Raw genomic sequence first — 144,179 nt, forward strand, 5'->3', positions numbered from 1 at the left:
AATAGCAAGTACCAGATGAACCTCAACCACTTCCTCCATTCTCTCTCCTCTAACATGAGCACCGGATTCTACAAAGCTACCATCGGGCAAAGTCCGGACAAAGTCTCCACTCGAGTCCTCTTCAGAGGCGACATTGCCCCCGCCGACTGCCAGAGTTGTGTGTACACAGCGAGTCAAGATATCATAGACTTATGTCCTTACAAGAAATCTGCAATTATATTATACGAATACTGTATTTTACATTACTCCAACGTACCTATAGTCCCCACTGATAATTCCCAACAGTATTGTATGTGGAATTATTTTAACTTCTCGAACCCAAATTTGTTTAATGGGATATTGAGGAATTTGATGGATAAACTTGTTTCTCAAGCTGTGTGTTAGACCTAAAATCGGTAACAGGTACAGCAGTGATGTAAGAGCTGAGCTGGATGACTAGAGGAGCTGAGTCCTGAAGGACCGGAGTGAACGAGGAGTGAGGTGGTCGAGGGAGAGTCCTGCACAAGGCAAGCGAGGTCAGAAGACCAGACCGGGTTTTACTACGGACAGGCCCTTCGACACTCAAGTCAGTATGAGCAGGAGTGAAGGGGAGATGTCTAAGAGTTTAGGGAGAGAAGGGATTTTCGCATTACCCATTGGTTTGAGCTTTGAATCCCTTTTTATAGGGAAAACCTGGTGAGGTGTCCTGGACAGGTGTCCAGGACAGATGGCGGCCTGTAAGAGGCTGGAGTTCACCTACTCCAGTACAGGTGGCAGGCTGTGAGTGGCTGGAGTTCACCTACTCTGGGACAGGTGGCAGCCTGTGAGTGTCTGGAATTCACCTGCTCTGGGACAGGTGGCAGCCTGTGAGTGGCTGGAGTTTTTACACCCCATCAGTTGCCCCCCAGTTTTCCAAGTCATTGAGTGACTTGGGAAAGTGTGGTTGATCGCTTATCTGGATGGACAGGTGTTGTGTGGAAGTGAATCGGAGGGTTCAGTCTGGAGGTCCAGTCCGGAGTCCAGCTGGAAGTGGAGTCCGGAGATTCAGTCCGGAGTCCGGCTGGAAGTGGAGTCCGGAGATCCAGTCCGGAGTCCGGCTGGAAGTGGAGTCCGGAGTCCGGCTGGAAGTGGAGTCCGGAGATCCAGTCCGGAGTTCGGCTGGAAGTGGAGTCCGGAGGTCCAGTCCGGAGTTCGGCTGGAAGTGGAGTCCGGAGATCCAGTCCGGAGTTCGGCTGGAAGTGGAGTCCGGAGTCCGGCTGGAAGTTGAGTCCGGAGGTCCAGTCCGGAGTCCGGCTGGAAGTTGAGTCCGGATGTGGACTCATTTTTGTCGTCTAGCGGCCAGTCCGGTTCGGACCGGACTGGTTTTTGTCGTTTTGTTGAAACGCGTTATATCCAGTTCGGATTTTCCCGGACTGATTTTTGTCGTCTTGCGGCCAGTCCGGTTCGGACCGGACTGGTTTTTGTCGTTTTGTTGAAACGCGTTATATCCAGTTCGGATTTTCCCGGACTGATTTTTGTCGTCTAGCGGCCAGTCTGGTTCGGACCGGACTGGTTTTTGTCGTTTTGTTGAAACGCGTTATATCCAGTTCGGATTTTCCCGGACTGATTTTTGTCGTCTAGCGGCCAGTCCGGTTCGGACCGGACTGGTTTTTGTCGTTTTGTTGAAACGCGTTATATCCAGTTCGGATTTTCCCGGACTGATTTTTGTCGTCTTGCGGCCAGTCCGGTTCGGACAGGACTTGTTTTTGTCGTTTTGTTGAAACGCGTTATATCCAGTTCGGATTTTCCCGGACTGATTTTTGTCGTCTAGCGGCCAGTCCGGTTCGGACCGGACTGGTTTTTGTCGTTTTGTTGAAACGCGTTATATCCAGTTCGGATTTTTCCGGACTGATTTTTGTCGTCTTGCGGCCAGTCCGGTTCGGACCGGACTTGTTTTTGTCGTTTTGTTGAAACGCGTTATATCCAGTTCGGATTTAAAGATCCAGTACGGAGTACGGAGCATGGAGTGCGGAGCATGTAGTACGGAGCATGGAGTGCGGAGCATGTAGTACGGAGCGGAGATGTGAATTTTCATGCACGTAGGGACACGCGCGTGCTTGATCGTATTTTTGAGTGGGAGAATGTGTCCGTCATAAATATGGGACACGTGGCGCCATTCGAGTGTCCTCGAGATGCGTGCGTCGTATTTAATGCCCCACCGCCTCTGAGAAGCTATAAAAGGAGGTTTTACCCCCTTTCATTCTTTACTTTTTACTTTTCATCTTTTCTTCTTTTTCTTGCTCTGGGAGCTTCGACTTCTCAGTTCTCAGTTCGCAGTTCGCAGTTCCCAGTTCGCAGTTCGCAGTTCGCAGTTCGAGTTGCACAAGGACTTGACGAGCTCCACTCACCGGTATTCCTCTCAGCCCTTCTCTTTACTACATGTCTGATAGTAGTTCGAGTTCCGAGTCCGGTACGGAGTCCTCCACTAGCAGTAGTTCAGAATTTAGGCCGCCGCAGGAGCCTGTAATGGCTAGGACGTCCGCTAGAGTAGATCTTGTAGATAGTGACGACGAAGGGGACAAGGAGGAGGTGTTTTTAGACTTAAACGCCACTCCACTCCCCACTGTTAGTCTCTCCCGAGCAGAAGGGAGTGTTGAAAGTGACGTTGCTGAGGCGTCTACAACATTCCCTCCTGGTCAGGCGGTGGAGGTAGTCGCTAGAGCGCGGATGGATGCCAACCCAAAATACAACCTGCGAGCTCTAGTCGAAGAGAACTACCTCACCAGGTCCATGCTAGGCGACATTAGGAATAAGTACTGTGTGCCTCCAAGATTTGAACTGAAGGCAGCTATAGAGGGAGACAGAGCCTGTAACGAGAGTCGAGATCTCTGTATTTATGAGGAGTCGATGAGGGCGGGACTCCGGTTTCCTCTGCACCCATTCTTCGCAGCGGTGCTTCGATACTACGGACTGGCCCCAGCTCAAGTAGCTCCGAACTCATGGAGACTACTGACTGGGTTCTTGTATCTTGTCCACGGCCGGTTAGAGAGGAGCGTGAGCTTGTCGCTATTCCGTGCTTGTGCACATCTGAAGAGGCATAAGGAAGGGGGCTGGATCTACATCAGCCAGCGCCCTGAACTCAAAATCATCACCGGTATCCCCTCGTCAATACATTCATGGAAGAATAGGTTCTTCTACGTCTAGGATAAGGAGGTCAGTGAGTCCTGGCCTGTCCCTCTAGTGTGGGACACTCCGGACACTTCCAAATTAAGTCGAAAGCCGCTCCTCGAGAGTGAGGACAGAGAGACTTTCGCCTTGATGCGGAAGGAGATTGAGCAATCAGGCCTTATCCGCTGTGCAGAGTTCTCAGGAGAGGAGGTGCTAGTTGGACTGGGCGTGAGTGCCGCGACTCCAGAACGTATGTAGCTAGACTTGTCTTTTAAAATATGTTTACTTTTATATGCTTGCTTCTGACTGCTTGCTTGTCTGGCAGAAATGAAGAAACAATCGACTGTCGAGAAGATAAGACAGAGAGCCCAGCCACGGGCACAGGAGGGTGCTGCACAGGCACAACAGGAGCGCCAGAAGAGAAAGGCGACTGTACTGGGGAGTCCGGCCCCGTCACAGGGCACTCCACCCCCATCCCAGAGGCCCAAGACTACGGTGAAGCTAATAGGCCCCTTTGCTCAGGGCGGTGGCTCTTCTAAGTCCGGTGGTGCTTCTACCGGAACCGGTTCTGGGGCTCGTCCTCCTACGGGGCTTAGTGAGCACGTCTTTCGACCCAATTGGGCCGTTCTGAAGGATGACACTGCCCTAGGCGAGAGCCGAGTAGCAGCAGAGCTTATGAGCAAGTGTTTGCTGCGGAAGGACAAGCAACAGATCCTTTACGAGCCGCCAGCTACAGGAGAGGAGGCTGTGCTATCCTCAGCTTACCAGGTAAGGAAGTGGTGATCCGTTTGCTAACTTTCTGCCCATTTCTTCCTTTCACCATACTGATGCCTGTTTCTTTCTTCAGATCTTGCTCTACTATAATGACCTCAAGGAGAAGAGTAAGAAGTTCTCCCAAGCCATTACTGCATCTGAAGAGGTGAACGGAAAGTTGGCCGCTGAGGTGCAGGAGCTTCAAACGAGCACCGGGCGAATAGAGGAGGAGAGGAGGTTGTTGAAGGAGGATCTGGCCGCAGAGAAGAAGAAACTGGTCAAGGCTGCTGAAGCCATGGAGGCTCAAAGAGGAAGAGCCACTGAGAGGCAGGAGAAGGCAGTGAAGGAGGCCACAGAGGCGAAGGAGGCTGAACTTTTCAGCCTGTCGAGCGAGGCTTATAGTCTTGGATACTACGACTGCCTCCAGGAGCTCCAGGCCTGCAATCCAAACTTATTGATGCAGAACATGACTCTCCCTGCCAGGCCGAAGATTACTGATGAGGAGCCAGATGCTCCTGCTGATGCTCCTGCTGACATCACCTCTCTTCCAGATGCTTAGTATTTTTATTTTTTTTTGTTTGTTTTGACCTCTTTTTGTAATGGTCCTTGAGACCCTACAGCTCTTACCAGCCTTTTTAAAGTGAATTTTGTAATGGCCCTCGAGGCCCCACATATTCTGATCAATGAAATCACATGTCTGTCTCTGATACTTCTCAACTGAGTGATTTGCTTGACTGTCTTTTTAATTTTGATAACCTGGGACTGAGGCTGTTGATAGTCGAATTGTGACGAACTGGTCTTTTAACAAGTACCCAAGTTCAGGAACAACAAGTACCCAAGTTTTGTGAACTGGGTTTCCAGTAAGTACCCAAGTTTTGTGAACTGGGTTTCCAGTGAGTACCCAAGTTTAAGAACTGGGTTTCCAGTGAGTACCCAAGTTTTGTGAACTGGGTTTCCGGTAAGTACCCAAGTTTTGTGAACTGGGTTTCCAGTGAGTACCCAAGTTTAAGAACTGGGTTTCCAGTGAGTACCCAAGTTTTGTGAACTGGGTTTCCAGTAAGTACCCAAGTTTTGTGAACTGGGTTTCCAGTGAGTACCCAAGTTTAAGAACTGGGTTTCCAGTGAGTACCCAAGTTTTGTGAACTGGGTTTCCAGAGAGTAAGAGTGAAACAAAGTCTGCAAAAAAGATTATTTATTTATAACAACAAATTGACAAATTTACAAAGTCACCTTTCTACGCTGTACATTTTGTCTATTGATAATATCTCCTGAGATTTTTGGAGTTCCATGCGTGAGGTAACAAGTGCTCCTCCAGTGTCTCCAGTTTATAGCTTCCTGGCCGGATAACTTCTTTCACTCGATATGGCCCTTCCCAAGTCGGGGAGAGTTTCCCGACTTTCGTCGGTTGGGAGACGGCTGCCTTTCTCAGGACTAAATCTCCTGTCCTGAATTCTCTGGGGCGAATCTTGGAGTTGTGATAATTTGATACCCTCTGCTTATAAGCGGCGACCCGGATTCGAGATTCTTCCCGGATTTCTTCTAGTAAGTCGAGGTCGGCACGGAGCCCGTCGCCGTTAAGCTGCTCGTTGAAGCTGGTGATTCGGGGAGACGGAGCGCCTATATCGACTGGTATCACAGCCTCAGTACCAAAGGAAAGGTTGAATGGCGATTCACCAGTCGTCGTGCGAGGAGTAGTGCGGTAAGCCCACAGAACGTGATAGAGCTCATTTGCCCAACGGCCAGCTTTTTCGTCCAGCCTCTTCTTTATCCCCTGGAGCAGGATTCTATTAGTTACTTCCGTTTGCCCATTGGTCTGGGGGTGTGCAACCGAAGTGAATCTCTGTTCAATTTTTAGGTCCGAGCAGAACTTTCGAAAGTTCCGGCAGTCGAACTGTTTGCCGTTGTCTGTGATCAAGATACGGGGAATCCCAAATCTACAGACTACTGCCTTCCAGAAGAAGTTCTGCACATTCTGCTCAGTGATCTGGGCCAGAGGTTCTGCCTCCACCCACTTAGTGAAATAGTCGATCGCCACTACCACGAACATGCGCTTTCCAGAGGCCGGTGGGAAAGGGCCTAGGATGTCCATCCCCCATACTGCAAAGGGAAGCGGACTAATAATTGGAGCCATTGCTACGGCAGGCTGGTGGATGGTAGGAGAGAACTTCTGACACTTCTCACACCTTTTAACCAGATCCAGGGCATTCTGTCTGATAGTAGGCCAATACAGTCCTCTGAGCAGCACCTTTATCGCCAGGGCTTTGCCCCCCAGATGTTCTCCGCAAATTCCTTCATGAGTCTCTTGTAGTGCATACGCGGCGTCGCTCGGCCTCAAACACTTCAGATATGGGAGAGTATATGACCTTTTGTATAGATTGTCACCACTGAGGGAGAATCGGGCAGCTCTCTGTATCACCTTACGAGCTTCTTTCTTATCCTCCGGGAGTCTAGCATCGCGCAGATAACCCACGATCTCATCCATCCAGCACGGCTCATTTTCCACCTGCATGACTTCCATGGCTTTACTGTCGATGCTGGACCTCTGTAGAAACTCCATGTGTATGCTTCCGAGAGTGGTATATCCAGAGGCAGCCAGTTTTGACAGCACGTCAGCTTTGGCATTCTCCGTTCTTGGCACTCTGATGACCTCGAAACTTGCAAACCGGCTGGAAAGTTGGCGAACCTTGGCGAGGTACTTAATCATACGCTCGTCTCGGGCTTCGTAGACACCTTGGATCTGGTTTGCTACCAGCTACGAGTCGCAGTATGCTTTCAATTTTTGGGCGCCGGTCTGAATTGCTAGGCTCATTCCGGCAAGGAGGGCCTCATATTCCGCCTCATTATTTGATGCACGGAACCCGAATCTCAGGGCGTAATCCGCAGTGAACTCATCAGGCCCAGTGAGGATGAGGCCAGCTCCACAGCCGTTTTTATTTGAAGATCCGTCGACATATACTTCCCAAGTGGGTGTGCTGGTTATGGAGTCCTGTCCGGCTGAAGGTGGCCTGATTTCTGTCCGAATTTCCTCTGTCATACGCTCTTCAGGGACTACTTTCTCTATAACTGGGAGCTGCAATGCTTCAGGGTCGACGACCTGCTGGGGGATAGTGCACTCTGCTACAAAATCTGCCAGTACTTGGGCCTTGATAGCTGGCCTGGGTGCGTACTGAATATCGAACTCGCTTAGCTCTACAGCCCATTTCACAAGTCGCCCGGAGATGTCTGGTCGATGGAGAACTTGTCGAAGTGGCTGATCAGTCAAGACCTTTACAGTGTGAGCTTGGAAGTACGGCCTTAACTTCCTGGCGGCCATTACCAGCGCGTAAGCCAATTTCTCGACCCGCTGGTACCTTGTTTCTGCGTCGTGAAGAACCTTGCTAACATAATAAATTGGTTTTTGCTGGCGGTGCTCTTCACGGACGAGTACAGCTGCCAGAGCCGTGGAGCTGATGGAGAGATACAAAAATAGCTCCTCGCCCGGCTCCGGCTTTGTTAACAATGGCGGAGAGGACAAATATCTTTTCAGTTCTTCGAATGCGACCTGACATTCTTCCGTCCAGGGCGCGGTCTTAAGTCCCTTGACCGCGCTGAAAAAGGGGAGGCACCTTTCCGCTGATTTGGAGATAAAGCGACCCAACGCCGCTATCATTCCTGTGAGCCGCTGGACTTCTCTGATGGTTTTTGGGGCAGTAAGCTCCATGACGGCTCTGATCTTTTCTGGATTTGCTTCTATCCCTCGCTGGCTCACCATGAATCCTAAGAACTTCCCCGAGCTGACACCAAATGTGCACTTGGTGGGGTTAAGTTTCATGTTGTGCTTCTTCAGGACCTGGAATGTTTCTCTGAGATCAGACGCATGATCCTGCGCACTCCGACTTTTGACCAGCATATCGTCTACATAGACTTCCATGTTACGGCCGATCTGGTTCTGAAAAAGTTTGTTCACAAGCCTTTGGTAAGTGGCTCCGGCATTTTTGAGGCCGAAGGGCTTAACTCGGTAGCAGTAAGTCCCTTGATCTGTGACGAAGGAGGTCTTTGGTATATCCGACTCGTACATCCTGATCTGATTGTATCCGGAGAAGGCGTCCATGAAGCTCAACAGTTCATGACCCGCTGTGGCGTCAATGAGTTGGTCGATCTTCGGGAGTGGATAGCTGTCCTTAGGACAAGCCTTATTCAGATCGGTGAAGTCGACGCAGGTCCTCCATTTCCCATTAGTCTTCTTGACTAGGACTACGTTTGCCAACCAGTCCGGGTATCGAATCTCGCGAATGAAGTCAGCCTTCAGAAGCCTCTCCACTTCTTCTTTTATTGCCTGCCGCCTTTCGAAGGCGAAATGTCGTCTCTTCTGCTTCACCGGTCTGCAGGTTGAATCAACACCGAGCCTGTGTGTGCTGATCTCTGGATCAATGCCGGGCATATCGGCGGGAACCCATGCAAAGACATCTGCATTGTCCTGGAGAAAGTTGGTGAGCTGGTGCTGAATGTCGGTGCTGAGGGAGGAACCGATCAGAGCGACTTTCTCACTGTCCTCTGGGCACAGTGGGATGGAGAGGAGGTCTTCAGCAGGTTGAGTCCCTCTGAGCTCGTCCCTTACATCGAGCAGTTCAATTGGTAGTGACTCAACTGCATTTTTGCCTTTAAGTGCCGTTGCGTAGCACTCTCTGGATTGAGGCTGATCCCCTCGAACTTCCCCCACACCATTGGGGGTTATGAACTTCATTTTTTGGTGGTACGCCGAGGCTACTGCACGGATGAGGTTCTAGCCAGGCCGTCCCAAGATAGCATTATAGACCGAAGTGGCCCTTACTACTAGAAAGTTGACCATGGCGAAAGCTTGACAAGGTGGATCTCCGACAAGAACAGGGAGCTCGATCTGCCCCACCACTTTCACGACCTCTCCGGAGAAGCCAAATAAATCTGAGTTTGCCGGCTTCAGACGGTCGTCGCCTATCATCATTTGCTCAAAGGCGTGGTAGTATAGAATGTCCGCCGAACTCCCATTGTCTACAAGGATTTTCTTCACCTCCCAGTTGGCGACGAGCATGGTTAAAACCAGTGCGTCGTCGTGGGGCAGGATAAGATTATCCAGATCTGCATCTGAGAAGGAGATCTCATTCTCCGTTCTCGTCTTTTTGCTGGTTGTGTGCACGGCGTTAACTCGCCGTGCATATGCTTTGCGGGCGGTAGAAGAGGTGCCCCCAGCTGCAGGCCCACCCATAATTGTACCGATGACCCCCCTTGGCTGAGGTTGGGGTGCCTCAGGCTGCGCATTGCCCAGCTGAGGGGTTTTGTCCCTAGCAGGCGGCTGCTGTGATCTTCGAGGGCTGCGGCCCTGGGGGCTCTTTCCTCTGCGCTCTTGGTTGCGGCTGTCAGTTCGGATATACTTTTTCAAATAGCCCCGGCTGATGAGTTGTTCAATTTCCTGCTTGAGTTGCCAACAATCATCTGTGTCGTGGCCGTGGTCCTTGTGGAACCGGCAGTACTTTGAGGGATCTCGCCTGTTTCCCTTGGAGATCATTCTAGCAGGCCACTTCACGAACTCTTCTTCGCTGATCGCCGCCAGTATGTGCTTTCTGGAGGTGTTGAGAGGCGTGAAGTTTTCTTCTCTTCTCTGAGGAGGTGGAGACTTCTCTCTCCTGGGAGGTTTATCCTCCCTGCGCTGCTTAGGGAGATTCTTCTCTTCAGAGGTTATCCTCCGATTTGAATTAAGAGCTGCCAGTGTTTCTTCCACCGTTATGTACTCTTCTGCTCCGGCCATAAGATCCGCTAGTGAGTGCGGATTTTGTCGAGCCACCGCTCGACGGAATTCATTAGACCTGGCGCCTGCGAGGAGCGCATTCATTGCTGCTGAGGGATCTAGATTTGCCACTTGAAGTGCCTCCCTGTTGAATCGACGGACGAACACCTTCAGAGGCTCGTTGTCGTCCTGTCGCAAGGCCATCAGGGAAGCTGTTGTTTTCCTTGGCCTGCGGCTGCTCATGAAGTGGCGGACAAGATCCTCTCCAAAATCATCAAAATTGTTGATGGAGTTCGGTTTGATCCTGGAATACCAGTCTCTTGCTGCGCCAGTTAGCGTCGTTGGAAACGCTCTGCAAAGAAAGCCATCGGAAGCTCCGTGGAGGAGCATAACTGTTCTGAACGTCTCCAAGTGGTCCACGGGGTCCGTAGTGCCGTCATACTGAGGGACGGCGGGCTCAGTGAATGGCGTCCTACTTGAGAACGCCCTGGAGACGGGCCGGCTCTGGTCCTTCGCCAGTTCCTCTATCCGATGGTCCATCTCCTCCATTCTCTGTAGCAGCGGATCCGTCCTGTGGTCCAAGGACCTGATCCTTTCCACAGACTGGCTCGCCGCGGAGCCGGATTGGCTCTCCCGACTCATACGACGAGGTCGAGGTTTCGCCGGTGGCGCACGATCTTGATGAGCTCGGCGCCTCTGTGCGAAGGGGGACCGCGACCTTTCACGGTGATGAGGCTCTGTTTGGGCATGCCTCGTCGTGGGGTGAGGGACTTGTCTGGTGGAATGATGAGTTCGGCCCTCACCATGGTGTGATGACTCTCCCCTGTGGACGTCTGGCCTTCCTTGGACAGATCGCGGAGCCTCTGGGGGAGGTTGAGGGGGCAGTTGAAGTAGTTGATGGTACTGCCCAACGAGGGCTGTCATCTGCTGAAATAGAGCTTGAACCTGCTCCGGGGTGGGCAAAGGATTCAGATGTTCTGAGCGAGCCGGGCTCTGATCTGCTGTAGCAGAAGCTGCTACTACTAGTGATGCAATTCGCTCGCTCCGGGTCCTGCGGGGTAGCGCGGTTTGGGTAGTCCGCGCCCGCGCAGTAGGCATCCGCGTACTCTTGCGTCCTGCCATTTTTGTGAGTGGGGTGTAAAGACAACTTTTAGTTCTGGGGTCCCACGGATGGCGCCAATCTGTTAGACCTAAAATCGGTAACAGGTACAGCAGTGATGTAAGAGCTGAGCTGGATGACTAGAGGAGCTGAGTCCTGAAGGACCGGAGTGAACGAGGAGTGAGGTGGTCGAGGGAGAGTCCTGCACAAGGCAAGCGAGGTCAGAAGACCAGACCGGGTTTTACTCCGGACAGGCCCTTCGACACTCAAGTCAGTATGAGCAGGAGTGAAGGGGAGATGTCTAAGAGTTTAGGGAGAGAAGGGATTTTCGCATTACCCATTGGTTTGAGCTTTGAATCCCTTTTTATAGGGAAAACCTGGTGAGGTGTCCTGGACAGGTGTCCAGGACAGATGGCGGCCTGTAAGAGGCTGGAGTTCACCTACTCCAGTACAGGTGGCAGGCTGTGAGTGGCTGGAGTTCACCTACTCTGGGACAGGTGGCAGCCTGTGAGTGGCTGGAATTCACCTGCTCTGGGACAGGTGGCAGCCTGTGAGTGGCTGGAATTCACCTGCTCTGGGACAGGTGGCAGCCTGTGAGTGGCTGGAGTTTTTACACCCCATCACTGTGTTAAGTTCTTCACCCCGCAATTTTGCGACTGGACAAAGCTCTTCAAGCCTTCAAAGAATATATGGGCTTGTTCAGTGCACCCCAGATTTATCTGGAAATGAGTGTAGTAGATGCTTAGAAAGTGCCATATATGAAATTCCAAGGTCCTTTGATGAGAAGCAAGGGGGGAGAGTTATTGGGCCCAGTTGTAATTTCAGGTACGAGATGTGCCCTTTTTTTATTGCCTCATCACATGCAGTACCAGAACCGGCTCCTCTTCATCCTCCGGACAACACCACTAACATGGGTAAGACTTATAAGTCTTCGTCTTACACTTTCAATTATTTCCAGAGTCTTATATTTTGAAAAACGCACTCCATTGTTTTTTCTTTTTCAAAAATTACAGTTTTACCCCTCAACTCTCTGACACATTCAACCATAACCCTATAGTCAGGGGTGGAGGCACATATAGCATGAGGAGGGGCATGCCCCTCCTCAACCATAACCCTATAGTCAGGGGTGGAGGCACATATAGCATGAGGAGGGGCATGCGCCCCCCCCCCCCCCCCCCCCCCCCTAATGACTTGCAAAATTCCTTTTGAGGGTGCATGGTTGTATATATATGCTTAGCTATTTTAGTGGCTACGGCCCCCCTATGACCAATGAAGGCAAGAGTAAATTAGTCCGGCCCCCCAAGTGTAAATTCCTGGCTCCGCCATTTCCTACAGTTTCAATCTCATCAACTACACCCCCACTTTTCAATGTGTATAAGGTAGAACCCCTCTTTTGACACACTATCAATGCTAATTAAGATCTAGTCTCTAGTCGGTCGACTAAAGAACTTCTTTAGTCCGCCGACCAAAACCACAGTGGGCCCACATTATTTGGATGATCCAAAGCATTCAGTTCATGGACCCTGACAAGATAGGGTGTGCCCAAAAAATCAGCTCCATAGGATCTTATTAACCCTTCGATTTGTGGACGGACCTCGTCAACTGAGGGGGTCTATATACCTTATACACATTGAAAAGTCAAGGGGGTGTAGTTGATGAGATTGAAACTACAGGGTTATCGTTGACTGTGTTTCAAAGTTGAGGGTGTGTAACTGTATTTTTCCCTTTTTTTAAAGGAAAACACTAATTTGGAAAAGTTTTGGAAAATAAATATATTTCTACGGATTTGCTAGCTTCCATCGAAGAAGGCATTTAGCGGATGAGCTGTTGCATGTGAGAGCAGCCACACAGGCTCACTTCTTAGTAGATTTTGTCTTCATTCACGACGTGGCTGCTTTCACATGCAACAGCCCATCCGCCAAATGCCTTCTGCAATGGACGCTAACAAATCCCATATTTCGAAAGGCTCTTACTTTTTTAACCCATAACAAAAGACCTCATGAACCAACCCTATTCAATTTTTATTTAGAGGTATGTACAATTTATGATATCTCTCTAAGTTAACAATAATCATATCATTTTCACTAAATTGCGGAAAGAATATTTTTGTCAGAAATGTTTTTCTTGCAATCCAAACAGGGCCTAGACGGGATTCCGTGAAAAGAAAAAAAAAGCAGAAGGTTAAAATGACGAGAATAGCCTCATCCAAGGTTAAAATTTTCACACAAATGCATTACATTTGGATTCCCACAAATACAATGTTAGAGGAGAGTCTGGTAACAGAGTGGCCCTCCCCTCGCTAGAAAAACCAATCTAAAATCTAACTAAATTTTGTATCGCTCTACTTGAGACATCTCCTCTCACGCTCTATTGTCCAGGATCTCCTTTGGCCCCAAACTGACGCAATTATGTAAACTTTTAGTTGTTGAATGTGTACCGTTTGTTATAGATAGCTTTTATAAATGGACGATTGATTTGAATTTTTAGGCCATAAGGTATCCATCACGAGGCATATAAAAATAGACGGCTCTGATCAAAGAAATGAGGGACCGATTGAAACTTAACCATGCAATCTAAAAATTGTTCTTTAGAAACACTGTTTCCTCTAGACTGCGCTTCATAGATAGCTTCTGTAACTTTTTCAACATTAACCATTTCTTTTGGTGAAGTTAAGTAAATTGTGGTGATCTTTTAGTCCGTCTTGATAGATTGTTCCACTGTTAAATCAGCTTTATATTGAAAGTATATATTGTTTATTTAGGAAGCAAAGGAAGTTCATCTGGGACCATTATTGCTATTGTCGTTCCACTAGCTGTTGTGGTCGTGGTCCTCGCTGCCATCTGCATTTGTGTACTACGGAAGAAGGCAACGACAACAACTGTTCGTAAATAGCCATGACTTCTTTCTTATTATTTTAATGAAAAACTACTTTCTCCCAAATTTAGTGGAATTATTCATGTCCTTATGAACTCTAGTAACATCAAACCCCTCATCGTTTGGGCTCTTAACTATCCCTGAGAATAAGTTCCTAACTTTTAGGAGAGTGATTCATTAATATATTTTTTTTCTGCGTGATTAGAAAACGGGTAGTTCCCATTTTACGTAACCTAACATAACATATCTTGTAGCTTGTATATAAGGATTCCTATATTTTAATTTTAGGTGTTGGGATAGTTCCCTTGTTTCCCACCACAGTTTTCTAATTTATCTTGTAGATTGGGTTGTAGTGGGAAAGCAAAACCTGAAAGTGTGTTTTTAAGTTTTGTAAAACTAAGACATAAAAAAGACAAGAGAGGTACTTTTATCTTGGCAGGAGGCATTTTGTGTGGCGGCTGCAAAATATCGGGGCAATTTATCTCATGGATAATCATATTTTTCATGCTCGCATAAAGTATTTGCAGATTGACTATCACTTTGTGAGCGATAAGTTTACTCGTCATGAGATTCATATTTATTTGATTTTAAGAGCAGATCAGCTAGCTGATACACTGACTAAACTATTGAGTTCTATGCGGTTTCGTCTTTTACGAGACAAGCTAACTATCGGTTTTTGGACATTAGGCTTGTAGGGGAATATTATGTAACTAACCTAAGATAACAGATTTCTAAAATATTTATTATCATGTATAACATAAATCTGTATTGTTAGGAATCCTTTATTATCGTGCATCTTAGGAAACCTGTATTTATAGGCCCAGTTATTTTGGATTTTTAGAACAAATTGTGAGTCCAAAACTGATTATTGGACTCATATTTACATTTAATTTTTTAGTCCAATAATCAGTTTTGGACTCACAATCAGTTCGAAAAATAAAAAACAAATAGGGCCTAGCCATCATGATAAGTATTATCTCATCGACAAGTTTTGTGCAACTGTTTTTTTATAGCAGCTGTTACTGGGATATAACCGTGGGACTCATGTAGATACATTTTTTTTTAATAAATTTCATCTATCAAACAACAGGTATTCTAAACTGAAGGACACCATTGTAGAAATGGGGTGAAAGGACGCCCCCATTGGCTGCTGGTGAGGTTATGCATTTAATGCACTTTGACTTTCAGCCCACTTTGCATTTTATAGGCACCCCATTTGCTCCAGGTGCAATTATGCATTTAATGCACTTTGACCGCTGAAAGTCAAAGTGCATTAAATGCATAACTAGCCAATGGGGGCGTCCTTTCACCCCATTTCGGCAAGGGCGACCTTCAGTTTAGAATACCTCATCAAACTAATAGGAAGAAATATTTATTGTGAAAAATCTACATTCTGCCTGACACCCCTTTCCTAATAAATTCTTGTGAATCCATTTTTAGTTATTTGGTACTTTTTGTAGATGGGAATGAAAGTATCCAGTTCGTACAATTTTCATTCACTACAATTAGAGCTGCTACTGACAATTTCTCTGAAGCAAACAAGCTTGGACAAGGTGGATTTGGTGTTGTTTTTAAGGTATTTACATATTATCGTACTGCCAAACTACTACTAAAATATAACAAAGATATTCCACTTCAAATATTACTTGACTTCCTAGCGATACTTTTTCAATAATTTGGAATCAAGTAGACAAATTTTTCTGTCCCTTTTCGATACATTTGCAGGGAAGGCTGTTAGATGGATATGAAATAGCCGTGAAAAGGCTCTCTAGAAACTCAAGGCAAGGTGTCGAAGAGTTCAAGAATGAGATAGCAGTAGTCGCTAGGCTTCAACATAAGAATCTTGTTAGACTCTTTGGTTGCTGCCTAGAAGGAGAGGAAAAGATATTGGTCTATGAATATGTTCCCAACAAAAGCCTGGACTATTTCCTATTTGGTTTGTCCCCGGTTTCACATATAGCAGTTCTCTAAATATTGGAATGATTATCAATTGATGAATTATATCGCTCTCTCTCCTGGTATCAGTAACATCTCTTTGCCATATTTTCCTTCTAGTTCTCACAAAAAAAACATCCACTTTTTCTCTTGAGTATGCCGCAATTTCTTGTTTATATATTTCTTCTGTTCGTATAAATCTTCTGCATTAGACAACAAAAAAAAACCGTGTCTGGAAATTATGTTTACAAAGATTGATATAATAGTTTTTCCGCAATAGAAAAAAAATGTAACCGATGATCTTTGAAACCCTTTTCAAATATTATGTTTATTTTTTATGAGTTCTACTTCTTTCCCATTGTTTAACTAGCAAACCTTTCAGGGTTCTAAGAATCATTCAATGCCCTTTTGAAAAAATAATTATTCATTTTGCAGGCGCATTGTGGTAGCCAGATACACAGAACTGATATGCATGTTTGATGAATAACTTGCTAAACTCATTTACCTCCCAAGTTTAACCAATATTTGGATGTGTGTATACAGATCCAACTAAAAGGGCACAGTTGGATTGGCAAAAAAGATACAAAATCATAGAAATGATTGCTCAAGGCCTTCTTTATCTTCACGAAGAATCTCGGCTAAGGATTATTCATCGGGATCTCAAAGCTGGAAATGTGTTGCTCGACAGAGAGATGCAAGCTAAAATTTCAGATTTTGGCATGGCAAAGATTTTTGGAGTAGACCAAACTCATGGAAATACAAACAGAATTGCTGGGACATAGTAAGCTTTTAGACCTTGCCTCTTTTGTTTCATTTATCTATTGAACTTATTGAAAAAATATTAAGCAGAGAAAATTACCTCAATTCTCAAATCGATGAATATCATAATGATGGATCGCATATCTGTTTATATTGAATCGCCGATATGAAAAAAAAAACTAAAGTGCTGACCATGTTGGTCCACTCTATGTTCAACTGTGAGATCGATGGTACTCTCTTCCAATCTATGAATTTCAGAGATTGTAGCTTTCCTATCGTTTCTAGAGAGTGGGATCTTGATGTCTGTTATAGGTTTTTCTAAAACCCTAAACCTATGGTTAGGTTCCACTAGTCAATTAACATTTTATCAGGGGTAAACCAGTCATCCCATCATCAGTCATGTAATTACCAATATAACCATCATCAATCGATAGTGTGCACAACCATCAGATAGTTTACCAATCAACTCATTTGTTGACCCCCCCCCCCCACCCAATTCAAAGTTGAGATTTAAAAAAAAAATTCTAATCATACATTTATTTCTTGATTTCTTCAATTCAAAAGGTTCCTTGACCTGAAAAGCTAAAATATTATTTAATAATATATTACTTGTGTAAATATTATATGTAATTTTCTTCAAAAATATTTTGATAATAAGGATTCCATTTTGGCATGATCAATCATCAAGTATCACCAAATAATTATATTTAATTTTCGTGTATTTGGTGAGGAATCTAAACACCCTCAAATCAAATATAAAATAATTGGAAATTCCATAGTTAATTCTTCAACTTTAATCAAAACATTGCAATGACTCCCAACATGGGCATGTCCCAACAGGAGCATTTGTCACTTTGTGCCGTGTAATGGCCTATGCCTCATACTAATGAGTTTATTGGTAGACTATCACTAGTCAATTTCCTTCTATCTTGGCTTTCCAGATTAACTAATTCCCTCCACTTAGGCTAATCATCCTTGATTTGGTACTTGCCTTTATCTTCTATCTATAAACGAATAAAAAAACATCCAGAAGCTCTGGTACCAGTTGTTGGGGAAAACAGGGATGTCACGACAGATGAATTGCAGCGTAAAACTTCCCGTTCTATTTGTGAATCGAGGAGAAGAAAAAAACCGCAAAGCAAACAATGGAATTCATCAAGCACAATCAGGAACACACGATTGATGTGGAAACCACTTCAACATGATGGGAAAAACTACAAGACAAACTCCAAGAGAAATCCAATAAAATGATAAGAGGGATACAATGTCTTTCTTGTAAAGTTGTAAGCCCAATAATTCCCACCCTTGGCATTTCCTTCTTGTTGTGATGATTCCAAGCACAAGTGATTTTGGTTCAATATTGTGTTTCTATGTTTTAAGTTGTAGATCTTGCTATTTCAAATCTATATGTTTTGGTGTCTCCACACCAAAACTAGCTGAATTAGTGAAAATTTTGAAGCTTTCGCTCGTTTACTCTGCATCACCCATCCTTTCCCTTCAATGCCTTAGCAAGGCCCTGTTGAACTAGGGTGTCCTTCACCCTCATCTGCCATAGGGTGAAACTGCCCTTTCTGTCAAACTTGCTGACGTTTAATTGCGTAGAACTCGATTTTATCACCATCTCATATTACTTCGTACTTCTCGGTATAGCGCTCCACGTCGAACGAGAATCTCTTCGACAATATTTCTACCCTTCGACGATCACTATAACCACTATCAAATAACAACTTCCATGATTATTCCACCCGGACACAACGACCACTCCAACCCAAGCTTTGATACCACTTGTTGAGAAAATCCTCCAGGTAAATCATTCAGATCGTGCACAAATTAAACGAAAAAGTAAAACAAGAAACAACCCACAAGATGAACACCACGAATTTACGTCGTTCAGCCAAGCCTATGTCCAAGGGCAAGAAACACGATCTTCCACTATGAGAAATACAATATACAAGGATTACAATGGATTAAACCCAAATCCTATAAATCCGCAACCCTTTCCTTGCTTCACTGAAACAAAGACCATACACAAGAGTGTAACTTGAGAGAAAACACCCAAGAAGAAACCCGAAGAGGAACCAAGAAGAAACCCAAAGGAGAAATCCACTTTCTCCTTGTCTCTTACTCTTAACCTCTTGCTCTCTTTCTTTCTCTTTTCTTGGGTAGCCTACACACCCAAGCCTCTTGCCGCCAACACTTGTGTAGCCGCACACACACATAAGAGAAATCCATGAGCCTTTATACTTAGGTTTTTCAAAAACCTAAAAATGTTTCTTTCTATTTTGCCTTCCTATTCACTGTGGGAAACAAGGCAACTTTCCCAACAAAGGGCTGAGTTGGATAAGGCTAACTATAGGACTTCTTGAGCAAACAAGTGGGATAGAAGGACTAGTTTCAGGCCACAATTATAGGGGTTTCTAACAGTGCTAAAAATAATGGAATATGGATAAGTGCTTGGGAGATATAGGGAGGGCATGGTGAGGGGAAGATGAAGCAAAAATGGCTGCTTCAATGGTGGATTTGCCGTTGGAATCCAAGCGGTTGTAATCGGATGGAGGAAGAAGAAAGAAAACACTAAACATGTTGTGTTTTTCCTCTTTGTTCCAAGGACGAAGATGGTGACAGACAAGGAATTCAATTCCTAAAATAAAACTCAACTTTTATTCATAAACTCAGCCCATCCAAAACGTTTACAGTGGTATATTTATAGACTTGTGATTGGCTTCGTAATCCTACTAAAATAAGGAAACAAAAGAAAAGAAAACTCCTAGAATATCTCAACCTAATATTTATCCAATCCAAACTTTCTGAAAACTAATCTAATATCTAGAACTCCTAAATTATCTCTAATAACAAATTTGTCCAATGCAAAGCAAATTAAAATCCTAGCTAAACAAAAACAAAGGCTATTTAAGCCAATGGAAAATTCCTAAATAAAATTAAAAACTAAAACAAGTAAATTTGGTCCTTAGTGAAGGAGGACCGTTGATTATAGTGTTGTCTGATAACTTGGTGAAATTGCATTGATTGGCCTCGGAAAAACATGATCTGCCAACTTCTCGGGCTCAATCATTGATTCGAGAGATCAATTTCAGGATCCGACGGTTTGAAATTACTTGACCATCGATTTCATATGTGCAGCCTATGAACGGTGTAGATGCACCTGCATCATACCCCCTTTCTTGAAAAAAACTCGACCATGAGTTTAGATCAAGAATTATGTTGGCGTAGGGAATACCGATCGGGGTGGTTAAATCCGATGTGTGCTTCTCTCCTATTTCGAATTAAAGTCCTTTCCAACCGATCAAGTATTTCCATCGGGCGATTAGTCTCACATGTGTGTGCGAGCAATGGGAGTTGAATTTGTTGGAAATCATAGCCTCACTATAGTCATTGATCTTGGATAGTTGAGGCAGAAAATATCCTCCTATAGATTCAATAAGAAGGGTGGGATCATTGAGGCAGGGTGGAAAATCCGGGTTCACCATTGGAGTGAACATGGCCTCACCTATATCTTCTTTGTCATCTACAGCTTTGTCATCTTGTGCATGTGTTTCCTCACTTTCGTTCCTCTCATCTTCCTCTTGAATTTCTTTTTCATCAAAGGAATCATCAAGGATTTCATCATCTTTCGACTGTGATGAACCATCCTCTTCAAAATCGATCGGAGCATGGCTAAGTCTCGAGCAAAGGTTGTCAAGTTGTTTACTCATCTCCATTTGCATATGATTCATCTCATGTAGGCTCTTAAGCATAATCTTCATCATCTCTGCTGAATCTAATCCCTTGGGAGGATATAGGGCGAGTCGACGATCTTCTCGGCTTCCGGTGCTTGTTGTAGTGGTACATACAAGTAGATCTGGAGAGCTTTGGTCTAATGGGCTTTCCCAAGATTCCTTCGTCGATATCCGTCATGTGCGAACATCTTTAAGAAAATATCACATACCTCGTCCCATCTCATAAAAGGAGGATCTCCCAGCTAGCGTCGCCCTTGTTCCATACAACGCCACACGTACTCGGCATCACCAACAACAGTATCTCTGGCATAATGGATCATCTCTTGGTGGCTTAGACCATAACGTACATGACAAGCTTCGATGGCATTGACCCAATCAACACAAGGGCGTGCGTCGTAGCCATAGAAGTTTGGTATTCCAAGACTTCACGCCATACAATAGGGAATCATCGGATAAGTGAGCTCTGTGTGTTCCCAAGATTACAAGAAGATGAAATTCTTGTTCTTTGGGCTCTGATACCAAATGATGAGATGGCGATCGCGGAAGGGACCACACTGATACCAAATAATGAGATGACGCTCGTGGAAGGAAACGCTCTGATACCAAATGATGAGATGGCGCTCGCAAAAGGGAACGCTTTGATACCAAATGGCATAGGGGTGGATTAGCGGAAGCTTTGATACTGATTTGGGAGGAAATGGTTATTTAAATTAGTTCAGTTATTAGGATGATCAATAAGGATTAATAGGTTATGGTGGGATTCAAGGGTTTAAAATAGTGTTGAATATGCTTTTGGAATCTTGATTATTTTCTAGGTCAAGAAGGGTCTCAGTTGGGGTATTGAAACGGTTGACAGGCAAGGATTTCGTGGGGTATAAAGTGGATGAAAAGGGAGTGAAACTAGAATATGGGTTGGCTAGTTGATGGCTAATCGTATGGGTTTCTATTAGATGGTCTTATGTGGGTGATTAACAAGGCTATTGTTGGGACTTTGGGTGAGAGAAACAAATGTTGGAAAGTTTCTAAAAGTCTAGAGTTTCTAAACTTGATAGAATCCCTAAAAGACAAGGATTACTATGTTTAGGCTTGCTAATTTGAGTGTGGCCTTGCATGTTTAGAAACCTTTCATGTTCATAGGTTTATATCTTAACTTTGGAAACGTTTGGTGAAGGAAACTAAGCTCAAATATCACTTTCTATTTAGAGTTTAATTGCCAAACGAATTTGGGCACTTTAGGAAAGCTATATGGGAGCTTTTGCCTATAAAAGAGACCCTTGGTTCCTCTTGCCACACATCACAACACTAGAAGTCATTGAGAGAGAGAGAGAGAGTTCACTTTTGAGAGGTTTCCCATAGACCTATTTGTGTGCAAGGTAAGAGAAGAACAAGGGGTGTTTCTAGGCCTTCATTGTGCTTAGAAAAGATCGAAGACTCGTTGGATTACACGCGCTCAAGCATAAGCCATGGTGAAAGGTACATCAAACCCATCTAATTAGATTCAAGTTTTTCTTTGATTTTCATTGCCCAAGATCCAAAGGGATCATTAAGTTAGTGTTTAGAATAACATTTGGTATCAAAGCGATGGTTATAGGCTTTGGAATCAAAGAAAAATCGAGATTGGATTAAAATATACCAAATTTGCGCCTCGCCGGAAAAGTAATTCCGGCTGGAGAGTGGTGAACTTCTCCGGTAATCAGCCGGTACCTTCTTGTTCCTCTCCGACCAAAGATCCATTCCCTAGATTTCACAAGGATCCGACGGTCATAGAGGAAGATATTTGCCTCCAAAGTCAATGGCAATTTGGTAAATAAACCAGAAAGTTGCAAGTTTAAAAGAGGGGAAGACGACCATGAACCGTACTTTTAAAAATTTTCAACACTAGTTGGTAATTATGAAAGTTTTAAAGTAGTATCATTGAATTGTAATTTTTTAAGAAACTACCAAAGGTTGGTAGTTTCATAAACTTTACATCACAAAAGGGAAAATAAAACTTTTTAAAAAAGGTATCGGCATCACCGCGCCCGCCCTCTGTGACAAACAGAAGGGGGGTGAATTATCTTCAAAGGAGGCAAACTACAGGAGTGAATTATCCGAGACCAGAATCTTTCCGGGGGCCGGTTCGGCCTTCTCCCAGTCGGTTCTTGGCAAACCGAAACCAGTTGCATGACCCTCTAGGTCTCCGCTATCTTTGGTAAAAAAATTTATGGCAGTAGCATTTCATTTTCTACAAAATCTGAAAATTTTGGCATATTTGGGTTCCCATACAACAAGTTATTTGGGCTCATTTTTTGGAAAACATTTACAAGATAGGACTATTCCTAAGGTTTTCCGGCGTTCCGGATCCATTGGCATAGGTTTCGAAGCCATCTGAGGATCGGGTCTTATAGCTCATGTGTAAATGTGCTTGTGGGCCTCCATTTGTAAGTAGGTTTTGGACCCTTTACAGTTGCAGTTTTCTGTTTCTCACAATTGATACTTGTTTGGTCTGTCTTAGACGAATTAGTTGCAGAAAATATCTTTTTGTGATATGCATGTTTAGTTTACTTTTATGCACCCAAACACATATTGTGGATGTTTTATATGCCCCTACTTGATCTTTTAACCCTTTTGATTCCTCGATCTTAAGGTTTTGAGGCTGTAGACACCCCCATTTTGTTCCACTTTAATTAACATAGAAGTTAGTGTTTTTCTATCGATTTTCTAGTGTTTTCCATTTTTGTGTCCATCTTTACATTTTCTCGATCTTTTCGGTTATTTTCACCATGCTTTGCATTTTTCCGTCTGTGTTGGGAAGGTTAATTCACAAGAATTCACACAAGAGAGAATTTGGACCCATTTGGTGGACCCGAATTGAACATTTTGATCAAGCTAATGTATCCTGCATTGTTTGAATTCATTTTGATCTAAGCAAATAAAATTGCTTTCCATGGGAAATCCGGCCAAAGAATGGGCTTAGCATTTTGTGGTGGGATTTAAAATCATGTGACTCACTAAATATGTGTGGGGCCCACCCAAAGCGATTCAATTTTATTCTTCTGAGTTCATGATTAAAAGTTTTGAAATCCAATGAAAAAGATTTGTAGGACACAACCACCCGTGTTCTGACCCACCAATTAAGCAATGCTGAATCATCCTATGGAGGGGATTTGAAGGGTGTGATTTACTTATATTGAGGTATTTTATTTGAACGCTTCGGATCATTCTGTGAGGCTAATTTTGGGGACATGATTTGTTTATGCCGCAGCCCATAAAATAGAGAGTTCGGATCGTCCTATGGCAGCAAGTTGTAGAGCGCAACCGATTTACACTTCAACCCATTTATGTTTCGGTCCATCCATTGGGTAGTGGGATCATCTTATGGAAAAGATTTAGCAGGCATGAACCATTTACATTGTGGCCCAATCAAATGTACAGTTTATATCATCTATGGTGAGGGGAGTACAACATTAAGGTCGAAATATGGGCCCAACATACGGAAATGATATTTTGGGACGCAATCTTGATGGCCCATTAAGTAGATGGCTAAGATCAATTTTGGAAATAAATAGGGGAAGCATAATGTATTTGCAGCCCATCGAAATGGATGATTTGGCTCAGCCAACAAATGGAATGGTTTGGATCATTTCAAGAGCCAAAGTTGAAGCTTGCAAGGTTACGTTTTTTTTTAATGGTAGGGACCATTTTTTTAAAAAAAAAGTTTGGGTTACCTCAAGAGGCACAACCGTCACCCTCGATCTCTCTTCTCACTTCTTAAAAGAGATGGTTTGGATTATCTATAGGGGAGTGCAAGTTAATTTAAGTTTGGCACGTTAAAATGGATGGTTTAGATTATGGTACTAACTCTCTCTTTCTCTTTTATGAGAAGAGTGCAATATTGCTTTGCATGGATCGGATGAGGGCATGCATTTACATGCATGTGAAGATAACAGAAGGAGTGGTAGTAATAGGAGTTGAGTTTAATAGAAAAGTGGGGCCCTCTTATATATAGATACTTGAAAGCAATTATCTTTCTAGGAGGTTGGATGATGTGTCACATAAGGAATCTTTATAAAAATAAAAAAAAAATTTAGCAACATGCTGAAACTCAGTTGATACGTGTGAGGAAATACGAGTTGCTTTGCATGGAATGTTGCCCAAATTCTCGCCCATGGGATATTGCCATTAATTATACATGCAAATAAATCAACAGAAGAATATATTTATACGTGCAAAGAGGTATTATAAGCAAGGCCAGGGACGTTTCTAAAATGATTGCCACGTGAAGATTGTAGTTTTTTTTTAGAAAAGGAAATTGCCGCCAAACAGTTTAGAGGAGTTTCTTTTTGACTTGCTAAAATAGGAGTTCATTCTTATTTTAGTTGATTTGGTTATTTTCTTCTAAAAAAAAAAACTCCAACCCGGTAAGGAGGATAAATGGAGGAGAAAAGGGACCGGATCGAACGCTCTTGGATCTTTTGGAGTCTTCCCAATTATTTGACACAACCCTCTCTCACTCTCAGAACCCTCTCTCATTAACTCTCAACTCTCGATTCTCTCCTTTCTCACAAGAATTGCAGCCCTCTCCTTTTCCTCTCATAAGTGCATGCCTCTCTCATTCTTTCTTCTTCTAGTGGAGCAAGCTCTCTTTCATCACTTCTTGATTGAACGTCGAAACGGCTCATATTTGGTGATTCTTGGGTTTTTCTAGAGCGTAAATAAGGGTGCGACAAAGCGTATACCTCGGATTTACACACCCTAGAGACAAGGAGCGCGATCAACGGTAGGTTCCTCCATTTTTGTAAGATCAAAAGTAGAAAAGCATGCTTAGGGTCATTTCTTCTTTGTTTTCTTCATGATTTTCGTAAAAGCTACCATGCATGATTTTGATGGGTCAGTTTATTTAATTATCAATTTTGGTAAAAAAATGAATCGTTATATGAGAAAATTGGGTATTTAACCGATTGGGATATCTAGTGACTTTTGAATCGTTTTTACAAAGTAAGTGTTTTAAAACCAAGGGTTTTTCACGAAGATATGTTTTCTGAGTCTTGATGTGGTTAAAACAGCACCAAAAATCTAAAAATTCCGGTAGATTTTATTTGTTTCGATGGCTCAAAAATTCGTTTAAATAATACCCGGAAATAGAATTTTGATGGTTCTAAAAATCGTTCATATAACAAAACAATTCAAAACTTAATGGAATTTGGTCCTCATTATATTTTCAATGTTTAAATATCATACAAAAATTTCAAAAGATTTGGAGTTTCTTTATTATTTTTACTGGAATTGTTTTGATAAAATCACTGATTTTCATGTATATGAAGGACATATCATTAAACGAACTCCTTAAAAGTTGAAATTTGGTAGTAAGATTAAATGACCAGTCAGAATCATATTGTAAATTTCTAGGAAATTTTGGGCATATTTTAATATTTTTTATTGATTTTTAATTTCTCCGACCAGAACATAAATATATCTGTTAAAAATAGACAATTATCGAAATAATATCTGAATGTTTTCTCATAATTTTATATTTGTCCGAGAATGGTCTAGTAAAATTTTGGTTGGATTTGAAATTAATTTTCTATATTTGTTAGTGTAATGTCATCAATCTGACCCAAAAGTGGAAAATCAATTAAAAATTGAATTTCAATCTTTAAAATCATGAACAATTAAAGCAGAATATATTTTTCAAGAATACATCATATCCTAAAATTTCTGGAACATATAACTTAATTAGCTATAGGCTTTTTTGTAAAATCATTAATCTGATCCAATTGTGATAAATTCATTTAAAAATCCAAATTAATTCAAAGCACCTTGAAAATTTTCAGAGAACTCTAACTTTTCATAATGTATTCAATCACTAAGCTATCTGAAACAGAAATCTTAGGAGTAATAGATTTCCTTTGTAAAATAACATGTTAGGATAATTTAGATGCCGAGATCGTAACCATAATCGTATACTAATTGCGATTGATCTAGCATAATTGGAGTGGGTAAATTATAGTATGTTATTGGCTCCGAGGTCCACTGTCCACGGAAATCCTGAGAAATATGCCAGGCAATAATATACTATAACTTACGTGCTAAATTATACGAGGGTCGAGAGCACGATTCCATTCCATGGTTGCGATTCAAGGCTGAAACTTGCGAACCATAGAACCTTTGGTATTCCTTAGATGTTTAGGAATTGAAAATCCTTGAAATCGAAAATCATCAAGTTCAACAAATTGACCTAACTCACTACATGTCTTTCGGAACCGTTGGATTGCGGTTTCCATCGTAAGAACCATTAGAGCCACATTTAGGAACACTTGTGTCATATTGTGTTCTAGGTTTTAGGGTGTCCTAGAATTAAGGAGTTCAGCCTCATCACGACCGATTGCTATTATTAGCAATTGAGTCATAGATCTAGTTACACTACTTATCCCTTTTCCCATAGGGCAAGCCTAGTTCCCTAGGATGTAGGTTAACCTGCATTAGTCTAAGGGACAACTTGCACTTGGATAGGATCATATAGCATCTTAGATGAAGTCTTAGGAGAATAAAAGATTCAACTTGAACTAAATAATTTCTCTTAAAACTGTTGAAACAGTCAAATCAGTCTAGATCGGTGTCCTAGATAAGTTAGGCATAATTAGCTTAGTGTAGGTGCACCGAACTACGTCGACTCTGATCCCAGTGAGGCTTGGGTACGTAGGCAGCTTGGATGCTTGATGGCATACCAATCACGAGTCGGCCCCACACACAATTGGTGAGGTTTTGTATATTAGTTTTCTTATAAATTCTTAATTAAAATATGTAGGATTTTTCTCAAATTAGCATTTTAGGAGAACTTTCACTTAGATTGAATTCAAACAAATTAAGAAAATCGAGATACACATTTAGGAATTACATTGAAATTAGATCTTAGGATGCATGTCACATAGTTCGCACATTAATATAGAGTTAAATGAGCCATTTAAAGAAATTCAAAAGAGTTAACTTTTGGAATTGAAGACCGATTATCGGGTAGGAATTGTGCATGTGGTGGTAACTCCCCATACCTTCCATTTTCGTAACGAGGTAACGAGTCTAGATTTCTGATCAATTATGGGTCCTAGATCCCACATCTAGGTGGCGACTCTGTCACTCTCTTTTGTGTGGAATTCGGATTGCCTTAGTGATCCCAAGTTTACTGAAAAGATAAATTAAATCACACCTTGCTAGGCTCGGCGGCTTACCCCTGCCCTTATGAGTACTGGGTTGCACGTTTGTTTGCACCCTATGGCTTGGTTGCTGCCTGGTTGGTTGGATAATTAAAATCAATAATAAAAAGCACACGCCATTCGCGTGGGTACGAGAGACCAAGAGAGAGCGTGACGCCTCGCGTCGCGACCCTCTCACGGGATCGGGTCCCAAAGTTTGGCGACTCTGCTGGGGACTACCTAACTTCATTAAAATTCCAAAGGATAACTCATTTGAATTGATTTTAATTGGCTCATGAAAACTCTATCTTATATGCTTGGTGGATTAGTTTGTTTACTTTCTCATCACATAATACTCAAACTTAATCTAATAAAACCTGAAGACATCATAGATTGCGCAAACTTATTGCACACACTTACATCACTTGCATCTAAACCCCTTCATCTCACATGCACACACATCCTATTTTAGGAACCCGGAGTGTTATCTAGCATGGTTGACCGGGATTTCATCACCTGGTGCCTCTGTGCTAGAGAAGCATTCCACTCTTAGCGTAGTACCTTTATGATGCGTAAACAGATTTCTTGTTCACGTACTGATACGTCGGACACTAGTACAGTATATTGAGCACGGATTCGCGCTAAGGGAACTCTTGGCCTTACCCCTAGATTAACCAACACATGCATATAGTATACAAACACACGTGCATCACGTGTGTAAGCCTAGCTTAGGATATCCTACCCATTTGTGTCTAGATTAGGCCGTAGTCCATCTTCCAATGGCTACGATCGGTCCTTCGGTACACAAACAAAGTCATGAGTCGAGATCCTCTCTCCACTCCGTTAGATTAGGATTAGGATTGATGCCTTCAGGTAACCCTTGTCAAAATGTAAAAAGATTAAAAAAACTTTCCCTTTGAGGTTAGGATATAAATTCCATCTTTCCTAAGATCTCATAGGATTAGTTATTCTTGATCTACCCGTTGAAAGTAATCTTATGTAATCTCATCTAATCTTTTGATCAGGTGTCTTTCATTCATATGAATCGATCATGTCTTCATACTTTCTTTAAACTGGCAAGAACTTGTCCCAATCTCATGTTTATGTAATCTTGATCCTTCTTGTATCCCTTCTCTTGGCTTACAGGCACCATGTCTACTCGTAAAATCCTCGATTGGATCCGTGGTACATTAAAGGAATCACACATCTATGCCATAAGTGAGCAAGAGAAAAATCTCTTTGGCTACATAGCAACCATTAAGCTCGATTGGGGATTACTCTATGCCGCATCAGAGTGTTGGGATCCCGATCATCATGTCTTCCTTTTTTGCAACCAAGAAATGTGTCCCACTTTTAAAGAATGGTGTGCCTTGTTGGAATATCATGTGGATGGCCCTCTGGTGAAGCCATCCTGTGTGCCGGATTATCGTCATTTGTTCCTTCGCTTAATGAATAATCCAGATGAATCGATGGACCCTTTCATAAAAGGCCAAGAAGTGTCCATGCAACAGCTGATCGACACTTACCCTCCTATTGGACACATTGGCGCTGTTGATATTCAAAGGCCCGACGTCGCGCTTTGAGATTCTGCTCATTTGCTAGGTTCCTCACTGTCTAGCCTTCTCGCTTCGCGTCAGCTGTTCTTTTAGATCTCGTTGATCAAATGGATCGTGGCGCCAATCCAATTCCTACTATACTTGCAAAAACCTTCAATGGGTTAGATGATATGGCTCACCTTCGTGCTAGCTCGGATCCAAGTCATTATGTTCGCTCTTTCAATGGGTCCTTCTCAGGATGTCCTGCATTGCTCCAAGTGTGGTTGTGCCACAAGCTAAAAATTGCAGCTCCTGTCCACTTTGATCATACATTGTATACCTTTAGCGAATGGCGTCATGATGTTTCCTTTGATTACAAAAATGATTGGGTTGACTGGTTAAATTCTCGCCAACAAGATCAGATTCGTTGGCAAATTCCTGGAATCCAAGAAGTTGTCTTCAACACTAGAGAAGCTAACTACGTTCGCCTTCTTGATCTTAAAAAGAGTTCCTTTTATGTTCCTGCCAGGATTCTACGTCAGTATGGAAGGGAGCAATCTATTGTGCCTCCCCTTCGTCATTTTTATCCGCCTGAGGATCTCAAGCCCAAGATCGTCAGAGCCGTTTCATCTGCTTGGGATGTCAAAATCATCAAACCTTTAAAGGTGTCAGTTGAGGAAGATTATAGTCCGAAGAAAAAGTCTAGAAAGAATGTTTAGTCTTTTTAGTCTTGTCAGTGTATCTGTGATTTAATAAGAGTGAACCATGTACTCAAGCTTTAATGATTGATCAATAAAGTTCATCTTTCTCTCTCATTATCCTAGTCTATGTATGTATCATTGTCAGCTTCCTTCTATGATTTTAAAATATGTCTTTCAAATATTTCAGGGCAGTAACACCATAGCTAAGCCTACTACTCCTTGGGTTCGGATTTTTTCACGATTGGAGAGGAAATCTGTCTCTCCACCACCTTCTCTGAGGACCCCGTCATCTGCTTCTTTCTCACCCTCATCCTCGCCAATGGCAGAAAACCAAGATAATCCTACACCCGTTGCTGTTACCGATACTCTCACCTTAATTCTCCAGCAACTTCAAGAGCTCAAAGAGGAGAACCGAGTTATCAAGGCTCAGCTTTCTGAGGTCGTCGTCTTCCAACGATAAAGGGCCTATGCACCATACAGCTACTTCAGCAGCACCTGTCCAGCCAGTGTTCATCTCTATCCCTGATAAAACCGAAGAAGAATTAGAAAGTCTTACCAAGGAAGTTCAAGACATCCAGCTTCAGGACCAGGGTGGTTTCAACCCAAGTGATCTTACATTGTTTCTAGAAATCTGTCTCCCTGCCAATTTTCAAATGCCGAATTTTGATAAATATGATGGTGTTGGTTGTCCAATCACCCATTTACAGATGTTTACCATCATGTGTCATCCTCAAGGCTTATCTCCTGAGCAAATGGCTCAACTGTTCCCTGTTTCACTTACTAAAGTTTCTAGGAGATGGTTCATGGTCCTAGACAAAATCCGTTATAAGACATGGAAGGACATCGGTGAACAATTCATCAAGCAATTCAAATATGATAATGGGACGGAAATCACTTGAAAGGATTTAGAGAGAACCAAGCAAGACTCGAGGGAATCTTTTCTAACCTTTGTGAAAAGATGGAGGAGACTAGCAGCCCAGATGACGGAGCGCCCTTCTGAGGAAGAGCAGGTTCAAATAATCATGAAAAATATTTCCCCCCAACTCCAGTATCACATGTCTTTACAGTATTATCAGGATTTCAAACATTTCATCGTGGCAGGCACCCAAATAGAAGAGGCTATGGCTCAAGGTGTATTCAACCGTAGTAACCCAAACACCAGGGATTTCAAAAAGTCTCCCCCAGCCCAAGTTAGTAATATTTCTCGTTCCAATGCTCAGTCATCTAGGTCCCAAGAACCTCTAGTGATGGACTATGCCCAACCCGCAGCAGCACCTCGACAACGAACCCAGGTAGAATTTACCCCTCTTCCTATTCCATCTTCAGAGGTACTAAAGCAGTGTCTTGCCTCAGGTCGCATAACCCTACCTGCCATCCGGCCTCCCCCCAATCCTCTACCTGCAAATTGGCGAGCTGACCAACACTGTGAGTATCACAGGGGTCCTGGTCATCTTACTGACAACTGCATTGCCTTGAAATTTAGAATTCAGAAACCCATTGATGAAAAAGGCATTGCATTCCAGCCAAGACCCAATGTTACCCAAAACCCGCTACCTGGTCATGCCAATCCTCCTGCTGCCGTTAATGCCATAACCATAGGAGATTCTGAGTTTGACCCTCTCACCCTCATCTGTGCCTTAGAACCCGTTTCTGAACCTCAAATCATCTTCTGTGATGAGTCATACCTAAGCGAGTCTGTATCTCCCTTGGTGATCACCTTTGAGCCATAAGTTCCTCAAGTTATTACTTATGACGAGCCGGAGCTAGATGAGGTCAGACATGTTACAAGGGGAGGAAGGATCTTCAAACCTGCGGAACTGAGAGTCGAAAATCCAGGGGCATTGGCTCGAGGAGAAGAACCGCAATATGTGAAAGACCCAGATTATGAGGTTGTGCAGCAGTTGAAGAAAACTCAGGCTGTTATATCTGTTTGGGGATTATTGATAGCATTAAAGAAACACAAGGAAGTTGTGTTAAAGGAATTGAATACTACACAGATATCCTCAGAAATATCTCCAGAGCAACTGGCTGAAGTTGTTGCTCTAACCCAGGCCGCCAGAGTCATTAGTTTCTCAGATCAGGAGCTGCCTCCCAAGGTCGGAATCATGCTAGAGCTCTTCATGTCACTATTCTCTGTGAAGGCAAGAAAGTACCATCTGTGTTAGTAGATAACGGATCTGCGTTGAATGTGTGTCCGTTGAGAACTGTCATTACCTTGGGTTTCGGCCCCACTGATTTTGCCGAATCAACCCTTGGGATCCTCGCATATGAGAACGCCCGCAGAAATGTAGTCGGGGTCCTTACTACCAAGATTGTTGTAGGTGGTCAAGAATTTGAAGTTGAGTTTCAGGTTATTGACATCAAGTCCTCGTTTAATATGCTTCTGGGACGTCCCTGGTTGCATAAGGAAGGTGCTGTTGCTTCAACCCTTCATCAAAATTTGAAGTTCATCAAAGATGGAAAGTTGATCACTATCAGAAGTGACAGAGAGCCAGAAATAGGACAAATAACAGGAGAAACTCTAATCCTCCCAGTTGCAAAAGCAGAAGACTACAACTTGAATGGTTTCATGTTCGACGTTGCTGCTATTTCCTATGAAGAGGCCTCTCAGGAGGAGTTGTGTTTACCTTTTGCCATCAGTCCTGTGGCTGCCAAGATAATGAGAAAAATGAATTACTTTCCTGGCATGAATTTGGGCCGTGATCCAAGCAAGGCGTCTCACTAGCGCCCAATCAAAGCAAACCATGGAACTTTCGGTTTCGGATATGTACCTGCTGAGGAAGAGGAAGAAGCCATGGAAGAATTGTTGAAATTGAGGGAAGAAATCCGCCGCAGCAGAGGGGTACTCCCAATGGCTCCATAGTCCTTATCAATGAATAGTCACTTTGTCAAAGAAGGCGAGACTTCACCATACTATGGGTTTTACGAGCCATGGTATGACTCGGTGACGGGAATCATGATACCTAGTTTGGAAATATTTAGTGGCCTTGCTCTCCCAGAAACAGAACTGTCGGTGCATTATGTTGAGAAAACTGTTGAGGACTGGTTAGTCTACCTTGAGCCAGATATGTTGGGGTCCTTGTTTGAAGAAGATGAGCCTGATGTTGCTTGGCAAGAGTTGCCAGTTTTAGACCATTCTGAACAACAAGAAGATACAGACCGTGAAGATGTGCTAGTAGCGGCTATTCAGAGCAATTCTACCTTTACTGAACCTTAGAGTCAGATTGCACCTGCAACAGAAAATCTTTCAAACTGGAGTTCTAATGTTTTTCCTAGTTATCTTATTGCTAAGTCGAGTCCAGTCAAGTCTGTTAAGTCTGTGTCGATGCCTAGTCCAGGCGAATCATTTTCTGATTTTATTTTCAATGAGAATCCTGAGCCTGTTCAGGATGAGTCCGATGATGATGATGTAATTTTTTTTAAGTCAATGAAATTTGATTCTCAGTATGTCTTTGTGTTTGCTTCTGACTTTAATAATGATAACACTCCCTCCTCAGACGAGGAAGAAGGGATTGACGAAACTCCCCTTGAGTCGCAGCATATGCTCAAACAAGAGGAGGAGCGCCGAGCCCAGCCTCTTAAAGATGAAATCGAAATTATAAACATCGGAACAGAAGATTTAATACAGGAAATACGAATTGGAAATACTCTATCTCCTGAAGAGCGCGATGAATTAATAAACCTACTTAGGGAATATAAAGAAGTTTTTGCCTGGTCCTACAAAGATATGCCCGGGTTGAGCAAAGACATTGTTCAGCAGAAGCTACCTTTGTTACTAGGAATTAAACCTAAAAAGCAGAAGCTAAGGAGAATGAAGCCCGAGTGGGTCTTGAAAATAGAGGAAGAGGTTACTAAGCAGTTGAATGCTGGGTTTCTGCAAGTAGTGGAATACCCAGAATGGCTCGCAAACATAGTACCTGTACCAAAGAAAGATGGGAAGGTGAGAATGTGTGTAGATTTCAGGGATTTGAACAAGGCAAGTCCAAAAGATGATTTTCCTCTACCACACATCGATATCCTGGTAGACAATACGGCCGGGCATGAATTCCTATCTTTCATGGATGGTTTCTCTGGTTACAATCAAATTAAAATGGCACCCGAGGACATGAGTAAGACCTCGTTCATTACACAATGGGGGACCTATTGCTATCGGGTAATGCCATTTGGTCTTAAGAATGCCGGTGCGACATACCAAAGAGCAGCTACAGCCTTACTCCATGACATGATACATAGAGAAGTCGAAGTTTATATCGATGATATGATTGTAAAAGCCAAGGAAAGGAGGGATCATATCCCGAACCTTAAGAAGTTCTTTGAAAGAATACTCAAATACTAGCTTCGCCTGAATCCTAGCAAGTGTGTATTCGGGGTTACCTCTGGTAAGTTGTTAGGATTCATGGTGAGCCAAAGGGGCATAGAGGTAGATCCTCAGAAGATTAAGGCTATCCAGGAGATGCCGTCGCCTAAACCCGAGAAGGAAATTTGTGGATTCCTAGGAAGCATACAGTTCCTAAGACGATTCATTGCTCATCTTACATCAACTTGTGGACCTATCTTTAAGCTCTTAAAGAAAAATACTTCCAAAGAATGGACAGAGGAATGTCAACAGGCCTTTGAGAAGATAAAGCAAAGTTTGTCTGAACCACCGATAGTAGCACCAGTAATACCGGGACATCCATTGCTGCTTTACTTGTCAGTAACAAAAACCACCATGGGTTGTATGTTAGCACAGCAAGATCCAGAAACCAAACATGAAAATGCTGTATATTATCTTAGTAAGAAGATGTTGGAGTATGAACAGAAGTACACTGTCCTAGAAAAAACCTGCTTAGCTTTGGTTTGGGCTACTCAGCGACTCAGGCATTATCTCTTATCACATAAGGTTCTGCTTTTGTCAAGGATGGATCCTCTGAAGTATCTTTTTGAAAAACCAACCCTGACAGGCAAGACGGCCAGATGGTTATTGTTGTTATCTGAGTTCGACATCAGCCTTTCAAGCCGATGTTCCCAGATGAAGAGATCATGATGGTAGAAGATGAATATCCAGAAACTGGTTGGACCCTCTATTTTGATGGTGCAGCAAACCAAACAGGGCAAGGAGTAGGGGCATTGCTTGTGTCACCTCGAAATGAGCATGTTCCCCTTGCCGTTAAGTTACAATTTAATTGCACCAACAATATGGCAGAGTATGAAGCATGCATTGTTGGGCTTGAGGCCGCATTGGCCTTAGGCATAGAGAATCTTGACGTATATGGAGATTCGAAATTAATCATTTGCCAGACTCAAGGAGAGTGGAGAACCAGAGAAGAAAAGCTACAGTCATATCATGAATATTTGGATGTTCTTGTTCAACAATTCCGGTGCATCACTTTCAGTTATTTACCAAGATTGAAGACTAGATTCGCCGATGCCTTAGCAACGTTAGCATCTATGATTGACATACCTCACAATATGAAGATGAGACCCATCACGGTTCAGGAGCAATGGGCTCCTGCATATGTTGATGCTATAGAAATAACTGCAAGATGTCCTGATGGTAAGCCATGGTACACAAACATAAAGAACTACATCTCAGGCCATGAGCATCCCGACGAGGCCTCGAATAAAGAAAGGAGGACTTTGTAGAGATTGGCGCCTAATTTTGTCATTTGTGGAGGAGAGTTATATCGACGGTCTTTCGACGGAATTCAACTCTTATGTGTCACTGAAGATCAAGCAGAAGAAATTCTCGAAGATATTCATGAAGGGGTGTGTGGACCTCATATGAATGGAAAGATGTTGGCAAGGAAGATCCTACGTCTGGGGTACTATTGGCCAACGTTGGAAGCAGATTGTCACACGTTTGTGAAGAAATGCTATAAATGTCAAATACATGCAAATCTTATCCATGTACCACCCACCGAATTGCATTCTCTTACTTCTCCTTGGCCGTTTTCGGTGTGGAGAATTAACATTATTGGCAAGATTTCTCCCAAATCGTCTAATGGTCACGAGTACATACTCGTTGCGATTGACTACTTCACCAAGTGGGTTGAGGCCGCTTCTTACGCAAAGCTTACATCCGCATCAGTTGCTAAATTCATACGCACCAATATCATATGCATATATGGGATTCCCCATGAACTTACCTCAGATAATGGATCTCATTTCAAGAAGGAAGTAATCACTCTTTGCCAAGAGTTCAAGATTAAGCATCATAAATCCTCACCTTATCGGCCGCAGACAAATGAAGCGGTAAAAGCTGCAAACAAAAATGTCAAGACTATCATTAGCAAAATGTCAAGACTATCATTGGTCGGATAAGCTATCGTACGCCTTGTGGGCTTACAGAACATCAATTAGAACTTCAACTGGGGCAACCCCTTATTCTCTTCTTTATGGGATGGAAGTAGTGCTACCAGTTGAGATCCGTGTACCCTCGCTCCGAGTGTTAACTGAGGCTAAGTTGCCAAAAAATGAATGGGCAGATGCCAGATATAAAGAGTTGAACATGCTAGATGAGAAGAGGTTAAAGGCGCTTTACCATGTACAGGGTTACCAGCGCAGAATAGCCCGAGCTTTTAATAAAAAGGTTAAGATCAAAGATTTAGAAGAAGGCAATCTTGTTCTGAAAGAGAACCGAGCGCCAGTGTTTGACCCAAGGGGCAAGTTCAAACTGAATTGGTCAGGACCATACATTGTGGACCAAATCTTACCAGGAAAAGCCGTCAAGCTCCGTAATTTAAATGGAGAAATATTACCAGAACCAACAAACCTTGATCAACTCAAGAGGTTCTATGCTTGAACACCATAAGGCCGTCTTTTGGCCGAATAAATCCCAAATTCATAGCCCAAAATAAATAAATATATATATATATAACCTTTTGCAAACCCTTTTGAGCTTAAGTAACATTTTCTTTCGAAAACCCAATATACTAGGGGCATCCGCCCTGAACTACGCAAGACCTAATCCCTACACTGGGGTACGTAGGCAACTCGGTCAAAATGAGTTCGGTCATGATAAAAGAAAAATTCATGCAATCTGCAAAGAAAAGAAAATCAATTTACCTTCAAACTAGGGGCATTCGCCCTGAACTACGCACGACCTGATTCCTAACCTGGGATACGTAGGCAACCTGTTCACAGGTTCGGTCAAAATTCTTGTAAAACCTTAAGCCATTCTTTGAAAAGCCCTACCTCACCTATAAAGTCCTTTTGGTGTTCGAGTAAAAAAAATGATGAAAAAAAAGAAAAAAGAGAAAAAGAAAAAGAAATGGAGCTTGAAGATCCGCTAGATTGAAAACCTGAAAAGGCTATCTAGGCAGAATTTAGGATCATTCCCCTGCTAAGTTGAAAACCTGAAAGGGCGGCTTAGGCAAAAGTTAAGGGGGTGGCCTGCTGAGTCGAAAACTTGAAAAGGAGATTCAGGCAAAAGTTTGATCGAGCGGTCCGCCAAGTTGAAAACCCAAAAAAAAAGGGGACTTGGTCGTGGTAAGATTGGGTTCACGCCAGAAGAATTACTTTGATCTCTAAAAATCACAGTATATCAGGCAAAGCTAATAACAACGATTCCTGAAATTAGGGGCATTAATTTCTAGCAATCAGAAAGTTGATAGAAAGATATATGAAGTATTACTGTCTTAAAAATAAGTGAAGATGTTTATCAATGGAGAAACATTCTTTAAAAGAGGCTAGCCTAACCCAAAAGAAAGTACTGATAAGTCAGAAGCATCACAGGATTACTTGAGTAATATTTCTTACTTCGTCATTTTATTGCAAGTACCTGTGGTTTTTAATTGTTTAGAAACAAAAATTACGAATTCTATTTTAAGAATTGTTGTAGGGTGCAATCACTCTGAAAATAGATTCATTAACAGGTTCTAAGAAACTTGGAAAAGGCAAGACTGTCATGAATGGCGAAAAATCTTTGAAGAATGATCTCTGGTCAATGAATAGAATAAAGTTAAAATGCCTCAAGCTAGGGTAGGTTTCTAATGAAGTGGCATCTCATATTCAAGCATTGAAAGTCTTTTACTACATGGTGTTATTAAATCCTTTGCTTCCAAAGTTATTAAATGGAGATTTCGATTTCATTTTTCTGATAATCTCTGTCAAAACTCAAATTATCATATCTCTCTGAGTCCATTTGAAAATGGTCTTTTCTTTTTGAACATCATACGAATATGATGTCTCATTTCCTTGGGATTCGTATAAATACGATTGTGGGACATGATCCCGCGAGAGGGGCGTGGCGCGAGCCGCCGCGCTCTCTCTCTTGGTCTCTCGTACCCACGCGATTGGCGTGTGCATTTTATTTGTTGATTTGAATTCGTCTTTCCTGTGAACTTGGGATCACTAAGGCAATCCGAATTCCACACGAAAGAGACTGACAGAGTCGCCACCTAGATGTGGGATCTAGGACCCATAATCAACCAGAAATCTAGACTCGCTACCTGGTTACGAGAATGGAAGGTATGGGGAGTTATCCACCACATGCACCATTCCTGCCCGATAATCGGTCTTCGATTCCAAAAGCTAACTCTTTTAAATTTATTTTAAATGGCTCATTCAACTCTATGTTAATGTGCGGACTAAGTGACATGCATCCTATGATCTAATTTCAATGTGAATCCTGAATGTGTATCTTGATTTATTAATTTGTCTGGATTCAATCTAAGTGAAAGTTCTCCTAGAATTCTAATTTCATGGAAAGCCCTAAGTGATTTGATTAAGCATTTACAAGAAAATTAATATACAAAACACCACAATTTGTTGTGGTGCCGACTCGCGGGTGGTATGCCATCAGACATCCAAGCTGCCTACGTACCCAAGCCTCATTGGGATCAGAGTCGACGTAGTTCGGTGCACCTAAGCTAAGCTACATATGCCTAACTCAACTAGGACACCGACTTAGACGGATTTGACTGTTTCAACAGTTTTAAGAGGAATTATTTAATTCAAGTTGAGGATTTTATTATCTTAGGATTTCATCTAAGATGCTATATGATTCTTATCTGAATGCAAGTTGTCCCTTAGACTAATGCAGGTTTTGCCTACATCCTAGTTTACTAGGCTTGTCCTAGGGAAAGATCGGGTGACTAGTGTAACTAGACCTATGGTACGGTTGCTATTCATAGCAAGCGTCCGTGATGAGGCTGGACTCCTAACTCTAGGACTCCCTAAAACCTAGGACACAGCACGACACCAGTGTTCCTAAATTGGGCTCTAATGGTTCTTAGATTGGAAACCATAATCCAATGGTTCCGAAAGACACAAGATAAATCGATTTAAGTTCTCGAGGTTAATGAGTTTCAGATTTCGAAGATTTTCAGTTTCTAGACATTTAAGGATTACCAATGGTTCTAGGGTTCACCAATTTCGGCCTTGAATGGCATCCAAAGGAGGGAATCGTGCGCTCTTTCCTTGTGCAATTTAATACTTAGGTTATAGCATCTTATTGCCTGGCAGAATCTCAGGATTTCCGTGGACACTAACCTCGGAGCCAACAACATGCTATAACTTAAATATTCAAATTGTCAAAGATCAAGTTGCAATTGGGATACGATTATGGATGCACTGGCCATTTTTCCAGGAAAATCTAAAGATCCTAAAATTTCTGTTTCAATGGATTAAGGAGTGAACATGTGACAGAATTTTAAAGTTCTTTAGGAATTTTTATATGATTTTCAATTAATTTCGAATTTTCCATGGATTTTATCAATTTTAAGCATATGAGCGGTTTTACAAGTGAAATTGTTGCAAATAAATTCGAAATGATTTGAAATTTCTACAGCAGCAAGATGAAAATGTATGTAGCTTACAGGATGAGTTTTGCATATTTTTACATTAAATTCACATTTAATCTTGATTAAACCATTAAATGTCCAGATTGCACAATTAACACATAAACTAGTAGAAATATAACTCTAAATTCTATGAAATTTCTACAGAAATACTATATGAATCAAAATAGCATGCAGTGAGATTTTCATGAATTTTAGAAATTATTTACTACCAATTTCGGATTTTACAATTTCCAGACCAGATTATAAATTAACACTACATCCCATATTAAAACAGATCCAAATAACACCAAAATTTTACAGTAACAAGTAATATGAAAGATAAGACTACTGTAAAAATTTTATGAATTTTAATGATGATCTGATGTTAGTAACAATTCTCCTAAAATCTGATAAGTTTCAAAGAAAATATTAAATAATATACCAAATAAACTCCAAAAATCTTTATAAATTCATGGTAAAATGAATCAGTAACATATTATTTTCCCACGAAATTTCATTAATTTTAGAATCTGTTTGGTATATAATTTAATTTTTCTTCGTCAAAAGATGTTTTTTTTTGAAGAGTTTTCCATTTTTAAAACACAATTTGCGGAAAAAATCAGAAAAATTCGGAAAAATACAGAAATATTTTGAGAACAATGCACCTACCTGTGGTGAAGATCTCCGCCCAATCCAAAAAAATATAAAAAATCCTGCCGCCGCCGATCCGCTCCGCCGTCTTTCGCTTTCTCTGGAGTGTTTAGAGGGAGTGATTGAGGGAGTGAAGAGATAATGGAAGAAGAATATTAGGAAGAGGGATGGAAGAATATATTAAGGAAAGGGATTGGAGGGAGTGATTAGAAGAGATAATGGAAGAGAAAGAGATAATGGAAGATAAATTTCTCCTCTTTTTTTTTCCCTCCCTCTTATGGATGGGAAGGGAGATATATATAGGGAGAGAAAGAGAGAGAGAGAGATATGTTGGTGGAGAGCTCATCATGTTGTCCCTCTTAGTGGAGAATCCATCATTATTGTTCTTAGTGGAGGGCCCATCATGTTTCTTAGTGGAGAGTCCATCATTATTGCTCTTAGTGGAGGGCCCATCATGTTTCTTAGTGGAGAGTCCATCATTATTGCTCTTAGTGGAGGGCCCATCATGTTTCTTAGTGGAGAGTCCATCATTATTGCTCTTAGTGGAGGGCCCATCATGTTTCTTAGTGGAGAGCCCATCATTATTGCTCTTAGTGGAGGGCCCATCATGTTGTCTTAGTGGAGAGCTACCATCATTGCTCTTCATGGAGGGCCCATCATGTTGTCTTAGTGGAGAGCTACCATCATTGCTCTTCATAAGAGGCCTCACAAGAGGCCCCACTGAGGCCCCACAACGCGGGCCCCACAATGTGGGCCCTCGGTTGATTCGATTTTAAACAAATGTTCAATGCGGGCCCACCAAACGAGTCCAAATTTAATCAAAATGCATCATGCGGCCCCACCAAATGGGTCCAACTTTCTCGATCCAAATTTAATCGAAGCACCCAATGCAGGCCCACCAAACGGGTCCCAATTCTCTCTGGTTTAGATTTTTCTGAATAATCCTTCTCAACATTTAGCGGGAAAATACGAAACACGACGGAAACGACCAAAAATATTTAGAAATGTAACAAACGGATGCGGGAAAGAAAGACATTGGAAAACCGACGGAAAACAAACCCTAATTTCTTTATCGATTAAGGTAGAGCAAAATGGGGTGTCTACAGATGCCCCTCTTTGGTAGAGATGACGTAGTCATCGAATACCAAAGTCAAAATGACAGAGCCATTTTGCGTAGCTTTAATCGACAAAAGACTCTACACAAACGGAACTTAGACGCAAACATTTACTACCTAATGCAAGGCCCTAAATGAAATCCTAGAATTAGAACATAATAAGAAATCCTGATGCGTGCCGTTCACAAACGGGCAACGAGAGAATGAGATACCACTTTCGAATGGATTCCGAACAGAAAGAACAAAGATCGTTCTCAAGCGGTTTTTTTTTTTTTTTTTAAAAAAAAAGAAAATGAGACATCTTTCACAAGCGGGCTCAAGGAGGATAAGAGACCATTCACAAATGGATTCAGAAAATGAGGTACCGTTCACAAACGGGCTCAAGGAGAAGACGAGACCATTCACAAATGGACTCGAAAATGAGGTACCGTTTACAAACGGGCTTAAAGAGAACACATGACCATTCACAAATGGACTCGAGAAACGAGGCACCGTTCACAAACGGGCTCAAGGAGAACATGAGACCATTCACAAATGGACTCAGAAAATGAGGTACCATTCACAAACGGGCTCAAGGAGAATAAAAGACCATTCACAAATGGGCTCAGAAAATGAGGTACCGTTCACCAACGGGCTCAAGGAGAAGACGAGACCATTCACAAATGGATTCGAGAAACGAGGCACCGTTCACAAACGGGCTCAAGGAAAACATGAGACCATTCACAAATAGACTCAGAAAATGAGGTACCGTTCACAAACGGGCTCAAGGAGAATAAAAAGACCATTCACAAATGGGCTCAGAAAATGAGGTACCGTTCACCAACGGGCTCAAGGAGAAGACGAGACCATTCACAAATGGATTCGAGAAACGAGGCACCGTTCACAAACGGGCTCAAGGAAAACATGAGACCATTCACAAATAGACTCAGAAAATGAGGTACCGTTCACAAATGGGCTTAAGGAGAAGACGAGACCATTCACAAATGGACTCGAGAAACGAGGCACCGTTCACAAACGGGCTCTAGGAGAACATGAGACCATTCATAAATGGACTCGAGAAATGAGGCACCGTTCACAAATGGGCTCAAAGAAACAAGATAGCTTCAACCACGAAGAATTTAGAGATTTTTCATAAACTTGAATTTGACGTAGGATTGGATTTGATGAATTTTTGATTTTTCAGAAATAAGGCAGCGTCCACAAACGGGCTCAAAGAGGACATGAGACCATTCACAAATAGACTCAGAAAATGAAGTACCGTTCACAAACGGGCTTAAGGAGAAGACGGGACCATTTACAAATGGACTCGAGAAATGAGGCACCGTTCACAAACGGGCTCAAAGAAACAAGATAGCTTTGATTGATGAACTCAACAACGAAGAATTTAGAGTTTTTTCATGAACTTGAATTTGACATAGGATTGGATTTGATGAATTTTTGATTTTTCAGAAATAAGGCACCGTCCACAAACGGGCTCAAGGAGGACATGAGACCGTAAATGGACTCAGAAAAATGAGACACCGTTCACAAACGGGTTCAAGGAGAAGACGAGACCATTTACAAATGGACTCGAGAAACGAGGCACCGTTCACAAACGGGCTCTACGAGAACATGAGACCATTCATAAATGGACTCGAGAAATGAGGCACCGTTCACAAATGGGCTCAAAGAAACAAGATAGCTTCAACCACGAAGAATTTAGAGATTTTTCATAAACTTGAATTTGACGTAGGATTGGATTTGATGAATTTTTGATTTTTCAGAAATAAGGCACCGTCCACAAACGGGCTCAAGGAGGACATGAGACCGTAAATGGACTCAGAAAAATGAGACACCGTTCACAAACGGGTTCAAGGAGAAGACGAGACCATTTACAAATGGACTCGAGAAAAGAGGCACCGTTCACAAACAGGCTCAAAGAAACAAGATAGCTTTGATTGATGAATTCAATAACGAAGAATTTAGAGATTTTTCATGAACTTGAATTTGACATAGGATTGGATTTGATGAATTTTTGATTTTTTTGAACTTAATGAAATCGAGGATGTTATAGATCGTGCCTGACAAAGATATCGGAAACTAGGACTTTGACGAATGATGAAACGGCAAACCGAAGAACCATTACTAACAAGAATGGATTAGAAACACTTTTATGAAACTTCAACAAGATTTTTCTCAAAGAGACTGCTGGTCTTGTCTTTGGGGATTTGGATGACTGAAACCTTGAACAAGACACTTGAAATTGGTAATCTAGAACAACGGCTCTCTTGGATATAATCATGGAAAAGTGGGACTTGCCTCTTGATAGGTGTTTAGATAAACATTTCTTGACCAGGAAAGTATTTAACTAACTGGAAGGAAATTCTGAATTTTAACGGTTCATCTTTCTGAGAAATTGGCTCGACCATCATTGCATCTGAGGCTCTTCCAAGCTTAAGATGCCTTTTTGAGGTATGATCTTTTTACGGAAGCTGGGCTTTCTGATGTTTCTACTTCTGAACTCTTCTGAGTTGATCATCTTTGAAATGAAGCTGTTTGACTGGATTCTCAAGCTCTTTCAGGTACAATCGAAGGGAGCTGACGAAGCCGGGCCTCCTTCACCGAGACAGTTGCATCATTTTGGACATAGGAACGACGATTGGCTCTTTCTAAAGAGAAAACTTAGATGAAAGGCACTACTCAAAGGATTGAGCAGCTCTGAAGGAGTGAACTTAGAATGACAAAGAATGACTAACGACACTGACAGACACAGTAATGCTTCTGACTTAGTTAACGTTTTATTTGGTAAGTCTATCCTTTTGAAGAATGCTTTTTCTTTTCTTTTTTTTCTTTTTTTTTTGAAATCGTAAACACTGGACTTCTTCCTTGAAACAGTAATGCCTCAAGAATTTAATTATGACCCCTAAGATTGCTTAGCTTCAATGCCCCCAGTTTTGAGGATATCACTTGCATTTGCTTGAACTTCAGTTGATCTTCAGTCTTGATACCGGCTGTAGCCTTCTTATATCGATTCTCTTACCGTGACCAAGTCACCTCTTCAGGGTTTTTGACTTGGCGGACCGCGCTAGCCTTAACTTTTGCCTGAACCACCTTTCTAGGTTTTCGATCCAGCAGGCTATCCCCTTAGCTTTTGCCTAAGTCGCCCTTTCGGGTTTTCAACTTAGCAGGGGAATGATCTTAAATTTTGCCTAAACCGCCCTTTCAGGTTTTCAGTCTAGCAGATCTTCAAACTCCATTTTTTTTTTTTATTCATCATCATTTTTTTTTCTTTTTGTGTTTCGGGACCTAGATCATTAGTTCTGAACACCGGAAGGACTTTATAGGTAGGATAGGGTTTTTCAAAGAATGGCTTAAGGCTCGACAAAGATTTCGACCGAACCTATGAATAGGTTGCCTACATATCCCAAGATAGGAATCAGGTCGTGTGTAGTTCAGGGCGAATGCCCCTAGTTTGAAGATAAATTGTTCGAAAGTTTATTGATTTTTCTTTTTTTTTTCTTCTTTCTGGAATAATTGACTTCTCTTCTTTAGGAACTTGTCCCCTTTTTTTTTTCTGAAAGGATTGAATTTCTTTTTTTTTTTTTTTTGGATTGATTGAATTGCTTTTCTTTTTTGAATTGACCGAACTCAGTTTAACCGAGCTGCCTACGTACCCCAGTGTAGGGATCAGGTCTCGCGTAGTTCGGGGCGAATGCCCCTAGTTTGATGGGTTTTCAAGAAAATTTCATTTAGGCTCGAAGGGTTTGCAAACCAGTATTCTTTTGACGTTGGGTTCTGATTTTGGGATTTATTCAGCCAAAGGAGGCCTTCCGATGTTCAGATTGGGAATCGATCTAGGTTACTAGAGTCCCTCTGGTACTGATTATTATTTTTTTTTTTCATTTTTTTTTTCACGGAGCTTGACGGCATTTCCAGGTAAGATAATGGATCTTCTTCTTTCAAGATTCTAATGCGTGCTTTAGACTTTCATAGAGCGAAACTTGTTCTTTGACATCCTCCATCTATGGATTTGTACTCTTGATATCTGATGATCACTTTTCAATGCTTGCTCTTGAACTTCTTATCTTGAATTTGTTGGCTTTATATTATGAATTTGAGAACCAAGGTCATTGATTGGAAATATGAAAGTTGTTTCCACTCTATGCCCCTTGTACAGCATATGATATTCACTTCATTCTTTCTTGAACCTTCTATCTGGGTCTTTCTCTTGGCATTAATGGTAACGCTTACTGGACCATCTTTTTATCCTCAAAATGGGTTTACCAATTCTTCACACTCTTCAGAGGGTAATGTATTTTCAATCGGCATTTACTGGATCAAGGTTTCAGTGCCAGTGTTTACCACTTTAATTTCATCTTTGAAAGGCTGAGATTGGCGCTCCTCCTCTTGTTCAAGTAATCGTTGTGACTCAAGTGGAGTTTCGTCAATTTTGTCCTCATTTGAGGAGGGCGTCTTATTTTAAGATCAGAAGCACACTTAAGAAATAGACACAAGTGAACTATTGGAACTGAAATTTTATTTAAAGAAAAAAATACTACATCTCACAACCTATCCTGAACATGTTCAGGATTCACAACTCTAAAAGAAAAGCAAAAGATAACTTGCCTGGACTAGGCATTAACCTTGAACTGTAGAACCGGACTCAACAATTGTACTGACCATGATGGCTGACTCAAAATAAAATAATAAACGACTAAAACTTTAACTGCCGCAACTGTCTAGCTTCGGAGGCTCGGCGAAAGCTGGCTCATAAATGGTACTTTCAACTTCTGATTCTTTTCATTGCAACCGGACCTGTGCCCCTTTGAACCTTCAGTTATTTAAGCATTGCGAACGGCTGGCGGCAGTACTGCATGATTTGATAATGGGTTATTGGTAGCAACGGGACTTGGCTCAAACACAAGGCTTTTATTGTCGAGCAACCTCTGGATTCTGAATTTTAGGGCAATGCAATTATCAGTGAGATGGCCAGAATTTCTATGGTATTCGCAGTGTTGATCTGTTCGCCAATTTGCTGGTAAAGGATTAGGAAGAGCCCTAATGTCGGGCAGGATTATGCGACCTGAGGCTAGACACTCCTTGAGTATCACAGATGGTGGAAGAGGGAGAGGGGTAAATTCTGTCTGGGCCTGTGGCCGAGGTGCGACAGCAGGTTGGGTATAATCCATCACCATGGGGTTCTGAGGTTTTGAAGGCTGAGGCTTGGAGCGGGAAAGGTTATTAATTTCAGCTGATGGAGGCTTCCTGAATTCTTTGGTATTCGGGTTACTTCGGTTGAACACACCTTGAGCCATAGCCTCCTCTATTTGGGTGCCTGCCACGATAAAGTGTTTGAAGTCCGGATAATACTGCAACGACATGTGATACTGGAGCTGGGGGGAAATATTTTTCATGATTATTTGGACTTGCTCTTCCTCAGAAGGGCGCTCCATCATCTGAGCTGCTATTCTCCTCCATCTTTTCACAAAGGTCAGAAAGGATTCCCTCAAGTCTTGCTTTGTCCTTTCCAAATCCTTTCTGGTAATTTCTGTCCCGTCATCATATTTGAATTGCCTGATGAACTGCTCGCCGATATCCTTCCATGTCCTGTAACGAGTCTTGTCCAAGACCATGAACCACCTCCTGGCAACCTTGGTTAGGGAAACCGGGAACAATTGAGCCATTTGCTCAGAAGATAAGCCTTGAGGTTGACACATGATGGTGAACATTTGCAAATGTGTGATTGGACAACCCACACCATCATATTTATCAAAGTCCGGCATTTGAAAATTGGCTGGGAGACGGATTTCTGGGAACAGTGTGAGGTCACTTGGATTGAAACCACCCTGGTCCTGAAACTGAATGTCCTGAACCTTCCTGGTAAGACTTTCTAATTTCTCCATAACTACTTTATCAACCATGGACTGAGAAGGCCTGCTGCGATCTTCGCTGTACTGCTCTTTTTCAAAATCTTCTTCAGTTTTGTCAGGGATAGGAATGAACACTGGCTGGGCAGGTGCGGCTGAAGTAACTGTATGGTGCATGGACCCTTTATCTTTGGACAACGATGGCCCCAACTTTTCAGAAAGCTGGGCCTTGATAACTTGGTTCTCTTCTTTGAGTTCTTGAAGCTGCCGGAGAATCAAGGTGAGAGTATCGGTAATAGCAGCGGGTGGAAGACTACTGTTCTGGTTTTCTGCCATTGGGGAGGATGAGGATGGGAAAGAAGGAGATGCTGGGATCCTCAGAGAAGGTGGCGGGGAGACAGATTTCCTCTGCAATCGAGAAGAGATCCGAACCCAAGGAATAGTAGGGTTAGCTATGGTGTTTAGTGCCCTGTCATGGAAATAATGAACACGAGGTATATGAGCTTGGCATTCATGGAGTGTTTCTTCTCAATGACTGAAAAATATTACACATTTAAGCAAGTAATTGGGACAATAGAATGAATCCAAATGATGAGGGGAATGCCCTTAGTTCAAGGATTATGAGAGTAAACTCTGAAGGATTTAGCAGAAATATTCTTGAAAAAGGTAGCCCCTAGAGGAGGAAGAGATCAAGGGTACAGGCAAGATTGGATCATCAAGATTGCACGATCAAATGATTGAGACACAATTTCCGCCAATGAAGACACAATCGAATCCCACAAGAGACGAATGATAGACACATGATCAAAATGTGAGATTGCATAGGATTACTTTCAACGGGTAGATCAAGAATAACTAATCCTATGAGATCTTTGGAAATGATGGGATTTATATCCTAACCCCAAAGGAAAAGTTTTTAGTCTTCGCACATTTTAACAGTGTTACCTGAAGGCATCAACCCTAATCCTAATCTAGCGGAGTGGAGAGTGGATCTCGACTCATGACTTTGTTTGTGTACCTAGGACCGATCGTAGCCATTGGAAGATGGACTACGGCCTAATCTAGACACAAATGGGTAAGATATCCTAAACTAGGCTCACACATGTGGTGCACATGTGTTCGTATACTGCATGCATGTGTGGGTTAATCTAGGGGTAAGGCCAAGAGTCCCCTTAGCGCGAATCCATGTTCGATATACTGTACCAGTGTCCGGCGTATCAGTACGTGAACAAGAGATCCGTTTACGCACCATAAAGGTACTAGGCTAAGGGTGGAATGCTTCTCTAGCACAGAGGCACCAGGTGATGAAATCCCAGTCAACCATGCTAGATAACACTCCGGGTTCCTAAAATAGGACGTGTGTGCATGTGAAATGCAAGGGTTTAGATGCAAGTGATGTAAGTGTGTGCAATAAGTTCGCGCAATCTATGATGCCTTCAGGTTTTGTTAAATTAAGTTCGAGTAAAATATGATGAGAAAATAAAACGAGACAAACTAATCTAACAAGTATAGAGTTTTTATGAGCCACTTAAATTAAATTCAAATGAATTATCTTTTTGAAATTTTAATGAAGTTAGGTGGTCCCCAGCAGAGTCGCCAGACTGTGGGACATGATCCCGCGAGAGGGGCGTGGCGCGAGCCGCCGCGCTCTCTCTCTTGGTCTCTCGTACCCACGCGATTGGCGTGTGCATTTTATTTGTTGATTTGAATTCGTCTTTCCTGTGAACTTGGGATCACTAAGGCAATCCGAATTCCACACGAAAGAGACTGACAGAGTCGCCACCTAGATGTGGGATCTAGGACCCATAATCAACCAGAAATCTAGACTCGCTACCTGGTTACGAGAATGGAAGGTATGGGGAGTTATCCACCACATGCACCATTCCTGCCCGATAATCGGTCTTCGATTCCAAAAGCTAACTCTTTTAAATTTATTTTAAATGGCTCATTCAACTCTATGTTAATGTGCGGACTAAGTGACATGCATCCTATGATCTAATTTCAATGTGAATCCTGAATGTGTATCTTGATTTATTAATTTGTCTGGATTCAATCTAAGTGAAAGTTCTCCTAGAATTCTAATTTCATGGAAAGCCCTAAGTGATTTGATTAAGCATTTACAAGAAAATTAATATACAAAACACCACAATTTGTTGTGGTGCCGACTCGCGGGTGGTATGCCATCAGACATCCAAGCTGCCTACGTACCCAAGCCTCATTGGGATCAGAGTCGACGTAGTTCGGTGCACCTAAGCTAAGCTACATATGCCTAACTCAACTAGGACACCGACTTAGACGGATTTGACTGTTTCAACAGTTTTAAGAGGAATTATTTAATTCAAGTTGAGGATTTTATTATCTTAGGATTTCATCTAAGATGCTATATGATTCTTATCTGAATGCAAGTTGTCCCTTAGACTAATGCAGGTTTTGCCTACATCCTAGTTTACTAGGCTTGTCCTAGGGAAAGATCGGGTGACTAGTGTAACTAGACCTATGGTACGGTTGCTATTCATAGCAAGCGTCCGTGATGAGGCTGGACTCCTAACTCTAGGACTCCCTAAAACCTAGGACACGGCACGACACCAGTGTTCCTAAATTGGGCTCTAATGGTTCTTAGATTGGAAACCATAATCCAATGGTTCCGAAAGACACAAGATAAATCGATTTAAGTTCTCGAGGTTAATGAGTTTCAGATTTCGAAGATTTTCAGTTTCTAGACATTTAAGGATTACCAATGGTTCTAGGGTTCACCAATTTCGGCCTTGAATGGCATCCAAAGGAGGGAATCGTGCGCTCTTTCCTTGTGCAATTTAATACTTAGGTTATAGCATCTTATTGCCTGGCAGAATCTCAGGATTTCCGTGGACACTAACCTCGGAGCCAACAACATGCTATAACTTAAATATTCAAATTGTCAAAGATCAAGTTGCAATTGGGATACGATTATGGATGCACTGGCCATTTTTCCAGGAAAATCTAAAGATCCTAAAATTTCTGTTTCAATGGATTAAGGAGTGAACATGTGACAGAATTTTAAAGTTCTTTAGGAATTTTTATATGATTTTCAATTAATTTCGAATTTTCCATGGATTTTATCAATTTTAAGCATATGAGCGGTTTTACAAGTGAAATTGTTGCAAATAAATTCGAAATGATTTGAAATTTCTACAGCAGCAAGATGAAAATGTATGTAGCTTACAGGATGAGTTTTGCATATTTTTACATTAAATTCACATTTAATCTTGATTAAACCATTAAATGTCCAGATTGCACAATTAACACATAAACTAGTAGAAATATAACTCTAAATTCTATGAAATTTCTACAGAAATACTATATGAATCAAAATAGCATGCAGTGAGATTTTCATGAATTTTAGAAATTATTTACTACCAATTTCGGATTTTACAATTTCCAGACCAGATTATAAATTAACACTACATCCCATATTAAAACAGATCCAAATAACACCAAAATTTTACAGTAACAAGTAATATGAAAGATAAGACTACTGTAAAAATTTTATGAATTTTAATGATGATCTGATGTTAGTAACAATTCTCCTAAAATCTGATAAGTTTCAAAGAAAATATTAAATAATATACCAAATAAACTCCAAAAATCTTTATAAATTCATGGTAAAATGAATCAGTAACATATTATTTTCCCACGAAATTTCATTAATTTTAGAATCTGTTTGGTATATAATTTAATTTTTCTTCGTCAAAAGATGTTTTTTTTTGAAGAGTTTTCCATTTTTAAAACACAATTTGCGGAAAAAATCAGAAAAATTCGGAAAAATACAGAAATATTTTGAGAACAATGCACCTACCTGTGGTGAAGATCTCCGCCCAATCCAAAAAAATATAAAAAATCCTGCCGCCGCCGATCCGCTCCGCCGTCTTTCGCTTTCTCTGGAGTGTTTAGAGGGAGTGATTGAGGGAGTGAAGAGATAATGGAAGAAGAATATTAGGAAGAGGGATGGAAGAATATATTAAGGAAAGGGATTGGAGGGAGTGATTAGAAGAGATAATGGAAGAGAAAGAGATAATGGAAGATAAATTTCTCCTCTTTTTTTTTCCCTCCCTCTTATGGATGGGAAGGGAGATATATATAGGGAGAGAAAGAGAGAGAGAGAGATATGTTGGTGGAGAGCTCATCATGTTGTCCCTCTTAGTGGAGAATCCATCATTATTGTTCTTAGTGGAGGGCCCATCATGTTTCTTAGTGGAGAGTCCATCATTATTGCTCTTAGTGGAGGGCCCATCATGTTTCTTAGTGGAGAGTCCATCATTATTGCTCTTAGTGGAGGGCCCATCATGTTTCTTAGTGGAGAGTCCATCATTATTGCTCTTAGTGGAGGGCCCATCATGTTTCTTAGTGGAGAGCCCATCATTATTGCTCTTAGTGGAGGGCCCATCATGTTGTCTTAGTGGAGAGCTACCATCATTGCTCTTCATGGAGGGCCCATCATGTTGTCTTAGTGGAGAGCTACCATCATTGCTCTTCATAAGAGGCCTCACAAGAGGCCCCACTGAGGCCCCACAACGCGGGCCCCACAATGTGGGCCCTCGGTTGATTCGATTTTAAACAAATGTTCAATGCGGGCCCACCAAACGAGTCCAAATTTAATCAAAATGCATCATGCGGCCCCACCAAATGGGTCCAACTTTCTCGATCCAAATTTAATCGAAGCACCCAATGCAGGCCCACCAAACGGGTCCCAATTCTCTCTGGTTTAGATTTTTCTGAATAATCCTTCTCAACATTTAGCGGGAAAATACGAAACACGACGGAAACGACCAAAAATATTTAGAAATGTAACAAACGGATGCGGGAAAGAAAGACATTGGAAAACCGACGGAAAACAAACCCTAATTTCTTTATCGATTAAGGTAGAGCAAAATGGGGTGTCTACAACGATATTCCATTCTCTCTAAGTTCATTCAAAAATTGTCTCTTATTCTCTTTGAGCATCATACGAATATGGTGTCTCATTTCCTAGAAATCCGTATAAATACGGTATTTTATTCTCTCTGAGTCCATTTGAAAATGGTCTTTTCTCGTTGAACATCATGCAAATATGATGTCTCATTTCCTTGGAATCCGTATAAATACGGTATTCCATTCTCTTCAAACCATTCGAAAATGGTCTCTTATTCTCTTTGAACATCATACGAATATGGTGTCTCATTTTCCTAAAATCCGTATAAATACGGTATTTCATTCTCTTCGAATCCATACGAATATGGTGCCTTATCTCCTTTGGGCCTATACAACTACGGTATCCCATTTCATTTGAACCCGTACAACTACGGTGTCTCATTCTTTTTTAGTCCATATGACTATGGACTCTTATCCTTTTAGGCCTGTATGACTACAATGTCTTATTCCCTTTGAGGCTGTATAACTACAGTGTCTCATTCCCTTCAGGGTCCGTATAATTACGGCGTCATGTTCCTTCCAAGTCCGTACAATTACGGTCTCATTTCTTTGGAATCCGTATAAATACGGTGTTTCATTCTCTCCAAGTCCATTCAAAAATGGTCTCTTATTCCTCTTTGGGATCCATACAAATATGGTATCTCATCCTTTCTAAGTCCATTAAAAAATGGTCTCTTATTCCTCTTTGGGATCCATACAAATATGGTATCTCATGTTCCTTGGGAATCATACAAATACGGTATCTCATCCTTTCTGAGTCCATTCAAAAATGGTCTCTTATTCCGTTTTGGGATCCATACAAATATGGTTGCTCATTTTCTTTGAGAAACCGTACAAATACGGTGTCTCATTCTGGTGTCTCGTTTCCTCTGGGTCTGTATAAATACAGTGTCCTGTTCTCTTTGGACCCATACAACTACGATATCTCATTCCCTTTAGGCCCGTACAACTACGGTGTCTCATTCTTATCGAGTCAGTACAAATACGATTTCTTAGCCCTTCGAACCCGTACAAATACGAGGTCTCATTCTTTTTTAATCCATTCAAAATGATATCTCATGTCCTTTGAACCCATACAAATATGGTATCACATTTTATCTGAGCCCGTTCAAAAATGATGCTTCATTTTCTTTAAAAATCTTTCGAAAGTCATCTGTTATTCTCTTTAAGACCATTTGAAAATGGCATCTCATTTCCTTTGAAACCGTTCAAAAATGGTATTCCTTTCCCTCCGAAAATCCGTTTGAAAATGGTATCCCATTCCTTCATTGTTCGTCAGAAAAGGTGCCACATCATAATTATCTTTCATCCTAAGTTACGTGATTTTCGTTCTTAGATTGAATTCAGTTCTCCATGATTCTAAACTACCACCTTATGGTGTTTAGAGTAAATGACCATTGATAGCATTCTAATTCTAAGATTTCATCTAAGGTTTTGCATTAGAAAGCATTTAAAATTTAGGTTGCATTGTGTCTAGGAAGTCCTTTGTTGATTAAAGCTACGCAAAATGGCTCTGTCACTTTTGCTTTGGGATTCGATGACTATGTCATCTTTACCAAAGAGGGGCATCTGTAAAGACCCCCATTTTGTTCTGCTTTAATTAGCATAGAAGTTAGTATTTTTCTATCGATTTTCTAGTGTTTTCCATTTTTGTGTCCATCTTTACATTTTCTCGATCTTTTCGGTTATTTCCACCATGCTTTGCATTTTTCCATCGGGTGTTGGGAAGGTTAATTCACAAGAATTCAAACAAGAGAGAATTTGGACCCATTTGGTGGACCCGAATTGAACATTTTGATCAAGCAAATGTATCCTGCATTGTTTGAATTCATTTTGATCTAAGCAAATAAAATTGCTTTCCATGGGAAATCCGGCCAAAGAATGGGCTTAGCATTTTGTGGTGGGATTTAAAATCATGTGACTCACTAAATATGTGTGGGGCCCACCCAAAGCGATTCGATTTTATTCTTCTGAGTCCATGATTAAAAGTTTTGAAATCCAATGAAAAAGATTTGTAGGACACAACCACCAGTGTTCTGACCCACTAATTAAGCAATTCTGAATCATCCTATGGAGGGGATTTGAAGGGTGTGATTTACTTATATTGAGGCATTTTATTTGAACGCTTCGGATCATTCTGTGAGGCTAATTTTGGGGACATGATTTGTTTATGCCGCAGCCCATAAAATAGAGAGTTCGGATCGTCCTATGGCAGCAAGTTGTAGGGCGCAACCGATTTACATTTCAACCCATTTATGTTTCGGTCCATCCATTGGGTAGTGGGATCATCTTATGGAAAAGATTTAGCAGGCATGAACCATTTACATTGTGGCCCAATCAAATGCACAGTTTAGATCATCTATGGTGAGGGGAGTACAACATTAAGGTCGAAATATGGGCCCCACATACGGAAATGATATTTTGGGACGCAATCTTGATGGCCCATTAAGTAGATGGCTAAGATCAGTTTTGGAAATAAATAGGGGAAGCATAATGTATTTGCAGCCCATCGAAATGGATGATTTGGCTCAGCCAACAAATGGAATGGTTTGGATCATTTCAAGAGCCGAAGTTGAAGCTTGCAAGGTCACGTTTTTTTTAATGGTAGGGACCACTTTTAAATAAAAAAAGTTTGGGTTACCTCAAGAGGCACAACCGTCACCCTCTATCTCTCTTCTCACTTCTTAAAAGAGATGGTTTGGATTATCTACAGGAGAGTGCAAGTTCATTTAAGTTTGGCACGTTAAAATGGGTGGTTTAGATTATGGTACTAACTCTCAATTTCTCTTTTATGAGAAGAGTGCAATATTGCTTTGCATGGATCGGTTGAGGGCATGCATTTACATGCATGTGAAGATAACAGAAGGAGTGGTAGTAATAGGAGTTGAGCTTAATAGAAAAGTGGGGCCCTCTTATATATAGATACTTGAAAGCAATTTTCTTTCTAGGAGGTTGGGTGATGTGCCACATAAGGAATCTTTATAAATAAAAAAATTAGCAACATGCTGAAACTCAGTTGATACGTGTGAGGAAATACGAGTTGCTTTGCATGGAATGTTGCCCAAATTCTCGTCCATGGGATATTGCCATTAATTATACATGCAAATAAATCAACAGAAGAATATATTTATACGTGCAAAGAGGTATTATAAGCAAGGCCAGGGACGTTTCTAAAATGATTACCACGTGAAGATTGTAGTTTTTTTTTAGAAAAGGAAATTGCCGCCAAACAATTTAGATGAGTTTCTTTTTGACTTGCTAAAATAGGAGTTCATTCTTATTTTAGTTGATTTGGTTATTTTCTTCTAAAAAAAAAAGTCCAACCCGGTAAAGAGGATAAATGGAGGAGAAAAGGCATCGGATCGAACGCTCTTGGATCTTTTGGAGTCTTCCCAATTATTTCACACAACCCTCTCTCACTCTAAGAACCCTCTCTCATTAACTCTCAACTCTCGGTTCTCTCCTTTCTCACAAGAATTGCAGCCCTCTCCTTTTCCTCTCATAAGTGCATACCTCTCTCATTCTTTCTTCTTCTAGTGGAGCAAGCTCTCTTTCATCACTTCTTGATTGAACATCGAAACGGCTCATATTTGGTGATTCTTGGGTTTTTCTAGAGCGTATAAAAGGGTGCGACAAAGCGTATACCTCGGATTTACACACCCTAGAGACAAGGAGCGCGATCAACGGTAGGCTCCTCCATTTTTGTAAGATCAAAAGTAGAAAAGCATGCTTAGGGCCATTTCTTCTTTATTTTCTTCATGATTTTTGTAAAAGCTACCATGCATGATTTTGATGGGTCAGTTTATTTAATTATCAATTTTGGTAAAAAAAGGAATCGTTATATGAGAAAATTGGGTATTTAACCGATTGGGATATCTAGTGGCTTTTAAATCGTTTTTACAAAGTGAGTGTTTTAAAACCAAGGGTTTTTCGCGAAGATATGTTTTCTCAGTCTTGATGTGGTTAATATAGCACCAAAAATCTAAAAATTCCGGTAGATTTCATTTGTTTTGATGGCTCAAAAATTCGTTTAAATAATACCCGGAAATAGGATTTTGATGGTTCTAAAATTCGTTCATATAACAAAACAATTCAAAACTGATTGAAATTTGGTCCTCAATAGATTTTCAATGTTTAAATATCATACAAAAAGTTTCAAAAGATTTGGAGTTTATTTATTATTTTTACTGGAATTGTTTTGATAAAATCACTGATTTTCATGTATATGAAGGACATATCATTAAATGAACTTCTTAAAGGCTCACATTTTGTAGTAAGATGAAATGACCATTCAGAATCATATTGTGAATTTCTCGGAAATTTTGGGCATATTTTAATATTGTTTATTGATTTTTAATTTCTCCTACCAGAACATAAATATATCTGTTAAAAATAGACCATTATCGAAATAATGACTGAATGTTTTCTCATAATTGTATATTTGTCCGAGAATGGTCTAGTAAAAGTTTTGTTGGATTTGGAATTCATTTTCTATATTTGTTAGTGTAATGTCATCAATCTGACCCAAAAGTGGAAAATCAATTAAAAATCGAATTTTAATCTTTAAAATCATGAACAATTAAAGCAGAATATATTTTTCAAGAATACATCATATCCTAAAATTTCTGGAACAGATAACTTAATTAGGTATAGGCTTCTTTGTAAAATCATTAATCTGATCCAATTGTGATAAATTCATTTAAAAATCCAAATTAATTCAAAGCACCTTGAAAATTTTCAGAGAACTCTAACTTTTCATAATGTATTCAATCACTAAGCTGTCTGAAACAGAAATCTTAGGAGTAATAGATTTCATTTGTAAAATAACATGTTAGGATAATTTAGATGCCGAGATTGTAACCATAATCGTATACTAATTGCGATTGATCTAGCATAATTGGAGTGGGTAAATTATAGTATGTTATTGGCTCCGAGGTCCACTATCCACGAAAATCTTGAGAAATATGCCAGGCAATAATATACTATAACTTACGTGCTAAATTATACGAGGGTCGAGAGCACGATTCCATTCCATGGTTGCGATTCAAGGCTGAAACTTGCGAACCATAGAACCTTTGGTATTCCTTAGATGTTTAGGAATTGAAAATCCTTGAAATCGAAAATCATCTTCAACAAATTGAACTAACTCACTCCATGTCTTTCGGAACCGTTGGATTGCGGTTTCCATCGTAAGAACCATTAAGAGCCCCATTTAGGAACACTTGTGTCATGTTGTGTTCTAGGTTTTAGGGTGTCCTAGAGTTAAGGAGTTCAGCCTCATCACGACCGATTGCTATTATTAGCAATTGAGTCATAGATCTAGTTACACTACTTATCTCTTTTTCCCATAGGACAAGCCTAATTACCTAGGATGTAGGTTAACCTGCATTAGTCTAAGGGACAACTTGCACTTAGATAGGATCATATAGCATCTTAGATGAAGTCTTAGGACAATAAAAGATTCAACTTGAACTAAATAATTTCTCTTAAAACTGTTGAAACAGTCAAATCAGTCTAGATCGGTGTCCTAGATAAGTTAGGCATAATTAGCTTAGTGTAGGTGCACCGAACTACGTCGACTCTGATCCCAGTAAGGCTTGGGTACATAGGCAGCTTGGATGCTTGATGGCATACCAATCACGAGTCGACCCCATACACAAATGGTGGGGTTTTGTATATTAGTTTTCTTATAAATTCTTAATTAAAATATGTAGGATTTCCCTCAAATTAGCATTTTATGAGAACTTTCACTTAGATTGAATTCAAACAAATTAAGAAAATTAAGATACACATTTAGGAATTACATTGAAATTAGATCTTAGGATGCATGTCACATAGTTCGCACATTAATATAGAGTTAAATGAGCCATTTAAAAGAAATTCAAAAGAGTTAACTTTTGGAATTGAAGACCGATTATCGGGCAGGAATGGTGCATGTGGTGGTAACTCCCCATACCTTCTATTCTCGTAACCAGGTAACGAGTCTAGATTTCTGGTCAATTATGGGTCCTAGATCCCTCATTTAGGTGGCGACTCTGTCACTCTCTTTTGTGTGGAATTCGGATTACCTTAGTGATCCCAAGTTCACGGAAAAGATGAATTAAATCACACCTTGCTAGGCTCGGCGGCTTACCCCTGCCCTTATAGGTACTGGGTTGCACGTTTATTTGCACCCTATGGCTTGGTTGTTGTCTGCTTGGTTGGATAGTTAAAATCAATAATAAAAAGCACACGCCATTCGCGTGGGTACGAGAGACCAAGAGAGAGCGTGACGCCTCGCGTCGCGACCCTCTCGCGAGATCGGGTCCCGCAGAGGCATACTATTAATTGGGTACATCTTATTTTTATTATTTGATATGAATCTAATATGAAGATATGCTTTCAGGCTCCTTTTAATATCCAATTATATTTTATGTGTACTTTTGCGTTTGGATTTAGTTGGATTACTTAAAAATATTTGTGCATGCTTAGTGAAGGACTTTTGGATTCATGCAACAAAGTTTTCAAAGGAATCCTATTGATTTTGAAGCACAAATTAATAGCCTAATATCTGTGAACACGCACTAATGGATTGAAATCTTGTTGATTGCATTATTGGTTGGCCATGGATAAACATTGTTATTGTACTTTGTATATATTTAGTTTCCTCTGTGCACCCAACTACGGTTTCTACGTGCTCATTATTCACATAAAAGGTTTTTGTGCCTATATGTAAAGGATTCTTTGGATTCAAGAAACAAAGTTTTCAAAGGATCTCTATTGATCGTGAGGCACAAATTGAGAGGCTTACATATGTATGCACACTATGAGAGTTTGCAATCTTGGAAATTGCGTAAGGGCTTTGATCGGCTCAACAGAAGGTCATTGCGCTTATACAATTTTGAGTTTGTGATTGCAAAATTTTCATAATTGTAGCCTCTATGCATGTGATTGAGATGTTGTATTTTGTAAGATAAATACTTTGATGGATCTTCTCTTCTATGGCCAACTTTAATGATGTAATCTCCTTAAATTATTGTGTGAGTGTATATTACAATCTGTTGTACGAGATCATGTTCAACTGGCTATCACCCAAACAGGAAAAGGTTTAACCCAACCAAGAATGCTTGTTCGAGTTGTTTGGGTGGTATAAGAAAGTTGAAATGAATAACAAGGCTTGGAATTTTATTCTGCCCAACGGCAATGGAATTCCTAGTGCTAAGTTGTTCATTTTCATTTGTCTCATTGCGAGAGCCCACTGTGTTTTGTGGTTCGGCCCAACGGGTGTTTCGGCAAAGTCACATGAGGATATTTTGAGTGATCTTGTAAAGATCTAACAAATCATGGAATAATAGGTGTTAAAAGTAGTGAGCTTATTAGGAAGTTATGTCCATGACATTGAACCCTAAACGTGTCTGATTTGGATACCTAATTATATTAAAGTACATTGGTAGGATAAAACCCGAGTGATAAAACGAATCGATAAAGTTCTAGGCTACATGGATAGACTATACATTGCTGGAAGACACACGCACCAAAATTCACAAATAGAAGAAACTTGTGAATAGTGGGAGTGCACTAATAGTGTTAGTCTAAGAACTCCATTTTGTGTGCAATCCGAGATACGCGTTCTAATTTGGAATGCAAGAAGGTTGTGAATGTAACCGATGAGCTTTTCAGATGATTTTTCAAGACACTCGTGAGTACCCTTAAGATAAGTTTGGATAATCCTAAAGTCAGTTGACCAAAGAGGTCTTTATGAGCATATTTTTGAACTCTTGGAATTTACACCCTTGATAATGCTCACTATGAGGTCATTTCAAAGGCAACATGTTTAGTCTGGCAGATATAGTGACCCAACAGGTCAATTGGTTAGAGTGTAAGGTACTTAGTGTCGCCCTTGTGGTAGAAGGATGACACATCAAGTAATAATACCTTAAATTTGTGATGGCTAGAAAATGTGATGGGACCCTATTTTTCTCTCCTAGAAACAAATTCATGGATAGATTCAGATCTTACTATCCATATTTAAGTTTCATGTGAGGATTCTTATGAGTAGATTTCAAGTAGAGGAAAATTGAAACAATAGATTAGGGAACGACAATAAAGTATGGATTGAGGCCGTTATTGTTTTTTGTTAATTTTCGAATACGAGTTTGTTTAGTTTAAGAAACTTTATTTTAGGAAACTTGATTCTTTCAGCTATGAATCAAAGTTCGGAAGCATGGTGGGTTCTTCCTAATTTTTTTATTCCCATTCAATATGTAAGTGGTTCTTTTTCAAAGGCAATCCATAAATATTCGGATTGGTTTCTTCTTATTATCATACTCGAATTACCTTACATGAGAATAAGATAGTCAGTAAAGTTGGAAATCAACAAATTAAGTGAATAAGAGCTTATCCAATCTGTGGCTCAAACATAGGGCCATATATATGCTTAATAGATTGGTTGAAAGGAAAGTTCTAAATTCATTTACTGATTGCAGTGTTTAGTACATTTAAGGAAAATATATAATGGTAAGGGTCTAAAGGTGTCACTTAGAGTATCAGTCCACTAAAGATCATTTATGATAAGATCGACAGACCTTTTCTTACTCTAATGGTTAGTAAAAGAGATTATTAATCTCTGACTCTTATAGTTTAATTTTTTTGATGATGTTTATCTCTTTAAATGAAGACTGGAAGCCGTGGTCTGAGGGTTTTGGCCTTATATCTATAAGAGAACAGTATTGCTAAAAAGTGAGACCGTATTCTTATTGACATAATGATGAGCACGTTTTGTAAATCCCTTGCCTGAGTTCCTATGGGGAAATGTCTTAAAGCCAGTAGTGCAAATTTTAACTCAGATTCTTTAAAAGGTTACACCTAAGACCTCTCTGTGTTAAGGGTCAGTAGGGAGCCGAGACTAGAACAACTGCACATATGAGGATTCATTAGCCGAGGCTAAAGTATACAATCTCCAAATAAGGAAGGTAAGACTCTAAGATAAGCAGTTGCTATTTAAGTGGTTATCGTAAGAGATTTAAGGGTTTTTGGTCTTCTTGTCCTACAAATACTACATGTATCCTAGAGACTAGATATGCCGAGCTTGGAATAATGGCAACCTTAGTGAGAGTGCCTTGATCTCACCTCTTCCCATCCAGCCATAATGGGTAATCAGTTGGCTCAGTGGCTTGACACCATAAAGGAAGAGCTGTTCTTAATATAAAGGAATCAAATTTGGAAACTAGCGAGTTTCCAAATGGAGTCAAGCCAGTTGGCTATAGGTGGATTTTATTAAACCAATATTTGATTCTGAGGGTAGCATTGAGATGCATAAGGTAAGACTGATTGCAAAAGGCTACACTGAGAAGGGGGATAGACTATAAAGAGACTTTCTCTCCAATTTCAAAGAAAGACTCTCTATGGAAAGCATGTCTTTGGTGTCTCTAGAGTTGCACCAGGTGTCTTGATAGTGGTACTTAAAGTTTTCACATATTAATCATAGGATTTGGGTTCAATAAAGATGTCATGGATAAATGAATATATCTTAGGGACAGTGTGAGTAATATCATTACTTTAGTATTTGTGAGTTAATGGTGTACTACGCTCTAGTAGTATTATTTTGTCCATGTTGTATTGAGACCAAGCAAGCGCAGGCTCTTGGCCTGGGTAATTCTTCTGCCCAAAGGTGATGAATTACTCTAGTTCCATGTTGACTGTGTCTTGGAAGGAAACTTCGTATGAAAGATATAGGTGGAACATTTTAGTCTATGTTCACCTAATTAGGATTTAAGGATTACTGATATTATCTAAGAAAGCCTATAATGAGAAGGTCCTTAAATTATCAACATGGATAAGTGCCCCACTAGTGGTCCCTCTTGTGGTCAATAATGATATATTCGGTCAAGTTTGTAGGTCCCAGGATCAGCCATGAGCAAATATAAGAGAATTCTATATAGTTCTGCATTTGAAAATCTTATAAATGCTTGAGTTTGCACCTGTCTCTACATTACTTATGTGGTGGGCCAGCTTAGAAGGTACTAATGTGATGCTATAAATGAATCATTAGGAAGCTGCCAAGAAGGTTGTGTATTGTCTGTAAGGGACTGAGGGCTAACATACAGTAGATCAGGTGACCCTAAGGAAATTGGTTGATCTGACTCTGACTTCGTAATTATCAGACACCTAGAGTTCTGCTTAAGGATATTTTGGCAGAAATTCTTGAATTGTGGAAGAACGTAAGATATACACCATTAGTTGCTTCCACCTTGATTTTGGAGTTTATGGTGTATTGCAAGGCCTTAAGCTATGCCTTGTAGTTGCGCAATTTTTCTCAGGGTGTTACCTTGTTGATAATCGACACGTTACTGAGAATGTGTAGTGATAATTCCATTGCGGTTTTACTTTTCCAAGAACGACAAATAAAGTAAGGAGTCAATGTGTTGACATATTGTTGTGAGGAAGATAATTCAAGATCAGTTAATGTCTATTGAGTACATAAGTACCGCACTTATGTTAGCAGATCATATAACAAAAGACTTACCACTTGAGGTCGTTAATGACCATAAAGCGCACATAAGGTTGGTGGGTAAGGCTGATTACTTTGATTGGTGGTTGTCTGCATAAAGGTTATAGACATTGTAATGTGATCACTTTTGAGCTTGATCCTGATAAATAAAGTTACCTACTTTTCCATTATTTGTATTGTGCACATTGAATGGATATTTTGAAAGCAGAATGTCTGTAATGACATAAAGTGGACCATGTTTAATTCATGTTGGTAAGTTTGCTATCATTGTGATCGTGGGGAGGTCATTGGATAATTTAACTTTCCAATGACTACATGATTCATTGTTAGTACACTTATTGAACGGAATATAAGGTTGTTGATATGAAAGGTATAAAGTCCATGCAGGCCAAGTGGGAGACTGTTGGAAAGTTTCTAAAAGTCTAGAGTTTCTAAACTTGATAGAATCCCTAAAAGACAAGAATTACTATGTTTAGGCTTGCTAATTTGAGTGTGGCCTTGCATGTTTAGAAACCTTTCATGTTCATAGGGTTATATCTTAACTTTGGAAACGTTTGGTGAAGGAAACTAAGCTCAAATATCACTTTCTATTTAGAGTTCAATTGCCAAACGAATTTGGGCACTTTAGGAAAGCTCTATGGGAGCTTTTGCCTATAAAAGAGACCTTTGGTCCCTCTTGCCACACACCACAACACTGGAACTCATTGAGAGAGAGAGAGAGAGTTCACTTTTGAGAAGTTTCTCATAAACCTATTGTTGTGCAAGGTAAGAGAAGAACAAGGGGTGTTTCTAGGCCTTCATTGTGCTTAGAAAAGATCGAAGACTCGTTGGATTACACTCGTTCAACCACAAGCCATGGTGAAAGGTATATCAAACCCATCTCATTAGATTCAAGTTTTTCTTTGATTTTCATTTCCCAAGATCCAAAGGGATCATTAAGTTAATGTTTAGAATAACAACAACATGTTAGGAAGAGGGAAAATAGGAGGTTAGGATCAGTTTTAGAGGGACTTAAATATAGACTGAACAAAGGGCTGCAAATAGAGGGGTGAAGGGTTGGGTTGGATAAGGCTAACTACAAGACTTCTTGGATAAACAAGAGGGATAGAAAGGACTGGTTTAACACTGCAATTATGGGGGTTGCTAACAGTGCTAAAAATAATGGAATATGGATAAGTGCTTGGGAGATATGGGAGGGAATGGTGAGGGGAAGATGAAGCAGAAACGGCTACTTCAATAGTAAATTTGTTGTTGGAATCCAAGCGGCTGTAATCAGATGGAGGAAGAAAGAAAACAAGTGTTAAACATGTGTTTTTCCTCTTTGTTCCAAGGAAGAAGATGGTGATAAACAAAGAATTCAATTTCTAAAATAAAATTCAACTTTTATTAGCCCATACAAAACATTTACAATGATATATTTATAGGCTTGTGATTGGTTTCCTAATCCTACTAATATAAGGAAACAAAGGACAAGAAAACTCCTAAAATATCTCAACCTAATATCTATCCAATCCAAACTTTCCTAAAACTAATCTCAAATCCTAAAATATGTAGAACTCCTAAATTAGCTCTACTAACAATTTCGTCCAACTCAAAGCAAATTAAAATCCTATCTAAACTAAAACAAAGGAAATGGAAAAATCCTAAATAAAATTAAAAACTAAAAGAAGTAAATTTGGCACTTAGTGAAGGAGGGACCATCGATTATATTGCCATCCGATAACTTGGTGAAATTGCATTGATTGGCCTTGGAAAACATGATCTGGCAACTTTTCAGGTTTGATCGTCGATTCGTATCATCAATTTCAGGATCCGACGGTCCAAAATGGCTCAATCGTCGATTTGATATGTGTGCCCTATGAACGGCATCGATGCACTTGCATCAGTTCTCATAGAGTCAAGATGGGTCCTAGGCCTAATCTTAGGTGGCGAGTGGCGACCCTCATTGCTCTGCGAAGAATCTGGCTTCCCACCAGATTATCTATCGGAAGCCTCAAACAATTGTCACCAGGAGTGGGTATCCATAGATAAGTAATAGTACCGAAGCAAACTCAATTTGAGAGGATAGAAAAATTTGTGGTATTATATGTTGGAAAAAATTGAGGGGTACTCTTCTTGATAGAAAACAGAAACTTGTTGCTTCAAGGCGTGATATCACTTTCCTTAAGACAAGATTCGCCCCCACTAGTAGTGTGCAAAGGGGATCCGCGAATTGCCTCCAAGATACAATGAAGCCTAGTAGGGAAGCCCTACTAATGTTTGATGATACGTAGCACTAGCGGAATCAAACCTGAAATGCCCTTCCGAAATTTTAAGCCTTAGAGAAATTTCTAGATACTGTTTCTACAAAAAAACAGTATCTAGAATAGTAAACAAAAGAAAAACAGTATGTAGAAATACTTGGGAATTTTGTAGGAGTGTAGAAGAGTGTAAAGTCTGTCAGAATTGCCAATTCGTTTTCCTGTTATGAAATGACTGAATTCTGCACATTTTGTAGACCACCTGGTGTCTTTTCAGTGTGAAAAACACCTCTAGAGGGCACCTTTCCAAAATGTTTGAAATCTGACCGTTAGATCGCACCCATTGATATTGAACGGTCTTGATCGATCCTAGAGGTGACTGTTGGTTTGAGTAAAACCTCTCTCCAACCCAGTCATCGTTAGATCAACCATCTATGGTGTGGATCCCACCCCCTTGGCACTTGACCGTTGGGGGAAGGAACACAACCCATTTGATCACACTCTTTTATCGTTGGAGTTATGGGCCCGTTGGGCCGACATTAGGCCCGAACCGAAGCCCAACCCAACCGAACCATTCGGCTTGATGGGCCTACAAACCATTTGACCCACCCATCCGACCGGTCCACCTTCATCTTGATCCAATGATGCAGATCAAATCTGGAAAAATTAAAGGCTCCAATCGCTCCTCGCGACGTTGCGTACGTGCGAAGTGCAAAGTGCGCCTAAAAAAACGTCACTATGCGCCCTATAGCCCATTGCCCACGCGTGTGCGAACGGTGTGTTGCACCGTCCCGCGGGTCCAACCATGGGTTCAACCCAATGTGCAATCAACAAGTATTAGAGAAGTGTAGTGCTTTATAAGCCCTTCTCTTTCCTTTCTCTCATCCGGTACGGGACTATCTTTTCAACTACACTTCTACATCCTTTTGTAATAGCAAATCTTTCCAAGAAAACATTTTATTTTTCCCAAACGCTTCTGATAAAATATTTTCCAAAACACTAAAACATGCAAAATACATGACTTTGAAAATCCAAAATCACTAACAATCCCCCACCATTTTCAAAATCAAAGAAAATTTTCTCATCAGGCTTGGAAATCTTATGCATAGATGAAGGTATCTCTCGATTTGAACCTTCACTTAGTGTGGACACATCAAAGTTAACCAGAATTGCATAATAGACGTATCTTTGAACTAGCTATTCTATTTGGTTAACCGGATACGTCTCACACACAAGATTTCACCTCTTTGGGCAATTTCTAAAACCGACACATGTACTGGCCTTGTGTCTATATCTTGGTTTCATGAGCGCTCTAGAGACTAGCTAGGTCTCATAGGAAGCGGCACCACTCCCACACTCACATAGGTAGGCTTATCAAGAGTGCCCCTGTAACTAAAACACTCCAACACTATGTTATAAGCCTATTAAGAGTTTAAATACTCAGCCTTCTCCTTTTAAACATTACAGGTACCAAGCACTTTACCTTGAGATGGCAAATAATACAGATTATAGTGCTTGCAATCACTCCATATGATGTACTTGGACTCATTGAACTCAAGACTTGATGTTTATTCAAGTGTTGAGTTGAGGTTCCATCATTGGTGACTATTGGTTAATGGCTTTAACCCCATCCCTAATGATGTTTTACACACCAGATCTCTTGCAAGAGCTTTAGAGAATGGATCAGCCAAGTTTTGGCTCGATCTCACAAAATCAATAGTTACTACTCCATTAGTAAGTAACTCTCTTATAGTACTATGTTTAAGTCCTATATGTCTGGACTTACCATTATAAACATGATGATATGCCCTTCATAGTGTGGCCTGACTATCACAATGGACATAAATCGACGGCATTGGTTTAGACCATAACGGAATTTCCAATAACAAATTCCGAAGCCATTCCGCCTCTTTACAGCATACTGTCAGAGCTATAAACTCTGCTTCCTTAGTTGAAGTTGTTATGCATGTCTGTTTTTTAGAGGCCCAGGAGACTGCTCCCCCACCAAGGGTGAAAATCCACCCATTGGTTGATAAATGGTCTATACGCTCAATTATCCAACTAGCATCAGTGTATCCTTCTATTACAGTTGGATACTCACTATAACATAAACCATAGTCTATAGTTTTCTTTAAATATTTTAAAACTCTATAGACTGCATTCCAATGAGAAAAACTAGGATTAGTGGTAAACCTACTAAGTTTACCTACAGCAAATGCTATGTCTGGCCTAGTACAAGTCATAACATACATAAGACTACCAATTACACTAGCATATCCTAGTTGAGAAATAGTCCTGCCTGTATTAAGATACAACTTTATATTTGGGTCAAAAGGTGTTGAAATGGGTGAACATTCAAAATGGTTAAACTTTTTGAGAACTTTCTCAATATGATGTGATTGTGTTAGAATAAGACCATTATCCTGTCTTATGATTCTAATACCCAAAATCACATCAGCTTCACCTATATCTTTCATATCAAAGTTTTGAGAAAGAAATAATTTAGTACTTTGAATGCTTTCAATATCGGTACTAAAAATTAACATGTCATCAACATATAAACAAATAACAACACATTTGCCACCCTTAAATTTACTGTATATACATTTATCTGACTCATGTATCTTATAACCATTTGACACTAAGACTTTATCAAATCTTTCATGCCATTGTTTAGGGGCTTGCTTAAGCCCATACAAAGATTTGATAAGCTTACGTACTTTATGCTCTTGGCCTGGCAGAATAAATCCCTCAGGTTGTTCCATATACACTTTTTCATCAAGTGCAAAGTGCGCCTAAAAAAGCGTCACTATGCGCCTTATAGCCCATTGCCCACGCCGCCCGTGCGTGTGCGAATGGTGCGTTGCACCGTCCGCGGGTCCAACCATAGGTTCAACCCAATGTGCAATCAACAAGTATTAGAGAAGTGTAGTGCGTTATAAGCCCTTCTCTTTCATTTCTCTCATCCAGTAAGGGACTATCTTTCCAATTACACTTCTACATCCTTTTGTAAAAGCAAATCTTTCCAAGAAAACATTTTCTTTTTCCCTAACGCTTTTGATAAAACATTTTCCAAAACACTAAAACATGCAAAATACATGATTTTGAAAATCCAAAATCACTAACATTATATACCAGACATTAGTTACTGGCAATTTATCTAGGAGAGCCATTAAAATTGTGGTATCTAACACCGTTGCATTGGAGTTGATTGTGAAAAATGCAGAGGGATTTTGTGTGGCTGACATCAGGCATGCTGCTTTAATTTTGTTCTTAATATCAGGCTTACATTTTTTGAATTGCTGATTTTACTACAACAAAACTCCGAAGCAAGAGTGTTTAGACGAATTCATTGAAATGCTGTCCAAGTACAAGTTCAGTTATCTAATGATTAATATACTCAGAAACAGTATATACTAGCTTAGAACCAAAGGCATGAGTTTTGTTTTGTACATAGACTGCAAAGGAGCTGTTGGGCAAAGAATAAATCCTTTGTCATGTCAGGTCAATGATGTTACTAGTGCTCATATATATTGTGTTATCTTTTCATCTTTAATGCCCTAATCTTGCTACCATCACTTTGATTTTGGACAGTGGATATATGGCTCCCGAGTATGCTAGAAGAGGTGTATTTTCTGTGAAGTCTGATATTTTTAGCTTTGGAGTTCTCATTCTAGAGATTGTAAGCGGAAAAAAGAACACTGGCTTGTATCACTCAGAACATGCTGAAAGCCTCCTCACATACGTAAACTTCGCCTAACTTATAGCTATAGTCCCTCTTCCATTTAGTTACTATGGGGGAGAAAGTTGTTAACTAATTTATACTCTTGTAATGTAAATATCACAGGCATGGAGATTATGGTTCGAATGCAAAAGCCAAGAATTGATAGATGCGTCATTGATCGACACATGTACGGTGAGTGAAGCATTGAGATGCATCCATATTGGGCTATTGTGTGCTCAGGAAGACCCAGCAGAGAGACCTACCATTCCATCAGTTATTCTAATGTTGGGAAGTGAATCTCTTGGCCTTCCACAACCTAAACAACCTGCATTTTGTGTGGGAAGAGAAGGCAGTGTAAGGCATCAATCTTCTCAAAGTTCTAAAACCTGTTCTATCAATGAGGTAACGATTTCTAGTGTCGTAGCTCGGTGATGGAGTCGCTCGAAGGGGTTGATTCTTGTATTTGGTTTAAGATAAAAATAATCGAATCATGGATTACATCCCAATACATAATTAGGTAATGTGTGTATTATTGAACATATATATATAAGACTTGCATGGTTTGTCACGTTTAATAAAATATGTAATGAATATCTCTTTTAAAGAACTTTCACTGTAGAAGAAGATAACATACTACACAGTGAACCTCAACCTTGATCCCGGTACAACAATTTCACCAGAACAAATTAATGGTTAGAATCATCCAATGGGAGTACATTTTTTATGCATGTGCCATCTAAAGCAAGGCTTCTCCCCACTCGTGTCCTTCCTCATCTTCTCATCTTTTATGAATGGACCAACGGATACCTCATAGAATAATTTTCCATGGTTGCCAAACATGCCCCTAGAAGTTTGTTTTCTTGGAAAATGAGTTTTTCAGCATTTGGGTAACTCATGTTTTATGAAAGTTTATGTAAAGAAAAAAAAATCCCTGTTTTTTGAGAAAAAAATAACCTTACTAAACCTTCAAATTTGTTTCCAAAGAAATCTTTTTCATAAATTTTTCCCCTAGATCCAAATGTTACGAATTTTTCTAAAAGGAGGGTCTAATCAACAAATATGAATTTTTAAAGGACTATTTGGCAATAGTATTGCAAAGTAGGGACAAATTAGCAAAACCCTTCCCCCCTCTCTTTCCCGCATGAACAAACTTTTATGGCTTCTAGCCCAGCCCAAACTGGGAAGATAATACTTTTATTCTCAGAGCAATTTTATATTATCATGGCACATCCTTCAAAACTTGGGCACGTTCTGTTTTTTTAATTGCATGAACATACTTTTAATCGATAAGTATGCAATTTTTAAGGAATATTAGTTGCAGACCCGTGCGATGCATGGGGCGAGGGAAAAAAACATATGAGGGGAGAAGAAAGGAACAAATAAAAATCTATTTCCAAACTCGAATTATTAAAAAGGCAATCCCAAGAAACACAAAGTTCGAACCTACAATACAAAATAATAATAATAATAATAATAATAATAAGGATGCATCCTATCATGCTCCAGATAACAACAGAGAGTGTATCTGTTTCATGCAGCCACAGAAAGCAGATGATTTTCTGTCTTTGTTACTCACACTCATTTTCTCCCTCTCATCTCCAAGAAAATGCTGCAGTAAAAAAATGAACCTACATAAATCAGATTCAACCCGATTGAAGTCACATGTCAGGTATCTATATATTCGATAAAGAGTGGAAGGAAGAGGCACACACATAAAATTTTATGACACTTGTTAAAAAACTGAATGAATACAAATAAAATAAGAAAAAGGAGTTAAAGGTTGAATGAATAACCATACTTTTTGCTCTTTTTGGGTAAGTCCAAACCTAAAAAACTCAGTAACAGTTAAATGCAATATAATTGAAGAGATGCATTGCCACAAAAAAATTTCAAACGAACACAACTTTTGAACAAATTATCAGTATCTTCCATAAAACAAATACCAGAACTAAGGCTTCACTGAAAAGAACTTAAAGACCAGTAAGAACTTTTACAACGCTTGGATTGGATTTAGATGAGAAAAATTTTAGGAAGCAAAGAGGGCGATTTAGCAAATCTTCATATTCTTAAGAAGTTTTTAAAACGTATTGGACTCTGTTGCGTGATAAAAAGGAGAGGGAAAACAGGATAAAGGGTCTATACACAGAAGTTCAGTATATATTATCATTTCTTTTTAAAAGGGCTATACACATAAGTTGTGTGTATAGAGAGGTGCCACGTGGCAGCACCACGTTCTACGACATTCAGCTTTACTTATACTAGTAAAAAAAACCCGTGCGCGATGCACAGGCAGACAAAGAAATGTACGGACCACATCATAGGTGGACCACATCATAGGTTGATCCAAACTGTCCATGTGATGGAACACAACATAAAAATAGGTTGTGCCCCAAAAATCATTTCCATAGGCTGAGCCTAGCCCTCCAATCTATAGATGTTTCCATAATTCCTCTTAAATCGGATGGTTAAGATCACCCTATAGATTTTTTATTAAAAAACCATAAAGAAGGGGGGTAAGATTGAAATTATATGGCTTTAATGGGTGTCTTTGTTAAAAGCATAAAGGAGGGGGTGATTGAAAATATGTGTGTTGAATGGGTGTATTTGTTAAAAAAATTCAAAAAAAGTGATGTGTAATTCTCATAGAATTTTCAAAAAAATCAAAAGATTCTTTTCTTTTCCATCCAGCTTATTATAGTAGATATAATTAGATTTAGCAATGTAGGGACTAATTAGCAAAAATTACACTCTTTTTCTTTTTCTTTTTCTTTTTTTTTGCATGAACACTTTTATGGCTTCTAGCACAGCCCCAAACTTAGAAGATGATACTTCTATTTTTTCTTTCTTTTTTTGTTTTTTTGTTTTTTTGCATGAACAGACTTTTATGGCTTCTAGCACAGCCCCACACTGCCCTAAAGTCAATTTTTGTATCCTAGACCTTCACACTATGCTTATTTAGTGGCAACAAGGGCAATACCTTCTTGTGGGAGTCTTGTGGCCATTTGGTGTCTCAAACCCATTCTGATAGCTAGGTTAGATTTCATTCGAGGATCTGGGCACTTGTTTTTAACTGTTGATCACGAGCTAAGCTGTCAACCGCATGTTGGTCTTTGGGGTGGCGCTCGGCTGGTCAGAGAGTGGTGGTGGGGTGGACGGTAGGTTGTAGGTCAGGCGTACTGCACACAGGGAAGTTTGTGGGTTTCTTGATATGGGTGTTAAAGTATAAAAAGATAAATAACGCCTTTCTCCAACAGCTTAAGCTTTTGGAGAAGTTGGTAAGTTAACATGGTATCAGAGCCAAAGGTCTCGAGTTCAAACCTCCCGGATAGCAAAAATCCACATGCGATGGTTGGCCCAAAGTGGGACCACATGTGCCACGTGTTTGCCAAGTGGGCCGCAAGTGCAGGAGAGTGTTAAAGTATAAAAGATAAATACCGCCTTTTTCCAATAGCTTAAGCTTTTGGAGAAGTTGATAAGTTAACAATGGGGTTTTAAGGATTGGATGTTGGGGTCTAGGGCATGGTGTTCGAGGAAGTCTTTAAAATGATTTTTTTTGAATCTTTTTATAATTTGCTTTTTTGTACGCGTTCCATCTTTCTTAAAGCAGCGACCTTACTAGATAAACTATCTCCTAGGAAGAACTTCCTGTTCTAATTGAAGATCTCCTCCTCATATCCTTACTGATCATAAGGGGGATTCTTTAGTTCCATCCCTTCTTATGGCTACCAATGTGTTGAAGTCCTGTCCATCATCAGAGCGCAAGACCGTGCACAGTCGCGAGCGTACAAAATGGCGTTTCTATACTATGGTAGAAGACATTGTTTGGGACGACTACACAAAGGCACATCTAGTGTTTAATGATATAGATAATAAATATTGATTTGTCTACATGAGTTCTAATTTATTAAAATAACTTCTTTTACCTATGGAAACCCGGCTCCGTTTGGTTGCCAGTTAAATTTTTGTCCCAAGAAGATTTAGTAAAATTTTGGTCCCATCCCATGTTTGGTTGCCTTTTAGCACTAGGTTTTATTTAATCCCACTCTTGTAATGATTGCTTGTTAGGTGAATTTTTTAATCCCACTTTTGTAATGATTGCCTTTTCATCCCATCCCAAAATAACCCCAGGAACAAAAATAAACTCAGGAACCAAAAATAAGCTTGAGAAGATTTTTTTTTCTACCCAACGGTTCAAGCAACCAAACAAAGGTTTTATTTTTTCCCACCATAATCCGGTCAACCAAACATGGGATTTTTATTTTACCAGGATACTTCTAGGACTTTTTTTTTCCCACCAATCTCCTGAGATTTTTTTTCTCCCACATAAATCCCAGGAACCAAAAAAAACCCGGGACCGGAAGTGTAGCTGAAAACTTCCCGAAAGCCGCCAGGGAGGACATTCAGGGGTTGAAAGATAAACGTATTAATGTTGTTCTCATTAATGAAGATGGTGTGCACAACATGAACGATAACAACTCTGATGACTCATGGAGCATCTCATCCACCTAGACAACAGAGTCCATCATCGTCAGTGTCAAGAGCATCGAGAAAAGGAAAGCAACCAAATCGAAAATAAAGAGACAAATTGAGGGAATAATATTTGCACTTCGATCCTACACAGATAGAATGCACGAATAGAAGCGTGAAGAGAAAGTCAACGAAAGAGTAAAAGATATTGCTGATGAGTTGATGAAGATCCCAAACATTGAAAGGAGCATATTGATGAAAACTTCTAGATATTTGGCATCCAATTTGGAATTAGGTGCAATGACCAGGGAGAACTATGGGAGAAGCACACCAAAAATCACAAACAAGGTTTCTCACTTCAGGGGAGAATCCCTCTACATGAATGCAATAAGAATGAATAGTATTCATTCATGTCCTTTGCAAATTACAGAGCAAATTGTAATATAAGATATACTCCAACCCTAATAATAGAAACTAGTTCCCTTTAAGGAAACACAATCAATTATTCCAATACTCTCTAAAATAGGAAGAACTGCTAATAGGAAGAAATCCTCTCTAAAACAAGAAAACAATTACTAACAAAAATAGCAGCTTCTTCAGTGCACGTAACATTCCACCCCTCTTGAAATTGACCTTGTCCTCAAGGTCGGAAGTTAGGAAAGCGATGTTGTAGCTCTTGCCAATCCTCCCACGTTGCATCTTCAGGGAACGAATTTGACCAGTGAATTAGCACTTGAGTTACGGCTCGATTGTTTCGATTCACCATCCGTCGGTCCAGAATTGCCATCAGTTCCAGTACCACCTGCCCATCATCGTTAACCGGCAGCAAACGAGGCTGAATGGGAGTCTGTTGCCCAATTTTTTTCTTAAGGCATGAAACGTGGAACACAGGGTGTATTTTGGAAGAGATCGGCAAGTCAATTATGTAGGCAACTGGCCCAATACGTTGGAGCATCTTAAAGGGCCCATAGAATTTTGGTGCAAGCTTCATTGAATGTCCAACTGAGGCAGATGCTTAGCGATACGGTTGGAGGCGTAGATAGACCATATCTCCTACTTGGAACTCCCTTTCTGAGCGACGCCGATCCGCCATCTGCTTCATTCGGTTATGGGCTTGTAAGAGATTCTCTCATAGCATACAAATGAGAGACTCACGGACTCGGAGTTGTTGATCCATTGCAGGTACTAAGGAATCACCAGGAAGATAGGAGATATGAGTCAGGGGTGGCTATCCATACACTGCTTCGTATGGTGTTAGTTGGGTGGCAGAGTGGTAGGTGATATTGTACCACCATTCTGCTAATGAGAGCCAACATACCCACTGTCTGGGTTTGTCTCTTGTCATACAACGAAGGTACGTCTCAAGGCACCTTTAACGACCTCAATTTGGCCGTCAGTTTGTGGATGGTAAGCTGAACTCATCTTGAGTTGAGTCCCTAGAGTTGGAAAAATTCTCTCCAGAATGTACCAATGAAAATAGGATCTCGATCACTCACAATAGAAGAGGGCATTCCATGGAGTTTGTACACATTATCAAGAAATATTTGAGCCACTAAGGCAGCCGTGTAATAAAGAGATAATGTGAAAAAATGGGCATACTTACTGAGTCTGTCTACAACAACGAGGATAACAGACTTGCCATGTGATGGTGGCAATCCCTCTATGAAATCCATGGATATGTCAGTCCAAATCCGAGTGGGTATTGGTAACGGTTGCAATAGACCCAAGTAAGCCATTGTTTCCGCTTTATTCTGCTGGCACTCCACACATTCACTCACAAATTGCCGGACATCACGCCGAAGACCCTTCCAATAAAATGCTCGGTGAATCCGTTTTATGGTATTATGGATGCCCGAGTGTCCACCTGTGGATGTGTTATGATGTTTTCGCATCAAACTATCACGAAGTGGAGAAGTAGGGCTCACCACAAGACGACCCTTGTACAACAAACACCCAGCCGTCCAAGAATACACCGCATGAGAGCTGTTATCAACCTGTAACTCCTCAATTAATTCTTTTAGCAAGGGATCTTCTCTCCACTCTCGTTTTATGCCATCGAGCCAAGATGGTTGTGGCAGGGACAAAGCCGCTAAACTCACTGGATCCTCATTTTTTCGAGAGAGAGCATCAGGCACCAAATTTCCATGCCCATGGTTATAACTCAACTCATAATCGTACCCAAGCAACTTGGTGAGCCACTTTTGCTGCATGAGTGACATGACACGTTGTTCCAAGAGATATTTCAGGCTAAGATGGTCGGTCTTGATTTTGAAGTGCCTGCCCAATAAATATGGCCGCCACTTAGACACAGCATACACCACTGCCAAGAGTTCTTTCTCATATGTCGATAGACCCAGCTGCTTCTCCGATAGTGCCTTGCTTATGAAGGCAATGGGCCTTTCTTCTCATCCACGAGGCATCACATTCAACAACAAAAGTCTTTGAGAAGTCTGGAAGAGAAGGGACCGGAGCTGTTACCATGGCCTTCTTAAGCTTTTCAAAAGCCTCTGTTGCTGTCGTGGACCAATGAAATGAGTCTTTCTTCAGCAAGTCTATGAGAGGGTGGCTTATTTTCCCATAATCTCGGACAAAGCGACGGTAGTAACCTATGAGCCTTAAAAACCCTCGCAAGGCCTTAAGAGTTTTGGGTATGGGCCAAGCCACCATAGCTTCCACCTTCGCGGGACAAGTTGCTACACCTTGTGATGAGATGATATGTCCCAAGTACTCCAGCTCCTGTTGTCCGAAGAGGCACTTTGACTTTTTAACAAAAAGTTTAAAAGATCGCAATAAGCCAAAAGCAACCCTGAGATGTTGAAGATGCACTACCCAACTGCCGTTGTACACAAGAATGTCGTAAAAAAACACAAGAATAAATTTACGGAGGTAAGGCCAAAATACCTCATTCATCAAACTCTGGAAGGTGGAGGGAGCATTGGTCAACCCGAACGGCATCACCAAAAATTCAGAGTGCCCTTCATGTGCGCAAAAAGCGGTCTTGTGAACATCACTAGCATGTACACGAATCTGGTGGTAACCGGATTGGAGGTCCAATTTGGAGAAGTACTGGGCACCATGAAGCTCGTCTAGCAACTCGTCGATAACGGGTATAGGAAACTTGTCCTTAATTGTGGCTCGATTCAGTGCTCAATAGTCCACACATAGGCGCCACGAGCTATCTTTCTTCCGAACAGGAAGCACAGGTGAGGAGAAGGGACTGACAATAGGCCGAACTATGCCAGTACTTAACATTTCCTTGACTATGCGTTCAATCTCATTTTTTTGGATATAAGGGTATCGGTAAGGTCGGAGGTTGGGTGGAGGTGTGCTGGGCAATAAGGGAATGTGGTGGTCATGGGCACGTGGTGGTAGGAGACCATGAGGTTCTGAAAAAATATCATCGTATTCAACTAGTAGATCAGAGATTTCACTCGGAGGGTCGGTTGGTATTGTCTCTCCCGTGGCCAAAAAAAGTTGAGCGATGGCACCACTTTGGCTCTCTTTACAGTCATGTTTGATTCCCTTTTTCCCACCGTTTTCACATCTCCCTGTGAGGAACTCCTTAGCACGTGTCGCCTATCTTTGTGCTCAAACTCCATTCGCAACGCAGCAAAATCCCAAACTATGGGACCCAAGGTGATCTGCCGCTAGACACCCAACACCAAATCGCATCCTCCTAAGGAAGGATTCGCACATCGCGTTCAAATGTAACCCCTTGTATTACCCATTTAAAGCCCCTACAAAAAAAGTTACTAATGAGTCTTCCTCCATCGGTCACTGTGACATGCATGGGCGAAGTCTCTTCGAGCGCACAACCGGCCCTTTTTGCAACTATGGGATCCAAAAAACTATGTGTTGATCTAGAGTCTATGAGAATAACAACGGGTCTATGTTTAAGATACCCTTTAACTTTCATAGTTTGAGGACCAACAAATCCATTAATGGCATAAACAGATACTTGTAATAGCTCGGGATCCTGCTCTCCTCCTTCCTTTTCGCCAGTAGGCGGCAATTCCTCCATCTCACTCTCCTCGTCTGACTCAACAGTCTCCAACAAGAAGAGTTGTTGTTTCTTACATCGGTGCCCGGGAGTGAACTTTTCGTCGCAGTTGTAACATGGGCCATTTGCTCTCTCTCATTCATTTCTGCTAGGCTGATGCGACGAATAGGAGGAGAAATCGACGTGGCCTAGATGGGCTTTGAAAAGTTGCTGAAGGCTGGAATCTCGTATTTCCTGATTTTGCTTTCCTGAGAAAGTTCTCAATGTTCTCCTCTTGCAAACGGGCCAACCCCAACGCCTCAGTCATTGTCTTGGCCGGAAAATCTCCACTCCAAATTTCAATTCCTATTTCAAACCACTGATAAGGCAACTTACGTAGAAGTCTCCGGGAGACCTCGAGTTCGGTCCGCCAATTCTTCAAATTTTTCTTGGTATTGCTTGACGTTTCCAATCTGGTGTAACTTGGTAAGATTCCCTGTTGCGTCCTCATATGCTGATGGTTCAAAATGTGTACAAATGGCCTCAACGAGCTCATCCCATTCTACCTTCCCATGGGATTTTTCGTACCATTCGTACCACTGAATCGCTTTATTCACAAAATGAATGGAGGCCAGAGGAACTCGCTGCGGTGGTTGAATCTGATTGAACTCAAAAAACTGCTCACAACGATATACCCAACCCTGCAGATTTTCCCCATCAAACTTAGGAAACTCGAGCTTGGTATATCTAGTATGGGTATTATAAGTTGTTGCCAACGTTCGCATTGGCTGATCTGTCGTGGATTCCTCGAGAGTACTGGGATTATGATCGGAGTTAGATATAAGATGCTCATACTTGAGATTCAATGCTGAAACCAACGCTCTTAACTCAATTACGGCTTCAGCAGTTTGTTTGATGGATTCCTCCATCCGTTTGGCCTCCTTTGCACGAGTCCCGTCTGCCATCAGCCTCCAGCTGAACAGTCCCAAGAGACCGCTCTGATACCAGATGATAAGGAAGAACTATGGGAGAAGCACACCAAAAATCACAAGCAAGGTTTCTCACTTCAGGGGAGAATCCCTCTGCATGAATGCAATCAAAGAGAATAGCAGTCATTCATGTCCTTTGCAAATTACAGAGCAAATTGTAATATGAGATATACTCCAACCCTAATAATAGAAACTAGTTCCCTTTGAAGAAGGAAACACAATCAATTATTCTAATACTCTTTAAAATAGGAAGAACTACTAATAGGAAGAAATCCTCTCTAAAACAAGAAAACAATTACTAACAAAAATAGCAGCAAAAATAAAAATAGAAGCTTCTTCTTCAGTGCACGTAACATGCAACATTTCTGATATTTCCAAAGGATTGAAGGCTAGATTGGCTCAAAGAGAATATAAGACACAAAAAAACTCAATTTCAATTTCAATTTCCATAGCTTATAATGAGTTTACTTTTTACTGCTGCAGTGGAACTATCTTTCTCTATACTACCTTCTTGGTATTTTAATGATGCTAAAGGAGAATTGTGCTACTGTGCTTACATATTAGGCTATCGTGGAATTTTAATAGTAATGTTAAAGTGCATTAGTAGTTAGTGGAAACCCCAACTAATATTAGTAAATGAAAATTTCTAAGAAATTAAACATTAAAAACCAAATCAGTTATTTTAGAATCTAAGGTTGCATCCAAACAGCATAATACTAAATCCTTGGAAATTAGAAGATTTTATTCAAACAACATATTTTAAAATCAAGGATTTAATAATCAGAGCTTCTTCGGTTCTAGATTTTAAAGAAATCAAATATTTTAAAATGATGATATCCAAACAGCCTCTTCAGGATATTTCAAACATTGACCTCATTGAATTATTCCTGAATCCAAATTTTGTAATTATGATTCTAATCAAAACACGTGTAGGATCATGGCTACTAACTATAACAGAACTAATTGGTGATGGTAAATGCGCAATCATTATCTTTATTAAGTAGCAACATCACAGTGCTTGGGAGCATTGCTGGCGCACAGGCTTAGGACCAGGCGGCCAACCTCCGATCTGGGTCCTAGCGCCCACCCAAGCCAACACGTAAGTCAGTATGGGTGGAGTGATCAAAAACCTAATTATTCAATTTTAAATTGAGAAGGAATTCTTACAAAAATGAAGAGTGCTAAGCCAATCTAAACAAGTTAATAAAATTATAAAAAGAGTACTTGAATCATTTGAAGAAATTAAAAAAGGATTAATGTTAACTTTCAGTGTCAAATGAAATTATTAAGAAATGGTTCCGAAAATTAGTTTGAGATTTTGAGAAGTACCCCACTTTCTCAATTCCTGCAATGCATTTCCTTTTTTGACATGATGTTGCCCCCTTCGTTTTGGATTTTGAGAATTGATTGAGTCCAAAACTGATTATTGGACTCAACACTGCATTTAATTTTGAGTCCAATAAACAATTTTGTACTAAAAATCAATTCTTGAAATCCAAAACGACCCGGGTCTAAAAGTACATACCTGCCCACGGCATTTTTCTCATAGAAATTACGGAAATATCAGGTTGCCAATCCCAACAAGTCAGTTATCTACCATCAGTTCTTCGCCCGTATTCAAGTTTAAGCGGGAGCTGCGAAGGGCTATGATAAATCTACAAAAAACACAACTTTTCACTGCCAATTTCAGGAAAAAACAGAAGCAAAGAACAGCAGATCACCTGTTTTTGACTTGAAATGCTACAACAGGTCTGAAGTATCTTTGATGTTTCAATGAGTTTAACATTGAAACAGCTATATACATCTATCAACAGGGTGGTAAGAGAGTGGGAGGGACAGTTTGAAACAAACCCACATAACTCTCCCACAGTTGTAAGTTAACTACTGCAAAAGATGTGTTCTCTAGCATGTCAGTTTAACATCCGCGGCCTCTGCCAAACCTCATCTGTACTTCAGAACTAAAGATGTATCCATATCTGTCACTTTGTTGTCGAAGGTAGAAATCATATCCAAGATATGTCCAACATGTAGACATCAACTGCCCATCTCATCTACCTTCCATGCCTCATAATTTACATTCTAATTTGAGATATAGTTTACACAAACTTTCAAGGATCCTGGTCATTAAACTTGTTCTCAGTCTGTGGAAGAGCTGCTTTCTGCAGTTTCATCCTCGCTGAAGCTGGTTGGCATCTCCCCACCCGACCTAGATGATGAACTATGCAATATCAGCAACTTTTGTAAATTTTCATTCATAAATAATGTTTTTTTAGATGTTAGACTTAGGGTTTCTTGCATCAAATGTTTTATGCAACTTATGATAGTCAAGTTCTAGTTGTTGGATCAAAAGCAGATCTTCAGTTTTTAGCCATTAAGTCGACATTTTTGACCTAAAAATTTTGGGTCAGAGGCTTTAACGTGTAACTCCGGGACTATTGTATGTTCTAGTGTTTGATCTTTGTCGCATCTACTGGTATCCGATATGATCATATATCAGGTATGGGAATTCCCTAAAGCCCAAAGTCTTAGGATGCGAGTATGGCAAGGATATGGTAGATGCTTGTGTCGATATTGGTAAGGATCATTAAAACCTATTAAGGATACTTTCCACTGCAAAATTTAAAAGCTTTTTATCATAAGTTCAAATTCAATGTTCAATCCAGCAAATTACAAAAATCATGAACGTTAACAAGCAAATAAGCAACATTGAACTAATCTAATTAGGAATGATTAAAGTATTACAACATTCAATGTCAAAGTATGCTTAAAACCATTGTTAGTCTAAATATAAATAAAATTCCATCAGGTTTTGAAATAGAAAGGGATAAGAATCTGATATGCTGTATCCCATGCAAGAATAAAAGCATCAGAAACAAGTGCCATGAACCAAGCGCTATACTCGTCAAACAATGGAAAATAAACAAAGACTCAACGAGATCATCTGAGGCATATCCCTTACCCTTATCTGTGTATCCTTTTCCGATACTTTGATCCTCAATGTTTTTGCAATTTGATTTAATCATTCAAGTTCAAAATGAACAAATGAGAAATGAATTAGGAAACATACTTAAATTTTGAATTTTTCCAGGATTGCTGCTTTTCGTACAGAAAGTGTTAAATTGGTATAGTCGTTCAAGTGTGTGTGCCTGAGCGCACGTGTATAATATGCGAACAATATTCGAATAACCCTAAAATTGCCATCTACAGTTCCAAGGTATCCAACTAAGAACTTGAGAGAAACAAACCCTCTGATCGATTTTTTCCATGACAATTCCTGTGCAGAAGGCATTTTCAACGCATAATCCTGCACCTGAAATTCGTCACCCTTCGTTCTCCCCATCTTCAAAGAATAAAATTGAAAATGACAGGTCAGCAGTTGAAAAGAAAATGATGAATTTTAAAAATCTGAACATGGGCGTACACTCACTTTTGTTTCATTTTTCTTGAATGCCTTTAGCTGAACTGGCTGCCTGTACTCTCTATTTACTGCCCTTTCTTTATAAAGCTTTTCCACCTGCACATAGACAGAGGCCAGAAGATCTGCTTTAGACAACTCAATTCTCATGATATTGTTAAAGTATAAAAGATTAAAACGCCATCTCCAACAGCTTAAAGCTTTTGGAGTAACTGGTCGTTTCACATGGTATCAGAGCAACAGATCCCGAGTTTAAAACTCCTTGATATAAAAAAATCCACATGTAATGGCTAACCCAAAAGAGGGGCCACATGTGCCATGTGTAGGGCCAACCCTAAAACGAGGGGCCACATGTGAGGGTGACTGTTAAAGTATAAAAGATTAAATAACGCCTTCTCCAACAGCTTAAGCTTTTGGAGTAACTGGTCATTTCACACGTACAATGGTCAATATGCAAAAAATAAAAATAAAAAAACTCACGGGAACCTTTGCCATCCTTCTTGACTGCGCCTTGTCCTCAGAATCAAGAGACTTAAAGCCCCGAAGTACTGAGTTTGTACGTTTACCCTCAAAGTCCTCCCTCTTTTGGAACATATGAGCACCAGTATTATAATTTTGTCTCCAAGTATTATGTGTCTCATTGGAAATTACTTTCCTATCATAGATAGGGAGACAACGATCTTTGTGGGAAGCAGATTTCTCTTGTACCCTATGCTTAGACCATGTCCCATAGTTCTTGCTGTTGAACTCAGAATAATCCCCAGGGGAATAATCAGGAGTTTCCATAGCAGAGTTCTGATCAGGGGCGAGATTGTCAAAATTAGTGAAAGATTGTTGACCTGAGGGGTACCTACTGAACTCATCCTGATTATCAAATTCCCACATTGTTCTTTTGAAACCCCCGCGTTTGAGATATGAGCTGTGAGGCCGCATATCACTTCTGCATCTTTCATTTACCTTAGGAAGTGAAATGAAGAATCAGTTCATACAGATCAGCTATGATAGAACAATGTGCAAAAGCAGGACATATTGTTAAACACAAAAATTATGCGCACAAAAAAGGAAAACCATCATTGAATCTGCTTCATAAAATCTCTCTTAAGAAATGAGTCCTCCCCAACTCAGGAATCCAAAGAGACCTAAGTGTTAGAGGACTAAAGTTCTCCCATCATTTATTCTGCCTCCAAAGATTCTCTCTCTCTCTCTCTCTCTCTCTCTCTCTCTCTCTCTCTCTCTCTCTCTCTCTCTCTCTCTCTCTCCACACACGCGCGAGGAAGAGAATTTTAACACCGTGACATGCACACGAGGAAGAGAATTTTAACACCGTGGTCTCTACTCCATATCGACTAGAGTTATTCCGGACATGTACCCCATGTTTGGCATCTGGGATATCCACCATTTGATGGGACCCACCATGGATAACTCATGGCCCAAAATCCCATTCAATGGTGAGAAACCATGTGTCCGATCACTGCTGTTCAATATGACACTTGTAAATTGTTAGCCGTTCATTAAAATTTATGATCACATCAATGGGTGCGATTTTGGGGCATGGGCTACGCATAGTACAAAGTTTCAATTGAAGGGCCACTCATATCCAACCAAGCGCCACTTGACTGGATTAGACTCTGATAGACATGTATGTATAAATATTGAGAAATGATATTTCCAGCCCCTCTTTTGCTTATAACTGGTCTATCCAATTTATATTTTATCTCACTCCCTCTATTTATACAAAGGGAGATAAAAAACAAGATGTGTGTATATAATAATAATAATAATAATAATAATAATAACAACAATAAAAATAATAATTATAAGAAATCCCACCATGTATAACCTCTCTCTCTCTCTCTCTCTCTCTCTCTCTCTCTCTCTCTCTCTCTCTCTCTCTCTCTCTCTCGTTGTCATGCCGAGCAACAATTTCTCACCATCATCATGCCGTCACCAGCCATTTCTCGTCGTTGGATATTTCCTAGTTTCAGACAATTTCTCCCACTCTCTAACTGTTGTTTAACTACTAGATCTGGAGCGTATTAGCAATATCAGCACGACCACCATATTTTTCGTGTTTTTCGCAATTGCCCGATCCTTTTTGGTTGTTGATGAATATGCGTTGGTTGCCGTTGTTGGACAATCAACTCAGACAGATTGCCAGTTAAGAATGGTAGTTGTATGGCCAGCCCCAAAATATACTAGGAAGTAGAGTATAAAATAGTATAACAAACAAAATATTTACCTGCTAAGGCTATAGATACTGTCTCAACCAGTTATTTTATAAGAGAGGATGATGCGGGAGCAGATGCTAAGCGTTCTACTATTTTCATAGAGGGATGTGGATTTCCTTTTCAAGTTCGTTGGGTTTTTCTGAGTTTCCTTTTGTTCATTTGAGTTTTATTTTTTAAATTCATTTATGGGCTTTTAGTGACTTAAAATGATGAGGGTCAAGTGGTAGGGACTATCATTTTAATTTACTCTTTTATATTAGTCGCTTAAGAAGAGGGAAAGCCTTGGCACAACGGTAAGGTTGCTCCATTGCGACCTAGTGGTCACGGGTTCGAGTCACGGAAACAGCCTCTCTGCAAAGCAGGGGTAAGGCTGCATACATTTAGCACTCCCTAGACCCCGCAATGGTGGGAGCCTCGTGCAGTAGGCTGCCCTCTTTTTTTATTAGTCGCTTAAGAAGGGCTTTATAGAGGTGAGGCTAGTCTCAATTTTAAAATCTGTTGTAATGACTGAGTTACAGGTCAACCTCCCCCAATGTTCTCATAACCCTAAAAGCAATCCCGCCCCTCCCTCGTGCTTTTCACCTCAACATTTTACCCTCTTTTCTTTTTTTTCCCTTGTTAATTCTTATAGATCAGATATGTCCAGTCTTTAATTGTGCTTGCACTGTGTCAAAGGGCAATTAATGGGACAAGAATGGCTAAAAGGGGGTGGAAATATAGTATCCAATATTTACATAAATACATACATACACATATATGGACATACGCGCGCGCATAGTTTCATTATTTTACGGCATTCTCACCCAGCGGCACAGCCCCTTCTTCTTTCGTGTATTAATATACTTTCATTATCCATAGGTCACTCTCACTCAACCTCCTCTCCCTTCAAAGACCTTCTCGAATCTCTCGCTCTCTCTATCAAAATGGAGACTAGCAATGATTCCTTTCTAAATGAGGAATCCACTAGAACATGAATAAAAAGAAAAAAAACATACTAGTGTAATGAGCACATCTATCTCCTGTCTCTTCTAAAGCCTGAAAACCCCAACTTGTTAACTTACCAACTTCTCCAAAAGCTTAAGCTATTGGAAAAAGGCGGTATTTATCTTTTATACTTTAACACTCCCCTGCACTTGCGGCCCACTTGGCAAACAAGTGGCACATGTGGTCCCACTTTGGGCTGACCATCACATGTGGATTTTTGCTATCCGGGAGGTTTGAATTCGAGACCTTTGGCTCTGATACCATGTTAACTTACCAACTTCTCCAAAACCTTAAGCTATTGGAGAAATGCGTTATTTATCTTTTATACTTTAAAATAACTCTCCATATTAATCCTGATGTGGATTTTCGATGTTTAGGGTTTTATTGATTTACTTGTTCTTTAATTGAATATTATAGAGTTTATTGGGTAAAATATTTAATAAGCTTGGATCTTAAGGTATTTTGAGTGCATGAAATTTAATTTTCTTTCTGATAATTATATACCATAGTAGGAAAATCAAACAATCAGGTAGCCTTCTAATTTCCCAATTATCCAAACGAACAATAGAAAACCAAATGGGAATTTTTTATGATCAAGATCATCTATTTTTGACAAGCTATCTAAGCTCGAGCTCAGAAACAATTTTCCCATATATATATATATATATATATATATGGGAAAGGTGTGCGTACTCGGTCGAGTAGATAAGCTTATCTACTCGGTCGGGTTAAAAACAGTGGGGGCCCACATTTTTGGGGTGATCCAAACCATTCATTTGAAAGGCCCTTACCTAGATAGGGTGTCCACAAAAAATCAGCCCCATAGGATCATCCTAACCCATCCAACAGTGGAGGGGAAAATGGGCAGATTTGTGGACAAGCTGTGTTTGTCCATTTTTCCCCATTTTCCCCTCCACTGTTGGATGGGTTAGGATGATCCTATGGGGCTGATTTTTTGTGGACACCCTATCTAGGTAAGGGCCTTTCAAATGAATGGTTTGGATCACCCCAAAAATGTGGGCCCCCACTGTTTTTAACCCAACCGAGTAGATAAGCTTATCGAGTACGCACACCTTTCCCTATATATATATATATATATAGAGAGAGAGAGAGAGAGAGAGAAAAGTGTAGCTACACATATGTGTAGCTAACTTAGCTACACCGATGGCTTAAAATACAATGGGCCCCACATTGTTTGGGTGATGCAAACCATTCATTTGATGGGCCCTCACATAGATAGGGTGTGCCCAAAAAATCAGCTCCATAGGATCATCCCAACCCTACGATTTGTGGAGGCAAAAATGGACGTGTAAAAACCTTCACAAATCTGTCCATTTTTGCCTCCACAATTTGAAGGGTTGGGATCGTCCAATGGAGCTGATTTTTTTAGCACACCCTATCAATGTGAGGGCCTATCAAACGAATGGTTCGGATCACCCAAACAATGTGGACCCACTGTATTTTAAGCTGTCGGTGTAGCTAAGTTAGCTACACGTATGTGTAGCTTCACTTAACTCATATATATATATATATATATATATATATAGGAAAGGGTTCCTACATTCGAGTGCAGATAAGCTTATCTGCGCTTGAGTGTAGAAAGCAGGGTGGGTCCACATTTTGGGAGTGATCCAAAGCATTTATTTTGAAGGCCCCATCATGGATGGGGTGTGTACTAGAAATCAGCTCCATTGGATCATCCTAACCCTTCCATTTGTGGAGGGAAAAAATGGGCAGATTTGTGCCCAAACAGTATCTGCCCATTTTCCCCTCCACAAATGGACATCCTAAGATGATCGAATGGAGCTGATTTTTGGTAAACACCTCATCCATGATGGGGCCTTCCAAATGAATGCTTAGGATCACCCCCAAAATGTGGGCCCACCCTTGTTTTCTCCACTCGAGCGCAAATAAGCTATCTGCACTCAAGTGCAGGAACCCTTTCCTCATATATATATATATATATATGAGAGAACATTTCCTACACACTTGTGTAGGTAAGTTACCTACACACTAGCTTAAAATACAGTGGGGGCCCACATTGTTTGGGTGATCCAAACAATTCATTTGAATGGTCCTCACATAGATAGGGTGTCCACAAAAAATCAGATCCATACGATCATCTCAACCCTACGATTTGTGGAGGTAAAATGGACGTGTATAAACCTTCACAAATTAGTCCATTTTTTGCCTCCATAGTTTGAATGGTTAGGATGATCCTATGGATCTGATTTTTTGTGGACACCCTATCTATGTGAGGATCATTCAAATGAATTGTTTGGATCACCCAAACAATGTGGGTCCCCCACTGTATTTTAAGCTAGTGTGTAGGTAACTTACCTACACAAGTGTGTAGGAAATGTTCTCTCTCTCTCTCTCTCTCTCTCTCTCTCTCTCTCTCTCTCTCTTTATATATATATATATATATATATATATATATATATATATATATTTCTCCCAAAATTCTATGAGAATTACACATCACTTTTTTTGACTTTTTTTTCACAAAGGCACCTATTCAACCCACATATTTTCAATCCTACCCCCTCCTTTATGCTTTTTAACAAAGGCACCCATTAAAGCCACATAATTTCAATCCTACCCCCCTCCTTTATGCTTTTTTAATTATGGAAACCTATATAGATTGGAGGGCTAGGATTAGCCTATGGAAATGATTTTACGGGCACAACCTATTGATGTTGTGTTCCATCACGTGGACGGTTTGGATCAACCTATGATGTGGTCCGTACAGTTCTTTGTCGGCCCGTGCATCGTACGGGGTTTTTTACTAGTATATAAACACACACACACACACACACACACACACAGAGAATGGTTTCTACACACTAGTGTAGACAAGTTATCTACACACTAGCTTAAAATACAGTGGGGGCCCACATTGTTTGGGTGATCCAAAGCATTCATTTGATGGGCCCTCACATAGATAGGGTGTGCCCAAAAAATCAGCTTCATAGGATCATCCTAACTCTTCGAACCGTGGAGGCAAAAAATGGACAGATTTGTGAAGGTATACACGTCCATTTTACCTCCACAAATCGTAGGGTTGGGAAGATCCTATGGAGCTGATTTTTTGTGAACACCCTATCTATGTGACGGCCAATCAAATGAATGGTTTGGATCACCCAAACAATATGCCCTCCACTGTATTTTCAGCTAGTGTGTAGATAACTTATCCATGGTTTAAAATTTCGGTTTCGGTAACCGTTTTGGACCCCACCGAAAACCGAAACTTCGGCGAAATCCGAAATTTGGTAATTTGGTTCAAAATTCTGGACCAAATTTCATAAATTTCTGACCGAAATTCCAAAAATTCAGCTGAAATTTTGTAACACCTTTTTTTTAATAAATAATGGCATTTAATCTAAATTTATGTCCGAAATTTGGTAAATGGCGAAAAATGAAATTTCAGAAAATTTCGGTTTCGGTCCGAAATTTCGGATTTCGGTCGAAATTTAAAACCATGAACTTATCTACACTTGTGTGTAGAAACCGTTTTCTCATATATATATATATATATATAGTAAAAAACCCCGTGCGATGCACGGGCCGACAAAGAACTGTACGGACCACATCACAAGTTGATCCAAACCGTCCATGTGATGGAACACAACATAAATAGGTTGTGCCCCAAAAATCATTTCCAGAGGCTGATCCTAGCCCTCCAATCTTATAGAGGTTTCCATAATATGTTGTTCCTCTTAAATCGGATGGTTAAGATCACCCTATAGATTTTTTATTGAAAAAGCATAAATGAGGGGGGTAGGATTGAAATTATGTGACTTTAATGGGTGCCTTTGTTAAAAAGCATAAAGGAGGGGGTAGGATTGAAAATATGTGTGTTGAATGGGTGCCTTTGTTAAAAAAAAGTCAAAAAAATTCCACAAAAAATTCTCTTATTTTCTCTTCTACTATATAGTATTAGATATATATACACACACACACACTCATGGGGTGATACTCTTCTCTCTCATTTTTTGGAAATTCCCTCACCCCTTAAATAGGAAAAGACTAAGTCAAACACTCATTACTCTCCACCATAAATTTGTATAGCATCTCTTACCGCAACTCTTACAAGGTTAGAATTAGGTGAGACTCTTCTCTCTTACTTTTTGGAAATTCCCTCACCACTTAAATAGAAAAAAACTAAGTCAAACACTCATTACTCTCCACCATAAATTTGTATAGCATCTCTTACCCCAACCATTACAAGGTTAGAGTTAGCATTCAAGCCCTCCCCCCCTGTCCACACCACCATAAATACAAAAAAAATCCACCGACCCACAATATATAATATATATACACACACACATATAATATAAGAGGAAAGTGTTTCTAGTCAGCCGACTAGAAAAGTTATCTAGTCTGACGGCCAAAAAAACAGTGGGGGCCCACATTGTTTGGGTGATCCAAAGCATTCATTTGATAGGCCCTGACATGGATAGGGTGTGCCCAAAATATCAGCTCCATAGGATCATCCCAACCCCACGATTTGTGGAGGTTAAAATGGACGAGAATAGAACTCCACAAATCTGTCCATTTTTAGCTCCACCAATCGAAGGGTTAGGATGATCCTATGGAGCTATTTTTTGGGCACACCCTATCCATGCCAGGGCCTATCAAATGAGTGCTTTGTATCATCCAAACACTGTGGGCCCACTGTGTTTCTAGCTGACGGAATAGAAAACGTTATCTAGTCGGCCGACTAGAAACACTATCCTCATGATATATATATAGGGATTTGCTAGGAAATTTCGCGGAAAGCCATTTTGTGGCTCACTCACTTTTGCAAGAAAGAACAGCCAACTCACATGAATTAAATGAATATCACAAATCTGCTAAAAAGTACGCCTGTGTGAGTGTTCTCCCTTGCAAAAGTGAGCCGGGAAATGACTTATATATATATATATATATATATACTGCTAAAAAGTACGCCTGTGTGAGTGTTCTCCCTTGCAAAAGTGAGCCGGGAAATGACTTATGGTGAGCTTAAGCTCACCAGCACTTTCCTCATATATATATATATATATATATAGTAAGACACCCCGTGGATTGCACGGGCGACAAAGAAAGTAAATGAATCATAAAAGGATCCGGAAAACTTTTTTTTTTTTTGAATGGTAGCAGAATATATTAAAAGAAGACTGAGGAAGTCCCCCTTACAGAAACAGAAAAACATAACACTTCCACAGAACTGAAACTGCCCCGGGAGATACAATTAAGGAGGGAGAAAATCATAAAGTTCTAAATCCTGCTTCGATACTCCATCTTTTGCCAACTTATCAGCCACTTCGTTAGCAGATCTTCTCACATGCTGGAAAGATACCTGAAGCCCTTGTAAGATATCTTTAATCTCGTCAAAGAATTTAAGAAATCGCCACGGGGAACTCCGAGGGCCCCTAAGCCAGCTGATAACATTCTGCGAGTCACCCTCCACAATACAACTTTCTGATCAGCCCCTAGCCAAGCTCAGAATACCTTGATGCGCTGCCCTTACCTCCGCTTCATTCGAATCTGCTATACCGATTGGACCAGAAAAAGCCTTAAGTACCCCACCATTACTATCTCTTAATACTCCACCAATCCCTGCAGGGCCAGGGTTGCCCAAACTTGATCCATCAAAATTTAATTTGACTATCCCTTCATGAGGAGGGCACCATTGCTGATTGGATACATTCATAATTTCCTGGCTATTACAAACCACACCCCACCCTACCCACAAATCAAAGGCCGAAACGAATCGGAATAACGGAAGTGCTCGAGCCCAAGAGATAGTAAGAGCAATGATCTTAATAAATAGAAAGTAAGGGGATTTGGCTTTCCCTTCAAAAACTCGAGAGTTCCTTTCAGTCCAGATAACCCATAAAAAAGCCATCAAAGAGAGCCACCATAACCGCTTTCCTTTTCTGCCCCAAGGTGTGCATGTCCAGCCGGCGAACAAGTCTTAAAGAGAGGAGGGAAACACCCATTTGATGCCAAACCTTGCTAAAATCCTCCCCCAAACCTCCCTAGCTACTCGACAGTGGATGAAAATATCTACCGACTCCCCTGATTCAATACACATAGTACAGTGATCAATAATCAGCATATTCCTCTTTCTCAGAAAGTCCACTGTTTGTATTCTTTTTCTTAACGCTGACCATCCAAAGAAACATACTCTAGGGGGAGCCTTTGATTTCCACACCTTTGCTAGCAGGGCATTTACCTCAAAAGGCAACAGACTATGATAGAAAGACTTGACCGAAAAACCGCCTGAAGAAGTTAATACCCACAACCTTCTGTCTTCCCCTGAAAAACTGATATAAACCTGATCAAGGATCTGAAGTAGATTGGTCACCAAGGGCAATTCGCGATCAAAGAAGTTCCGACGAAAAAGAGGGTGCCATATAACTTTACCTGCAATACGCTCGTAGCAATCTTTCACAAAAACAGACTTATCAGCTGCAACTAGAAAAAGGGCCGGAAATAAAACTTTTAGCGGGACGCTCGAACACCACCTCATGGACCAGAAAGAGATCCGGACGCCGGAGTAGACTCTATATCTAATTCCTCGATCAAAGAGAGGAGATAGGCATAGGATATCCCTCCAAATTGTTACCCCAGGTTTGTTAAAGTTATTCAGAGTAGCCCAGTCACCTGAATCAGCACCATATTTTCCTGACATTACTTTAGTCCATAATCGTGATTTTTCTTCACCAAACCTCCATAGCCATTTTCCCATCAGTGCTTGGTTTACCTGCTTGATCCTTCTAATGCCGAGACCTCCTCCTTGTATTGGCATGCAAACCGTTTCCCAACTCACTAGGGGCATAACCCGCTTCTTCTCTGATCCCCCCCACAAAAATCTTCTCTGAATCTGTTCAATACGCTTTACAACAGACACAGGGCATTTGAATAATGATAACTGGTAGATGGGTATATTGGCCAAGGCAGCTTTAAGCAAGGTTAATCTGCCTCCTTTAGATACCAAGTTCCTCTTCCATGTATCAAGCCGTCGCTCGATTCGTTCCACAATGGGATCCCATGCACTTTTTCGAGGTCGCCCTATTCCCAGGGGCAATCCCAGATAAGATGTTGGCAGACTCTCCAACGAACATCCCATAATATTGGCTATAGTAGAAGCTCCTCCCTCGCTTACATTCACAGCGTAAAGTCTGGATTTTGAGAAATTGGATCGAAGCCCTGTTACTAATTCATAACACCTGAGAATTGCCTTAAGATTGAGGATCTTTGAGGCCTGGGGAGAGCTAAAGAGTAGGGTGTCATCCGCAAATTGCAAGTGCGAGACTTGAAACCCGGATTCGCTACATTTGACCCCGGAAATCAGACCCTCCGCTCGACCTTTCATCAACAGCACGCTGAGGGCTTCCACAACAATAACAAATAGAAGGGAGATAGAGGATCCCCTTGACGCAAGCCTCGAGACGACTTGAAGAACCCTTGTGCCGAGCCATTAATCAGAATAGAAAAGTATGCTGAAGATAAGCAGCTACGGATCCACCCGCGCCACTTCCCTCCGAAACCCATTCTGTGTAGAAGGTAGTCCAGACATTGCCAATCCACTCTGTCATACGCTTTTTCCATGTCCAGCTTACAAATAATACCTTGCTCCCCTGACTTAGCCATCCAATCCACCATTTCATTTGCCACCAGCGAGCAATCTAAGATTTGTCTCTGGCCAACAAAAGCACACTGATTCTCTGAAATGATATATGGAAGTACCCTCTTGAGCCGGTCCGCCAATACTTTGGACAAGATCTTATATAGACATCCTACCAAGCTAATAGGCCGAAAATCAGATATTTTCACTGCTCCTTTAACTTTGGGAATGAGAGCAAAAAAGGTGGCTCCTGTTCCTCGATCCAACTCCAACCCAGCATGAAATGCTCGAAAAAAGGCCATTATATCTCCCTTTACATACTCCCAACAATCCTAGAAAAATGCAAGGCAGAAACCGTCCGGCCCCGGAGCTTTGTCACGATTCATCGTGAATACCCCTTTCTTCACCTCTTCTTCCAAGAATGGGTCTTCCAGCCCCGAGAGGCTAATATCATCGAGTGAATTAAAGGTCACCTCATCCAGTCTAGGCCGAATAATATCTTCCGTTGTATATAACTTCCGGTAGTAGTCAAGAATTTCCATGGAAATCGCCATTTTGCTACCAGATAGGGAGCCCTGCACCTCCAAAACCTCGATCCTATTATTCTGACGCCGTGCACTGGCCATGTTATGAAAGTAAGCAGTATTTTTATCTCCTTGCTTTAACCAACTAACTCGGGACTTCTGCCGCCATGCTATTTCTTCCTGAAGGAGGCAGCCTTTATGTTCCTCCTTTATTTTTCCCAGTTCATTCAAATCTTCCTCTGTGGCTGACCTTTCCTCATCGGCCAAAGATAATTCCCGAATCCTTGTTTGTAGCCATACTTGACGCTCGCGGAGAGCCTCTTGTCTGAGCGCATTCCACTCTTTGAGCTTTTTTTTAACAAAACGAAGTTTCGCCCCTATGATCCAATCAGCTGCACCTTCCACGTTATGAGATTCCCACCAGCTCCCCAGCCGCTCCACCATCTTAGGAATTTCTAACCATGCTATCTCGAATCTGAAAGGCGAGGGACCTCATGAATCCAATCTTGGATCCAACAATAGCGGGCAATGATCAGACACTGAATGTACAATCGCCTTCTGACACACTTCCGGGAACATGGAAAGCCATCCAGGGCAGAACAAAAAGCGGTCTAGCCTACTCTTCCTGGAGTTTCTGGACCAAGAAAATTGAGCCCCCATTAGCGGAATATCAATGAGTTTAGTCTCAGCAATGAAATCTGAAAACACAAGCATATTCTGGGAAGTTCTGCTACACCCTAATCTTTCTTCGACCCTCCTGATTTCATTGAAATCTCCCCCTAAGCACCACGGATTTCCCCATTTATTCCTAATCAAGGTAAGTTCTGCCCACAACTGGTGCTTCGCTGTCCTATGTGTAGGACCATAGATGCCTGAAAAAGTAATCACATCTTTGTTGCCCACCTGACCAAGAACTATTGAGACGGAATACTGACCTACCCAAGAATCGTGAATCTCCCATTTATATTGATCCCACATAACTAAAATACCTCATGCTGCTCCTTCAGCGGCCAAAGAGAGCCACTCCCAGTTGGAATTGCCCCCTAGACTGTTGATCAGAGTACTGTTTGCCACCCCCATTTTTGTTTCTTGTATACAAACGATATTCGGCTTATTTCGTTTTACTATGTCTTTAACCTGTGCCTTTTTCTCCAAAGACCCCAAACCATTTACATTCCAAGATAGAATCTTCATGGACAACCGGACAACCGCTGTGCACTTCCCCTAGGACAATTTCGACTGTTAGATCTCGAATTTCGAGCCACTTTCTTACTGGCGGGAGATTTGTCATAATTCACATCTGATTTCAGTTTGGTTAGCTCCCGCAGCATCTTCCTGACACCTTCAATACTTGAAGGATTTGAACAGGTCCTATGATCCATTTCACGAAGCTCAGCAACTCTGAACATAGAACGCAATTGATCTTCCGGTCCGGAGTATGTTAAGCCCAATACTCTACTAGTGGAAATTATATGATTCACAAAAATCTCCAGAATTTCTGATTTGGGATCGACCCATGAGATAGGACTAATATTCTCCTCCACACTTAATACTAACGCCAAGCTATCTTTCACAGCATCTTCCTGAGAGCCCAAACCCCCTCCAATATACTCTGCCTCAACTGTCTCCTTCCTTCTACCAGAGTGAGAAAGAGCATCCATCATTCTGCCAGGACAGAAATCTATTAAGCCTTGCTCGGAACAATCCACCTGTACTTGGCTAAGGCAAAGTTCTTTACCAGAGACCGAAGCCCGTTGTGGCTCACCATAGTTTGGAATCGCGCAGGATATAGTATCTAGATCGGAGAATGTTGAACCGTAAGGATCCATCCCTCCCCCCTGTTGCGAAATATTACCCGCTTGGGTTTCTTCAATATTATGCGCGTCATAGGACACGCCAGCAAATGCCTCTGATAAATTGACCATTAGACGAGAGTTTCCATCCCCTATCCTATCACCGATTAGAAGAAGACGGGATTTCGATAGCTGCGAATGATCACCTAAATCCGATAGTTGAATAAGAGGTGAAAATGGGCTTTTGTCCTTTGCAGAAAAACCCACAATTTGGCCCGCAACCCTATTGAAAGAGGTAAAAGGAGAGAGCCCAATATTATAGTTTTCTGACAGGCCCACCACCTTGTGCTGACTTGGAGGGGCCCACAGCTTCTCAAGACATCGATCCGACGGATAGGAGGACTCCATTTGAATCAATGGAGAGATCAGAACCTGGGAAGTTGAACCGAGAAAGGCTGATTTCCGCCGTCTGCATGCACTTTCTCCCATCGCCACGTCATCCTGGCAGAGAAGACTAGACACGACGTGTCTATCCCCCTTCCCCTTTTCGTTTCTTCGTACGCTAACACTCCCAGCAGGTGACACGTATGAGGGTTGGTGTATATAGGCAGGTGCGTTCGTTAGACCCACCATCGCTTGATTACTAACCTGCGCCATCATCTTCTCCGACCGCTTCTTGCCGGAGAGACAGAGAATTTCCGACCAAGTTCGCGAGAATTCGTCTGAGTGTTGAACTTTGTTTGCGGGCGGATGTTGATCATTTCTTGACACCTTCACCCAATACACTGTTTCATCTATGTAAACCGGTAATTTCAGAGAATCTGGGGAAATTGAAGAAGTCATAAGAAAAATTAAAGCTTTCTCATAGCCATCCCCTTCCTCGCATGATCCATCAGTGGCTAGCACCCTTCCAATACGACAACCTATTTTCCTGAAATTTTCCACCATCCATGCATGTGGAGGGAGCCCTACAATCGACCACCATGAAGTCGTGAAATGCCCTGAGAATTTATCCTTCCAAGCACATAGCTCTGCAAAAGGACTATCCTTGGCATTTACCCATCGGAGTCTACAATCAACGAAAGAGGCGTCCGGAGAAGAAGTTATAGCAACCTCCCCTTGGGCTATCGGAAAGATCTCGAACTCGGCTGAAATTCCCGAAGCTTCCCCTAACCACATTTTTAGCTACGAGTAGTCTTTCATTGATCCTGTTCTAATTTTACCCCAAAAAGTTCTTTGGAGGTCAAATCTAGATCCCAACTCTATGGATTCAGCCCATATTTCCTCCGGGCACTGAGAGATATTGTCCATCACCTTCGGGCCTACTCCAACAACATCCGGCTCCGGCGGGCTCCCTTCTGGCTCGATCTGGCGCCTTAATTGTCTCCCCTCCACCCGCTCCTTCAGGACATTCGTGGTAAGCTTCTGCTTCCCAGATCTGGATGAGCTAGACAGGAGTGTACGTTGAAAACCAACTGGGATATTAATGTCAAAGCCCGACCACACCTTCCTACATCTGTAGCATTCCGGTCGCCGTCTAAAGTTTACGAAGCTGCACTTGGAGCATCGCCAATCCCCCAGATTACTAGCTTTTCTTTTTTCTAGAACCCTTTGTAGCCTCTCTTCTCGGCGGCTTTTTTTAATATGCCACCGGCCACCTGAGGATCCCCGGCCTACGTAGTTCCGATTACCAATATCAGGTTGGAAGATAAAACGATTCGGCTCCAACCCACTAGAGCGCATATTTTTCGTGAATTCCTCCATTCAACCAGCTGGAATACCCCAACCGTACCTAATACACAATGTTCAGACCCCTCTCTCCTCCCACTTCCGAGGATGAAACAGGAGGAGAAGAAGATTTTGAAATGGAAGACGAGACAGAGTATGATGAACCAGAAGTTTACACAGTGGAATACTCAACCTCTGCTTGCATCAAACTACAACAAGGGAATCTCTCCTTGAAAATTTAACTTTGCCCTTCCTGATCATCGATTGACCCCGTCCAGGTAAGTATGCCCTACACCTAGGAAAACTATTTTAAAAATGCATTCATAAGAAGATGCACATTGGAAATGCACCTCGTGCTTAAAAACAGCGAAAAAATAGATGAATAGCTTTTATAAATTAAAACTTAAAAATAAAAATGGAAGAAGGGCGAATAGCTTTTATAACTGTGAGGTTGTGAATTTTTATAATCCGGAGTTCCTTGGAAATATTCTCATAGAAATTCAGAGGATGTCTCTAAAGCAATTGAAAAGTTTGCAAGTTGATCGGGTAATTCAAATCTACTTGAGTGATTCAAATCAAATCACCATTGTAAACACTAAATTGTACAAAATTAGGTAACTACTTGAGATTAAGAAAAATTATGACATTAAAAATCTGGAATGACATCGATGGCACCCATGCAGCTAGATAATGCAAACTACATCAGATTTAGTATGAAGCATTTTAGATGTGTACCTATTATGCCAAACTGTAACAAAAAGGAATTTTTTTAGCAAAATTTGTTTGTGTGCTCATCAAAGTTATCACCTTTCCCATCATTAAATATGACTTTTTGCATATAAATGTTCTAATAGTTTTAGAGGAGGCATAGTTCAGCTATGGATATATAGCTTTAAACACCTTTACAATTATGTATAAGCTTTTACATCCTTTTTGGATTCATTCAAAAAAAATTTCTTTTTCATTTTTGTGAAGAGAAAATTGTGGGAATTCAAATGTTTCTACAAATATAATAGTGCAATTCTCACCAAATATCTAGTGCGAAACGCTAATCGTAGCTCCTGATACATGTGTAGATTATGTTCTTGATTTAGTAAAAGAACACTTGAAGCTTCCATGATATGATGATATGTCACTGATCTGTTCTGTTGGTCTCGTGTTGGTTTAATACTAATTGTATTTGTAGCTCCTGATACTTGTTTAGATAAGGTTCTGGATTTAGTCAAAGAGTAGCAGAAGCTTCCATGATATATTGATATTGCAATTCTGTTGGTCTCGTGTTGGTTTAGTAAAGCTGGAACCACCAAAGCACGGTTCTACTTTTAACACATTAATATAGAGTATACATAAATCTTTGGATTTGGGATAGCCAAATTCCAGGTCCTGAAAAGCGAACACTACAAAGGTAAAGAATCCCTAAAGATGTAAAAATTAAACATTTTAATTTAGAACAATAAAAGTAAAGAATCCCTAAAGATGTAAAAATGAAACATTATAATTTATTAACCAAATCTAGCAATAAACAAACGGGATTCTGCATCCAATCAGTCAAGAACATTGTAATTTGAATGGCTACAATTTCGAAACCTCCAAATTACATATAATGGAGACAAAACCCTAAACCTCAATTTAGGGGAAGGTGGATTTCTGTGTTTGCTTCTGATCGAGGCAGCAGATGCAGAAGCAAAAGATTTGAATTTCTCATCAGCTTCTTCCTCTCTCCTTCACTAACCCATGCCTATTTTCTGTGCAGCTGATCGTCCGGAAAAGCAGCAGAAAATAACAGAGAATAAGCTCAATAATAGCTCCAAATGTCCACCAAAAACAGCTAGAAACATTAGAGAATAAGCTCAATAACATTCCAAAAGGGTTACTATTCTCTGTATTGGGGTTTCATGTATTTTTCTTCTTTTGAAGTGAGCTAAAAGAGGAGAGAACGAATAGAGCTTGGCTGTTGTGGAGCCTTCGTAAGGAAACAAAGACTTAGAGAAAGGGGGATATGAACCGAAGAGGGATGGTAAGCGGCGCTCGTCGAGAGAGAGAGAGAGAGAGAGAGAGAGAGAGAGAGAGAGAGAGAGAGAGAGAGAGAGAGAGACGCGGGTCTAATCCAGCCTTCAGTGAGACAGCTGAGAAAGAGAGATGGAAACGTGGCTGAGAGTATATATCTCTTTTTTGGGAGAAAAAAAGGGAAAATAGATATTTTCATTCTTGGCTACGTGTTAATCTGACAGAATTTAGAAGAAATTCAAAAATCTCAACCCTTTTCTCTTCTACTATATATATATATATATATATATATATATATATTTATATATATATGAGAAAACGGTTTCTACACACAAGTGTAGATAAGTTATCTACACACTAGCTTAAAATACAGTGGAGGGCATATTGTTTTGGTGATCCAAACCATTCATTTGATTGGCCCTCACATAGATAGGGTGTCCACAAAAAATCAGCTCCATAGGATCATCCCAACCCTACGATTTGTGGAGGTAAAATGGACGTGTATAAACCTTCACAAATCTGTCCATTTTTTGCCTCCACAGTTCGAAGGGTTAGGATGATCCTATGAAGCTGATTTTTTGGGCACACCCTATCTATGTGAGGGGCCATCAAATGAATGGTTTGTGTAAGCCCAAGGGTTCCCATGGGTTAATCATTCACCTTACCTTCTTGTTTTGATGCTGGCAAACCAAATTGATTAGCATTTATGGACTGATGTGTTGCTTTGAGGTGTTGTGTTGTATACAGGAATTTCATGACATAATCGCCATTACACAACTCTTCACAACACATGACTTGTGGATCAATGATCAAAGGAACCATTGGAGTCATCCTCATTGGAAGATGCTCAAGTAAAGAAGCTCATCATGAAGATCCCACAAGTTCCTAAGCAAGTGTCAAGAAGGAGCTTGGAGTTGAACATGCCATGGTGACACCTCATGCACCTCAACATGCATTGAAGATTAGAGGACAAGTCACAAGAGCCAAACAACGTCAAGATGTTCACCCAAGCAAAAGAAGTCCAAAAAAGTGCAAATGAGCCAAGACATTCCAAGAAGACTCAAGGTTCTTATTTTTAGAATGTATTTGGAGTCCTCTTGATTTTATGTTTAAATGCACTTTCAAAAGGTTTTCAAATGGTTTTTATATTTAACATTTAACATCTTTGAAAACCATCAACACACCCAAAAATGTGTTTGAAAACCTTGGACTTAAGCCCAAAGACCATTGCCCAAAAGCCCCTGGATTTTAAAGTTAAAATGGAATTTCACCCAGGGCCGGTCGACCGGGCTATGCCAGGCGACCGCGAGATGGAACCTGGAAATCCAGGCCATTTCGAATTTTATCGGGCCGGTCGACCGGGTTAAGCCGGGTGACCACGGATGCGTTTCTGTTTCAAATAAAACAATCCAATTTGGTCTAGGGCGGGCAACCGTCGTGGGTTGGTCGACCGAGATAGGTTTTTGAGCCAAATTTTTTGAGCAAACAGTAAGCCCTCGCCGAGCGACTGCCATGTGGCCGGTCGACCGCGACAGTAAGAAATTTGAAAATAGAATAGGGCGCCCGATAGGGGCAGACGGCCGCTGTAGCTCGGTCAACCATCGCGGTCGAGCAAACTAGCCATTGGGGCGTTTTCTGCTTGACTTTTTCAAGCCATTCATTTACAGTTTTACCCCAAACGGTCATATTTTCAACTACACTATATATACATCATTAAAACCTATCTCTACAAGCTTTTTGAACATTTGAGAAAGATCAAATCCCATTTCTATTTGAGCTTCAACCTTTTAATTCAAAAGCTAAAAAAACCTCTTTGATCTTTCATTTCTACATGTTATCAAGAGACACTCCATAGGGCTTTTACTTGTTTATTTCTTGGAGTGAATATGAGCTTTCAATGTTATAATCCACCTATTAAGAGGCAAGAGAGTTTTTATTTTTCTTTGTTCTTCATGTGAGGGTCTCCTCTTCGGCCCGTAAAGAAAGATGAAGAAAAGGGTCTCCGACCCGTGAAGAAAGGTGAATCATGTGCAAGGGTTTGATTCCCTTGTCAAGGCTTCATGCAAGGGGCTTCGCTTTGGCCCTTGAGAATGGAAAAGCAAGGGTTTGTTCCCTTTAGAGAAAGAGTCAGGTGTACGGCTTCATCATTTTAGTAGAGATCCCAATGAGGTAAACTTGGAAGAGTGGAGTAGGTCAAGTTCTGACCGAACCACTATAAATCTTGTGTTCTTTGTGGATGTCTCTTTTCCTTCTCTCTTGCACGTGTGGTGATTGGTAATCTCTCCTAACTTGTTTTTGTGCTTTTAATTGAACAAGGGTTAGTAAATGCACTTGATTAAAATGTTTAAACCCTAAGCATTATAATATCTACTTGAACAAGGGTTTACTAAATGTGCATGATTAGAAAGTCTAAATCCTAGCTTTTATTGATATACATATTTGAACAAGGGTTAGACTAAATAGTGCTTAATTAAATGGATTAATTTTTAATCTCCCTTAATTAAACCTAAAATTTCTAATTGACCAATTCACCCCCTCTCTTGGATTGTCACACCTATATTTCAGTTTGGATCACCCAAATAATGTGGGCCCCCACTGTATTTTAAGCTAGTGTGTAGATAACTTATCTACACTTGTGTGTAGAAACCATTTTCTCTCTCTCGCCTCTCATTGGTTCCTGTATGTGGGACCCAAACAATTATAACAACTTGAGCGCACCATTTTTTTGGTGCGCTCAGCGTTTGAGCGCACCAACACTTTTATGTATATATATATATGAAAGAACAATTTCTACACGCTAGTGTAGATAAGTTATCTACACACTAGCTTATTGGCCCTCACATAGATAGGGTGTCCACAAAAAATCAGCTCTATAGGATCATCCCAACCCTACAATTTGTGGAGGTAAAATGGACGTGTATAAACCTTCACAAATCTGTCCATTTTTTGCCTCCACGGTTCGAAGGGTTTGGATGATCCTATGAAGTTGATTTTTGGGCACACCCTATCTATGTGAGGGCCCATCAAATGAATGCTTTGGATTACCCAAACAATGTGGGCCCCCACTGTATTTTAAGCTAGTGTGTAGATAACTTATCTACACTAGTGTGTAGAAACTTCTCTCTCTCTCTCTCTCTCTCTCTCTCTCTCTCTCTCTCTCTCTCTCTCTATATATATATATATATATATATATATATATATATATATTATCATATGTATTAATAGTTTACCTTTTTAAATCAAGCACTAGATGAGATGCAGTCTTAATACCTTACCTACAACCATGGTTTGAAATATTGGTATTGTGTTGGTTGTCGATCGTGTTGTATTCATATCGGCCAAGGCCAATAAGATATCCACCATTATATTGGCCACTAAAAAGTTGCACCCATATCGGTTTCATATCGACCGATCGTGTCGTAATCGTGTCGTATTCATATCGGCCAAGGCCAATAAGATATCCACCATTATATTGGCCACTAAAAAGTTGCACCCATATCGGTTTGGCATCGACCGATCGTGTCATATTCGTATCGACCAAGGCCAATAAGATATCCACCATTATATCAGCCACTAAAACATTGCACCCATTCATATTGGATGATATGGTACCAATATGGGACCCGGACAGAAACATTTTTTTTTATTACAATAGAAACCTTTTTTTAGGGAATCTAGGCTATTTTTCAGATTTTTGTTTTCGCCATTGAAAACAAAAGGGCAGAAACCAATAAATTATATCCACCATTATATCGGCCACTAAAACATTGCACCCATATCTCTTCTTTATAATTCATATTGGATGATATGGTACCAATATGGGACCCGGACAGAAACCTTTTTTTTATCACAGTAGAAACCTTTTTCTGGGGAATCTTGGCTATTTTTCAGATTTTTGTCTTCGCCATTGAAAACAAAAGGGCAGAAACCAATAAATTGTTAGGATTTAAATCACATAGACGTGATGCTCGATGCATCAGATATCTATACATTTTCGCACTGGATCCTTGATTTCCGCACTGGATCCTTGATTTCCTTAGCATTTTCGCCGATCGATCTTCCTCATTCATGTTGTTTAAATTTCTTCATCTTCCATCCATCCCGGTCATTTCTAGAAATCATCTTCATTATCTTTCCTCGTTTTCTTCTTGCCGTCTTGTTGTTGTCGTTGTTTCTCATAGTCGTCATCGTAGTCACACCTCTTACATCACCACAGTAACTAACTATTAGGGCTAGCGTTTTGACCACTTCGGCTACGAGCATGTCGAAGAAAACTCTCTCCCTTCTCGTTTGATTTGGTTTAAAGTACAAACCCCAGAAGGAAAAGACATTCCCATGATTTACTATGGATACCCACTTAGTTTTAGTTCAATTGAAAATGATATCTGCACTCCCATATGTTGATAGTTCCACTCATAGTTTGTTAAAACCTTTTCTTATTGTAGTTTGATAGTTCTTTTAAAAATTATAACAGCTTTTAACAGCTAATTAAAAAGTTTAATAAACCAAAATCAACTATATGTGACGTCAACATTGATGAAGAATTAATAGATGACATAGCTACAATCTTGAGTTGTGAGATCCCTTATCTCCTGGTTAATAGATATTTAGGTTCCCATTAAAGAAGCGATATCAACATTGATATGAATTAATAGATGCATAGTCACAATCTTGAGTTGTGAGATCTTTTATCTCCTGATTATTAGATATTTAGGTTCCCAATAAAGAGGGATCAACTCATATTCATGACTAGGTTCAGGTGGTTGGAAGTTTAGAATCTACAATTGAAAATTGGAAGAGATCTTTGCTAGTTGAATCAACTTGTCAAAAGAACATGTTGGGTAACATTACAACGTTCTTTATTTCTTTGTATAGAATCCTAGTGCTTTTGATGGAGAAATTAAAGATATAGATGAATTTTCATTGGAATAATGAAACCTTCCCTTGAAATTTCGTATTTTTAGTTGGCCTAAAGTTTGCAAGCCTAGGCGATCTGGTGGCCCTTGGCATTAAAAACAGTAGGAATCAAACTTGACCCTACTTACAAAGTGGCGGTGGAGACAATTATCCGATGCCAAAGATTCCTAAGATAACTTTTTATTTTTATTTTGAACGGCAAGAAATTTTGTTAACGAGGAACAACGGGGAAGCCTGCGACCGAGGAGGTCAATACATATCAGAAAATAGAACACTCATTTATTTACAAGTATTAGGTATGACCATCAGGGAGGGAGAAAGTCAAATATCTCTAAACTCGCCTTGGCAACACGCCGATCTCTGGACGTGCTAGAAAGAAATGGATTGACCGACTCCTTTATCCTGGATCTCAACGAACCAATGTGCAAATCTCCATGGAATGACATTGGACCCCTGAGCCACCTTATCACATTGAGAGCGTCCCCTTCCACTATCACTTGATCTAATTGTCTGCTCTCTAGCATCCTGAATCCCTATAGAACCACGCTAATTTCCGCCTCATTGGAGTCTGTATTTCGCTCGGGCCCACCTAGTCAATCCGCTCTCTTTCTCTAAGAAGCCTTCCAATTCTGGCTGGCCCTGGATTTCTATGACTGGATCCATCAAAGTTTAGTTTCAACTGACCTTGCCCGGGCGGATCCCATTCCTGGGCTAAAGTTATTATTGTCAAACACCATATTCCTAGCAAAAGCTTTTGCTTTGGGGAATGGAGATCAAAGATGAAACAAGTCCAAAGCTATCCAAATACGAATAACTAGAATTTGAGTAAAGAAATATGCCGAAGAAGGAGGTGAAGGGGATAAATAGTATCACAATGTTATATATGAAACATAACATTACCCAAAAGTTGAATGAAAGATAGGGTGTCCACTATATTCCATTGAAGTACAAGCTCCCAAGCTTTTAAGTATAAAATATCATCTAAATCAAAGTTGCATTACATAAATCAGCCCCTTTAAATTACATTGGCAAGCATTAAAGAGTTGAGAAAAGTTACAAAACATAGGAAAAGATCAAAAATAAAGGTATACAATGCATAGAAAAGTAACACATGTTTCCAATGCAATCAATCTTTGGAAAATGCAACTCTCATAACTATCCATTGGGCCCCAACATGTGGAAAGAATATATTGACCACCATTTGTTTCTTTAGAAAAAATGTCTCCCTTATGTTGATTGTGTTTCTTGTCCTTTCGTCCTTTCCAATCATGTCCTTTCTTAGCATGGTAAATGACGAAAAAGTCCTCCATGTTAAGTTGTTAATCTTATTGACTTCTATGCTTTGGGCTGCATCATTCCTTCCCAATTGAAAGGAACTCGACCTCGAGTTTGGTGGATCATTGGAGTTATACTCGAACAAATCAGATATATTAAAAACGTTAGATGTCTAAATTCTATTTATCAAATCTTATCTCGTAAGACTTGTTGTTGATCTTCAATATTTGGCAACGATATATCTTGAGCTTTTAATTTGTCATAGCCTTTTAGGTGCCAGTTGAAAACCTTTCTTTTCACAGATAGACCATCACTTCGTCTCCTTTGAAAATTTTGTGTCGTTGATGGGTATCAATCTCTGCTTTGTACTTGGCATTGCTTGCTTGTATGTGCTTACGCACTTGATCATGGATCTCATGAATATTCTCTCCCATGTCTCCGACATCTTCGCTAACTTTTGCCAAATTTGGTAGGGGCACCAAATCAAGAACATGTGCAGGATTTCGATCTTAAAAAATGTTAAAAAGTCAACATCCAAGTGAATGATTCCTTAAAGAATAGATTTTTGGGGCACAACTTATTTATGATGTATTCCAACAAATGAATGGTTTGGATCAAACCATGAAGTAAGCCGTACAATACTTTTAAAAAAAATACTGGACTATATGGGCGTACACCATATAAAATCTCATAATTATCATAGGTAACCATGTAAAGTCTAGTGCATTAAATTGTATTTATATATATATATATATATATATATATATATATATATAGCTAATAGTTAATTCAACAAAAAGAAGTGTTCATGTAGCGTACGGTATAAGAGAAGCCACACAAGTATCTAGTTATCGTGGGTAACCATGTAAAGTCTAGTGCATTAAATTTTTGGGCATATCAAGTACTAATTAAGTTTTAGAAATCCATGGTCGTGAAATATAAAGGGATTGAGTTCCCAGAAGAGTGTGATTGCACCCCAAAGAAGGTATGGGATCACATACCCACATGAATTTTTTCCAAATTGCAAATTTATGGCTCACAAGCAATTTTACAACCTTAATTGGGCAGATCAGTCCTCTAAGATTGTTTTTTATGAAATAATCACAGCATAGTTGAAAATCCACAGCGAGTAATGTTTCAAGTCTCACATCTATTGGTCCTATTGGCCAAAACAATTGAACATTTTTAACCCAAAAAAAAAAAACTTACTGTAGCAACATTGGTTTCCTTATTTGCTTCGGTGATGCTGTGAGAATTCGGCAAGATAGGATCTCCAACATAGTAAGATTCTGTCAATAGGTTTGAGCACAAAAGGTAAGACTCCATATGACCCAATGAATTGTAGGTTTTAAAATCATAATTTCATGTGACTTGAAGCAAAGAATTGCAATTACAAAAATCTCTACAAATAAAAGCAAGAGGATGGAACAAAGTATATGAAGATTCTCAGCCAATATATAAGTACCACTGTAGATGCAACTATTCAATTCAAAGAGATTGTTTGCAACATTATAGTTCGTAACATGACAAAATGGTCTTGTAAATAGTGAATTACCAAAAGCAATCACTAATATGAACAACAGATAAGATGGGCTTAACAAACATATGGTTCTTTTTTTCTTTTTCTTTTTATGGGTAAGCTGGGGTTAGGCTTTAAATTTTACAAAACTAAAGGCACACCAAGTCGCATGAAATGAAATATACCCCATTTCATAAATGGTAAAATAACAGATCATATGGGCTTAACAAACATATGACTTTATTTAAAAAATTAAAATAAGATAGAAAGCAACAAAACTAAAGACCCATCATGCCGAATGAAATGAAATATGCCCCATTTCATAAATGGAAAATCAGATAACATCTTCACGTGATTAAGCTTTTTGTAGCAGGCTTGCCACTTTTCCTACATCCAAATGATGCGGACAATTCAAAACATGAAGGATTTAATTAACTAGAATTTAGAATTCAGCAATTCATACACATTAATTGTGACTATAATGGCTTCTTATTCAAATAACAAAAGCAATGGAGGAAAATATATTAATGAGATGCTATCCTTGCCATATATCAAACCACGGCTGAAATATTCAAAGGAAAGTCAAACCACTGCAGCAAACAATTGGAAAACTTGAGCCGATGATGCTCCTCCAAGACTAAGAAAAATATTCATCTTGCATAAATTGGGATTCGAGAATGAAAGATATTTGTGCCCGCAAATTATCCACATATATCTATAGCTATTAAATTCCCACAACATAACTCACACTTATAATGTATATACATGGTTTTAAATTTTCACATAAACCGACAAGAAACAACCAAAATGTTTCCATTTCCATCTCCCGTTGAAATGCATATTGAAACTGAATCACATACCGAAACCAAATTCGTATGTGTGTATATTATACCATTTCGATTGAAACTTGGAAACATGTCAGTTTCAGTTGGAAATTTTAGTGAAAATCTTATAAAATCAGGAAAATGTATGTAAACATATGAGAAAAGATGGAAATTTAAGAGAAAACTTCAAGAAAAAACTCAAAAACGCATGTAAACATATGCAAATGATGGAAATTTAAGAAAAAACTTCGAGCAATTCTAAAAAATTATTTATTTCCATTACTTGTATACCCCGATTCTCAAACTTGGAGTTCACGTTCCACTAAAAGAGTTTTCTTCTTCCCTGGTGACCAGCCTTATAATATTATAGGCCTCCTTCTAAATAGCTAAAGCTTCCTGGTTTTTCGTCGCCTATTTCCTGTGTTGACAATAACTTTTGCAAGTGATTGAAGATTACTTAAACAGATCAAGTAACAAGTGATTCATGGTTATTTGAATACAGAAGTTGATCGTTGATTAGAAGCAGGCAAAGTATTATTTAGGTTGCTTGATGTGGATCTTAGCAAGTAGATCGCAATCCATGAGCTGAGAGTTTGGTATTGTTCTTGGAATTAGCCTTGAATGAACTGTGGTCGTAACTTTGTTGTGAGTTCAGAATTCATAAATTTATTCCAAGTTGTTTCCTTCTACAATTGGCTCTTAATATATGCATAGCAATCATCAAATTGGAGTTTTTCTTGGTAGTGTTCCCATCTCAAGTGGTAACAGAGCATGTCTACCCAGGATCATTTCAAGTTATGAAATAAATATCTAACAATGTTAAATGATTCATGTGGAAACTCATTCTTGCTGAGCCAAAGTTACTGTCATGTGTCAGATTAATAACTCGTAGTTAAAATAGAGCCCTGAAAGAGATAAAGCATGACAAAAGGGATAAGAAAGACTTAAAATTGAAATTAACAATGTGATAAGTCAGAATAGATAAACAAGTCTACATGCGTTTTCAGGCACTAATATGAAAACTTGCATGTTGAGAAATTACAAGTTAACAAAGACAATATAATGCCTTCATTCTTTTGAGATTCAAACGTAGAAGCTCATATTGGTTATGGACTTACGTGTCTAAAGTCCAATTGTCCCCACCCTAGAATGAAACCATTATGTTCAATCGAACTTTGACTTCTAAAAATGAAAATAAAGGAAATCATAATGGTAATGATCCTGATGATAACCAAAACTTTGACTTCTAAATTGACAATCAATAGGAAATAATTGCATTACTATCGAATAAGATCAATTATATTCAAGACAAACAACTTAAAGCTTTTATTACCAATAAATTTACCATGAATTGGATCCCCAATTGGTGAATCAAATGCACCAGGAGGAAGTGGCTGGAATTCCACGCCAACTGGTGGACCATCTTCACGATAATGCCTCCCTAATTGCCTTTTAACAGCACAAATAGCAGGAATTTCAACCCCATCCTGCAAATATAAATATCCCGGAGACATCATATATCCCCTGCTGTTTACACCCTCGGTATTCATCAACGTAGAGTTGCTATCCCGAGAGGAGTACCTCAAAGGTAACAGTTTTCCATGTGAAGCTGAGCTACTTCCCGAAGAAGTAACATCCATGGCGCTATAAATTTTGCTAGGCACATATCGTCCCCTATTTTCACAAGAAAGTGCTGCAGCCAAATAATCCTGGCCATAGATCCTTCGGCTTTCTACCTCTTTGGGATCAAAATGCCTATATTCCCCTTGTTTGGTGCTGCCACATGAGTCCTGTCTAAGTCCACTGCCACGATCCTGTATGAGACCATTTGAATGATCTTGTTTTCCACTCACGCAAGTTTCATCTTTCAACAAATTTTTGTCCTTCAACCTTCTGTGGCAAAACCAGCTCGAAATCTGCTTAACTGACAATCCCAACTCTAAGGCAACCTCTGATTTCTTGTCCTCTGAAGGGTACATGTGTTCTGAGGAAAATAAAAATAAAAATATCCTGTCTCAGCAGTTTCCCGTATGCAAAAATGGAATTTAGAAATAGCAGCAGAATTTCAGATAGGAGAAAAGTACGCATACCCTTATAAAATTTCTCTAAAGCCTCAAGCTGGGATTTGGTCTTCAGCATTCTTTTCTTGTTCTTCTCGGTAAAGATCTTATCCCCTTCAGAGTGGATATCAGAGGATTCTGAGAAGTTGAGATCAGATTGAGATGATTGATATAAATTGTGATGGGAAAAAAATTAAAACGAATTTCTCTATGAAGCAAAACATGTCTCCCTGTGGGTTATGAGTCCCCAAGGGCCTAATATATAGTATATGCAATTTAGATCAAGTGATAGTGATAGGACACCGTTCTACCAGAAGAGAAAATAGGGAAGAAGATGATAGAAAAAAGGGATAGAATGAGTTAATTCGAGGAAACTCAAGCCTCCAATGGGTTAATTCGAGGAAACTCGACCTCCAATATGCAAACTGCAATTTGATTATTCCTTGCTGAATAGTCATACGGCATCTACATTATATTTAAATTAGGGAAAGCAAAATAAGAAAATAGAAATCAAATAAAAATAAAAATATCCTGTCTCAGCAATTTCCCGTATGCAAAAATGGAATTTAGAAATAGCAGCAGAATTTCAGATAGGAGAAAAGTTCGCATACCCTTATAAAATTTCTCTAAAGCCTCAAGCTGGGATTTGGTCTTCAGCATTCTTTTCTTGTTCTTCTCGGTAAAGATCTTATCCCTTTCAGAGTGGATATCAGAGGATTCTGAGAAGTTGAGATCAGATTGAGATGATTGATATAAATTGTGATGGGGAAAAAATTAAAACGAATTTCTCTATGAAGGAAAACATGTCTGCCTGTGAGTTATGAGTTCCCAAGGGCCTAATATATAGTATATGCAATATAGATCAAGTGACAGTGATAGAACACCGTTCTACAAGAAGAGAAAATAGGGAAGAAGATAGAACACCGTTCTACAAGAAGAGAAAATAGGGAAGAAGATGATAGAAAAAAAAGATAAAAAGTTAATTCGAAGAAACTCAAGCCTCCAATGAGTTAATTCGATGAAACTCGACCCAGGAAACTCGACCCCCAGTACGCAAACGCAAACGGCACTTAATTTGATTATTGTTTGCTTAATAGCCATACGGCATCTACATTATATTTAAATTAGGAAAAGCAAAATAAGGAAATAGAAATCAGCATAATATGAAAAAGGAAATAAGGAAACCCTACTCTAATATAGCAATAACTTAAATAAGGAAAACAATCTAAATTAGTAGAATAGGAAAAAGGAAAATTGATTCTAACACTCCCCCGCCCTTAATTTCAACCTTGTCCCCAAGGTTGGAAATTGATCTTGTTCAAGACTTTTCAAATTTCTTCTCTCTTCTCCTTTTTTTTCTTTCTCCCTCCATCTTGCCTATTCTTTGTCTTGTAATTAGTCACGATTTTGCCTGTTATCATCAAGAGTTGAAGCCACTCCAATTGCAAACTAATCCTACTATGTCGTTCATCAAAGCTTTTTTGATGTATTTGTTTAGATTTATTCACGGATGGTTTCACGTGAGGATCTTCTCTATGGAGTTGGAAAGCTTGAAAGGCATGATAAATTTTTTGGCGTCGGCGTTGTTGGACTCGAGAACACTGATAATCACTAACCCCTTTCTTTTGTGGCTTTTTTGCTTTTTCTTCAATCTGATTTCTTTCTCTCTTTTTTCTGTTCGTCTTTTCTTTTTTATTTTGTAAGCCTTCTCGACAGCGATCTCGCTGAACTCTTCACTTAGAGGCTCTCCTAACTTCACGTCAGGTGACGGTCGTGTTTGCAGAAGAAGATCCATGATCTTTTGCAACTGTGTCTCAATGTTGTTGAACCGTGCCTGACAAACCGCATTGAGTTCTTCTGTGATTTCAGCTTTCAAGCCATCCGCCATGGAATAGATTTGGAAGTCGGTCATGCAGGAAAATTCTTTCTGATGACGAGTCAGCACCATGCACCAGGAAAGTGCTCTGATACCAAGTTGATAGAACACCGTTCTATCATAAGAGAAAATAGGAAAGAAGATGATAGAAAAAAGGGATAGAATGAGTTAATTCGAGGAAACTCAGGCATCCAATGAGTTAATTCGAGGAAACTCGACCTCCAATATGCAAACTGCACTTAATTTGATTATTCCTTGCTGAATAGCCATACGACATCTACATTATATATAAATTAGGGAAAGCAAAATAAGGAAATAGAAATGAGCATAATATGAAAAAGGAAATAAGGAAACCCTACTCTAATATAGCAATAACTTAAATAAGGAAAACAATCTAAATTAGTAGAATAGGAAAAAGGAAAATTGATTCTAACACTCCCCCGCCCTTAATTTCAACCTTGTCCCCAAGGTTGGAAATTGATCTTGTACAAGACTTTTCAAACTTCTTCTCTCTTCTATTTTTTTTCTTTCTTCCTCCATCTTGCCTATTCTTTGTCTTGTAATTAGTCACGATTTTGCCTGTATCATCGAGAGTTGAGGCCACTCCAATTGCAAACTAATCCTACCATGTCGTTCATCAAAGCTTTTTTGATGTATTTTTTTAGATTTATTCACGGATGATTTCAGGTGAGGATCTTCTCTATGGAGTTGGAAAGGTTGAGAGGCATGATAAATTTTTTGGCGTCAGCGTTGTTGGACTCGAGAACGCTGATAATAACTAACCCCTTTCTTTTGTGGCTTTTTTGTTTTTTCTTCAATCTGATTTCTTTCTCTCTTTTTTCTGTTCGTCTTTTCTTTTTTATTTTGTAAGCCTTCTCGACGGCAATCTCGCTGAACTCTTCACTTAGAGGCTCTCCTAACTCCACGTCAGGTGACGGTCGTGTTTGCAGAAGAAGATCCATGATCTTTTGCAACTGTGTCTCAATGTTGTTGAACCGTGCCTGACAAACCGCATTGAGTTCTTCTGTGATTTCAGCTTTCAAGGCATCCGCCATGGAATAGATTTGGAGGTCGGTGATGCCGGAAAATTCTTTCTGATGACGAGTCAGCACCATGCACCAGGAAAGTGCTCTGATACCAAGTAGATAGAACACCGTTCTATCAGAAGAGAAAATAGGAAAGAAGATGATAGAAAAAAGGGATAGAATGAGTTAATTCAAGGAAACTCAGGCCTCCAATGAGTTAATTCGAGGAAACTCGACCTCCAATATGCAAACTGCACTTAATTTGATTATTCCTTGCTGAATAGCCATACGGCATCTACATTATATATAAATTAGGGAAAGCAAAATAAGGAAATAGAAATCAGCATAATATGAAAAAGGAAATAAGGAAACCCTACTCTAATATAGCAATAACTTAAATAAGGAAAACAATCTAAATTAGTAGAATAGGAACAAGGAAAATTGATTCTAACAGATAGGAATAAAAGACTCTTTATAACTCCCAAAGATGATTTAGCAACTATGATTTAGCCGACACTTTGAATTTATTGAAGACAAATGTGTCATGCCGTGTCCGACACGAAACACGTGTCCACCTGTGTCGACACTCCTTTGGACATTTTTAAATATATTGCATAAGTGTTAGACTTACTATGGGTGTGTGGACATGTTTTTGTATTGTGTCAAGTGTGACATTCTGTTTTATTATTGCATTTTTGTGTTTACCTTTTTTATTATTAACTATTTTTTTATTATAAACTCCTTTTTAGCTCTTCTTTAACTAATATTTGTTGTCGTCTCATATATACTTTCTATTGTAGCCGTGTCCCCGTTTCTAAATTTTGGGGTTTGCCATGTCCGACACTCCGTGTCTGTGTCGACACGTGACACTCGTGTCCGTGTCCACAAATCATAGCTTAGCAATAATTACAATACTTTATTCTCAAACCACATTGCTCATGTGATCCAAAGGAAAAGATTACTCCTACGTCGGGATACATATCTTCCTGTTAGAGAGATAAATTGTTTATACGTTAGCTAAGGTTAAGCCCTTAATAGAAAAATAGGTAGGAGTATTTTAATGGATGCTACATGTACAAGTTGTATATGACTAAGGTACAAATGAAGGGGCAATCCAGAAAGAAAACTGTAAGCCCAATGGTTCCCACCTTTGCAATCTTCTATGTTTTGATGATTTCAAACAAAAGTTGACATGTGTTGGAAATTCAAGTAATCAAACACATATGTCAAGGACATTGCATGGATCGTGGCATGAATCAAATGGAGAAGATCATTTGAAGCCAAAAAAAGATGAAGGCTTAGAGCATTTCATGAAGACCTCGTGAAGCCAAAAGAAGGAAAGAGATGATCCATGATTGACTTGAAGCCTTGAAGTTCAAGAGAAGATTGAAGTGCTTGTGAAGTCAATTTAGAATGTATTCTCCTCTCCCTTGTTTTTAGAGATGTCAAAGGCACTTAACAATGTTTTAAAATGAACTTAAAAATCTATTTGAAAGCTTAGAAAAATATATTTGAAAACTTAGGATTAAAGCCCAAAGACCATGGCCCAAAGCCACTGAACTTCTGAAATATACCAGAGGGGGGGTGAATTGATTTTAACAACAATTTATACCTTTTTAACTTTAAGTGTTGAACCTAATTTGATTTTTTTTTCTTGATTAGATTTTGGTTAGTTCAACTAAGATCAAATCAAAAGGAAATACCAAACCAAAATAAGAATGAAAGTGCAAGACAAGGAAGGGACACACTGATGTATAGTGGTTCGGGCAAAGCCCTACTCCACTCTTCTTAAGATCGTCCTTAAGGATTTCCACTATGTGAGACCTCCACGATGCCCGGCTCCGAGGCGATTACACTTCCAAGGGGTATTAAATGAGGATGCCCTTTACACCTTTACACCGACTCTCCTTCTTCGTCGAGTTCTAAGCGATACTCCCTAGGGTATTAAAATAGGATGCCCTAGCCACCTTTGCAATGAATGGAAGATGAATTGCTTGGCTTCTCTTGAAAGCTTGATGCACTATGTAGTCCCCTTGAGTGCTCTCCACAATAGATTGCAAGTGAAAGCCTTAAATCCAAACTCAAAATGATTTGCAAGTGCAAGGCAAGTTTGGGGAGAAAAACAAAATCTCAAGCCAAAGGAATTTGCAAGTTCTTTGAAATGCTTAAGGATGTTTTTCAAATAGTTCAAGAGGGGAAGATAATCCTCTTGAATGAGTATTTATAGCGCTTAGAAAAGATATGACCGTTTGGGGGTGTTAATATCAAAAACTAAATTTTAATTCAAAAACCAACGGCTCTTTTCTGTGCTGTCGCGACGTTCTCGGAGTTCCGAGAGAACGGCCAGAAGAAGAAAAATTCTACTGGACTATTTCTCGGAGTTCCGAGAAAATTTCTCAGAGTTCCGAGAGAATGGCCAAAAGTTGTAAAATACTAATGGACCATTTCTCGGAGTTCCGAGCTCGGAGCTCTGAGAAAAATCTCGGAGTTCCGAGAAGCCTAAAATAAGCAGATTTTTATGTTTTTATTGCTTATTTGATTTTGGACTTTTGGAACTCAATTCCTATGATAATTTGGAATGTTTATGAGGGTCCCAACATGTTGGTCCACCACATAACCATTCACTTAACCATTTTAGTTCTTAAGTGGTTTAGAAACTATTTTGAAAACCTTGCCTTGACTTAGAAATCTAAAGAGAAAAGATGTACAATGAAATCTAGGTAACCCTCAACTTCTCTTTAGCCTTGGTCTTCAATTGGTCTTCCATTTTGTGTATGCTTGCTTGAGAGATAATGTGAGTTTCACTTAGCTCCTTTGACTCTTGTGTGGTACATCTTCAAGCATGACCATGTGGTATGTTGGTTCCTTCAATGATCAACTTATCTTAACACAACACTTCAAGGCAAATTGATTAGTATTCAAGAATATAATCAATTATGTTTAGAATCATCAAAACAAGATAGGAGAGTAGACCCTTGGGCTTACAACTTCATATGTTAAAATAGAATTTAACACAGGGCTAGTCGACCGGGGTTCCCTGGGCGACCGCGGCAAGGTAGCTGGAAATTCAGCACTTGTCGAAAAATAGCGGGTCGGTCGACCGGGGCTTCCTAGTCGATCGCGGAGGTGTTTCTGGAAATCCAGAAACACTCCAGCATGGTATGGCCGGTCGACCACAATAGGTCCGGTCAACCGCGAAAAGGTTTTGAGCTTAATTTTTATCAAACAGGTAGTCCTCGCCAGGCGACCGCCATTTTGTCGGTCGACCGCGACGGTTTGAAATTTGAAATTAAAAAGGCTTACCCGATAGGGGCGGACGACCGTCGTGGCTCTGTCGACCGCGCCGGTCTGGCAAAAGAGCCGTTGGGGACTGCGAGGCTTGACATTTTCAACCCAGATTATTACAGTTTTACCCCCAAACGATCATATTTTCAAATGGGCTATATATACACTATCCAAACCTTTCTAAAACAACTCTTGAACTTATTTTGAAGATCTAAAAGAGTGAAACAAAGTGTTTTAGAGCCTCTACAATCTCCAAGCAAGGAAGTGGATTAGGCTTATATTTGTACATCTTTCTTCCATCTTTTTAAACCCTTTTGAAGGAATTTTTGTTTTCTTTCTTCAAAGATTATCTTTGTATATTCGGCGAGTACGAAGGGACGCGGAGCTTTCTCCGGTTCGCGGCGAGTGCGAAGGGACACGGAGCCCTCCCAAGAGCGAGTGTTGGAGACGCGGAGCTTTCTCCGGTTCGTGGCAAGTCTTGCGAGGCGTAGCCGAACCAAGTTGTAATTGGGTTGATTCCCCGCCATTAAGGGAATCCATAGTGAAGCCATCAATGGATTGTGTTGGTGGAGTGGAGTAGGTTCGAGGTTGGGACCGAACCACTTAAAAATCTCGGTGCCTCTCTCTTTACCCTTGCTCTTTATTTTCTGGTGTGCATTTTGATTTTTATTTCATTTGTGCTTAAGGTTTTAATTTGCGGTTGTTTTTCGCTTCCGCATTATTTTTTGGCAAAACGCTTTAAAACCCAATTCACCCCCCTCTTGCGTTGCCATCATCCCTGGGATTTCAAAAACAATTTGAGAAAGAAAAGGAAAATGAAGAGAAACAAAAAGGGTTTAAAGAACTATTTTCAAAATTGGATTTGAAATCGAGTATAGTTTCGTTAATTAAATTACATCCCTTCCGTCTCTATGATTTTTTCACTGATACTATCACAGATACAATCACCATCAATTTAACAGTGCTCACCATCATGTTTCCATTGTTTTCTAGTACCAAATCTCCATATGTTTGAAAAAGGACTGAAATACACAAGAGAGGGGGTGAATTGTTTTAATACTAAATTTATACCTTTTTGTTTTAAGTATTAAACCTAATTTGAATTTTCTTCTCTTGATTAGATTTTGGTTAGTTCAACTAAGATCAAATCAAAAGGAGATACCAAATCAAAATAAGAATGAAAATTCAAGACAAGGAAAAAACAACCGATGTATAGTGGTTCAAGCAAAGCCCTACTCCACTCTTCTTAAGATTGTCTTTAAGGATTTCCACTATTGTGAGACCTCTACGATGCCCGGCTCCGAGGCGATTACACTTCCAAGGGATATTAAATGAGGATGCCCTTGACACCTTTACACCGACTCTCCTTCTTCGCCGAGTTCTAAGCGATACTCCCTAGGGTATTAAGATAGGATGCCCTAGCCACCTTTACAAGAAAAGAAGATGAAAATTTGCTTGGCTTCTCTTGAAAGCTTGATGCACAATGTTGTCCCTTTGATTGCTCTCCAATATAGGTTGCAAGTGAAAGCCTAAATCCAAACTCAAAAGATTTGCAAGTTGCAAGGCAAGTTTGGGGAGAAGAAAATAAATTCTCAAGCTAAAAGGATTTGCAAGTGTTTGAATTGCTTAAGGATGTTTTTCCAAATGTTCAAGAGGGAAAAATAATCCTCTTGAAGGTGTATATATAGCCTCTTGACAAAATATGACCGTTTGGGGTTAAAGAAATCAAAAACCAATTTTTAATTCAAAAGCCAACGGCTATATTTTGAGCTGTCGCGACGTTCTCGGAGTTCCGAGAACCATTCTCGGAGCTCCGAAAAATTCTTGGAGTTCCGAGACAATTTCTCGGAGTTCCGAGAGAATGGCCAGAAAATGGAAAAATTCTACTAGACCATTTCTCGGAGTTTCGAGAAAATGGCCAGAAGTTGAAAAATACTACTGGACCATTTCTCGGAGTTCCGAGATCGGAGCTCCGAGAAAAATCTCGGAGTTCCGAGAAGCCTAAAATCAGCAGACTTTTTATATTTTTGTTGCTATTTGATTTTGGGCTTTTGGAACTCAATTCCTAAGATAATTTGGAATGTTATGAGGGTCCCAACATGTTGGTCCACCACATAACCATTCACTAAACCATTTAAGTTCTTAAGTGTTTTTGAAAACTGTTTTGAAAAATCCTTGCCTTGACTTATATATCTAAAGAGAAAAGATGTACAATGAAATCTAGGTAACCTTCAAACTTCTCTTTATCCTTGGTCTTCAATTAGTCTTCCATTTTGTGTATGCTTGCCTGAGAGATAATGTGAGCTTCACTTAGCTCTTTTGACTCTTGTATGATATATCTTCAAGCATGACCATGTGGTGTGTTGGTTTCTTCAATGATCAACCTATCTTAACACAACACTTCAAGGTAAATTGATTAGTATTCAAGAGCATAATCAATTATGTTTAGAATCATCAAAACAAGATAGGAGAGTAGACCCTTGGGCTTATAATCTCCCCCTTTTTTATGATGACAAACAAAATTGATTATGAGGTGTGTGTGGAGTGACATAATATGCAAGTGAATGCAGGAACTCCCTCTCAATATATGCACAATGATAAATGATAACAATTAGAAGCATATAGTGCATATAGGCAAGTGAATAGATAATCAATTTCAAACTTCTCCCCCTTTTGTCAACGACAGAAAGGGCGAACTAAAATGTAAATGTATAGCAGTTTAGGAGTGAATGAAGATTGAGTTAGGTACTCCCCCTAAATCAATGCTTATGGTATAAAATATGTAGCCAAGTAATGCACATATACCTGTTCATGATCGAGATGTTGACATATTGTCAAATTGTTAGGTATTTTAATTAAGGTGAAGGTACCTCTCCATCTTAGAGAACTAAGAAGGCTAAGAGTACCAATTGAGTGATTTTTAAGATTAATGTTTGGCATCTCATTCATGCAGATACTACCAAACAAGGATGATATATATATACTTTATAGATAAGCTGTTGAAAGGCACAAAGTATTTATTTGGCAATTTCTTTGACTTGATCCGCACTCCAAATGTTTAAGGCACTTCGCATATAACATATTCTATCATCACTGAGGGGTTTTGTAAAGATATCAGCCAATTGTTCCTCAGTGTTGATATATTTTAAGCAAATATCCCCTTTTTGTGAGTGATCTTTAATGAAGTGGTGCCTAATCTCAATATGTTTTGTTCTATAGTGTTGTATGGGGTTCTTTGTCAAGCTTATAACACTAGTATTGTCACATTGGATGAGAATATTTTTCATTTTAATTCCATAGTCCATTAATGTGCTTTTCATCCATAGGACTTGTGCACAGCAAGCTTCAGCTGTCACATATTCTGCTTCTGTTGTGGACAGAGCTACTGAATTTTGTTTCTTGCTAAACCAAGAAACAAGTGATTTGCCTAAGAATTGACAAGTCCCACTAGTGCTTTTCCTATCCACTCTACATCCAGCGAAGTCTGCATCTGAATATTCAATGAGAGTGAAGGTAGAAGATCTTTCATACCATAGTCCCAGACTTTGGGTTCCTCTTAAGTACTTGAAGATCTGCTTGACTGCCGATAGGTGAGACTCCTTTGGATTCGATTGAAATCGAGCACAGAGACAATCAGTAAACATAATGTCTGGTCTGCTGGCTGTCAAATAGAGTAAGCTACCTATCATACCCCTATACATCTTTTGGTCCACAGATTTGCCAAATTCATCATTTTCTAACTTAGCAGTTGTACTCATGGGAATTCTTGATGTCTTACTGCTATCCATGCCATACTTCTTTAATAACTCCTTTGTATATTTTTCTTGATTTATAAATATCCCATTTTGGTATTGTTTAATTTGGAGTCCTAAGAAGTAGGTTAACTCACCCATCATGCTCATTTCAAATTCATTTTTCAATAGAGTTGCAAATTCATCGCACATTTTTTGATTTGTTGAGCCACAGATGGTGTCATCCACATAAATCTGGACAAGGACGATATCTTGATTTTCTCTTTTGATAAATAATGTTTTATCCACCTTTCCCATCTCAAAACCTTTTTCCACTAGGAATGTGCAAAGCCTCTCATACCAAGCTCTAGGAGCTTGCTTTAATCCATATAAAGCTTTATCAAGCCTGAAGACATGATTTGGATGTTTGTAGTCTTTAAAATCTGGAGGTTGCTCAACATACACTTCCTCTTGGATATAGCCATTTAGGAAGGCACTTTTGACATCCATATGATATAATTTAAATCATTTATGAGATGCATATGCCAAGAGTATCCTAATAGCTTACATACGGGCAACAGGAGCAAATGTCTCATCATAGTCTATTCCTTCCTCCTGATTGTACCCTTGGGCTACAAGCCTAGCTTTATTTCTAGTGATAATTCCATTTTCATCCATTTTGTTTCTATACACCCATCTCGTGCCAATGACTGGATGATCACTAGGCCTAGACACTAGCCTCCACACCTTGTTCCTTTCGAATTGACTCAACTCTTCTTGCATAGCCATCAACCAATATTCATCATTTTCGACTTCCTTGATGGACTTAGGTTCTAATTCGGATAGGAACGCCAAGTTGTTACTCACACTTCGATAGTATGATCTAGTTCTTACCGGTGATGTGGCATCACCTAAGATTTGGGATTCAGGATGATCTACCAATATTCTCCTATCCCTAGGTAATGAGTCATCATCTATACTCTCAACTTCCTCAATAGGTAATGTATTACTTGTAGATGCATGGGGAGGAGCATTTGTCTTAGGTAAGAGATGTTCAATAGGTTCATCTTCATCATGTGGCATTTCTTGAGGTGTTGGCTCTCTCTCATCAAATGTCACATGCATGGATTCTTCTACAACTAGGGTTCTTCTATTAAATACTCTATATGCCTTGCTATGTGTAGAATACCCTAAGAATATGCCATCATCCGACTTCTTATCAAATTTGTGTAAGTTATCTTTAATGTTCAAGATGTAGCACTTACAACCAAACACTCTAAAATAGCTTATATTTGGTTTCAAGTTTTTCCAAAGCTCATAAGGTGTTTTCTTAGAAATTGGCCTCATATATACCCTATTTATGATATAGCAAGCGGTGCTAACCGCCTCAGCCCAAAAGTATCTAGGGAGATCATTCTCATGCAACATAGTTCTAGCCATTTCTTGGAGGGTTCGGTTCTTTCTTTCTACAACCCCATTTTGTTGAGGTGTCCTAGGTGCTGAAAAGTTGTGTTTGATGCGATGTTCATTACAGTAAGTGTCAAAGTGTATATTTTCAAATTCCGTTCTGTGGTCACTTCTAATGTAAGATATGGCAATACCTTTTTCATTTTGGATTTGATTACACAACTTAAGAAAATTTTCATAGGTTTCATCTTTATGTGCTAAAAATATGACCAATGTAAATCGTGAGAAGTCATCCACAATGACAAACACGTACCTCTTTCCACCTAGGCTACTGTATTCATTGGTCCAAAAAGATCCATATGAAGTAGTTGCAAGGGGTAAGTGGTTGAGATCATATTTTTAGGGGAAAATGAGCTTTTCAATTGTTTTCCTAATTGACAAGTTCTACAAATGTGATCTTTGGTGTACTTGAACTTAGGCAATCCTCTAACAATGTCTTTTGAGGAGAGGGTTGAAATGAGATCCATTCCGGCATGACCCAATCTCCTATGCCATAACCAAGAATCTTCACTAATGGCATTAAGACAAGTTACGTTTTGGAGTCTAAGATCATCTAGCCCAATAGTGTAAATGTCATTGTCTTTAGAACCTATGAATTTCACTTTTCCATCTATCTTATTTTTAACAATGCATTTGTCGGGATTGAAGACTACTTCAAAACCATTGTCACACAATTGACTAATGCTAATAAGATTATGAGATAAGCCATCAACCTAAAGTACATCATGTATGGAGAGTTAGAGTTACCTATGGTGCCTTCTCCTTTGACTTTTCATTTCTTATCATCTCCAAAGGTAACATCTCAACCATCCTTGAGTGATAGGGATGCAAATTGAGTGAGATCTCCAGTCATGTGTCTAGAGCATCCACTATCAAGGTACCATGTGTTCTTCTTGTTATGGCTTTTAAGGCATACCTACATATGAATAGGCAAGTGAGATCCCTTAGGTACTCAAATTTTCCTAATCTTGCTAAGTTCATTTATTTTCACTTTAGAGTTTAATTTGATTTTATCTTGTTTAGCATACATGCAAGCAACTTTATAATGTCCTTCTAGACCACAATAAAAGCAAGTTTTAGTACTACTAGAAGAAGCCTTTACAAGTTTACTTTTATAGTTTGACATTGTAGTATTCCATTTATGTCCAAGTCCACTTTTATCATGTGACAATATTTGAATATCAACAAGCCTATCCAATTTTAGTGAACCATGTTCAAATTTTTCAAAGAGTTTCTTTAACTCATCATGTTCATGAGATAGTTTACTATTTTCATGCTTTAGTTTGTTGTTTTCAATAGATAGTTCTTGTCGATTTTCATTTAGAATCTTGATGGTAGCATTTAAATCATGAATTTCAACTTTATATTTTTCATTTTCATCATCTAAAAATTCACGATCTTTCTTTAACCAACCGAATTCTTTTGTCATGTTAGAAAGAGAATTTTCAAGTGATGTATTTTTATCAATTTCAATTTCAAGTTCATCATGTGCATTTTGCAAGGAATCAAGAACTTCTTTTAAAATAATGACATCATTTAAAGTACTTACCTCTTTATTGTCATTTGTTGAGGCCATGAAGCAAACATTTGTTGGTATCAAGCAATCTTCTCCATCATTTGGTTCGCCTTCACTTTCATTTTCCTCATCCCATGTGGCGGTCATTCCTTTCTTGCCTTCTCTTCTCTTGAAACGATTGTTTGAGGTAGGCTCATTGTTGAGTGGACAATCCAGGCGAATGTGTCCAAGTTTCTTGCATCCATAGCATCGGGGTTGAGATGATCCGTCACCGAGCTCTTCTTTCTTCTTGAATGGAGGATTGGTCCTTCTATTTCTCATGCCTCCCATATTCCTTTGCAAGAACTTGATCCTTCTTGTTAGGAGGGCTACTTCATCTTCCATGTCTTCCTTTGCCTCTTCGTTATCACCTACATTGCAAGCAAAAGCAACACATTTTCCTTTTTCAATTTCGGGTGCTTTTGTTTTGAAAATTATCTCATGGGTTATCAAGGACCCTATTAGTTCATCTAGGTTTAATGTGTTCATATCCTTGGCTTCGGTAATTGCGGAGGTTTTGGATTTTCAAGATAAAGGTAGAGATCTACGAATTTTGGTCACTAAATCTCTATTTGAAAATTATTTTCCAAGTCCCCTTAATCCATTTACAAGGTTAGTGAACCTAGTGTACATGTCGGCAATAGTTTCATCGGGTGTCATTTGAAAGAGTTCATATTGCCTAAATAGATGATTCATTTTAGATTCTTTAACTTGGTTAGTTCCCTCATGGGTAACTTCTAAGGTGTCCCAAATTTCCTTTGCCGAATTCAAATTTGACACTCTATTGAATTCTCCGGGTGACAAAGCACAAATTAGGGAATTCATGGCTTTGGCATTGTATTTTGAGGCTTGTTGTTCGGCTTCGGTCCAATCATTTAGATTTCTAGTGGGTAATGTATATCTATTATGAATGGCTCTCCACATTTGGTAATCTTGGGTTAAAAAGATTTTCATTTTGGTTTTCCAAAATTCATAATTTGTTCCATCAAAATAGGGTGGCCTAGTGTTTGAGTATCCTTCATGGTGTTGAGGGTAGTTTGCCATTTTTAGAATATTTTCTCTAGACCGGTTAGGGTTTTAAATAAAGTAGAGACGAGGCTTTGATACCAATTGAAATACACAAGAGGGGGGTGAATTGGTTTTAAAACTAAATTTATACTTTTTTGTTTTAAGTATTAAACCTAATTTGAATTTTCTTCTCGTGATTAGATTTTGGTTAGTTCAACTAAGATTAAATCAAAAGGAGATACCAAATCAAAATAAGAATGAAAATACAAGACAAGGAAAGAATACACCGATTTATAGTGGTTCGGGCAAAGCCCTACTCCACTCTTCTTAAGATCATCCTTAAGGATTTCCACTATTGTGAGACCTCCACGATGCCCGGCTCCGAGGCGATTACACTTCCAAGGGATATTAAATGAGGATGCCCTTGACACCTTTACACCGACTCTCCTTCTTCGCCGAGTTCTAAGCGATACTCCCTAGGGTATTAAGATAGGATGCCCTAGCCACCTTTACAAGAAAATAAGATGAAGATTTGCTTGGCTTCTCTTGAAAGCTTGATGCTCAATGTTGTCCCTTTGATTGCTCTCCAATATAGGTTGCAAGTGAAAGCCTAAATCCAAACTCAAAAGATTTGCAAGTTGCAAGGCAAGTTTGGGGAGAAGAAAATAAATTCTCAAGCTAAAAGGATTTGCAAGTGTTTGAATTGCTTAAGGATGTTTTTCCAAATGTTCAAGAGGGAAAAATAATCCTCTTGAAGGTGTATATATAGCCTCTTGACAAAATATGACCGTTTGGGGTTAAAGAAATCAAAAACCAATTTTTAATTCAAAAGTCAACGGCTATATTTTGAGTTGTCGCGACGTTCTCGGACATTCTCGGAGTTCTGAGAGAACGGTAAGAAAATGGAAAAATTCTACTGGACCATTTCTCCGAGTTCCGAGAAAATGGCCAGAAGTTGAAAAATACTACTGGACCATTTCTCGGAGTTCCGAGAAAAATCTCGGAGTTCCGAGAAGCCTATAAAATCAGCATACTTTTTATATTTTTGTTGCTATTTGATTTTGGGCTTTTGGAACTCAATTCCTAAGATAATTTGGAATGTTATGAGGGTCCCAACATGTTGGTCCACCACATAATCATTCACTAAACCATTTAAGTTGTTAAGTATTTTTAAAAACTCTTTTGAAAAACCCTTGCCTTGACTTATAAATCTAAAGAGAAAATATGTACAATGAAATCTAGGTAACCTTCAAACTTCTCTTTAGCCTTGGTCTTCAATTGGTCTTCCATTTTATGTATGTTTGCTTAAGAGATAATGTGAGCTTCACTTAGCTCTTTTGACTCTTGTGTGGTACATCTTCAAGCATGACCATGTGGTGTGTTGGTTTCTTCAATGATCAACCTATCTGAACACAACACTTTAAGGCAAATTGATTAGTATTCAAGAGCATAATCAATTATGTTTAGAATCATCAAAACAAGATAGGAGAGTAGACCCTTGGGCTTACAAGGACATTTCAAAATTGGGAATTAATGTTTACTGAACATCCTCCTTACTAATCCAATATATGCTCAATCCTTGATTCATAACTTTTTTTTCTATGGTCTATTGAAAATGTGAAGGTTGGAACCTGTGATTCATGCAGAAAAGAAACGAGTAGATTGAGGAAGAGAAAAGAGTAGATCGAGGAAGAGAAACGAAGAAAGAAAAAATAAGTATGTCTGTGTAAAGAGATCAACTCCCCCCTCATTTTTTATTAAGTCATAAAAATAGTAATATCAAAAATACCTTCATTGGGTAAATAGGCCGATAATCATACTTATATCGTTCTGCATCATGTTAGAGCATAGATAATTAGATATCATCCATTCCCAACTTGCTACAAATAATTTGAAACCAACTTTTTATCCAGCCTCGTACTAAACCCATCACCAAGTTGCTCTTTCGACTTCACAAATGGACTATTCGTCCTCTTATTCATGACCAAGTGTTTGATGAAATGGCAGTCAACATCAATGTGCTTAGTTGTCTCATGAAATACAGAATTGTTGGCAATATAGATGGCTGTCTGATTGTCGCAAATTGCAATACATATTCATAGAATTTGGAACTACAAATCTCATCTCCTGTAGAAGAGGCATACCCAAATCATTTCATACTATGTATGAGCCATGGCTCTATACTCGGGTTCAAAACTAGGTCTTGCTATAAAATTTTACGTTTTTACTCAATGCTACTTGATTTCCATGTACAATACCCAGACATGGACCTTTAATCATTTTGATCTCTAGCCATAAAAAAAAAACCTAGAAATGTCCAGTCTGTAAGGTCTATATACGAGCTTTAACTAGAGCACCTTTTAGATATCTCAAAATTCTACAAACTGCAACCCAGTGCTATTTTCTTGGTGAGTGCATGAACTAATTAACCACCCCAACAACAAAGGTTATGTCCAGCCGAGTGACTATCAAGTAAATCAACTTACCAACTAGTTTTCTATATTAGCCTTGATAAGTATATAGTTCACATTGATTAGCATTGAATTTTGCATTAGGATCCATCGGTGTGTCAATAGTTTTAGTTCCCAACTTATCTTTCTCCTCTAACATGTCAGTTACATACTTCCTCTGAGAGAGGCAAACTCCTTTGGATCAGCCACCCCAATACATAACAAGTACCCTAGATGACAAGGGTCTTTTGTTTGCAAATGCTTGCACGAGTGGCACTTCTGATTAGCAATACAACCATGATCACTCCCACTAACAATGATGTCATCCATATATACCATCAGGGTTATCACCTATGATTGTTATTGATGAATAAATACGAAATGAATAGGATATGCGCTTTTAAAACCGTTACATCACAATCACCACTCCAAATTTATCAAACCATGCATGTGATTCGTGGAGAAAAGAACAAAGTAAATGGGGAAGAGAAATAAGGAATGGAGGAGAACGATGGTGTAAAGAGATTATTTCAAAAAAAAAAATGTTGATGTACAAAGATCGACGTCCCCCTCATAGTTTTATATGAAGTCATAAAAGTGGAAATATCAAAAATACCCTTCATGGTATATAGGCCCACAATCACAGTTCTAGCATAACCGTTCTCCTTACAAGACTTAAGTGGAAACTATCCTTTCATTGCAAGAGTGTAATTTTGTCTAAATCATTCACAAATGAAAAGATTGTGTTTTACTTACTCCAATTAGTTGCATCTCAACCATATTGTCATGGTATGCCTAGTAATATGTGCTATGCATCCACCAAAGCTACATCACACCACACTTCCTCTTTGTATTTGGCTCCAAGAGAAAATGAAATTAAGCAACGAGCAATAACAAGTACCTCAACTTCATTCATTAACCATTGTGTGGTTCATAAGCTTTTCTTCTTATTATTATAACTTTTCCACCATCACTTGAAACAATGTTTTCATTGAACCAACAACAACAACATTATATAGTTCTCCATTCAAGGTACACCTTGTTTGAAATGTTAGATCGATGACATTCCTCTTTATTGTTGATCTTTGGAGGTGATAAGTGATAACAATGTCTTTGGAATAAACACTCTCCACTTTGATCTTTAACAATCGAATTGTGTGTACAATCCTCGGGTAGAGGACTTCTAAATGCAATTTTTCATGGAATTTGGGTATTCCTACTTTCATTCCCAACTCTTGATTCCATTCATGTAAATTGAACAAATTGATTCTCACCATATGTTTGTCCTTAATCCTGTCATAGCAATTTTAACCTCAAACTTCACATGCCGAAGCCCCACAGAATGTTAAGGTGTGTCAGAGTGTGTCTCAGTGACATCATCCTCGTTTTGCAAGTGTTTGTTTATTCCCTGGGTTTCCTCCAATGATTGAGTGGCATCAAGTCCACGATCCTCCATAAGAACACCCACTCTAATACCAAAATAATGCAAGGGGTTGGTGAATAAATTTACAGCCACAAACTCGTTAATGCAAGGATGAATTATGGTTCTTTACCTAGATATTTTCTATTGAATTGTTTTTAGATCAAGTATATCCCTTCAAAAAGATTTCAGAAAAAAAGGGTCTCGGTTAGTCCAAACTCCCAAGCATATACGGTTTCACATTTGACCTCGCAATCAAAGGTTTATATATGAAAAGCATATTTCTTAGAATTACAGATCTGGACGAAATTAAGATATTTGAATTTTCTAGAATGGGCAGAACTTCTTCCGAAGACTAAGGGGCCGTTTGGATACGCGGATTTTAGAATTCAGGTTTTTAGTTTGAAAACAGTGTAAAAGAGGGTTCATGATCAAGCCATCGTATGCTGTCCTGACAGCGTTTCTTGGATTTTAAGTGAGAAATTCAGGTTTTAAAAATCTCTCCTGCATCCTGAGATTTCTAAAACATGGAAATATGGGAGGATCTGCTACTCTTTTGTTGACGGAAAGAAGGGCGAGAAGTCAAAAACGCTGGTCCACTTCTTCTCTTGTCTGTTAGCTACAATTTTGAAGAAATCCCGGATTCTAAAATCCGTGTATCCAAACGGCCCCTAAAGAATGCAGATAGTCCATGAGATGAGTTATGCCATAAGCAATGAAAGAATCATCTACCTCGGAAAAGCATCCAGAACACTGCAAGTCTGCAACCAGTGAAAGGACTGAATCTCAAAATGAAATAGCAGGTCTAAATCTGCGTGCTTGTGTGTGGGACTTCCTGAGCAATTTCGCAGAAGGCCATTTTACGGCTCACTTTTGCATGAGACAACAGCCACACAAGCTCACTTTTTAGCAGATTTTGTCTTATTCATTTAATTCATCTGAGGTGGTTGTTGTCTCCCACAAAAGTGAACCGCAAAATGGCCGTATATACATACATACATACATACATAATATCAGAAAATTGTCTGAAAGATGCTGAAATTTGTCGCCGAAATTTCAGATAAAAAAATTCTAGCAATATACACCTTCAATCTTGAGAAAGTAAATCCATAGACAGCTTCAAATCAGAACCAAGTAAAGAAAAGAGGATGCAGCATTACACGAACCAAAGAAAGATACAACAGCATAAAATATATTATTCCAACCCCCCAAAGCGTCCAATTAGTAATATTTTTACATAATGTGAGACCTATATTAGAAGAAGCACCAAGTGATAAGCTTGAAGACTCACAAAAAGCTTCATAAATGACAAACCACTGAAATCCATTCCTATCATTTGTTGTCACTTAACTATTACAACCAGCTTTTTATTCCAATAATCAATTTTTGACTCAAAATTAGTTCTCAAAATCCCAAAAAACAAACAGGGCCTTTAATCACATAAGAAAAAAGCAATGCAGAACATGACTCCTTCAATCGAACACCTTCTCCAAACATGATATGTTGGTTATAGAGATCTTAAGCAAAGGAGAAAAAACATTTTTTTTGCCCTAGCAATAATTCATACAAGATGTCAATCATGTTATTTTGAAATGGAATACCAAGAAGAATGATTGACCAAAGTTTCTCAACAACATCTCTAAAAAATCCCTCAAAAAAGGCCCAAATCAATCACCCACCAGATGTAGAAAGAAAAATAAAATAAAATAAAATAAAGAAAGAAATTAAACGAAAAGGAAAATCCATAACAGCAAATCATAAATAGATTTTGATAAGCCAAGAAAAAAATTAGAAAACTGAAGCAGTGTTATGTCCTGCAATCAATAAAAAAACAAAAAATTCAACAATGGATTTATGAGAGAGAGAGAAGAAAATGAATACCTTCCATGGTTTTGGGATTTCAAGGATTTTAGTGTTGCTTTGGGATTTCAAAGGATTTTAAAGGAGAGAGAGAGAGAGAGAGAGAGAGAGAGAGAGAGAGACTGCAACCTTTTGTCTTCTTCCAATTTGCATTTTCCTTTATCTAACAAACTTGTTTGTTTGTTAGTTTAACAGTTGATTGTTTAATAAAGGCTACTGATATTGACACTACCATGTTGTAATAAATGCACAAAATATTCTGGTCTTTTCTATTTCTTACCTGCTTCTGAGTTCTGAGAGCTCATCCGGAACTGTAACGTCATTTGACATCTGTTTAACAAAGAAAGACAACTTGGGTATGTGCAATTAATTAAAACATTGTAGTGCCAACATTGGAACCCTTATAAATTGTAATAAATAAAGGGAAATGGTATATTTGCCCCCGTTTTTATTTGGGACAGCCCCCTCTACTGTAAAAGAGTAGTCATAAATGCACTCGAAGGGGGCTGTCCTAAGAAAAGAAAAGGGGTGAATGTATCATTTCCCTAAACAAACTGTTCATCTTCCCACTTTCTGGCCATCAATTTATATGAAATGAATGATAAAAACTGGAAAATAATAAGGGAATTGATATCGACACCAATAAACTTACTTCAATTAGTTTTCTTTGATTTGCTTTTAATTTCTTGAAAACTGGACTGAACAGAAAAATGATTTGGCCTAAAGTCCAAGGCCCAACTAGACCAATGGACCTAAGGCCATCATTTTGTTTAGCCAAGCAATGCAAGCCTAATTAATCAGCCCACATGTACCATGGGTTGACAAATTAGACTTTGTGTGCCCATGATTCAAAATATGTAATAGAACCAGGTCAATTACTATTTACTACATCCCCGGTTGAATAGGTGGAGTTTATATGATTTGTATTCATTTTAATTTAAAAAAAAAGGAAAAAATAATTTAAAAATTGATATGATATCTATCTATCTATCTATATATATATATATATATATATATATATATATATATATATAAAGCTGAATGTGGTAAACTGTGGTGGCGCCACGTGGCACCCCCACTGCATTCCGAAATTTAAAAACGCTTTAAGGGGATGTTGACACTGTTTCACACGTATTCCTCTATCACACGTAACCTTAATAAAGAATCTTTTTTCAATAAACATTTAACGCAATTGAAATTCCACTTAGCAACCCAAGAGGGGGGTGAATTGGGTGTCTTTTCAAATTTTAGGAATTTTAAAAACTTTGTTTACACTAGTTTTAGATTGATTAGAAAACTAAAATTAAGATTCAAATACAAGAGTAAAGAGCTTACCACAAGAGAAGAGGAGAAGAGACAAGAGGCTTGACACAAGGATTTTTATAGTGATTCGGTCTTAACCCAAGACCTACTCCACTCTTCTCAAGTTTGTCTCCTTGAGGTATCCACTATCTTCTTCCCAAGGAACTTAAATACGGCGTTCCTTTCGCCAAGTACAAACCGAGCTTCCAAGCTCCAAGGGCTCCAAGGGTCTTCTACGGCGCCCTTTATTGGCAAATACAATGAAGAGTTGAAGATGTAACTTGCTTGCCTCTTAGTAGGCTGATTACATATAAATATCCCTCACTCTCACTCAAGTAGATGATAAACAAATGAAAGGCCCTAAAGTCTCTCAAGAATATTCTAAGGCCAAGGCACAAGAGAGAAGGGGAAAGTGCAAATCTTGTTAAAAATGAGTAAATATGCCTTTTAATGCTCTAGGAATGTTAGGTTAACTCATTAAGTATTTTTTCAAAGGCCCCAAGGTTCATATATATAGGGGGAGGTCAAGATATGCCTTTTTTGGCTCCCCAATGGTCTTCTTGGAGTCCGCGCACGGAGCTATGAGTGGACCGTTACAGGTTTATTTTTTGAACCTCGACCATTTCTCGGAGTTCCGAGCTCGGAGCTTTGAGAATAACTCTCGAAGTTCCGAAACTGGATTTCCAACAATATGCTTCCAACTTGAAAAATTCATATCTCCTTCGTTTCTTATCTGATTTCGACGTTCTTATACTCTACGGATATGAGTAAAATGAGAACTATCTGTTAAAAATATTTTCAAAAATATTTGAAAATATTTTAAACAAGTTTTGATAGGATTTAGTTGCTGGTCCAGGTTGGCCTCCGGAACTCGGTTTTTGTTCAAATGTGATGGAATGCCATATGGGTCCCAACATGTTGGTACACCACCATGGCTATTCTCTTATCCATTTAAGTCCTTCTTTAAGCTTATTGGTCTCTTTGAAAAATATATTTTTAAAGGTTTTAAGATGTGCCTTGACTAGAGAAAACACAAGAGAGATAGGTGATACAATCTACCCTTTTTACTACTCTCTTGAATGAACTTTTGAGGTAGCCATTGCTTGATCTTCTCTTTGAGTGCATGGCTTGCTTTGGGATCTTCAAGATTGAGCTTCTTTGCTTGACACCTTCCAAGGATGATGCCACCATTTGGTTCAAGCTCCATAAACAACTAATCAATTTGAGTTTGTTAATCATCAAAACAAGGTTATTGAATGAACCCATGAGAACCCTTGGGCTAACAGCAATAAAGTTTTCAAATAAAGAGTCCCAAAAAAATAGGAACTTTTCTAAATTGATTTCATCTAAATTGCAAAATACACATTTAACGCAATAAAGTTTTTCAATAAATATTTAACGCAATAAAGTTTCTCAATAAAGAATCCCATAAAAATAGGAACTTTTCTAAATTGATTTGTACAAATTCGTAAGATCATAATTTTTTCTTCACCCCGTGCATCGCACGGGACTACAACTAGTACGTAAATTATAACTCTATTCCTAATATTTAAGTGTGGGACTCGATCCCACGAGAGGGGCGGCGCGACCTGCCTCAGTCTTTTGGTCCCTCGTACCCACGCGGTTGGCGTGTGCTGTTTATTATTGATTTAATTAATCTTTTTCGTGAACTTGGGATCACTAAAGCAATCCCAATTTCACAGAAAAGAGAATGACAGAGTCGCCACCTAGATGAGAGATCTAGGACCCATAAGTGACCAGAAATCTAGATTCGTTACCTGATTACAAAAATGGAAGGTATGGGGAATTACCACCACATGCACCATTCTTGCCCGATAATCCAGTCTTCAATTTTAAAAGTTAACTCTCTTGAATTTCTTTTAAATTGCTCATTTAACTCTATCTTGATGTGCGAACTATGCGTCATGCATCCTAAAATCTAATTCCAATGTAATCCTTAATGTATCTCTTGATTGGTTTGAATTCAATCTATGTGAGAGTTCTCCTAAATTCAAATTTCAGAATATTCTAAGTATTTTAATTAATTCAATTAAGAGAAAAAATAAGTAAACTATCGAAATACAAGGTGACAATCCAAGAGGGGGATGAATTGGCTAATTAAAAATTTGGGGCTTAAATAAGGGGTTTATTAAAATCAATTTACCCATTAAGCCTTAACAAGTCTAACCCTTTATCAATCAATAAAGATAATGTAGGGTAGGGATTAGATATGACTTTACGCTTATAAACTCTAACCCATGTTCAACGAAACATAAACACAACTAAATGGTAGATATTGCCAACCACCAAAGTGCGAAGAGAAGGAGATAAGAAGGCATCCACAAGGCACAAGTTTTATAGTGGTTCGGTCACAACTTGACCTACTCCACTCCTCCAAGTTTTCCTCCTTGGGATCTCCACTAAACCAATTAGATTCTTCAACAGGTGAATCTTAAAGCCGTACACCAACTTCTCCTTCAAAGGGATCACACCATTTTCACACAAAGCCTTGCGAGGGCACCTCCCTCTTATAATGATTCACCTTTCTTAGCGGGCCGAATCAGAGACCCTTACAAACAAATGAAGAAATAAAAATAAGAACTCTCTTTGCCTCTTAGATAGGCTGATTACAACTTTGAAAGCTCATAAACACTCCAAGGAAGATAAAATGTAAAGCCTATGGAGTACCTCTTGATAGAATGTACAAATACAAGTTCAAAGCGGTTTTAACCTTTCATATAAAAGTTTAGATTCAAGAAGATAGAATTTAATCTTGCCAAAAGGTTGTTTAGAAAGGTTTGGATAGTGTATATATAGCCCACAATGAAATATGACCGTTTGGGGGTAAAACTGTAAAATACAGGGTTGAAAAAGTCAACTTGCGCAAGCTCCAACGGATCTATTTCCATGTCGCAGCGGTCGACCGAGGCACAGCGGTCGCCCGCCCTTATCGGGCTCTCACTTTGAATTTCAAATTTCATACCGGCGCGGTCGACTGGCCCTAGGGCGGTCGCCCGGCGAGGGCTACCTGTTTAAAATAAATTTTCGGCCCAAAAACACTATTGCGTTCGACCGGACCTATGGCGGTCGACCTCCAAGCCCAACCTGGATGTTTTCTGGATTTTCAGAAAACATATCCGCGGTCGCCCGGCTTACCCCGGTCGATCGGCCCGATAATTTTCTAGATGCCCTGGAGTTCCAGGTAGCATCCCGCGGGCGGCATAGCCCGGTCGACCGGCCCTGAGTAAAATTTCATTTTTAACTTTTAAAATCCAGGGGCTTTGGGCTTTGGTCTTGGGCTTAAGTCCTAGGTTTTCAAACACATATTTGGGTGTGTGTATGGTTTCCAAAGATGTAAAAAGTTAAGTATGAAAAACCATTTGAAAGTGCATTTAAACATAAAATCAAGAGGACTTCAAATACATTCTAAAAATAAGAACCTTGAGTCATCTTGGAATGGCTTGACTCCTTTGCACTTTCTTGGACTTCTTCGGCTTGAGTGAACATCTTCAACTTTGTCTTGGTTCTTGTGACTTGTCCTCCAATCTTCAATGCATGTTGAGGTACATGAGGTGTCACCATGGCATGTTCAACTTCAAGCTCCTTCTTGACACTTGCTGGGGAACTTGTGGGATCTTCATGTTGAGCTCCTTAACTTGATCATCTCCAAATGGTGATGACTCCAATGTAGGTGCAAGCTCTTTGCTCCTTGCTTTCTTGATCCACAAGCTATGTATTGAGTTGAGTTGTGTAATTACAATTATGACATGAAATTTTTGTAAATGACACAACACCTCAAGGCAACACATTAGTCCATAAAAGCTAATCAATTTAGTTTGCTAGTATCAAAACAAGAAGGTAAGATGAATGATTAACCCATGGGAACCCTTGGGTTTACATTCTCCCCCTTTTTGATGATGGCAAAGAAATTGATTAGGGAGGAAGGAGATGTTAACCAAATAGATGAGTACGCATGATATGATATACTCAATAGAGCATAGCTCCCCCTCACTATATGCACAAATATAATTAATGTAAGCCCAATGGTTCCCACCTTGGCATTCCCATCTTCTTTTGATGATTCCAATACACAAGTGATTTTATATCACTAATATGTTTGTATGTCTAAGTTGTAGATTATGATTGTATTAAGACAAGATTGCTTGGATTGAGGCCAAGAAGCTCTCATTGGACCACATTCGGAAGGCCAAGATATCGAAGATCCAAGACGCATGAAGACTTGAAGCATCGCAATTGAAGATCGAAGTCATTTTAAGAATGTAAAGATCCAATCATAGTTTAGGTGTTTAGAGGCATAAATAAATTAATCTCACACACCCTAAATGTTTAAGAGATTGTCCTTGTGGTGTTCCAACACTTTGGAACCCTCATAACAATCCCAACTTGGTGTAGAGTTGGAAGCCCAAAAACAAGAATTGAAAATATGCTGGAAATAGGCTTCTCGGAACTCCGAGCTCGGAACTCCGAGAAATTCCTCGGAGCTCCGAGAAATGGTCCAGTAACATTTTTCCAACTTCTGTTTGTATTCCCGGAACTCCGAGATAAATTCTCGGAACTCCGAGACCACTATAACGGGAAGAAATTATAATCGTTGGGGATTTTGCCAGATTTACCACTATGCCCCTCAAACGGTCATATTTGGTTTTTCTATATATATGGGTATTCTAAACTTCCAAATTATCAATCCTAACACTCTAAAAACCTATTGGAATATCCTAAGAGTGAATCAAGCTTGTTTATATCTCTCATCTTCTAGAATTAGGATTTGGGTCATTAGGCTCAAATTTGTACATCTTCTACAAATCTTGTAAACCCTTGTGAGGGATTTTTTTGTTCTTTCTTTCTTTATTCTAAAGATTGTATCTGGGCGAGTGTTCGGAGAAGCGGAGCCCACTCTCCGTGGTGAGGATTGCCACCAAGGCTAAAGGCAATTGGAATTGTAATTGGCACCGATCTTCGCCGAAGTTAAGAAGATCAAATAGTGAAGCCATCAACGGGTTTGGTTGGTGGAGTGGACTAGGCCTCGTGTTGGAGGATCGAATCACTTTAAATCTCGGGTGCAATCTCTCTTATCTCTTGCTTTACATTTGCATTGCACTTAGGATTTAACTTGTGTGCTTAATTTTCATTCTTGATCTCTTAATCTTCAAATTTGGGTTAGAGTTTTCAAAAGCTTAAAACTTGTTAGTAACCTAAATTTTACCTCTTCATAAGTTGCCGTAAGAGTAAGTACTCAGGCCTACCCTTGGAATTTCACTTGGTATCAGAGCCTTGGCTCTTAAAAGATTTTCTTTTCTTAAAATCTTTGGTAAATTTTTTTTTAAATTTTAACAAGGGAAAAATCATAAGATCATTGGCAACTTTCTAATTGTGAAATGGCAAACATAAATGGAACCGGACTTCCGGAAGGCCATTCCACAACTAGACCTCCTTTCTTTGATGGGTCCAACTATGGACATTGGAAGACAAGGATGCGCATCTATCTTCTTTAGATAGATGTGGAGCTTTGACATATTGTTGAAAATGGATACACTTTACCTTCCAAGCCATTTGAAGAATGGAATGTTGTAGAAAAAAGTCATGCAAATTTAAATTACAAAGTTATAAACTCTTTGTTTTGCGCCTTATCTACGGAGGAGTTTAATAGAGTAGCTCTTTTTGATTCCGCCAAGGTTATTTGGGATACTCTTGCCGTTACCCATGAGGAAACATCACAAGTCAAGGATTCCAAAATAAACTTGTTAAAGAGCAAATATGAAATGTTTAGAATGGGTCAAAATGAAACTATTTCTGAAATGTATACCCGGTTTTCTAAAATATCAAATGAATTAGCTAATCTTGGTAAATTTTATCCTACTGATGAGCTTGTGAGTAAGTTGCTTAGGTCACTTCCTCCATATTGGGATCCAAAGGTCACCGCCATACAAGAATCAAAAGATCTCAAGACGCTAACTATGGAAGAGCTTGTAGGATCTCTTATCACCCATGAGATGCTCCTTACTAGCCGACAAGAGGAGAAGAAGCCAAAAGAGAAAGAAAAAGAGAGTAGATCCTTAGCACTCAAGGTGAAAGCGAACTCATCTTCCTCAAATGAGGCGGATAGTGATGAAGAGGAAGCTTTGAGAAAATTCAAAAGCTTATGGAGAAAGAAGCACAAAAAGGACAAAAAGAAGAAGAAAGAAGAAAGTGAAGTAGAAGGAGGAATAAGGTGTTACAATTGTAAGAAGACGGGACACAAAAGACCGGAGTGCCCTCTTCTCAACTCATCTTCCTCGAAGTACAAGGGAAAGAAGAAAGATTGGAAGAAGAACAAGGGTCTTGTAGCCGCTTGGGATGCTTCTAGCACTTCGGGAAAAAGCTCAAGTGAAGGGGAAGCTAATAAGGATGATCTTTGCTTCATGGCACTCACCCATGAAGATGAGGTAAATTCTAACCCCTCGTGTAATTCATCAAGTAGTGATAGTGGAAACATATCTTATGATGAATTATGCATTACCTTGCATTCTCAAATTTCAAAAAATAAAGTTAAATCTATTTCAAAATTAGAAAATGAACTTGATGTTTTGAAAAATGAATCTTCTTCTTCCAAATCTCAAGCTAAAGTAAAAATCGAAAATTTTAAACTTGAGATTGAAACCCGTAAGGGTAGTTTGGATGAGAAATCTTGCCAAATTGCTAAACTCCAAAATGTGGCAAGCTCTTCCAAATCTTATGAAGATGACTTTAATGATTTTTTAAGTCAAATAACACATCTTCATAATGAAAATAAAAGGTTAAGATTAAGTCTCCATGGATTCTTAAATGGTGATAAAATTATTGACATAATCTTAAAGAAGGCTAGTCATAGACCTAATCATGTATCTTATGATAGGACTAGTCTATCTAACCCTCATGTTAGATGTCATTATTGTGGAATCATTGGTCATTACCAATTCCAATGTGCATCTAAAATTAGGGATTGTGGTGGAACCAAGAAAGCTTGGGTTCCCAAAGCCCCCATATGATTCTCTTCATATATGTTTTTAGATTAGGGGCTTGCACTTAAAATTGAATATCTTTTTATGATTATTTAAATATGAAATTCCAAGGGTGGTCCCGAATTGGCAACTAATGAGGAGATAAAAAATTAGGTTGCTGAACAAGTTTTAACCTTTTGAAAACTCAAACCCAATTTTGAAGATTAAGAGATCAAGATGAAATTCAAGCACACAAGTTAAATCTAAAGGTGCAAATGCAAATGTAAAGCAATAAGATAAGAGAGAGTGCACCTGAGATTTAAAGTGGTTCGGTCCTCCAAACGCGAGGCCTACTCCACTCCACCAACCAAACCGGTTGATGGCTTCACTATGTGATCTTAACTTTGGCGAAGATTAATGCCGATTACAATTCCGATTGCCTTTAACCTTGGTGGCAACCTTCACCACAGAGAGTGGGCTCTGCTTCTCCGAACACTCGCCCAATACAAGTTCTTGATAAGAAAGAAAGAACAAAAAATAATCCCTCACAAGGGTTTACAAATTGTAGAAGATGTACAAATTTAGCCTAATGATCCAAATCCTAGCCTTAGAGGATGAGAGGCATAAACAAGCTTTGATTCACTCTTTGGATGTTCAAGTACAGTTTTAGAGTGATAGGATTGATAATTGGGAAGGTGTGAATACCCATATATATAGAAAAACCCAAATATGACCGTTTGGTGGCATTGTCGTAAATCTGGCAAAGTTACCAATGGCTATTTTTCTTCCCGTTATAGTGGTCTCGGAGTTCCGAGAAAAAATCTCGGAGTTCCGGGAAAACAAACAGAAGTTGGAAAATTTCTACTGGACCAAATCTCGGAGCTCTGAGAATTCTCTCGGAGTTCCGAGAAGCCTATCAGCAGCAGATTTTTTAATTCTGTTTCTTGGGCTTCCAACTTTACACCAAGTTGGGATTGTTATGAGGGTTCCACATTGTTGGAACACCACAAGGACAATCACATAAATTTTTAGGGTGTGTTAGATTACATTATTTATGCCTTTCAAAATCCTAAACTAAGATTGGATCTTATACATTCTAAGAAAGATTTCGATCTTCAATTGATTCTTTAAGTCTTCATTTGTCTTGGATCTTCGATATCTTTGGCCTTCCGAATGTGGTTCAATGAGAGCTTCTTGGCCTCAATCCAAGCAATCTTGTCTTAACACCAATATGATCTACAACTTAGACATTCAAACACATTAGTGATCTTAAATCACTTGTGTATTGGAATCATCAAAATAAGATGGGAATGCCAAGGTGGGAACCATTGGGCTTACAATTTCCCCCTTTTTGATGATGACAAGCACAAGAGATTTTCAATAAAAGCATGCATATATTTCCTTACATTAGATTTCTCTCCCCCTTTGGCATCTATAAAAAAGATGGGGTAAAAGAAAAATTAAAGGGATAAAATTTACAATTTTAAGCTCCCCCTTTTTCAAGGAAAAAGACAAACATAAAACTCCCGCTATTGGAAAAACAAATTCAATACAAGAGGGGATATTTAAATAACTATAAAAAGATATTCAATTTTAAGCAAAAGCCCCTAATCTAAGAACATATGAAGAGAATCATATGGGGGCTTTGGGAACCCAAGATTTCTTGGTTCCACCACAATCCCTAATCTTAAATGCACATTGGAATTGGTAGTGATCATTGGTTCCACAATAGTGACATCTAACATGAGGGTTTGATAGACTAGTCCTATCATAAATTGCATGATTAGGTCTAAGGCTAGCTTTCTTTAAGATTATGTCAATAATTTTGTCACCATTTAGGAATCCATGGAGACATAATCTTAACCTTTTATTTTCATTGTGAAGATGTGTCAATTGATTTAAAGAATTATTAAATTCATCTTCATAAGATTTGGAGGAGCTTGTCACATATTGAAATTGTGCTAATTGGCAAGTTTTCTCATCCAAAATACCATTAAGGGTTTCAATCTCAAGTTTAAAATTTTCAAGTTGTGCTTGAGATTAGGAAGAAGATTCATTTTTCAAAATATTAAGTTCATTTTCTAAATTTGAAATAGATTTCTTTTGATCTTTATTTTTTAAAATTTGAGAATGCAAGGTTGTGCATAATTCATCATAAGATATTTTTTCACTATCACTACTAGATGAATTACAAGTGGAGTTAGAGTTTACCTCAACTTCATGGGAGAGTGCCATGAGGCAAAGGTCATCTTTATTATCTTCCCCTTCACTTGAGCTCTTACCCGAGGTGCTAGTAGCATCCCAACCGGCTACAAGAGCCTTGTTCTTCTTCTAATCCTCTTTTCCTTGTATTTTGAGGAAGATGACTTGAGAAGTGGACAATCCGGTCTTTTGTGTCCAATCTTCTTGCAATTGTAGCATCTTAAAGCTCCATCACCTTCACTTTCTTCTTTCTTACTCTTTTTATCCTTTTTATGCTTCTTTCTCCATAAGCTTTTAAATTTTCTTAAAGCTTCTTCCTCAATGCTATCCGCATCACTTGATGATGAGTCCATCTTGGAGACCTTTCCTCTTGTCGGCTAGTGAGGAGCATCTCATGGGTGATGAGAGATCCTACGAGCTCTTCCATAGTTAGCACCTTGAGATCCTTTGATTCTTGTATGGCGGTGACTTTTGGATCCCAATGTGGAGGAAGTGACATAAGCAACTTACTCACATGCTCATCAGTAGGATAAGATTTACCAAGATTAGCTAATTCATTAGAAATTTTAGAAAATCGGGTATACATATCGGAAATACTTTCATTTTGATCCATTCTAAACATTTCATATTTGCTCTTTAACAAGTTTATTTTGGAATCTTTGACTTGTGATGTTTCCTCATGGGTAACGGCAAGTGTATCCCAAATAAGCTTGGCGGAATAAAAAAGAGCTACTCTATTGAACTCCTCCGTAGATAAGGCGCAAAACAAAGAGTTTATAGCTTTGTAATTTAAATTTGCATGCCTTTTCTCTTCAACATTCCATTCTTCAAATGGCTTGGAAGGAAAAATATATCCATTTTCAACAATGTGCCAAAGTTCCACATCTATCGAAACAAGATAGATGCGCATCCTTGTCTTCCAATGTCCATAGTTGGACCCATTAAAGAAAGGAGGTCTAGTTGTGGAATGGCCTTCCGGAAGTCCGGTTCCATTAATATTTGCCATTTCACAATTAGAAAGTTGCCAAAGATCTTATGATCTTTCCCTTGTTTGAAATTTTTAAAAAAATTTACTAAAGATTTTAAGAAAGGAAAATCTTTTAAGAGCCTAGGCTCTGATACCAAGTGAAATTCCAAGGGTGGTCCCGAATTGGCAACTAATGAGGAGGTAAAAAATTAGGTTGCTTAACAAGTTTTAACCTTTTGAAAACTCAAACCCAATTTTGTAGATTAAGAGATCAAGATGAAATTCAAGCACACAAGTTAAATCTAAAGGTGCAAATGCAAATGCAAATGTAAAGCAATAAGATAAGAGAGAGTGCACCCGAGATTTAAAGTGGTTCGGTCCTTCAAACGCGAGGCCTACTCCACTCCACCAACCAAACCCGTTGATGGCTTCACTATGTGATCTTCTTAACTTCAGCGAAGATCAATGCCGATTACAATTCCGATTGCCTTTAACCTTGGTGGCAATCTTCACCACGGAGAGTGGGCTCTGCTTCTCCGAACACTCGCCCAATACAAGTTCTTGATAAGAAAGAAAGAACAAAAAACAATTCCTCACAAGGGTTTACAAATTGTAGAAGATGTACAAATTTAGCCTAATGATCCAAATCCTAGCCTTAGAGGATGAGAGGCATAAACAAGCTTTGATTCACTCTTTGGATGTTCAGGTACAGTTTTAGAGTGATAGGATTGATAATTGGGAAGGTGGGAATACCCATATATATAGAAAAACCCAAATATGACCGTTTGGTGGCATTGTCGTAAATCTGGCAAAGTTACCAACGGCTATTTTTCTTCCCGTTATAGTGGTCTCGGAGTTCCGAGAAAAAATCTCGGAGTTCCGGGAAAACAAACAAAAGTTGGAAAATTTCTACTGGACCAAATCTCGGAGCTCCGAGGATTTCTCGGAGTTCCGAGCTCGAAGCTTCGAGAATTCTCTCGGAGTTCCGAGAAGCCTATCAGCAGCAGATTTTTCAATTTTGTTTCTTGGGCTTCCAACTTTACACCAAGTTGGGATTGTTATGAGGGTTCCACATTGTTGGAACACCACAAGGATATTCACATAAATTTTTAGGGTGTGTTAGATTACATTATTTATGCCTTTCAAAATCCTAAACTAAGATTGGATCTTATACATTCTAAGAAAGATTTCGATCTTCAATTGATTCTTCAAGTCTTCATTTGTCTTGGATCTTCGATGTCTTTGGCCTTCCGAATGTGGTTCAATGAGAGCTTCTTGGCCTCAATCCAAGCAATCTTGTCTTAACACCAATATGATCTACAACTTAGACATTCAAACACATTAGTGATCTTAAATCACTTGTGTACTGGAATCATCAAAATAAGATGGGAATGCCAAGGTGGGAACCATTGGGCTTACAAAATATCCCCTCTTGTGTTGAATAAAAACTCTAAATAGGGGGAGTTCTATGTTTGTCTTTTTTCTTGAAAAAGGGGGAGCTTAAAATTGTAAATTTCATCCCTTTGATTTTTTTTACCCCATCTTTTTGATTGATGCCAAAGGGGGAGAAAAATCTAGTGTAAGGAAATATATGTATGCTTTTATTGGAAAATCTCTTGTGCTTGTCATCATAAAAAAGGGGGAGATAATGACTGTGTAAGCCCAATGGTTTTTACCTTGGCATTCCCATCTTGTTTTGATGATTCCAATACACAAGTGATCTTTTATCACTAATGTGTTTGATTGTCTAAGTTGTAGATTATGATAAAGTAAGATCAAAGATGCTTGGATTGAAGGCCAAGAAGCTCACATTGGACCACCAATTGGAAGGCCAAAGTCATCAAGCAAAAAGTCATGAAGACATGAAGAAATTTATATTGAAGACCATTTTTTGTCTTTTAGAATGTAAATGATCCAAACCTAGATTAGGCTTTTAGAGGCATAATTAAGTTAATCTCACACACCCTAAATAAACAAGTGATTGTATTTGTGGAGTTCCAACACCTTGGAACCCTCATAGCAATCCCATCTTGGTTGAGAATTGGAAGCCCAAAACAGAACTGAAAATTCGCTCTGCATAGGCTTCTCGGAACTCCGAGAAATGGTCCAGTAGACATTTTTTTATCTTCTGTTAGAATTCCCGGAACTCCGAGATTTTTTCTCGGAACTCCGAGAATTCTCGGAACTCCGAGAATTATTCTCGGAACTCCGAGAACACTAATAACGGCTAGATTTATATCCGTTGGTGTTTTTCCAGAAATTACCGTAATGCCACTGAACGGTCATATTGTGTTTTTCCTATAAATATGGGTGTTCTAAACATTCAAATTATCAATCCTAACACTCTAAAACTTCATTTGAATATCCAAGAGTGAATCAAACTTCAATTGTGCCTCTCATCACCATCTTTAGGATTTGGATCATAGGCTCAAATTGTATATCCATTTTGTAACCCTTGTGAGGGATTTTCATTTCCTTCTTTCAACTTTCGAGTGTTGTATTCGGGCGAGTATTCGGAGAAGCGAAGCCCATTCTCCGTGGTGAGGATAGCCACCAAGGTTAAAGCTGCTGGGGTGAGGATAGCCACCAAAGTTAAAGCTATTGTAATTGGCATTCGATCTTCGCCAAGGTTAAGAAGATCAAATAGTGAAGCCATCAACGGGTTTGGTTGGTGGAGTGGAGTAGGCCTCGGATTTGAGGACCGAACCACTTTAAATCTCGGGTGCACTCTTTCTATCTCTTTGCTCTTTTATTTGCATTGCACCATTAGATTTAACTTGTATGCTTGAATATTGATTCCTGATCTCTTAATCTTAAAATCGGTTTAAAGGTTTTAAATTGGTAGATTCTATTTCTTAAAACAACCATATTCTCCCTCCTCATTGTGTTGCCATTCTAGTATAACTTGGGACCCCCAACATCGGATTTTCACTTGGTATCAGAGCCTTGGCTCTTAAAAGATTTTAAAATTTTTGGGAAAGTTATTTCAAAATCTAACTAGGGAAAGATTTTATTTGGCAACTTCTAATTGTGAAATGGCACACCAAATTGGAACCGGACTTCCGAAAGGCCATTCCACAACTAGACCTCCTTTCTTCAATGGGTCAAACTATGGACATTGGAAAACAAGGATGCGCATCTATCTTCTTTCAATAGATGTGGAACTTTGGTACATTGTTGAAAATGGATACAATGTACCTTCCAAACCATTTGAAGAATGGAATGTGGTAGAGAAAAGGCAAGCTAATTTGAACTACAAAGCAATAAATTCTTTGTTTTGTGCCTTAGCTACCGAGGAGTTCAATCGAGTTGCTCTTTTTTATTCCGCCAAGACTATTTGGGATACCCTTGCGACTACCCATGAGGGAACATCACAGGTCAAGGATTCCAAAATAAACTTGTTAAAGAGCAAGTATGAAATGTTTAGAATGAGTCCAAACGAGAGTATTTCGGAAATGTATACTCGTTTTTCTATTATTTCTAACGAACTAGCTAATCTTGGTAAATCTTATCCTACTGATGAGCTTGTAAGTAAGTTGCTTAGGTCTCTTCCTCCACATTGGGATCCAAAGGTCACCGCGATTCAAGAATCAAAGAATCTCAAGACGCTAACCATGGAGGAGCTTGTAGGATCTCTCATCACCCATGAGATGCTCCTTACTAGCCGACAAGAGGAAAAGAAGCCAAAGGAGAAGGAGAGGGAATTTAGATCCCTAGCACTCAAGGCTTCCAAGGAAGACTCATCAAGTGAAGCGGATAGTGACGAAGAAGAAGCTTTACGAAGATTCAAGAGCCTATGGAGAAAGAAGCATAAGAAAGATAAGAAGAAGAAAGAAGAAAGTGATGTTGATGGAGCCTTAAGATGCTTCAATTGCAAGAAGATTGGACACAAAAGACCGGATTGTCCACTTCTAAAATTAACTTCCTCTAAGTACAAGGGTAAGAAGGATTGGAAGAAGCATAAGGCTCTTGCCGCCGGTTGGGATGCGTTAAGCACATCGGGCAAAAGCTCAAGTGAAGGGGAAGAAAATAAAAAAGATGATCTTTGCTTCATGACATTCACCCATGAAGTTGAGGTAAACTCTAACCCCTCATATTCTTCATCTAGTAGTAAAAGTGATAGCATACCTTATGATGAATTGTGTGAAACCTTGCATACCAAAATTTCCGAAAACAAGGTTCTTAAAAAATCCATTTTAAAATTAGAAAAAGAACTTGATTTTTTGAAAAGAGATTTATCTTCTTCCATATCTCAAGAACAAGTTAATCTTGCAAATCATAAACTTGAGATTGATACCCTTAAGGGTAGTTTGGATGAGAAAACTTGCCAACTTTTAAAACTTCAAAATATGGCAAGCTCCTCCAATTCTTATGAAGATGAAAGAAATGAGCTTTTAGTTCAAACATCCCATCTTCATAATGAAAATGAGAGACTTAGATTATGTTTACATTGATTTTTAAATGAAAATAAAATTATTGACATAATCCTAAGTAAAACTAGTCTTAGACCTCAACATGCTTAT

The 144,179-nt window shown here is 39.5% G+C and overlaps 2 protein-coding genes across 5 annotated transcripts; one reads left to right on the forward strand and one right to left on the reverse strand.

Moving 5' to 3' along the window:
• The first annotated feature begins 2,484 nt into the window (after positions 1-2,484).
• Positions 2,485-68,636, forward strand: LOC143852457 (cysteine-rich receptor-like protein kinase 10). Its single transcript, XM_077361841.1, has 8 exons — positions 2,485-2,667; positions 11,302-11,632; positions 13,480-13,602; positions 15,053-15,168; positions 15,318-15,528; positions 16,071-16,308; positions 68,075-68,225; positions 68,328-68,636. Exons 1-8 carry the CDS (start codon positions 2,485-2,487, stop codon positions 68,634-68,636), a joined length of 1,662 nt encoding a protein of 553 aa, XP_077217956.1.
• A 6,252-nt stretch (positions 68,637-74,888) lies between these two features.
• LOC143852209 (Homeodomain-like superfamily protein) lies at positions 74,889-109,605 on the reverse strand. 4 transcript variants are annotated; one of them, XR_013236742.1, is made up of 9 exons: positions 109,143-109,604; positions 108,562-108,669; positions 107,817-108,455; positions 105,338-105,417; positions 81,535-82,011; positions 81,067-81,153; positions 80,885-80,979; positions 79,361-79,845; positions 74,889-79,294 (listed from the first exon to the last, which is right to left on the reverse strand). XR_013236742.1 is itself a non-coding variant. In XM_077361590.1 (8 exons), the coding sequence occupies exons 1-8, from the start codon at positions 109,189-109,191 to the stop codon at positions 79,776-79,778; spliced, it is 1,599 nt and encodes a 532-aa protein (XP_077217705.1). In that variant the 5' UTR covers positions 109,192-109,605; the 3' UTR covers positions 79,292-79,775. The 4 variants fall into 4 exon arrangements, 3 of the variants coding, with proteins under 3 accessions (XP_077217705.1, XP_077217704.1, XP_077217706.1); XM_077361590.1 differs by having other exon boundaries at positions 79,292-79,845; positions 81,541-82,011; positions 109,143-109,605; XM_077361589.1 differs by having other exon boundaries at positions 79,292-79,845.
• Positions 109,606-144,179: the final 34,574 nt, after the last annotated feature.

Source organism: Tasmannia lanceolata, unplaced genomic scaffold (genome assembly GCF_043159265.1).
Source record: "Tasmannia lanceolata isolate RefF3 unplaced genomic scaffold, GAP_Taslan_0.1 ptg000019l, whole genome shotgun sequence".
Taxonomy (NCBI): Eukaryota; Viridiplantae; Streptophyta; class Magnoliopsida; order Canellales; family Winteraceae; genus Tasmannia; species Tasmannia lanceolata.

Bases quoted from the DNA above. Each gene is read 5' to 3' on its own strand.
- LOC143852457 (XM_077361841.1), top strand. From the start codon at position 2,485: ATGGCTAGGACGTCCGCTAGAGTAGATCTTGTAGATAGTGACGACGAA. The intron at 13,603-15,052 runs GTAAATAGCCAT...TACTTTTTGTAG, and splicing joins GGCAACGACAACAACTGTTC to ATGGGAATGAAAGTATCCAG. The intron at 16,309-68,074 runs GTAAGCTTTTAG...GATTTTGGACAG, and splicing joins AACAGAATTGCTGGGACATA to TGGATATATGGCTCCCGAGT.
- LOC143852209 (XM_077361589.1), bottom strand. From the start codon at position 109,191: ATGCTGAAGACCAAATCCCAGCTTGAGGCTTTAGAGAAATTTTATAAG. The intron at 108,670-109,142 runs GTATGCGAACTT...TCAACTTCTCAG, and splicing joins TTTAGAGAAATTTTATAAGG to AATCCTCTGATATCCACTCT. The intron at 105,418-107,816 runs GTAAATTTATTG...ACCTATTGACAG, and splicing joins AATTGGGGATCCAATTCATG to AATCTTACTATGTTGGAGAT.